At 46.1% G+C, this 121,896-nt stretch overlaps 1 protein-coding gene across 2 annotated transcripts; it reads left to right on the forward strand.

The window, feature by feature from the left end:
• Positions 1 to 43,527: 43,527 nt before the first annotated feature.
• LOC116989493 (repulsive guidance molecule A-like) lies at positions 43,528 to 119,578 on the forward strand. 2 transcript variants are annotated; one of them, XM_033046936.1, is made up of 5 exons: positions 43,528 to 43,617; positions 82,357 to 82,397; positions 99,355 to 99,503; positions 100,046 to 100,578; positions 118,693 to 119,577. In XM_033046936.1, exons 2-5 carry the CDS (start codon positions 82,360 to 82,362, stop codon positions 119,350 to 119,352), a joined length of 1,380 nt encoding a protein of 459 aa, XP_032902827.1. In that variant the 5' UTR covers positions 43,528 to 43,617; positions 82,357 to 82,359; the 3' UTR covers positions 119,353 to 119,577. The 2 variants fall into 2 exon arrangements, with proteins under 2 accessions (XP_032902827.1, XP_032902826.1); XM_033046935.1 differs by lacking the exons at positions 43,528 to 43,617; positions 82,357 to 82,397 and adding an exon at positions 84,370 to 84,581 and having other exon boundaries at positions 118,693 to 119,578.
• Positions 119,579 to 121,896: the final 2,318 nt, after the last annotated feature.

Raw genomic sequence — 121,896 nt, forward strand, 5'->3', positions numbered from 1 at the left:
GGAAGCAACTGGAGGTAGGAAAGACCTGAATAAATCAGGGCCACCACATATTTAGTGGCAGGTTAACTCATAGGTGGGACGATAGAGGTTCCATGGAGACACAAGGAACTGCTGATGCAGGGAATGTGCAGGTTAACCTATGATGAGCGTTTGCTGGCTCTGGGCCTGGACTCGCTGGAGTTTAGAAGAATGAGGGGGGACCTCATTGAAACATACAGAATAATGAAAGGCTTGGATAGAGTGGATGTGGAGAGGATGTTTCCACTAGTTGGAGAGTCTAGGACAAGAGGCCATAGCCTCAGAATTGAAGGAATTTTTTTTAACGAAGGAAATTAGGAGAAATTAATTTTGTCAGAGGGTGGTGAATCTGTGGAATTTTACTTCGGAGTCACGTGAGTGACTACGTGAAGAACCCCGCCAGGACGCATGCTTTCACGCTTGCGAAACGACAGGCGGGGTGGAGCGTTCCCCCGCAGCGGTAAGTTTGAAACCGCGACCTGCAGGTAAGTGATTTACTCTGCGGTAGTGTTTGTCCCCGCGCTGTTTTTACACAGGAGAGGGGAAGCTGGACAAAATAGTGTCCACAAGTGCTGCGAGTGAAGCTGGCTGGGGAGGACCGCGAAGTTGCGGGAGCCAGCAGCAGCTGAAGGCACAAGCCCCGTAAGTGGGATCAGCTGTGCCGACTTTTGGTCTCGCGCCGGCCAGAACACCACGGCCGGGCGGGAGACTATTCAGAATGGGGCCGTCGACTTTGACAAGTCGAAACGGCAGGAGGCGGGGTGGAACGACGTTCCCCCGTAGTGACAGTTTAAACCTGGACCTGCAGGTAAGTGAAACTGCGGTCTTTATTCTCCCTATACTGTTACACAGGTGGGGAAACATGGAGAGCTGTGCAAACAACGGCAAGTTTTAAGCCTGGACCTGCAGGTAAGTGATACTGCGGTCTTTATTGTTCCCATACTGTTTCTACAGGTGGGGGAAACATGCACAAGGCAAAGAAGTCGACCAGAGCTGCGTCAAAGCTGGCGGGGGAAGACCGCGGAGTTGCGGACGCCAGCAGCGGCCAGCGGCACAGGAATCACCCGTAAGGGAACAGCTGTGCCCGACTTCGCCCCCGCACCGGCCAGATTAAACACTGCGTCTGGGCGGGAAGGCAAGAAGAAAACCAAAAGAGTCGTTGACTGATGAGTCCGACTTTGAGCAGCAGCGAGCGGCCAGCGACCGTGAGCGCTGGAGCCGGTTGGAGCGGCTTATGGAGCCGAGCTCCAACATGACAGGCTCCGGGAGATGGAGTCTAGTCACTGTGGGCACTATGTAAAACCCACAGCAGCACCTCTTGTAGGGCTGAACAAGTGCATCTCCCTCGTCAGAGGGGAGTACTGGGGGGGGTCAATTCTGGGCTGACCCTGAAGAGGGGTTTTGACGAACAAAACTACAAGTGTGCAGGGGGTGCAGGAAGGCAAAATCTACTGGTCATGGTGTCCAAATACATACAGCCAGACCACGATGGACACCACTGCAAAAATATTTGGGACCAGGAAACTGCGCATCCCTGAATGTTCCAGTCGTGGAAATAGCATCTGGAAACATGTCGGAACAGGACTTAGGAAAGCCCTGGGGCTCATAAAGGCGACAACATTAAGGATCTCCTACAGCCAAAGACAGCACCCTTATGCACCCACCAGCAGAACAAGAGAAGCTGTTGAAAGCTCAAAGGCCGGGCATACAGGACAGCGGTCTTTTAGACCATAGCCCAGACCGGCCTTTCTGGAAGATGCACAAACCCCCAACCCAAAAACAAACCCAGACACCGGCGCCTCAACCTCCACGAAGACCACACAGAAGAAGCAAACTTCCACTGGTAACAATGGAGGTAGGTGGGTCTGGTCCCTTACAAATTATAGGAAGAGTGGATAATACACACATTGGTGGGAGATTACACTCTTTTGGATACATGGTGTATATTAACTACAGACACTTATATCCTAAGCAGTATCCAGGGATATACCATTGAATTGTGCAAAAGGGGTAATGGGTAAACCCAACACGATTGGCTGGAATTTGTGTCTTATATCTTACCAAAAACAAAATAGATGGTGACAGTCGCATCATCATCGAATTGACCAAATTGAATACATTGTACTATATATTCAGTACAAAATGGGAACTGGTAACTGCTAAAGGACTGATTTCCAAAGGCTACTCCATGGCTAGCATCGACCTAAAAGATGCTTACTATTCAGTGCCTACACGGACTGATCACAAACGTTATTTAAAAAATTCAACTGGATGGGGCAGCTCTGGCAGTATAGAGCTCTACCAAATACATAATCATATGATCATACTAATTGTGGGCATAACTTTGGAGTTGGCCTAACTAGCTGTAACAGCCACCATACAATTGGGTGAAAACTGGGGTTATCATCCATCCAGTTAAATCTAAACTAACGCCTACCAACATAATGGATTATTTGGGGTTCACTATTGACAGCTCACATATCGGTGACTTTACCAAAGGACAAGGCTACAGTCTTAACTGAGGCCTGCAACAACCCCACTGACATCAGTGAACCGTCTATCAGATTGGTAGCAAGTATAATTGGCATATAGTGTCTGCCTTTCCAGCCACACAATTTGGACCTTTGTATTACCAAAAATCTACAAAGGGCAAAAATACAAACACTCAAAGTTAATACTGGTCATTTCGACAGACCAATAAGCCACCAATCAAAGCTTATGGAAATAAAATGGTGGAGGGATAACATTCGGCATTGTTCCAACCCTATCGTTATCAGCAAACCCTTAGTGGTGCTACAAACTGATGCCAGTGCGCTTGGTTGGGGTACTACCAATTTCCATCTCCATCTGTGGAGGTAGATGAAAGGCACAGGAGGCATCATTATCACAGACACTGGGCATAAACTACCTGGAAATGTGGGGTGCGTTCTATGGCCTAAAGTCTAATACAATTTGGTAATGGTGTATCCAGAGAAATATTGGAATATCAGCTACTTACCTACCAGGTAACCCAAAATTCAGTGACAGACATCAGGTCATGCAAATTCAATAAAATAAGACTTAATCACCAGTTACCAAACTGTGTTTCTTGGGAACCAGACCCTGGGACAGCAGGGACAGATGCTTTTCACTGCATTAAGGGGGCAATTGTTTATCTATGCATTCTCTCCTTTTCTGCATCATCAGTCGGGTATTACGAAAAATACAACAAGACTCAGCGTCTGTTAATTGGTAGTGCCGATTGGCCTACTTAACCATGGTTCCCTGTGATACTCAACATGGGTTTTAACCATGCATCACCATCCTGAAACAACCAGATTATTGGTTCATCCCGTAACAGGGGAACCCATCCATGTCAAAAACAACAAACCTATCAATTTGTAGTCTAAAAGAAACCTCTACTGCAACTGGGACTGGCGGACCGAACATTGAACATTATCTCAGCGGGCCACAGACAGTCCACCAAAAACTATATCTGGTATACATCAGGAAATGGGAGATATATTGTCACAGAAACAACATCACCTACAGTTTGATGAACATAACATCTGTTCTCGAATTCCTGGCAGGCCTCCATTATGATGAGGGGCTCAGTTACAGTGCCATTAACTGCGCCAGAAGTGCCCTATCAACATATCTATGGCGAGGATCAGAGCGTCATTCTGTTGGGACTCACCCCTGGTAACCAAACATATGAGGGGAATTTTTAATATCAATCCCCCAAGAACCAGGTACTCTCTAAATGGGATATGAGTATTGCCCTAACGTTGCTAAGGAATTGGTCTCCAGCAACAGCTCTGTCCCTGCAAAGACTGACGCACAAAACAGTCATGCTGATGGCTTTGGTCACGGCACTATAAGGGTACAGTCGTACATAAGTTAAGGCTGGACTATATGACTTCTTCAACAGGAATATAACGTTTCATATTACGAATTAGTCAAACAGAACAGACCGGGATCATCAGGCCTCAAAATAGAATTTAGGGATCACCCTACAGATATCGTCTCTGTATAATAAGACAATTATTGTTCTATATGGAGAACACCAAAAACATCTGAGGCTATGAGATGGCACTACTAATCAGCCACAAACAAACCCACAAAAAAAAGTGTCGGTTCAAACTATTTCCAGATGGCTGAAACAGGGTTTAACAACAGCTGGGGTGGATACTAACATATTCAAATCTTATTCCACCAGGGCTACATCGGCAGCTATGGAGTTGGATGTACCAATGAACCAAATCCTCGAGACAGCAGGATGGATCAGGGGAAAATGTTCCAACTATTCTACCACAAACCAGTAGTTAAACTGGAACTTTGCAGAGCCAATTTTAAGTTCTGTAATATAATTTCACCCCATAAATAGGGGCTATAATTTGTTGTTAACAATTTATCATGGATTTCAATGTTGGATTCATGTCTAAACATGTTAACACAATTCCTCCCACAGTCAATTAAGGCAGATGTGATGCATGGACTCGTTTCCATGGCATGAAATCACAGAGCTTTGAAATCTTCACGTAGTCACTCACGTGACTCCGAAGTAAAATGGTAAGATTAAACGAGAACTTACCAGTTCGAAGTTTGATCGTTATTTTATGAGGAGTACGTTGAGGGAATACGTGCCCTCCGCTCCCACCCTTGATCATATACTTAACTGGTATTTTCTTCTCTAATCTTACTATGTTCAGTCATTACAGTAATCTGTGATTTCACACCGCTGCTTTGAAGAATGACACGCATGCGTCCTGGCGGGGTTCTTCACGTATTCCCTCAACGTACTCCTCGTAAAATAACGATCAAACTTCGAACTGGTAAGTTCTCGTTTAATCTTACTATTCTTTGCCACAGAAGGCTGTGGAGGCCAAGTCAGTGGATATTTTTTTAAGGCAGCGATAGATAGATTCTTGATTAGTACGGGTCTCAGAGGTTAAGGGGAGAAGGCAGGAGAATGGGGTCAGGAGGGAGAAATAGATCAGCCATGATTGAATGGTGGAGGAGACTTGATGGACCGAATGGCCTATTTCTACTATCACTTATGTCCTTATGACCTTATGCTGGAATCTTGTGTAAAATATAAAGTGCTGGGGGAATTTTAGCGGGTCAGGCAACACCTGGGGATGGAATGAACAAACAATGTTTCAGGTCAGGACCCTTCTTTAAGGATAAGGGGGAAATCTTTTAGGACCGAGATGAGAAAAACATTTTTCACTCAGAGAGTGGTGAATCTCTGGAATTCTCTGCCACAGAATGTAGTTGAGGCCAGTTCATTGGCTATATTTAAGAGGGAGTTAGATGTGGCCCTTGTGGCTAAAGGGATCAGGGGGTATGGAGAGAAGGCAGGTACAGGATACTGAGTTGGATGATCAGCCATGATCATATTGAATGGCGGTGCAGGCTCGAAGGGCCGAATAGATACACCTGCACCTATTTTCTATGTTTCTATGTTTCTTCAGTTAGATGTTCCACTTCAGAGAATTGTGCGCTAAAATCAAGGCAGACACCAATGGCATGCAGAGAGAATGCTGCATGGTTGAAGACTGTCTTCCTGATAGGGCATCAAAGTGATACCTGGAGACACAAAGAACTGCAGGTGCTGGTTTAGAAAAAAAAGACACAAACTGCTGTAGTAACTCAGTAGCTCAGGTAACGTCTCTGGAGAGCATTCTCCCAACTTTCTCCCTCGCACCCTTTCAACCCCTCACGCTATCAGTCTGAAGAAGTGTCCCAACCAAAATGTCACCTATCCATGTTCTCCAGAGATCTTTCTGACCCACCGATTTCTGAGCCGGTGATGGACTGGGCAGTGGTCACAACTTTCTGCAGTCTTTTCCGCTCCTGGATGTTCAAGTTGCCAAACCAGGCCACGATGCAGCCAATCAGACTGCTCTCTACTGCGCACCTGTAGAAGTTTTGGGAGAATCCTTCTGGACATATCGACTCTCCGTAGTCTTCTGAGGAAGTAGAGTCGCTGATGTGCCTTCTTTATAATTGCATCAGTGTGCTGGGACCAGGAAAGATCTTCGGAAATATGCGCGCCCAGGAATTTGAAGTTTTTGACCCGTTCCATGAAGCTTTGCTGGGCCTGGAGTCACATATAGATTAGACCGTTCTACCACATAGACTGCAGATTTCCTCCACTAGAAGTCTGGAGTGAACAAGGGGTGGGTTTTTACAACAGGTTTACAGCATGTACGTACCATTTATTTAAATTGATTTATTTAATTATTTGAGTTTAGGTTGCTCAGTGCCACGGTGTGATTTGAACTCGCGTCTAAGAATCAAGAGTTCAGGCCTCCAATTACTTTTCCGTAACGTGACCACGATGTTAACATACAAATGATGCATTGTGGCTATTACTGAGTGATTATTGGAGTCAGGAGCATGTTACATACTACACGGCAGTGTCTGATTTAACACGTCACACACCTCACTTCAGTTAACAGGAATTCAAACTTTTGCTCTGGTTTTAACTGGATAAGGATCTAGAGATATTTTTTTCTGTGGCAATATTTTTGTAGTTTAGCGATACAGCGCGGAAACAGGCCCTTCGGCCCACCGAGTCCATGCCGACCAGCGATCCCCACACACAAACACTATCCTACACACGCTAGGGACAATTTTACAATTTTACCAAAGCCAAATTAACCTACAAAACCTGTACGTCTTTGGAGTGTGGGAGGAATACACGTCTCAGGGAGAACGTACAGACTCCATACAGACAGCACCCGTAGTCAGGATCGAACCCGTCTCTCTGGCGCTGTAAGGCAGCAACTCAACTGCTGCGTCTCCATGCTGCTCCACGGTTAATTCTATGTTTCTATTCTAACCGTGAAAATAATTATTTTTTATCATGGAAATGGTGGATTTCTGGTGCGGACATCACAGTACTGTTCCATACTAATCACAGCACATCTACCTACAGTGCACTAATCTTACTATGGTTCAATAATAATTCTACCACATTACACAGATCTTATAGTTTTAATATTAATTACATCGCATCTATCTTCGTCTCAATTACATATCTTAATATGGCTCAGTATCAATCATAACACATCTGTATCACACTAGTCTTTAATGTGAAAAAACGAATCCACCTCACTGCAATTAACTAAGCCACATCCAGGTGGCACATTGGCGCAACTGGTAGAGCTGCTGCCTGAAAGTGCTAGAGACCAGGGTTCGATCCTGACCCCGGGTGCTGTGTGTGTATGTGTGTGTGTGTGTGTGTGTGTGTGTGTGTGTGTGTGTGTGTGTGTGTGTGTGTGTGTGTGTGTGTGTGTGTGTGTGTGTGTGTGTGTGTGTGTGTGTGTGGAGTTTGCACGTTGTGTGTGTGTGTGTGTGTGTGTGTGTGTGTGTGTGTGTGTGTGTGTGTGTGTGTGTGTGTGTGTGTGTGTGTGTGTGTGTGTGTGTGTGTGTGTGTGTGGAGTTTGCACGTCGTCCCTCTGACCACGTGGGTTTCCTCGGGGTTCACCGGTTTCTTCCCACATCCCAAGGACGTGGGGGGTTTTCGGTTAATTGGTCTCCGTGGGCTGCCCCTAGTGTGTGGAGGTAGTGTGTAGCGAAAGTGGGATCATGCAGAACTAGTGTGAACGGGCGATCGATGGTCGGCGTGGATTGGGTTAGCCGAAGGCCCCGTTTCTATGCTGCATCTCGAACATAAACTAAATTAAAACTAGAAAGACATCTGAAACAAATCTGAGCCCACATGCTGAAAGTGCTCCCACAGAACAATTCAAAGGGAAGTTTCACGATTCAAATAGGGATTATCCTAAACCTTTAACAATTTCATATAATCCAAGTCATTTGTATACAATAACTGCCTCTCTGGCCTCAACAAAGACTGTATAAAAACTTGCCCCCCACATCTATACACAGAGGGTGTGTGGAGGAAAGGAACTGCAGATGCTGGTTTAAACCAAAGGTGGACACAAAAAGCTGGAGCAACTCATCGGGACAGGCAGCATCTCTGGAGAGAAGGAATGGGTGAAGTTTCGGATCGAGACTCTCCTTCAGTCCAAAGAAGGGTGGCGACCCGAAACGTCACCCATTCCTTCTCTCCAGAGATGCTGCCTGTCCCGTTGAGTTACTCCAGCTTTTAGTATCTATACACAGAGTCAAGTCAAGTCACTTTTATTTCTATAGCACATTTAAAAAACAACTCTGGTTGACCAAAGTGCTTTACATTGGTGGAGGTACTAACGTTGTACAACATTATAGAGGGTGGTGGGTGCCTGGAACGTGCATTGGTGCTGGCGAGGCCATATGAGCTTTGATTCAGCCCGTGTTGAGATTCTGAAGGCTCTGCAGTGTAGCGCTAAAGATTCAGCCACAACTGCAACATACACCTCCCATTATTTCCAGCGAGTAGAATCCAAACACAGATGTCCCATACCAAACATGATTGTGGTCTGGCAACGCAGTGGCTTCTAATATCTCCCACGGGCCATCGTCTCCTTGGCTGCGAGGCTAAACCGAGGTCCGTGCCAGCTCTCCTCAAGTGAAGCACACTATTTTAGATATTTTTTTGGCACGCTCGCGGTGAGAGACAAGCTGTTGTTCGGTGACATTCATCTGCCAATCTGGCCGAGAACTAACTCTTACTAGCGAGGCTGGCAAGACCGAGACTTCTGTTAACAAGCATGACTGCAAATTCCTTTAATAGGAAGATTAGTGTTTTCAATGCATTCCTCAAACCTCAAGATATTCCAGAAGGGCTGAGGTCTTTCAATCACTTTACAGGCTGTACTTTGCAAAATAACTCCTACAGGCAATAATATTCCAGGGAGGGCTGCCATTGCTAAAGAAAGACGGAGACGTAAGGAAGTGTGTTTCGGGCGCACAGTGGCGTTGTGGTTGCTGCCGTGCAGCTCCAGAGATCCGGGTTCGATCCTGACTACGGGTGCTGTCTGTGCGGAGTTTGTACGTTGGGTTTTCTCTGGGTGCCTCGGTTCCCTCTCACACTCCAAAGACCTACCGGTTTGTAGGTTAATTAGCTTCGATATAATTGTAATTTGGCCCTAGTGTGTAGGATAGTGCTAGTGTACGGGGTGATCACTGGTCAGCGCGGACTCGGTGGGCCTTTGGGCCTGTTTCCGCACTGCATCTCTAAAGTCTAAAGTCTAACTTCGGATGTTAGAATCCTAAGCAAAACACAAAGTGCTGGAGGAACTCAGTGGGTCAGGCAGCATCTGTGGTGCGAATGGATAGGGATAGGCAATGTTTTGGGTCAGGACCCTTCTTCAGCTTGCCCATTCCTTCCGCAGATGCTGCCTAATGCACTGAGCTCCGCCAGCACTTTGTGTTTTCCCAAAAGGAAGACATATCTGGTGAAGACTAAAGTTTAGAACTCCTCTATCCTTCTGTAAAAATCATTGACTTTTCAAAACCTGACACTTTATTGGCTGGCTTCCGATAAAAAAACACACAAAACCTGCCTGCTTTCCATCAGTGTGGAGATAACAGACTAAAAGGATTAGTTTAGGGACACAGCATGGAAACAGTGTAGGAAGGAACTGCAGATGCTGGTTTATACTGAAGATAGACACAAAATGCAGCACCTCATATTTTGCTTGGGCAGCTTACATTGATTTCTCTTTCAAGTAACACTTGCATTCTTTCTCGTCCTACGAGTTCCACTGTTCGCATCCTTGTACCCGGGCCTTAGCACATCTTCCCTAGCCAACAATGGACCATTGTGGACTCCGCTCTTCCTGAGGTCATCTGTTGCCGGCCCAGTTTTGTTCTGGCCTTCTCCGTCTTTCAGTCTGAAGAAGGGTTCTGACCCGAATCGTCACCCATTCATTTTCTCCGGAGATGTTGCCTGACCCTCTGAGTTACTCCAGCTATTTGTGTCTATCTTCAACATGGAAGCAGGCTCTTCGGCCCACCGAGTCCACGCTGACCATCAATCACCGGTTCATACTACCCATCCCACTTTTACATCCACTGCCTACACACTAGGGTCAATTTACAGAGGCGAATTAGCCTACAATCCAGCACGTTTTTGATATGTGGGAGGAAACCAGAACACCAGGGGAGGCCCACATGATCACAGCGAGAACGTGCAAACTCCATACAGACAGCACCCAAGGTCAGGATCAAACCCGGGTCTCTGTTGCTGTCAGGCAGATGCTCTACCGGCTGCGCCATTGTGCCGCCCTGCCTTGGTGCCCTTCTCTGGCCTTGCGCAACCATTTGCCAATCAAACCCTATCACCCTCACCTGTATCCACCTATCACTTGCCAGATGTTGTCCCGCTCCCACCTCCCTTCCAGCTTTCCTTCCGCCAGCCACTACAATCAGTGTGATGAAGGGTCCCAACCCGAAACGTCACCTGCCCATGGTCTGCAGAGATGCTGCCTGACCCGTTGAGTCACTCCAGCACTTTGTGTCTTTTTATTTGTAAACCAGCATCTGCAGATCCTTGTGTCTACAATTGCACAAGTAGATGTACATTGTGCTGCAGCTGGTACCAAGGATGAATGCAGAGCAGGCAGAGTTAAATACCAAGATCATCCAGCTGGATGGGAATTAAAAACTTGTCAAAAAGCAAAATTAAATTCCTGCCAAGCAGATAGTCATAGAGTCTTAGCGAGGAAACAAGCCCTTTGGCCCAACTTGCCTACATGCCCCATCTACATGTCCCACCTGCCAGCATTTAGTCCTTGTACCTCAAAACCTATCCTATCCATGTACCCGTCCGAATGTTTTTTAAGTGTTATGGTTGTCTCTCCGTAGGTGCGAATGCTAGAACCTGTTTAGAAGTAGGGCAGCACAGTGACGCCGCTGATAGTGCTGCTATCTCACAGCACCAGAGACACGGGTTCAATCCTGACAACGGCTGCTAACTGTGTGGAGTTTGCATATTCTCTCAGTGATCTTGTGGGTTTCCTCCGGGTGCTCTGATTTCCTCCCACATCCCAAAGACCTGCGGGTCTGTAGGTGAATTAGCCTTCTGTAAACCGAAGTGGATGAGAAAGTGGGATAACATAGAACTAGTGTGAACGGGTGATCAATGGTCGCCGTGGATTCGGTGGGCTGAAGGGCCTGTTGTATCTCCAAAATCTAAATCCGTATCTCGAGTTAAAAAGCTCCAAAAGAGACAGGATCTATGGAAAAACAAATTCAGGAATTCATTCAGTCATTCTGAGGATTAATTAGCACGAAATGAGCTGGAACTTTAACATTCTGGAGCAAATAACGTCTTTGTTCAAGGCTGTGACCCAAGCTTCGGGGCAGGATGTAAGGAAGGTGAGGCCAAAGGTTAGCGCAGAGAAGAGAACCACTTGTAGGTTATTGTTTTTGCATCTGTAGCATCCCGCAGATGCCTGCCTCAAACGTGTGGATGTCTGAAGTCTCGCTTCCTGTTAGGTTTGCCTAATAATGGTCAATGCCATGTCTCCAGAACTGCTTTCCTTACGGCTTTTTAAAAAAAAAATGTCCACATGTGCTGCGAGACTCAAGTTGAGAAGCTTTTCCGTGGGAGAAAATGCAGACACATGAACTCCGAGGGCGTTCTGAGACGCAAGCAGCACTTTTTTGAAGTTTTGAATTATTGAACCTTAGGAATACCTGATGCAGTTTTGCATTGTTGGCAGACACACAGGACGGCACAGTGGCGTGGCTGGTAGAGTTCCTGCCTCTCAGCGCCAGAGACTCGGGTTCCATCCTGACCTTGGGTGTTGTCTGCGCGGAGTTTGTACGTCCTCCCCGTGACCGCGTGGGTTTTCTCCGGGTGCTCCGGTTTCCTCCCACATTCCAAAGACGTGCAGGTTTGTAGGTTACTTGGCTTGTGTAAATTTTCCCCAGCATGTCGGGAGGGGATGATTAAGGGCGATAACATAGTGAATGAGTGACCGATGGTCTGTGGGCTGGAGGGACCGTTCCCACGCTGCACCTCTAAAGCTATAACTATCAAGTTGTCCACGGTACACAGATAAAGGATAACGTTTTCTACATTTAGTACAAGATATAATATTGATAATGTATACAAAAACAGGGATGTAATGCTGAGGCTCTATAAGGCACTGGTCATTCCGCATTTGGATATTGTGAGCAATTTTGGGCACCATATCTGAGGAAGGATGTGCTGGCTCTGGAGAGTGTCCAGAGGAGATTTACAAGAATGATCCCAGGAATGAGTCGGTTAACATATGATGAGCGATTGATGGCACTGGGCCTGTATTCGCTGGAGTCTAGAAGAATAAGGTGGGGGGGACCTCATTAAAACATACAGAATAGTGAAAGGATTGGATAGAGTGGATGTGGAGAGGATGTTTCCACTAGTGGGAGAGTCTAGGACTAGAGGTCATAGCCTTAGAATTAAAGGATGTTCTTTTAGGAAAGAGATGAGGAGGAATTTCTTTAGTCAGAGGGAGGTGAATCTGTGGAATTCTTTGCCACAGAAGCCTGTGGAGGCAAAGTCAGTGAATATTTTTAAGGCACAGATATCTTCTTGATTAGTACAGGTGTCAGAGGTTATGGGGAGAAGGCAGGAGCATGGGGTTAGGATGGAGAGATAGATCAGCCATGATTGAATGGCAAAGTAGACTTGATGGGCCGAATGGCCTAATTCTACTCCTATTACTTCTGATCTTATGATGCAAAAGTGAGATAACATGGAACGAGTGTGTGGGTGATCGATGGTCAGTGTGGACTTGGTGAGCCGAAGAGCCTGTTTACATGCTGTAACACTAAACTAAACTAAAATAAACTAAACTAAACTAAACCAAACAAATGCAGCTAGCATATTAAGAAGTGACTATGCAGAAGATAGTGTGTTCCAATATTGGATTGGCTGTAAGTATGAGTTGCTCTGATATGAAAGACAGTCTCGGCTGTAGTTATTGAACCACATCAGTGCTGTCTCGCCCTACACTGAGTGGGATTGCTACTGCAAGGTGCATTGAATCCTCTCTCAGGATAGAGTTGGATTGGTCAGGGTTTGGATGTCAGTGACTTTCCCATTCATTGGAAGAAGAAAAATAAAGAGTTTAAGCTGCTCTGGTGCAATGTGAAGCATTGGGTGGGTTCTGACTGGAGCAAAATAACCATCAAAACAATTAGACAATAGACAATAGGTGCAGGAATAGGCCATTTGGCCCTTCGAGCCAGCACCGCCATTCAATGTGATAATGGCTGATCATCCACAATCAGTACCCCGTTCCTGCCTTAGAAACATGGAAACATAGAAAATAGGTGCAGGAGTAGGCCATTCGGCCCTTCGAGCCTGCACTGCCATTCAATATGATCATGGCTGATCATCCAAATCAATATCCCATACCTGCCTTCTCTCCATACCCCCTGATCCCTTTAGCCACAAGGACCACATCTAACTCCCTCTTAAATCTAGCCAATGAACTGGCCTCAACTACCTTCTGTGGCAGAGAATTCCACAGATTCACCACTCTCCCTATTCTCCCTACTTTCACCACCATGCCTTCTCCCCATATCCCCTGTCTCAGCTATTTTTAAGAGCCCGATCTAGCTCTCTCTTGAAAGCATCCAGAGAACCTGCCTCCACCGCCCTCTGAGGGAGAGAATTCCACAGACTCACCACTCTCTGTGAGAAAAAGTGTTTCCTCATCTCCGTTCTAAATGGCTTACTCCTTATTCTTAAACTGTGGCCCCTGGTTCCGGACTCCCCAAACATCGGGAACATTGGGAATGAGGCAGCATCTATGGAGTGAAGGAGGAGGCACTCTCACCACCCAACATCAGTCTGAAGAAGGGTCTCGACCCGAAACGTCACCTATTCCTTCGCTCCATCGATGCTGCCTCACCCGCTGAGTTTCTCAAGCATTTTTATCTACCTTTTTCCAGCATCTGCAGTTCCTTCTTAAACAATTAGAGAATGTCAGAGGTGTAAAACAGACTGGATAGTCCTTCCAAAGAGGCACTATGAGTTCAATATCCTTTTTGTTTTCTAAACTCATTCACTCATATTATAGAAATAGACGTACGGTTCAAGACGGGAAATGACGTGATCTTGCATCCGTAAGTTCAAAATGTCAATCAGTTGGAGGGACCACTTCACCAACGCCCTGCTCTATGGGGAGAATCCACCTCTGACTGAGAAGATCACGTCGATAAGGATGAGGCTCGCTGGTCACTGCCGCCGCCACCCAGAAATGCCCGCAAACAAGGTTGTGCTGTGGGAACCCACCCATGGAAGACGTGACCAGGGACGGCCGATCAAGACGATGCTGTAGACGTTGATGGAAGACGCATGTGTAGAGACAAAAGAGGAGCTTGCCAGCTGCATGGAGGACGGAGACGTGTGGTGCGTCCGTCACCGTGCCCGTCGGAAACCAGCGCCACTGCGTCGCTAATGTTTTCAACAATTTAATAATAATAATTAAAATAAATAATTGCACCTCTAAAGCTTATTTAATGTTGTTAGAAAGACCAGGAGGTTAATCAGACAACAATGATACACAACAAGAGCTGGGTCAAAGGGTTAGAAACAAGGACCTGCAGAAGCTGGTTATTACACAAAGGAACACAAAGTGCCGGAGTAATTCAACAGGCCAGGCAGCATCTCTGGAGAACCTAGACCAGGTCTTGACCCGAAACATCACTTATCCTCATCCTGATCTGAAACGTCACCTCTCCATGTTCTCCAGAGATGCTGCCTGATCTGCTGAGTTACTCCAGCACCTCATGGCCAGCTTGGTCAAAGGTCTAATGAGTGTTCTGAAGGAAGGGGAAGAGAGGTAGGGAGGTGTTGAGGTTTAGAGAGCAAACACCAACACTCAGCACCTCAAAAAATGTAAGTACTGTTGCCAATGGTGGGACTAAGAAATCTGGAATGAACAGGGGGCATAAAATGGAGGGAAAGTTTTGGAGGAACTCAGTGGGCCTGTACCATCTGGGGAGGAAATGGAGAGAGATAGTTTTTTCCTTTGAATCGGTCAGAAAAAGGGTCCCCACTCAAAATGTCACCCTGACCACATCCTCCCCGGATGCTGCCTGACTCTTAGTTCCTCCAGCACTTTGCGTTTCTCACCTGCAGATTCCAGCACCTGCAGTTCCTCGTGGCTCCTTAAAATGGGGGACCGTGCATTTCTACTTTGGTTGCTGAGCTGGTAGAGGCTATGATAATGGGGAGGGGCAAGGCCCCGTGTGGATCTCAACACAAGGAAGATAAATTTATTCTGGTGCTGTTGAAGGAGCGCACTGGCCAAGTCGAAGGGAAAAGCCTGTGGTCTGGAAATTTTTTACAGTGGATGTAGCCAGTTTATACAGCAGAGTATGTAAAATAATACTCCTCAATCATTAATTCAGGTTTTTAACATTCGCTCCTCAGTTGTGCAGCCGTTCCCTAAGTTTGCAGGGAGGACGTAATGGAATTGTCCCTCAGGCATGTGTACATCTGTCAAACCCAGTGGAAACATACATGCAGCAAACTTGAAGATGCTTATTTTGGTTATTTAAAAGATCGGATGGTATCGAAAGGATGAATATGGATTGTGTCATTCACTTCATGAACTCTTCTGTCCCCCCCCCCCAAGTGATGGTGCTGATCATACTGATAACAAGAGAAACTCCTTACACGTACCCTTTTGCAGAAAGCTGAAATTCTCTCGCCATCAGATTAGGTCGAGTCACTATGTGGCCCGAGGAAATGTTTCCACCTTGGTGACACGACCGTATATGATATAAAGTTTCAATACGAAAAGCTGTTATAAAGTTTTACAACCAGCAATTCACATAAGTATAGTTTAGTTTAGAGATACAGTGCAGAAACAGGCCCTTCGGCCCACCGAGTCTGCACCGACCAGCGATCCCCGCTCATTAACACCATCCTAAACCCACTAGGGGCAATTTACATTTATACCAACCCAATTAACCTACAAATCTGTCTTTGGAGTGTGGGAGGAAACCAAAGGTCTCGGAGAGAACCCACGTGGTCATGGAGAGAACGTACAGACGGCACTCGTTGTCAGGATCGAACCCGGGTCTCTGGTGCTATAAGCACCACAAGGCAGCAACTCTACCGCTGTGCCACTGTGCTGCCAGAGTTTCGCTAAGAGTTTAGCTCTGCATTGAGCCATACGCTAAGCTAAATCAGTTGAAGACACCAAGTGCTGGAGTAACTCAGCAGGTCAGGCAGCCCAGTCCAGTTTTGGTTCTCTGGAGAACATGGATAGGTGATGTTTTGGTTCGGACCCTTCTACAGTTTGATTGTAGTACAGAGGAATAAACAGGAAGAGAGGTGGGGTTGGAGAAAGCCTGACAAGTGATAGGTAGATACAGCTGAGGAGGGATTTTGATTAACAGATGGTTGTACAAAGGCCAGATCTGAAAGAAGGATCCTGACCAAAAGCATTGCCTATCCATGTTCTCCAAAGATGCTTTAAACTTTAGACCAGAGATACAGCGTGGAAACAGGCCCTTCGGCCCACTAAGTCCACGCCAGCCAGCGATGACCCAGCACACTAGCACTATCCTACACATTAGGGAAAATTTACAATTAACCTACCAACCTGTACATCGTTGGAGTGTGGGAGAATCAACAGTGTACAGTTCAGAGATACAGTGTGGAAACATGCTCCTCGGCCCACCAAGTTCACACCGACCAGCGATCACCTATACACTACTTTGATCCTACACACTAGGGACAATTTTTACATAAGCTAATTAACCTACAAACTTGCACGTCTTTGGAATGTGGCAGGAAACCGGAGCACCCAAAGAAACCCTACGCGGTCACAGGGAAAATGTATAGACACCACCCATAATCGGGATCAAACCCGGGTCTCTGGTGCTGTAAGACAGCAACTCCGCTAATGTGCCACCCATACCAGCAACTCTAATGAGTGCAAATGTAACTTTAAATACTGAGTGAAGCAAATGGTATGACCGTGAAAACATTGTTGTACCAGGCACCACTGTTTAACTTGAAATGGTTGTCTTCATTAAAGAATAAATTGTTGCGAGCCCCGTCTGGTCTAAACGATGATTCTTGCAGCGACATCAAAGCATCCCAGACATTCTGGACCAATACTAGGAGGACTGGTGATCCAGAGTCCAGTCCACACAATGGCACCTATGGCACTTAGCTTCAGTTAATTAAATAAAGCTGGTCTCAATAATGGTGACCATGATGCTCCAAGCCTGTTACCAAGGCTTGGAGCATCATGAAGAAGGGTTTCGACCCGAAACGTTGCCTATTTCCTTCGCTCCACAGATGCTGCCTCACCCGCTGAGTTTCTCCAGCATTTTTGTCTACCTTCGATTTTCCAGCATCTCCAGTTCCTTCTTAAACACCAAATCCCTGTCTCGTTTACTAATGAGCTGGTTTCAATGTAACTGCGGCCCCATAGCAGAAGCGTCCACGTCACGGGGCTGGAACCTGGATGTATCCTGAGCTAATTCTGCTACCACCATCATCAATTGCGACAAGTGATGGCTTCCACTGATTGTCGCTGGAAGCTTGCGTCCTTTTCAGGACGGACGCTGACAGCGAGGTCGACATTTGTAACAAGATGGACACGAAAAGAAGACGATGAATGTAATTGCAAAGTCTCATCCCATGGAAATGGCTTTGCAAAGTCACTCAGTTCAAAGGTATGAGAGGATAGACAATAAATGGTGGTCTCCAAATAAGATTGAAGAACATGAAATGCTGGCTAAACCCAGTGGGTCAGGCAACATCCCTGGAGAACATGGATAGGTGATGTTTTGGGTCGGGACTCATCTTCACCCATTTTCACCTTCTATCCTTTTGTGTAAACCAGCGTCTGCAAGTTTCTTGTTTCTACAAATAAGACTGGTTTGTCAGGATTTTGATTCAGGGAAACGTGATCTGAACAAGTCCTTTCCCACTTAACTATTTTTTCCCCTCCATTTTTTGTCAGTTCGGTGCTTTTTTTAAATCCCCCTTTGTTGTCTGTTGTCTTTGTAGGTATCCCCACACCCCTCCCCCTCTCCCTTTATACCCACCTCCTGACTGCCCTTCACTGCCTTGACACAATGGTAGAGTTGCTGCCTTATATCGCGTGAGACCCAGGTTCGATCCTGACTACGGGTGCTGTCTGTACGGAGTTTGTACGCTCTCCCCGTGACCGCGTGGGTTTTTCCCGGGTGCTCCGGCTTCCTCCCACACTCCAAAATCGTGCAGGTCTGTAGGTTAATTTGGCTGCGGTAACAATTGCAAATTGTCCCTAGTGTGCAGGATAGTGCTGGTGTACGGGTTGATTGCTGGTCGGCACGGACTCGGTGGGCCGAAGGACCTGTTTCTGTGCTGTGTCTCTAAACAAAACTACGCGTTTGCTGCTGGGTCCACTCCGGAGCTGAGATCTGAGGCCGTGTCGCCCCGTATCGGATGGAGCCTCCAACTGTGCGGGTCCAGCCGTTGTGAACATGGGGTGCAAGCTGTGCAAGAGTCCCAAGCACAGACCCTTGATTATGAAAACTAAACGAGCGAGCCATGTCAAGCAGCTGACACCAGCAGATGTGAGCCTTGTGCGGAGGAAGCCGAAAAGACCACACACAAACCCAGTCAAGAGTAAAGTCGGAGGATGGGGGAGGTGCTGCAGGAATGCACCAGGAGGGACCAGTTGGCTGGAGACCTCCACTAAAGAAGTGGCCTGCCTGTTCCCAGCTTTGGCCTGCATGCTCGCTGCCACCAACACGGTGTGCCAGCTTGGATTCTTCCAGTGTTTCTTTTCTTCAGCTCAGAAGCATTAGCCCACAACACACCGCTTGTAAATAAAGCGGAGAGGAAAGAGGTCCTTTTGTGGCGGACAAGCATACTTCTTCGCCTACACACCGTCTCAACGCTGGAGGCCCGGATAATGGCGTGGCTGTTCTGAATGATGATCCTCTCCCGTTACTAAAGGCCCCCATTGATGCAGGGTCACATTGCAGACACATTCACCGATATTTTGTCTCCAATAAAAGTGGGGTATTATGCAGAGAATTCCACCATTTCGTGAGCCATTGTCTCCAAATTCATCTGGTCTGTGTCTCGCATAGAAGCTAATTTCATTCGGTTTTGTTGAGTTAAGTTTTGGAACTGGAGTGCAAAGCGCAGCCATGAGAGGAACAAACAGGATTGGGTGCACGGGGTCTTTTACCCAGGTTAGGGTAATCAAGAACCAGAGGACATAGGTTTAAGGTGATGGGGGGGCAACATTTAACAGGAACCTGAGGGACAACCTTTCTACTCGGAGGTGGTGGGTATATGGAACCAGCCCCCAGAGGAGGTAGCTGGAGCAGGCACTAAAACAGCATTAACAGTAAAAGATACTTGGACAGGTCTTAGACTCACACCGTGTGGAAAAAGACCATTCGGCCCAACTTGCTCATGCCGACAAGATGCCCCACCTACACTCGTCCCAACTGCCCGCCTTTGGCCATTATTCTCTCTAAACCTTTCCTATCCACGTATCCGTCCAATTGTCTTTTAAATGTTGTTACAGTGCATCTGGAAACCTGTTCCAATTCCCCACCGCCCTCTGTGTGATAGGGGATCTTGGTTATCTGGATAAGTTGGGCCAAATGGCCTGGATCAGTGCTGCCTGACTCTATGTATCTATTATATTAAGCATTAACAACAAAAAATGCATATCCAATGTTAGTACTAGTGCAAAGTTCATAAGTTATAGGAGCAAAATAAGGCCATTCAGCCCATCAAGTCTACTCTGCCATTTGATCATGGCTGATCTATCTTTCCCTCTCAACCCCATTTCCTGCCTTCTTCCCATAACCTTTGACACCCTGATCAAGAACCTGTCACTCTCCGCTTTAAAAATGCCCCAGGACTTGGCCTCCACTGTCGTCTCTGGCAATGAATTCCACAGAATCACCACCTTCTGACTAAAGGTACGCCCTTTATTCTGAGGCTATGGCCTCTAGTCCTACTCTCCCACTAGTGGAAACATCCTCTCCACATCCATATTTGTAGAGAGGCAGGCCATCACTTGTACTGACATTTGGTCCGTCTGAGCCGCGGGGCTCTTGTCCTCGAGTTGGCTATTGTAAAGCTCACGCCAGCAGGCCAGCCTTGATCCTGGCCTAGCATGAGATCCTGACATGAGCCCGTGTGGTCAACCAGACGGCCGGACCACCATAATAACGCAGCCATGTGGCATATCGACCAGAGCCTGCCCTTGCCCCAAGCCACCGAAACCTTCACCTAAAAGGGCTACTTTCTTCCCGAAGAAAGACGGACATTTGCCTGAGCTGGTTGGATGGATCAGTGATTATGAGGCAGCTGTGCAAACAGGGGAGGGTGAAACAAGGAGGCACATTGACCATGGCAAGTTTCCAGACGTTATGAGCACCACTCCAGCGAGGATCGACTGTTTTCCGTCGTGCAATCTAAAGAAGATGTCCATGTGTGCCAGTCAAGGGCCATATACTGTCAACCTGAATGTTTCCAGATGAGCTAGTCGCACCTGACACACAGCAATCCCTTTGAATAAACAGGCCACAGAACGGCTTTTGTCCCAATGTACAAAGGTTTTTATATTCTGGTGGAAGGCACGATACTGAATGCCCCTTGGATCAGCCATGAAAACATACAGTGCTGGAGTGTTCCACTGGTGCCTTTCATTGGCTGTAACTCGTTTTCACCAAGCCCACAGCTGACATTAGCCCCTTTCCTTTAGCATGGTTGCTTTTTTGCATTTCTTTCATTCATTTGTTCTATATCTCTCTACATCTCCAAGACAGACACACATGAAGCTCACCGTTTGACCTGTTTTTACAAAATGTTAAATGGTCAGCTCGACATAGATTACAAGACCCACACCAAACCCAAACCAATTAGGAGCAGACGAGAGCATTCGATCCAATTTGTGATCCCAGCTACCAAGTCAGATGTGTACAGCAATTCGTTCTTCCCCCGCATATTGAAAGCATGGAATAATCTCCACCCTACTATAGTTACCCAACCAGATGCAACTAAATTCTAAAGTAGCTCTTTCTTCCCAATAACCCTTTCTGGCTTAAGTCCTCCCTCCACCACCTCCAGTTTAAATACCATTTGGGAATATTTTGGAGGACCAAGAAACCAAGAACCAAGAACCAAGGGTCAAGGAAAGAGCGTTCACGTTGTGGCCCTGGTTTCACCAATCTTTCCATCACCACGCACAAGCAGCGCAAGACAGACACCATTGTTCAGCTCTGGCTAATCTTGTGTGTGGAGTCGATAAGAAGAAGAAACCATCTATATCTCCCCTTTCCCTTTCCCCTGACTCTCAATCCGAACAAGGGTCTCGACCCGAAACGTCACCTATTCCTTTTCTCCAGAGATGCAGTCTGACCCGCTTAGCTACTCCAGCTTTTTGTGTCGATCTTCGGTTTAAACTGGCGTCTGCAGTTCCTTCCTGCACAAAACATATGGTACAGCCGGTTCATCAGAGCATGATGCAACAGTATTTTGAAACAGAGAGTCCTCTTATTGTTGGAGCATCTTTACTTACGACCTGACACCTTTTGGATCATACATCTCACACGCTTCCTAGAGAATAGATTGAAGATGATGGGGGGACAAGATTTAACAGGAAGCTGAGAGACAATTCTCTCACAAGGGGAAACATCCTATCCACATCCACTCTATCCAGGCCTTTCATCATTCAGTAAGTTTCTATGAGGTCCTCCCTCATCCTTTTAAACTCCAGCAAGTACAGGGCCGGAGTCATTGAACGCTCATCATACATTATATCAATCATCTCCGGGATCATTCTCTTAAACCTCCTCTGGACCCTCTCCAACTCCAGCACATCCTTCCTCAGATATGGGACCGAAGACTGCTCACAATACTCCAAGTGCGGTCTGGCCATTGCCTTATGAAGCCTCTGCATTACATGCCTTCGTTTTATATGCTATTGCCACTGCATTTTGTGCTCAACTTCCAAAAACTGGTTCTGTTCAAGTCTTTCAGGCATGAAACTGGAGTGAATGCCAAAGGTCATGTCATACACTTGTGAAGAATAGGGAGTGGAGCTTGAGGAGTTTATTGTCACATGTACCGAGGTACATTAAAACACTTTTGTTGCATGCTGACCAGTCAGCGGAAAGGCAATACATGATTACAATCGAGCCGTCCACAGTGTACAGATTCATGATAAAAGGAATAAGGTGAATAATGTTTCATACAAGATAAAGTCTAGTAAAGCCCGATCAAACACAGTCCGAGGGTCTCCAATGAGGTACAGTGGATAGTAGTTCAGCATATGAAGGAACTGCAGATGCTGGTTTAAACCAAAGATAGGCACAAAAAGTTGGAGTAACTCAGCGGGACAGGCAGCATCTCTGGAGGGGAGGAATGGGTGACATTTTGGGTCAAGACCTTTCTTCAGGACTGCTTTCTAGTTGTTCGTAGGATGGTTCATTTGCCTGAACACAGCTGGGAAGAAACTGTCCCTGAATCTAGAAGTGTGCGTTTTCACATTTCTATATCTTTTGCCCGATGGGAGAGGGGAGAAGAGGGAGTGGCTCGGATGAGACTTCTCCTTGATTATGCTGCTGGCCTTGCTGAGGCAGCGTGAGGTGTTTAATGGAGTCAGTGGAAGGGAGGTTGGTTTGCGTGATGGTCTGGGCTGCGTCCACAATCCTCTGCAATTCCTTGTGGCCTTGGGTGGAGGTGTTCCCAAACCATGCTGTGATGCATCCCGATACAACGCTTTCTACGGCGCATCTGTTGAAGTTGGTGACAGTTGTTGGGAACATGTCGAACTTCCGAAGCCCGCTAGATTTGCTGTACAATGCTAATCTTGTGTTTGTGGATACCATCTTGTGTTTGTGAGCTGGGAGAAACTTCCTACCCATTAGCTAATGAGTTGCCCTGTTGCTATCTGTGAGAATTTACTGAGTGCAAGTTGACTGCATGTTTCCCACAGCAGATACTGAATCCACACTTTCACCGGGCATAAGTGAGGCTGGCTACACGGTGTAAATGCCAGTGTACGTTTCAGAGCAAAATCCACATTGTGTAATGCCACAAGGTCTCGAGTGATGTTTGTCAGTGGAATTGAATAGAGATTCCCTTTAGATTCTATTGAAATAAAATTCAATTACTGAGTCACTTCAAAGGTCCTCTGGGCCATTGGCTGCAATGTGTGTGAATAACAGATTGTGCTGCTTCGGTAATAGTCATGTCTGTAATCGAATGTCAAGGGGAAAAATTGTTTCGTTAGGTGGGAAAAAACCGAAAAGCTATTTTGTACCCACGCATTGCCACAACCATTTGTTGTGTGGTAGAAAATATAGACAACAGATGTAGGAGTTGCTCTCCCCCATTCAATATGATCGTGGCCAATTGTCCAACTTCCTTTCTCATCCTCGTACAGCAGGGAAACGGGCCCTTCGTCCCAACTTGCCCATGGCAACCAAGATGCCCCATCTACATTGGTCCCCCTTGCCCATGGCAACCAAGATGCCCCATCTACACTGCTCCCCCTTGCCCATGGCAACCAAGATGCCCCATCTACACTGGTCCCCCTTGCCCATGGCAACCAAGATGCCCCATCTACATTGGTCCCACATGCCCATGGCAACCAAGATGCCCCATCTACACTGGTCCCCCTTGCCCATGGCAACCAAGATGCCCCATCTACACTGGTCCCCCTTGCCCATGGCAACCAAGATGCCCCATCTACACTGGTCCCACATGCCCATGGCAACCAAGATGCCCCATCTACACTGGTCCCCCTTGCCCATGGCAACCAAGATGCCCCATCTACATTGGTCCCACATGCCCATGGCAACCAAGATGCCCCATCTACACTGGTCCCCCTTGCCCATGGCAACCAAGATGCCCCATCTACACTGGTCCCCCTTGCCCATGGCAACCAAGATGCCCCATCTACACTGGTCCCCCTTGCCCATGGCAACCAAGATGCCCCATCTACACTGTTCCCACATGCCCATGTCCCTGTAAACCTTTCCTATCCATGTACCTGCCCTAATGCATTTTTAGTGAATTCTGGAATAATTTCCCTTCCATAAATCCATTCTGACTTTGATCAATCCTTTTCCAAAGACATTGCCACCGTTTTCCAAATTCATTGTTATGACATCTTTAATAATGCGCTGAATAAAACCCTGACATACAGGGCTCAGATTTTTTCTGCATATTTTCCATACCTTTTGATTTCTTCCTTTTCTTTGTCCCAAGATTCCAACAAAGAGGGTGCAATTGAATATTGCAGAAATAGCAATTCTCGCACCAAATTGGAAATGGGATTTGCTGAATTGTGTAGCCACATGGAGGGGGAAAGGTGGTTGGTTGCAGAGGGGAGGGTCGCTGATTGCCAGCCACAACTCATTTCAGAGGTTCTTTACCCCCCCCTCCAGGGTCATAAGGTCGTAAGTAATAGGAGTAGGATTAGACCATTAGGCCCATCAAGTCTACTCCACCATTCACTCACACCATTCATCTCCCCATCCTAACCGCATTCTCCTGCCTTTTCCCCATAACCTCCGACACCTGTACTAATCAAGAATCTATCAATCTCTGCCTTAAAAATATCAACTGGCTTGGCCTCCACAGCCTTCTGCGGCAAATAACTCCACAGGTCCTGGTTGACACTTCAATGTAGGATTAACAAAGTGCCACATAGCCAGAGGTGCCGACTTGCAGGGAAGATGAGTTCTGCTTTATCAGGTAGTTGAGATAGACTCTACAATGCTATTTAGTTTTAGCTTTAGAGATTCGGCGTACCAACCGAGTCCACACCGACCAGCGATCATCCCATATGCTAGCAGTATCCTACATGCCCGGGACAATTTTTACAATTACCATATTACTGAAACCAATTAACCTACAAACCTGTACATATTTAGAGTGTGAGAGGAAACCAGAGCACCCGGAGAAAACCTATATAGTCACAGGGAGAACGTACAAAACCTATGCGGCCAGCACCTGTAGTCAGGATCGAACCCGGGTCTCTGCGGCTGTAAGGCAGCAACTCTACCGCTGCGCCACTGTGCCGCACTTCATTTGAAGTGATGAACTATCCTTGGTGATAATGTCTAGCCAATAGTTTTGAATATTCCCTGGTTTTGAATATTACCTGGTGAATATTGCGTGACTATTTCTGGAACATTCTGTGTGCAAATTGTTCTCTGATGGTGTGCCCCACACCATCACGGTGACTAATCTTCAATCCATTGGGGACCTACGAGGTTTCGGTATCTAAATTCTTGCTCACTAAATCGGCATGACTATCTTCCCCTGCCGACACTTTGAGCCATTTGCTCAGTTTCTCCCCGCCCTTCCGCCGTCCACGGTCCGCGCGGGCCCAGCAGCCTTGCAGAAGGTAAAGAACGGGATACCCCGGAGGTGAGCCTTGTTCGGGAGGGGGGTTATGAAAGGACCAAGCAGAGGAAGGGAGTGCACAGGAGACCCAGTAATGGGCAGCACAAGGCACACGAGACATATTGCTTTAGTGAAGCCAAGGATTCCTGACCCCACAAACCCCACCTTTGAAAAAGAAGGATCTCTAATTTGGAACATGCAGAGTTTGGGAGGCACTCAACGTGATATGAATCATCGTTTCCAGATTTCTGACATTTGTCATTGATGTCAATTTGCAAGGTCAATGAGATCATTCGAATCTCATCCTGCCCACTCCCCCCCCCCTCTCTTCTCCTCCTCCATCCAGGCCCTACTATTCTTTTCTATAATAAGCCAAAGAGAGAAATGCTGACAATTCCTGCAGGGAGGAGGTTTTCAAAGCGGCCCCGTGACTGGAGGCAGCGCAATGAATGTTCCCACGAAGAATAAATCTCGGCAAGCCCCAGCAGCGCGCTATCTGTCTGCCTGTTAAAGTAAAGACAGGTGGAGATGATTCCTCTGAGCTGAGCAAAGACAACAGCTGAAAAAGCAAACCTTCCCTGCCCTCTCTCTTCGGGCTATTTGTAGAATCCTCGCTTCCCCCAGCAGTGGAGAGGGCCCCCATTGTGAGATGGTGGGGGGGGGGGGGCAGGAACAGGAGGGGCTGCAGCAGCTAACTGAAGCAGGAGCGAGAGCAAAGAGAGGGGACCACCAAAAATGATTAAAGTGGCAGTCACCCTAACTCTGTAAGAACTCGTAACTGCTGTATCACTGCCTGAGAGATTTGACTGAGACAAATTTCAAAGCATACCCCCGCTCACAACCTCATCCACCCCGACGTCTCAGGGTTTAGAGTGTACAGTGCTTGTTCAGTCCTGATGCATGATCTCAATCTGAAACATCAACAATTCCTTTCCCCCCCCTCCTTGACCTCCTAATTTCCTCCAGCAGTTTGCCATTTGCTCCAGATTCCAGCATCTGCAGCCTATTGTTTCTTGGGGCGTAGAGTCATAGAGTTACGTGGCGTGTAAACAGGCCCTTTGGCCCAACCTGTCCATGCTGCCCATCTAGGCTAGTCCCATTTGCCTGTGTTTGACCCACATCCCTTTAAACCTTTCCACTCCATGTACTGGTCCTAGTGTCCTTTAAATATAGTTCCTGCCTCAAAACCTCCCCTGGCAACTAGTTCCATCTACTCACCACCCGCTGAGTGAAAATGTTGCCCCTCGGGTTGCTGTTAATTTTTTTCCTGCTCACCTTTAAACCCATGTGGTTTGGTTTAGTTTAGTTAGTTTAGAGATACAGTGCGGAAACAGGCCCTTCGCCCCACCGCGCCGACTAGCCATCCCCGCACATTAACACTATCCTACACCCACTAGGGACAATTTTTACATTTACCAAGCCAATTAATCTACAAACCCGTACGTCTTTGGAGTGTGGGAGGAAACCAAAGATCTCGGAGTAAACCCCTCTTGATTCCCCTATTCCGGATAAAAAACTTTATGCATTCGCCCTTTCTATTCCTCCCATTCACCTCCATATTACCCCCATTTACATCTATATGATCACCCTCAGCGCTCCAAGCAGTTTGTTGATTTGGGAAAGATTTAGAGGGATATGGACCAAACGCAGGCAATGTCGAGAAATTTTGTCATTGTACCTTCCTGGTTCAATATACATACCCTCCACTGTGTGGACAATGTTGCCCCTCAGCTTCCTACCACATCTGCCCCCTCTCACCTTAAACCTATGTCCTCTAGTTCTTGGTTCTGGGGAAAAAAGACTTGTGTGCATTCATGTTATGTGTGCCAGTCATTATGTTATACACCTCTATCAGATCACCTGTCAGTCTCCAATACTCCAAGGAATTATTTCCAAGCCTTGTTTTGGGTTCTCATTGTTAGCGATGCCAACTTCCAAATAAGACATTAAACCAAGTCTTCATCTGTTCTCTCAGGAGGCCGTGAACGATCCCTTCACCATGTTAGAGCAGAGAGCAGGAAGTGTCTCAGGTACTGATATCTATCTCCAGTCACCATCAGGAGGCGTCACAGATAGACACAAAAAGCTGGAGTAACTCAGCGGGACAGACAGTATCTCTGGAGAGAAGGAATGGGTGACGTTTCGGGTCAAGACCTTCTTCAGACTCCTGATTCTTCAGGAGATGTCAGCCGTGATCACATTGTTTGTGGGAACTTACTGTCAACCTATTGTGTTCAAATCGGCTCATAACTGCAACAGTGACCATGCATTTAACAGACATTTGAACGGGTACTTGGATAGGAAAGATTTAGAAGGATATGGATCAAAGGCGGGCAGATGGGACCAGCTTAGATGGGGCATCCTGGTTAGCATGGACTAATTGGGCCGAAAGGCTTATATCTACCCTGTCTATCCCCTCCATAATTGGTGTCGGGGGAGAGATCAGGCAAAAACTCACTTTACTATAACATTTTAAAAATCAGCAGGACATCCCCACAGCACTGAAAAGGAGTGTTAATCTGAGCTCCTAGTCTCCATGGTGGGAGTTTAATCCGTTACTATCACTGCACCACAGTTGACATGAAAATCATCTACCCTGCATTATTTCATACACCATCTTTTTTTGTGTGCTGCAAAATGGCAAAAAGCATTTCACTTCATTACACCTCGGTGTATGTGAATGTGACTAATAAAATACCTTTGATACTTTGATACTTTGATCTACAGAGCAACCCGGCATTCTTACCCCTTCCATAACTAACCTCAGCCATTGCAGGCAGTCAGGTCTATATGTGGAGTCCCATGGACTTCCTCCCCTTCCCTTCCGCAAGCTTCACCAAACATCTCACACCCGGGGACATGCAGAAGATTCTCACAGCCACCCTAAACATACCGTTCAGCTGCTCTTAATACGGACATCCTTTGCAGCTTTCTAAACAAAGACCTTTCTGACACACAACGGCAGTGAGTTGACCGTGTCCTGTTGAACAAATGATGGAAAGTTGAATTCCTCACCCCTCTGCAGAAAGTGACCAGGATTTGTTAAGTTCAGCTACCCTGCCAACACGTTTTGCCTCTATGAACTTGCATGTGATTTTTATCAGCAAACTATAGTAGAAATTAAACTTGGAAACACATGGAAAACCAATTAGTATATAAAATTAGGACGGACGTAGACAGTCAGATCCTAATTCCCAAAATGGGAATGTCCAATTCTGGAGGGCATAGCAATAAGGTGAGAGGGGGAAAGTTTAATAACGCTGTGCTGGGCAATTTTTTTTTAAACACAGACAACAATGAGGACCTGGAAAGCATTGCCAGGGGTGGTGGTGAAAGCAGACACGATAGTGACGTTGAAGAGGTTTTTAGATAGGCACATGGAAATGCAGGGATATGGATCAAGTACAGGTAGATGAGATCAGGTTAATCTAGCATCATAAATTAAGCAAAATGCTGGAGTAACTCGGCAGGTCAGGCAGCACCTCTGGAGAACACGGAAAGGTGATGTTTCAGGTCGGGACCCTTTTTCAGAGCCCAGGTTGTGTCTTGGCATCAAGTTTGGCACAAATATTATTGTGCTGTCCTGTTCTACATTCTACGAGCTAAATCTGTGAACACGTGTGTAGTACATACAGTTCATGGCTTGGAGGCCCGATCGAAGGAATTATTTGCCTGGAATACTATAGAACCTGGCAGCACGGTGGCGCAGCGGTAGAGTTGCTGTCTTACAGCGCTTGCAGCGCCGGAGACCCGGGTTCAATCCTGACTATGGGTGCTGTCTGTACGGAGTTTATACGTTCTCCCTGTGGCCAGCATGGGTTTTCTCCGAGGTCTTCGGTTTCATACCACACTCCAGAGGTGCACAAGTATGTAGGTAAATTGGCTTGGTAAATGTAAAAATTGTCCCTGGTGTGTATAGGATGGTGTTACTATGCGGGGATTGCTGGTCGGTGTAGACTCGGTGGGCCAAAGGGCCTGTTTCCGCGCCGTATCTTTAAACTAAACTAAACTAAACTGCTGGAGTAACTCAGCGGCTCAGGCAGCATCTCTGAAGGTCACGGAGAGATGACATTGTGGATCAGGTCCTCTCTACAGACTTTAGGCTTTTACCTTGGGCTGACAACAATGCCAGTGACTGTAGCCATTCCCAACTCAAAGGGCAAAACACAAAGTGCTGGAGGAACCCAGTGGCTCAGGCAGCAACTGTGGAGGACATGGATGGGCGACGTTTTGGGTCGGAATCCTTCCTCTGCCTGTCCGTTAGATTTGTCTGTTCCTTTTGATGGCTCCATCTTTAGGGATGTGTCTGGTATGACATCTCACAATACTTTAAACAGTAATACATTTTACAAACCGCTAAATAGCATCACTTTTTTGGGACACATCACCATTTTTCTTAGGATAAACCCTCCTTTCTTAAAAAAATATGTTTGTATTTTAATTTAAATAACACTTCTTAGGATGAACGAATTGGTCGCCGAGGTTAATGTTATAACTTTGTTAGCAAACAAAGCTTTTCACTGTACCTCGGTACACGTGACAATAAGATAAACTCAACTCAACTCAAATGGATAATATTGTCTGTAGAGAGGACCTGATATTGATGTCGACAACAAATTGAGTTCAAACTTAATCAGATTTGTTGGTGTCGGGAGAAATGGCAACCAATTCATCTTTGGTTGAGTAAAAACTTTGCATTTGCATATGAACTGTCACGTCCTCGAGGCACCCCAGAGTGTGATACACCCTAAACAATTTGTTTCAGACGTGTAGCACTGCTGTTTTATAAGCAATGCTAGAAACCGATTTTATAGACCAGATTAATAACACATGTGAAGATAGAAAAAAATGACTTTCTATACTGTATCGCACTCTCTTACAGGGATGGAATCCTTTTGAAGTATAATCACTTTTGCATTGCAGGAAAAGCGGCGGACAATTTGCGGACAATAAGATTCCCAAAGAATATCAGTGCAATAATGATTAGATCGACGATTGGTTAAAGGATATGCAACGGCTCCAAGATACTGGGATGAACACTGAGCTGTTCGTGGACAGATTGTGATTATACGCCCAGTTGCACCACAGCCAATGCAAGAGTTTATTGAAGTTCAGTGGCGCGGAGATCGCAACAAACAGGCGTGTGGGCGGCACGGCGTCCGCAGCTGATAGAGCTGCTGCCTCGCAGCGCCAGGGACCCGGGTTCAATCCTGACCTTGGGAGCTCTCTGTGCGGAGTTTGCACGTTCTCCCTGTGACCGCGTGGGTTTCCTCCGGTTTTCTCTCATGTCCCGAAGACGTACGGGTTTGCAGGTTGATTGGCCTCTGTAATTTGCCCCGAGTATGTAGGGAGTGGATGAGAAAGTGGGATAACATTAACCTAGTGTAAATGGTGTTCGATGGTCAGCGTGGACTCTGTGGGCAAAGGTCCTGTATCCATTCTGAACCTCTAAAATAAAGTGTCACACATGATGATCTGAAGGTAATGGGAATATGTTGCCTGCTTTCACTTGAAACAGTGCCATTGGATCTGTTTTATCCACCGTCCTCTCAATAGAAGGGATCTATAGGAAGCACTGCCTCAAAAAAACAACCACCATCACCAAGGACCCAAACCACTCTGGTCATGCTCTCATTTCACTCCAACCATTGTGAGGAAGGTTCAAGAGGCTAAGAACCATAACTACCAGGTTCAAGAATATCCTCTTTCCAACAACCATCAGGCTCTTGAACACTGCACACCACTAACCTCAGTCACTATTAGCCTATATGGACTGTCCTTGGTTGCACTAAGGACTTGGGATTTTTCTTTGCACTAATATTATAGTTATTAATTTATTGAATTGCTGTCACTGACAGGAGCATCTTGCATTGCCAAACAGAGCACAGTTAGTTATGAACCACAAAACACTGGAAAAAACAACATTTGGGTTTAGGATTGGGTTAGGTTTCGGACCAAAGGGGAAGATACAGAGTGCAGAATAAAGTCCTCAACATTTTAGCACATCTGTTACTTGGACAAAGTCTAATTTAGTTTAGTTTATTATTGTCACAAAGTACAGTGAAAAACATTTTGTTGTGTGCTATTCTGTCAGCGAAAAGTCTATACATGATCACAGTCGAGCCATCCACAGTGTACAGATACAGTATAGAGGCTGTATCAATTAGTGCAAGTTTAAGTCTGATTAAAGATAGATCAAAGGTCTCTAATGAGGGAGATGGGAGGTCAGGACTGCACCCTAGCTGGTGAGAGGATGGATCAGTTGCCTGATGGCAGCTGGGATGAAACTGCCCCTGAATCTGGAGGTATGCATTTTCAAACTGGTACACAGTCATGATCCCAATAACATTATGTTAAGCGAGGAGGCACTTAATTCTCTTTGGGTCTTTGCCGATCTTTCAAAAAAGGCTCAGCTCGAAAACTACTGACGGCTCAGCAAATGAAGCATTTTTCATGTTGGCGGAGTGTGTTAAATGAATTCAGATGTGCTAAATTAATTCTTCACACCTGTCTTCCAGTGAAGACTACAGACAGGTTCCAACGCCTGTTAAACTAGCCGAGGAATCTGAAACAAATGTTGGGGTCATTGCGGCCTGTGCTGTGAAGTACCTCAAAGAGCCCAGCCGAGAGTTAGGCCGTGGAGTTTTCTTTTGTAGAATTTGCACCTGTACATCACATTCTGTTTCATTTCCTCCGGTATTGGCACCCACGTCTTCAGCTGCCTGGGACCTACAGCTCAGGAAATCCATTCCAAAAGCCAGTCGATTTTCCAGCATCTGCAGTTCTTTCTTAAACACCAGTCACTGCATCTCTTTTCCTGTGAGCTCAGGTGCTGGGTGCTTTCTGTGTGGAGTTTGCACCTTCTCCTCTTCTGTGACCGCGTGGGTTTCCTCCGGGTGCCCCGGTTTCCTCCCACATCCCAAAGACGTGCGGGCTCGTGGGTTAATTCGCCTCTGTAACATGCCCCTCCAGTTTTGGGAGTAGATGCAAAAGTGGGATAACATGGAACTAGTGTGAACGGGTGATCGATTGGTGGTCGGCATGGACTCGGTGGGCCGAAGGGCCTGTTTCTATACTGTGTCTCTAAACTAAACTAAACCAAACAAAACTTTTGTGGCCGGCCCTGATTAGTCCTGGTCTTTTATTGCCTCCAGCTCTTCAACCCCCCCACCCCTTCTACTTTCAGCCTGAAGAAGGGTCCCAAACCAAAACGTCACCCATCCTTTTTCTGCAGAGATGCTGCCTGACCCACTGAGTTACTTCAGCACTTTGTGTCTATCTTTGGTAAAAGCCAACGTCTGCAGTTCATTGTAACTAAACGAAACTAAACAAAACTAAACAAAACTAAACTGTGTTTAAAACCTTACTCTTTCACTAAGCATCAAGTCTCCCATTCCAGAGTCTCCTTCATTAGCTTGGTGTCAGTAGGCGGTAGATTGAACTCCTGTCAACTGCCTTTGGAATGTTTCCCAGACCCAAGGTGTATAAATCTAAGATGCTATTTGTGCAAGCATCGACTTGTATTTGTGCAGTCACAAAGAATCCCACGGCAATAGCAGATTGCAAGTGAAAGCCTGGTTGAATCAATGTTTCTTGGAGTAGAGAGATGGATATTTATGGGGGGGGAAAAATTACGCAAAGTGCTGGGGAAATTCAGCGGGTCGGGCAGCATTTCTAGAGAACATGGATAGGTGACGATGGGTCTGAAAAAATGTCTCGGCCCCGAAACGTCACCTATTCCTTTTCTCCAGAGATGCTGTCTGACCTGCTGAGTTACTCCAGCTTTTTGTGTCTATCTTGGATAGGTGATGGTGTGGTTAGGACCCTTCTTCAGACTGGTTCAGTGGTTCAATGGTACTTTATGGTCACATGTACCTAGGTATAGTGAAATTTATTTTTTGAATACAGTAAAAATCCAACTGTACATAGGCGCCATTATACAAGTGCGTAAGAATAGATTCTTCTGACAAGAAAGGTCTCGATCAGAAATGTCACCCATTCAGTTCAGTTTAGTTTATTGTCACGAGTACCGAGGTACAGTGAAAGGCTTTTTGTTGCGTGCTAACCAGTCAGCAGAAAGACAAGACCTGATTACAAACCGTATATTTACAGTGTATAGATACATGATAAGGGATTACCGGTTTAGTGCAAGGTAAAGCCAGTAAAGTCTGGTCAAGGATAGTCCGAGGGACATCCGAGGAAGATAGTAGCTCAGCACTGCTCTCTGGTTGTGGTAGGATGATTCAGTTGCCTTCTCTCCAGAGATGCTGCTTGTCCCGCTGAGTTACTCCAGCACTTTGTGTCTATCCAAGAGTTAAATCTGGATGAAGAGTAACGCCATGAACTAATTTATCGCCTGAAGTTCTGTCCCGTCGCCAAGAAAATAATTTATTGCGTCTGCAATTGCCGTGCTTAATTATGGAGTGAAGTTCAAATCAACATATGACATGTCTGCCAGCATGATTATGTTGCTGTCAGTTGACAGGTAGCATGGATAATTTTCAAACCGTTTTCGCAACAAGCTAATCATTTGCAAAAAACTAATCAAAGTACCAGAGTAACTTGGTTCAGTTTAGTTTATTGCCACGTGTGCTGAGGTACAGTGAAAAGCTTTTGTTGTGTTCTTGCCAGTCAGCAGAAAGACAATACATGATTCCAAATGGAGCCATTTACAGTGTATAACTCAGCAGGTCAGGCAGCATCGCTGGAGAACATGGACGGTTGAAGTTTCAGGTCGAGGGTCTTCTTCAATCTGAAGAAGGGACTTGAACCGAAACGTCAGTCTGAAGATGGGTCACAACCAGAGACATAACCTATCCACGTTCTCCAGAGATGCTGCCGAACCTGCTGAGTTACTCCAGCACTTTGTGTGTTAACCAGCATCTGCAGTTCCTGGTGTTTACAGGCTAATCACTCTTCACCCCTCCCCACCCCCCCTCCTCCTTCATTCCTATCTCTGGCTTCACAATTTGCAACTTCAATTAGTCTGTCTCACACCTTCTGCTTTTATTTCTGGCCTTTCAAAATGATCCAACTATCAAAAACATCCCTCTCCTGTGTCCAGCTATTACCTGCTACTTTGTCCTCCCCCCCCCCCACCCTCCCACAGTCACTCTAAAGTAGGGTCCCAACCTGAAACGTCACATATCCATGTTCTCCGGAGATGCTTTCTGACCTGCTAAGGTACTCCAGCAATTTGTGTCCTTTTATTCACTGTGCAACTTGCCCTCAACAAATCACATTGAAATGACTGGAAAAAATAACAATAGATTTACCCTTTTTTCTCTGTTTTATTTTGATGTGAAGTGATGCTAAATGGTGTTTTGTGATTAGAAATCAGAGATCAGGGAGTGGTTGAATGGGGCCCAGGCATCTCTAAAAACTAAAAAAGGTGACCATTGTCAATGGAACTGCTGGGAGGCTGACAGTGTGTGGCAGCCCAATAAAACCAGTGCCCAGGTATATATATTTTTAACGTGCCTCCATGTATAACTTAATAAGGTACTCCCTATGACTGAGGATTTGTTACCTCTTTAGGAAGGAATCTGCATTGGTGAAATGTTTTTCACATTCTCAGGCTTCACCACTGAAAATGTACATTTGAACAGTGGCCACTGCTGGGTTGTAGGCAAATGTTCCAGTCAATCTCCCACACCGAGACACTACAAACAGTAGTGGGGTAATTGTTTATGTTGGTGGTGTCGACTGAGGGAGCAGCGGAGTTGACCAGAATTCCCAGTGGAACAGTCGGCTCTTCTTTAAGTACCTTTTAACGAGCAGAGGAGGAACCCGTGTTCGATCCTGACCTCGTGTGTTGCCTGTGGGGATTCTGCACGTTCTCCCTGTGACCACGTGGGTTTCCTCCGGGTGCTACGCTTTCCTCCCACATCCCACAGACGTGCGGAATTGAAGGTCAATTGGCCACTGTAAATTGCCCGTAACCTGTGGGGAATGGATGAGAAAGTGGGAATAAATGGAACTAGTGTGAATGGGTGAGTCAAAGGACCTGTTTTCATGCTGTATCTCTAAACTAGACTAAGAAGGTGTTTCATCTCATCTTAAGAGGCTCCAAAGGTCTATCCCAGTACTGCCCTTGTTTCTTGCTCTAGTCTTGCACATGCATAGTTTTTTTTTCATGCCTTCAGATACCCAGGTTATATACTCTGCTTCTCTCTCTAAACCTCATCATTCCTCACTGACTTTATCAAGCATGTGATACGGGACAAGAGACAGTAGGGGAGACAGAATCATCAGTGCACTCAAAATGGAACTGCGTAGGTAGCTGCAAATAAAGAATTGGCAGGGATCTGGGACCAGGGCATGTGAGTGGAACAAACTGGAATGCTTTTGCTTCGAGCTAATACAGGCACAATGGGCCGAGTGGCCTTTTCCTGCGCTGTAAAAATTGTATGATTCCATGATGCCTCCTTTGAGACACTCCTTAAAACATTCCTGTGACCAAACATAAAACATCCTAAGAAGCTGAAGAAGGTTCCCGAACCAAAACATCACCCATCCTTTTTCTCCAGATATTTTTTCCATTTTTCTCCTGACCCGCTGAGTGACTCAGGCACTTTGTGTCCATCTTGTTGGTATAAACCAGCAACTGCAGTTCTTTATTCCTGCATTCCATCCTAAGTTAAAGCTCTCTGATATAGATTCTGTGAAGCACTTTAAGGCTTTGATTGTACTAGAAATACTTTTAAAATTCAAGTTATTGATTGTTGTGAAATTTCAGCTGGATTATAAACTGGAGTCCCGATGCAGAGTTTGTTAACCCATAGGCTCCTGAATAGTGTCATTAGTATCCTAAAGTCATAAGGTCATAAGATCATAAGGAATTAGGTCATTTGGCCCATCAAGTCTGCTCCGCCATTCAATCGTGGCTGATCTATCTCTCCCTCCTAACCCCATTCTCCTGCCTTCTCCCCATGGCATTAAGTCGTCAGTGTTTGGGAGATGGGGTTGGAGGTTTACTGAATTACTCCATCAGTCAGATGTATTGAAACTGTTTTTAAATGTTGCAGGAAAGGCACTGAACCACCTGAAAGAATCAGTTAGGTCACCAAGATCTTTCCCTTTAAAAGAGACTTTAAATAAACGTTTACAGGCTGCCGTTGCACTCCCATTGTTTCCATGGGAACCAGTCCCTGGATGCATCACGTAACAAGACAGATTGTCCCTTTGAGAGTGCGAGACCTCTTGCCTCTGGTCGTTGTTTTTGCTTCATGGAGACGGGAGAGAAAGGTTCTTGTCCGAGAAAAGACACAAAGTGCTGGAGTAACTCAGCGGGTCAGGCAGGAGCATCTCTGGGGAACGTGGATAGGTGACATTTTGGATCTGGACACTTCTTCACACTGGTAGTGGTGTGCTGGGTGGGGGGGAAGATAGTGGGAGGAGAAGAGGAGCAGGACAAAGCCCGGAGAGTAATAGGTGATCACAGTGAGGGGTGATTTGATAGGCAGAAGGTTAGACAGAGGCCAGAGATGAAAAAAAAGGTGTAAGATGAGTTGTGAATTGTGAAGCCAGAGGAAGGAATGAAGGGGGAGGGGAGAGATAAGTGGGAGTTCAGATGGGGGACAGGATGGGGGGGGGGGGGGGAAGAAAGGGGGCTGTGGGAATGAAAGGGGAGGGGTTGTTCGAGGTTACCTAAAATTGGAGAATTTGGTGTCCATCTCATTGGGTTGTAACAGAATATGTTGCCTGTCCATTGCATCTATAGATGCTGCCTCGACCTGTTGACTTACTTTGTGTTTTGATCAGGATTCCAGCATCTGCAGCTTTAATGTGAGGGGGGGAAGAAATTTAATGGGAACCTGAGGGGTAACTTTTTTACACAAAGGGCGATGAGTGCATGGATTGAGCTGCTGGAAGAGGTAGTTGAGGCGGGTACTATCGCAATGTTTAAGAAACATTTTAGTCCGTTACATGGATAGAACAGGTTTAGAGGGATATGGGCCAAACGCAGGCGGGTGGGACTGGTGTAGATGAGGCATGTTGGTCAGCGCGGGCAAGTTGGGCCGAAGGGCCTGTTTCCACGCTGCGCGGCTCTGACTCTATTCTTGTGCCTCTGAGCCACTAATGAAATGTAAATGTTGTTTTACTCTGCCACTGGGTTCACCAAACCCCACACCGCATCATGACCCCACCTGCACAGTCGTCCCCCACCCCGCCCCTCCCATTCCGTTATCCCGAATCTCCTAAATCTGCTGCTTCTTGCTGTTTGCTTACCTCCAGCTCTCTCGCATTCATTGTTCAGGTGCGAGCCGGCTCGGTGAGTGGTGACAAGCTATGGCACCACGGGGATGGTTGCACCTGCATCTCAATCCCTGGGAAACCTTCCACTTTGACAAAGCCCGCGCTCGCACTCAGACTCACGGCGTCTTGGAGCAGGTGCCTGAAGCCAAGAACTTGTCAAAACTGGATAGCGAATGAATTCATCAATAAGACTTGAACTTTGGGAAATTTTACCACTCGTACCAAAACAAGGACGTCCTAGTTAATAATGAAGACGGACACAAAATGCTGAGCCACTCAACTCAGCGGGGCCAGGCAGCATCCCTGGAGAGAAGGAACGGGCGGCGTTTCAATCTGAGGAAGGGTCTCGACCTGTAATGTCACCTGTTCCCTCCAGAGATGCTGCCCGACCCGCTGAGTGACTCCAGCACTCTGTGTCTATTGTATCTTCCGGTGTAAACCTGCACCTGCAGTTCCTTCCTACACACCTGGTTAATGATTCAGCTTTTTACTTGATTTACATCAGTAATAAAGTGCCGGTGATATATATTTTTTCCACGGTCAGCCCGTATGTGGTACTCTGAGAAAGTGACTTTGAAAATGGCCGCAATTGCTCGGGGACCGATCACATTTGTTAGTGGGCATGTAATGGAGTGCACTGGTTAGTGACGCACATGGGTCACTTCAGGGAGATAAAGACGGATTAATGAAATCACGGAAGGCCCCTGCTGTGTGACTTTGAAGGGACAGGTGTCATTTATTGTCAAGGCCAATTAAGTTGCGATGATAGAAAGCCAGGGTTGATGTAATCGCCTGACATTTTCCCTTGATGGCTGGAGATACTCTATTTTTGGCAAACGATTTTTTTAAAAACGGACCCTACCTGGAGTAGCCACAAAGGAGAAGATTAGAATTTGTACATCTATATAAATCTGTACATTCCTTGCCAGCTTCTGACTCCCCAAACTTATTCCAACATTCATTATGAGGGAAGCACAAAGTGCTGGAGGAGGACAGCGGGTCAGGCAGCATCTGTGCAGGGAATGGAAATGAACAGGCGCCATTTTGGATTGAGGCCCTTCTTTAGAAGGTGGGGTGGGCAGGGGTACAGATGGGAAAGATCCAGGGGCAGGGGGCAGGACAAAGCCTGGCAAGTGACAGGTGGAGGAAGGAACTGCAGATGTTGGTTTACACCGAAGATACGTACAAAATGCTGGAGTAACTCAACGGGATAGGCTGCATCTCTGGAGAGAAGGAATGGAGAAGGAATGAAGCATCTCTGGAGACTGGATAGACTCGGCTTGTACTCGCTAGAATTTAGAAGATTGAGGGAGGATCTTATAGAAACTTACGAAATTCTTAAGGGGTTGGACAGGCTAGATGCAGGAAGATTGTTCCCGATGTTGGGGAAGTCCAGAACAAGGGGTCACAGTTTAAGGATAAGGGGGAAATCTTTTAATCTTTTAGAGAGTGGTGAATCTGTGGAATTCTCTGCCACAAAAGGTAGTTGAGGCCAGTTCATTGGCTATATTTAAGAGGGAATTAGATGTGGCCCTTGTGGCTAAAGGTATCAGGGGGTATGGAGAGAAGGCAGGTGCAGGATACTGAGTTGGATGATCAGTCATGATCATATTGAATGGCGGTGCAGGCTCGAAGGGCCGAATGGCCTACTCCTGCACCTATTTTCTATGTTTCTATGGTTCTATGAATGGGTGATGTTTCAGATTGAGACCTTGAGTCTGAAAAAGGGTGTCGACCCGAACCGTCACCCATTCCTTCTCTCCAGAGATGCTGCCCGTCCCGCTGAGTTACTCCAGCATTTTGTGTCTTTCTTCAGGTAAGTCTTTGGGGTCCTTTTTTTGTTGGTGTAAGTGATAACATTTCACAAAGTTCAAGTCTTATCGATGAATTCATTCGTTATAATAATCAGCCACAATCTGAACCAGAAGTACCAGAAAAAAAGAAATTCGTACCTTATTTATTATCAGCCAACTTACATGTAGTTGAACAGAAATGAAATGTTACACTAACCTGTCCTGTACTTCATTTGTGATTGTTGAGACTGTAAAGTCAAGTCAGACCAGTCTGACAATTTGGAGTCAGTTCCCATCATGTTATATGTTAGAATTGAAGGCAGGCAGGCAGACAAGAGCAGTCGTTCCATCCTCCACATAATGCAATAAATCAACTTCGCTGACAGTTCACTCCCAGTTTAGAAGACCAAGTACCTAAGTGTCAAACTGAAGAGAGTAAAGAAAAAATTCCCTAGTGGCTGCCTTCACAGGCTTATCCTTCATGTTTAGCCAGAAAACAGGCTGCAAGTGGAAAGGCTGCAGGGAGGTTGTTAGTGTTGGGGTTTTTTTTTGTTTTAATGCTCGCACTAAAATCGGGGGTGGAAATAAAGCTTTATCGGAACGGATTTTTCAGATCAAATAAAATGGCGGGTTGTGAGGATACATGCTCTGGTCCTGTGTCCCAGGATGACATGTAGCATTAGCAACGTGGTCAAAACACAAGAGAGCTCAGAGGCCTGCCGAAAGACTGGCTGTTACTAACAATGCCTTTCATGAGCTTGGCGCAGCTGACAGGGGAATTACTGGGAAAAGAACAACTGGATTCTTGCTGCTCTTTGATCTTTTGACTTCTCCCAAGGCCTCCGTTCCTTCTGCTAATTAAAGGAAAAAACGAGGGATACCTTTTTTAGTCATCGGCCTGATTTAGACCAAGAACGGACTCGTTGAGTTTCGAGATGCGGCGTGGAAACAGGCCCTTCGGCCCACCGAGTCCGTGCCGCCCATCGATCGCCCATACACCAGTTCCACACTGCACACGAGGGCAAATTTACGGAAGCCAATTGACGTACAACCCTGCGTGTTTTGGAGTGTGCGAGGAAACCGGAGCACCCGGAGAAAACCCACGCGGTCACAGGGGGAACGAGCAAACTCTGCACAGACAGCATCCATAATCTGGGTCGAACTCGGGTCTCTAGCGCTGTAAGACAGCAACTCTACCACTGTGCCACCGGGCTAAACTTGAAAGCGAATTTTATCCTAATTTCCTTTCTCAATGAACATTAATGGAATAGATGAAATTTACAATCGTCAGGTGGTTACGCTTCAACCCGACACAGCCTTAGCCCCCAGCAACTACATTGTTCTATGGACTGTCTTTGCCTGCACTTTGGACTGATTTTTTTTGCACTATTATAGTGACCTATTACAATTATTTATTACATTTTTGATTTTTATATATTATTTGCACATTATTTTATTTACGGGCCTGTAAAGCTGCAGCAAGTACGAATTATAGAGTCCCTCTTTCCCTCTTTCCCTCTCTCCCTCTCTCCCCTATCTCCCCTCTCTCCGAATACCCCTATCTCCCTATCTCCCTCTCTCTTCTAGGGCAGCACAGTGGTGAGAGCAGCTCATAGTGCTGCTGCCTCACAGCGCCAGAGACCTGGTTTCGATCCTGACCTTGGGACTTTGTATGTTGTTCTCCCTCTGACCGCGACACGGGTTTCCTCCGGGTGCTCCAGTCTCCTCCCACATCCCAAAGACGTGCGGGTTTGTAGATGAATTGGCCTCTGTAAATTGCCCCGAGTGTGAAGGGAGTAGATGTGAAAATGGGATAAGATTGAACGCGCGTGAAAGGATGAACAATGGTTGGAGAGGACTCTGTGGACCGTAGGGCCTGTTTCCATGCTGTATCTTTCAATTAATTTCAATCTCTAATAAACCCCAGGGTCACCTCCTCTCTTCTCACAGTGCCTTCCCCTGGTATCCTCCCCCCTCCTGTAATCTCCAGTCACCCAACACCCTATGGATCATCTCTCGCTGCAGTACCTGTCTGCCACCAAAGACCCTAATCCTCTCCTCGACAACCCCAATTGGTTCCACGTGGCTCTCAGGATATTTTCTCTCCGGAATTATTGTGGGAAAAGGCCGGGGGCTGCAGTTTCCCACATAAAGGCGACCACCTGTATTATCTTGTGTCTTAAATGCAGTAAAATATTGTCACCTGGAGTAAAGCATAAATCATTCGTCACACTGTCTATGAGGCACCACCTTAATATATGTCTTAAAGCACATTACAAGTTTGAGGCTGGATCTCTGTAGGCGATTCAGAGATTCAGAGTAGGAAATGAACGTACGGAGAAGGACTTCATCGTAGGGTTTGAATTTGAGTTCCCGGCCCTGTGAGCCAGGATATCGAGACCCAAAACTGATTTCACAGAAAGCGACGAAACAACATGATGCAAGCAAGCCTGGAGTGGTGTCACAGTTTTCACTTCCTCAGGAAGTCCAGGAAAGTACTTTGGATGTGGGAACAAGGAACTGCAGATGTCAGTTGACAAATAAAAGACACAAAGTGCTGGAGTAACTCAGCGGGTCAGGCAGCATCTCTGGAGAACATCGATAGGTTACGTTTCGGGTTGGGAACCTTCTTCAGATTTTGGTTGTTAGGTTTAGTTTGCAGACAGTGATGATGGTTGTGAAGGATTGCAGCAGGATCTTGATCAATTGGCCAGCTGGGCTGGGGAATGGTTGATGGGTGGTGGATATATGGAACAAGCTGCCAGGGGAGGTGGTTGAGGCAGGGACTATCCCAACATTTAAGAACCAGTTAGAGAGGTACATGGATAGGACAAATTTGGAGGGATCTGGACCAAATGCTGGCAGGTGGGACTAGAGTAGCTGGGACATGTTGGCCGGTGTTGGCAATAGACAATAGGTGCAGGAGTAGGCCATTCGACCCTTCGAGCCAGCACCGCCATTCAATGTGATCATGGCTGATCATCCTCAATCAGTACCCCGTTCCAGCCTTCTCCCCATATCCGCTATTTTTATTAGCCCTATCTAGCTCTCTCTTAAAAGCATCCAGAGAACCTGCCTCCACCGCCCTCTGAGGCAGAGAATTCCACAAGTTGGGCTGAAGGGTCTGTTTCTCACTCTGACTCTATACAGCATGCAAACTGGCCATTCGGCCCACCGAGACCATGCCGACCATCGATCACCCATTCACAGTACATCTATGTTATTGCACTTTCTCATCCACGTCTGATAGATGAGGGGCAATTACCTACAAACCCTACACATTGGGGGCAATTTACAGAGGCCAATTAACCGACTAACCTGCATGTCTTTGGGGATGTGGGAGGAAACCGGTGCACCTGGAAGAAACCCACGTGGTCACAGCGAGAATGTGCAAACTCCAGACAGGCCGCACACAAGTTCAGGACCAAACCCCAGGTCTCCGGTGGTGTGAGGCAGCATCTCTACCAGCGGTGCCACTTTACCACCCCAAAGATCTTGTGTGTGTGAATGGTGCAAAAAACCTCAACGGGGCAAAAATCTGCACTGACAAACTAGTCGAGAGTCAAGAGTGCTTTATTGTCATATGTCCCGGATAGTACAATGACATTCGTACTTGCAGTTTACAGCTGTAACTGTAATTAAAGCTTCCAACGAGTATGAAGATGGAGGATTGATCGAGGGGCTGTGACAATGCCCAGGGTTTCGACACTCCATCTCATGCCTGTGATTTTCTTTTTCCTGTTGAACAGTGCAAATGGCAGGATGGCAGCAGGGGAGGATTCCACCAAAGCTGATTCAAAGATGACCTTGGGGAATGTCCTCTCCAGTTGTCCTTGCACCATCGGTCTGTTGGCAGGTGCGGGCTCCACTGAATAAATCCAGTCAGCAGTGGCTCTGAGCAGTCCTTGTTCCCCCCCCCCCCCCTCAGTGTGTCCTGCCTGCTAAAGCCTTAGTATGACAGGGTAACTCCCAAAGTGACACATGTTCCGTTCAAATCACTGTCCCTCTCGCCCAGGGCTTCAGCGACTGCTGCAAGCTCTCCGCAAGCCCCACCTTCCCCGGTTCCCATTGCACGACCCCCCCCCCCCCTCCTCCCACCCCCGACTCCCCCCCGTTAGTCGACCCTTGCGTCTTCGACAGGCAACTGTTGTCATTTGCTCGCTTTGAAATCTATCGTCTTCGTTGGATTTACGGATAGCGCCTGCTCACACCAGCCCCAGTCGGGGAGAGGGTTGCTGCTCCGGGAACAACTCGAGATTCCGGTTCAAGGTAAGGCTGCGATTCCCTGTCTCTCTTTAGCGTCTGCAATCCCGTGACCCAAGCCACACTCCAAATCCTTCTCATCCCCATTGGAAACAAGGGGATCTCCTGCTCTGTAAAAGACATGAAGTTTTAGTTTTAGCCTTTAAGAAATCTGAGGCAGATCTAATTGCCACATCCTGGTTTCAATTGATTGATTGAAAGACACGGTGTGGAAACAAGGCCTTCATTTCACCGAGCCAGCGCCGACCATCAGTCGCCCATTCACACTAGCTCGATGTTATCCCAATTTCTCATCCACTCCCAATGCACAAGGAGCTACAATCCTGCACGTCTTTGGGATTTGGGAGGAAACCAAAGCATCCAAAGGAAACCCACGCTGTCACAGGGGGATTGTGCTAACTCCACGCAGATAGTACCAGAGGTCAGGATCGAACCTGGGTCTCTGACATTGAGAAGCAGCAGCTCGACCAGCTGCATCACTACACCACAGCTAGTTAGTTGTACCCCTTCCATTTTCTATTCGGAATTTAGAAGTCCCATTTAGTTCCTATGCAATGACTTGAGGCAAACACCGGATCAAAATGTAAAATACTCAGAACAAGTGTCTTTCAGAAAAGATGGTCAGATAAGGCCACCTTTTGGGGTATTGAAAGCAGCCAAGGACTCTTATCAAAACTCTCAAAGGCTCTGGCCAAATTCTCAATGATTCAAACCCAAAGATCCCAAAGACGAGTGACAAAAGAGCAAGATGTTCAGGCAGAGCTAAAATGGAGTCATCTCTACTTGTAGAACTTTCCCACTCCGGTTTCCCACATCCTATGTCTTCTTCTTCCCATTCCTGTCGGGCAGAAGATACAGAAGCTTGAAAGCTGCACCACCACACACAGGGACAGCTTCCTCCATTCTGCTATCAGGCATCTGAACAGACTTTCCCTAAGCTAGGGTAATGTCCAAATCATCTCTAACCCCATTATGGACATTGGCCTTTGTCTCTGGAATTGTTGAGCTACAATGCTGAGAACTACATTCTGCACTTTGCTCTTCCTATTTTTCTCTGAGATCTTCGGTTTCATCCCACACTCCAAAGATGTACAGGTTTGTAAGTTAATTGGCTTGGTGTAGGCGTAAATTGTCCCTGGTGCGTGTAGGATAGTGTTAATGTGCGGGGTGATCGCTGGTCGGCACGGGCTCGGTGGGCCGAAGGGCCTGTTGCTGCGCTGTATCTCTAAACTAAAGCAAACTAAACAAAACTAAACTTGAGTTTGTATTGAATGTATTTATGTACAGCATGATCCGATTTAATTGTTGTGCTTGCTATCTTGGTACATGTGACAATAATACACCTAAACCTGAACCTAAACCTAAACTAAACCTAAATCTAAACCTCTTGGTGTAAGGTAAGAAGTTATTGTATTTCACAAAGTAACTCACAGGGTCCACAGCACTTTGAAGTTCCAGAAAATGGGATCACGAGCAAAAATGAATGGAAGATCAATGCCATTGTTATTTATAATTTTGAAATAAAGAAACGGATAGAAGCATGCAATCCAAAAGAGTTTACTTGAGTTGAGTTTATTGTCACGTGTACCGAGGTACAGTGAAAAGCTTGTGTTTCATGCTAACCAGTCAGCAGAAAGACAATGTGTAGAAAGGAACTGCAGATGCTGGTTTACACCGACGATAGACACAAAATGCTGGAGTAACTCAGCGGGACGGGAAGCATCTCTGGAGGGAATGAATGGGTGATGTTTCTGGAAAGACAATACATGATTACTATGTACAGTGTACAAATAGAGATTTAAGAGCGGAGCAATTGTACTGCATGTTTGCGGATCCACCTCTGACTAGCGCACAAAGAGTCGCCTGGCTTGGGTGCCATTTTGGATCTCCAAATTGGCCAACATCCATGTTATAGGCAGGACACTGGGTGATACCTAATGGCTAAAACTCCGGTGACGATCGCTTCTTAAGAAAGATTTGTGCTTAATCTTCTGCAATCATCCGAAGGCACAGGTTAAAAAAATAAAGCTGTGGAAACTATAAAGGCATGTAGGTGCCTAAATGGCGAGGAAAGTGCGGTTTAACTGCAGTGCCGCAATGGACTTTAACATGTTTGCTCTGCTCCTCTCCTCTGCCGCTCTGGTTACTGGAGGCCACCTTTATTTATATATATTTAAATATAACTTTGCTCATTCCTTACGTGATGCGATGAGCTAAAAACGCTTGGCAAAGAAACTAAGAATGTTTATTTGAGTTGAGGTCAGGTAATCACTGGCTGCTTGTTGAATGGAAGTGTTGCCCGAAAACCCAGTAAATCACAGCTATTACTAAGTGTGTCTGAGGCCAGCTCTGGACCCGGAATGGTTTATTTCTCCACTTGAATTAATCATCTGCGGGACTGCCAGAGATATGACAGCCTCGGCCTTCCACTCAAGCCCAAAAATATTGCAGAGGACAGGTGTTGCATATGCAATGGGGGTGGCAAGTTGCCCCTGCCACTCCATCCAGCAATAGACTCCAATCCACTGGTCAACTCTGAGCCCTGCTTCGATCAATGGGTGAAATATCAGGTTGAAGCATTCATCTCCTATTCCATTTAATCACAAGAAAATAAGAAGGGCCTCACAGTGGCGCAGCGGTAGAATTGCTACCTTACAGCGCCAGAGACTCAGGTTCATTCCTGACTACAGGTGCTTGTCTGTACGGAGTTTGCACGTTCTCCCCGTGACCCTCATGGGATTTCTCGGAGATCTACGGTTTCCTCCCGCACTCCAAAGATGTGTAGGTTAATCGGCTTGGCGTAAATGTAAAATTGTCCCTAATGTGTATAGGACAGTGTTAATGTGCGGGGATCGCTGGTCGGTGTGGCGCGGATCCGGTGGGCCGCAGGTCTTGTTCCTGCGCTATATCTCTAAACTAAACTAAATTGAAATAGGAGTAGCTCCTGATCTGCCCCTTTCGTTTGGAATCTGCTCGTCACGCCTGCTCTTTTATTCAATAGCATCATGACTGAACCTTTATTTCACCACCACAAACTCTTGCACTCACTCCATATTTCTTGTAGGCACAAGGAACTGCAAATGCTGGTTCACAAAAAAAAACACACCCAAGGTGATGGAGTAACTCTGCAGGCAAGGGCGGAAAACCCGGGGGGGGGGCCAGAGGGGACACGTCCCTCGCCATGTCTTGAGAGGTGGGGGACATCCCCCCCCAAGTTTTTGTGATCCCGATTTTAAAATCTCTGCTTTTAGCGCTGGATTGAGCCTCCGAAGCCTCGCGTGTGTGTGTGAGTATGCGCAGGCGCGCGTGGCCGCCAAAAAATTGTGTCCCCCGTCCCCTCCATGTTTTGATAGCGAGTTCCGCTCTTGTCTGCAGGTCAAGCAGCATCTCCTGAGACTGATTGTGATGGGGGGAGAGAAAGCTGGAAGAGAGGTGGGTGGTAGACGAAGCCTGGTATGTGATAGGTGACGGGGGTTTGATGTGCAGATGAATGGGCAAAGATGAGAAGAGACTAAAGATTGTGAGATTAGGAGAAAGTTACCCAACCAACAACAATTCTTCTCCTTCCCCCGTACCTTTCCACCTATATCCTTTCCTCTGGCTTCATATTTCGTGCCTTATCTCTTTGGCTCATAGCTCTATGTCATCTTCCCATCACTGACCTTTGTCCACCACTCTGCCAATCGAACCCCCACCACCTTTCACTTTGTGTCTTTTTTCTCCACATTTCTTGATTCCCTTGATATTCAAAAATGTATCAATGACCATGTTGAGTCCACTGAGCCTCCTCAGCCCTCTCGGGTAAAGAATTCCAAAGAAGCACTCTTTTCTGGGTGAAGACATTTCTTCTCGTCTTTGCCCTGAAGGGTTGGTGGGATCTTGAGCCAAACACAAAGTGCAGGAGAAACTCGGTGGGTCAGGCACCATCTGTGGAGGGAGAGGGCAGATGCCTTTCACGTCGAGACTAGTTCGGACTTCTTCCTTCTGGTTCTCTATTCCACATGAGGCTAAATTGTGCTCACGCAATCTACCCACTCCAGCCCTCTTATGTTCCAATGACATTAACTCTCATTCTTCTAAACACCAATGAGTATTGGCCCAGTCAAGTTTTCCCTCATACGTCAATCCCTTCACCTTAGGAACCAACCAAGTAGACCTTGGCTGAGTTGCGTCCAAGGTAAGTATATTTCTTCTTCCATTTGGTGGGAAGCAACACAGTCTGCTTTGCTCCAGGTACGAACGAGTCTCTGTTGATGTTGGTGTGAAGCAGCAAACAGCTCAGACTCTGTCTTTCCCGACTAGAAACATGCAAGAAACTGATCGGCTGACAGCACATAACAGTTTTCCTCTGTGTGTGAATTCTTAATCAGTGACTAACACTTTGTTCCACTTTCGTTACTCACTCGTTTGGAATTTACTGGGATATTGGGTGGTGCAGAAAACCCCACCTTTCACCTCTCGGAGCTGGGCTATTTTTTTAACAAGACTCGGCTCACAGTTTCTCTCATTCCTTTCCACACTACCACCCACAACCCCCCCTCCCTTATTCTACACTTAAGCACTGCATGAAATTTTGGTCACTATATTATAAAAAATAATTTTGAGACGTTGGAGATAGGGTGATACAGTGTGGAAACAGGCCCTTTGGCCCAACTTGCTCACACCGGCCAACATGTCTCAGCAACAAGGTACACAAAAATGCTGGAGAAACTCAGCGGGTGCAACAGCATCTATGGAGCGAAGGAAATAGGCGACGTTTCGGGCCGAAACCCTTCTTCAGACCAATTCAGACCTCCATTATGTCTCAGCTACACTAGTCCCACCTGCCTGTGTTTGGCCCATATCCCTCCAAACCTGTCCTATCCATGTATCTGTCTAACTGTTTCTTAAAAGTTGGGATAGTCCCTGCCTCAACTACCTCCTCTGGCAGCTCGTTCCATATACCCACCACCCATTGTGTGGAAAAGGTTACCCCTCAGACTTCTATTGAATCTTTTCCCCTTCTTGGTTCTTGGTTTCTTGGTCCTCCAAAATATTCCAAATGGAATTTAAACTGGTGAAGGGAGGGCTTAAGCCAGAAAGGGTTATTGGGAAGAAAGAGCTACTTTAAATTTAGTTGCATCTGGTTGGGTAACTATAGTAGGGTGGAGATTATTCCATGCTTTAATTGTGCGGGGGAAGAACGAATTGCTGTATACATCTGTCTTAGTAGCTGGGATCACGAATTGGATCGAATGCCCTCGTCTGCTCCTAATTGGTTTGGGTTTGGTGTAGGTCTTGTAGTCTATGTCGAGCTGACCATTTAACATTTTGTAAAAACAGGTCAAACGGTGAGCTTCACGTCTGTCTTGGAGAGGGTTCCACCCCAGAGAATTCAGAAGTTTGGTGACATCGCTTCTCTCTCATAGGTGTTAGTAACAAATTGAGCTGCCTGTCTTTGGACACGTTCGATGGAAGAAATGTTTTTATTTGTGTATGGGTCCCATGCTGCAACTGCGTAGTCCAAATGAGGTCTAACGAGGGTGAAGTATAGCTTCTCCTTGACAGAAGTTGAACAATGATGAAAGTTGCGCCTCAGAAAGTTTAGGACACCTGTTGCTTTCACCTATTGATGAGTCTGACCATTCCACCTTCACCTTAATCCTATGTCCTATGTCCTCTGGTCCTCCATTCACGTACTCTGGGCAAGAGACTCTGTGCATCTACCCGATCTATTCCTCTCATGATTTTATACATGAGAAAGATGTGTCAAAAAGACACCGGTGACTTGATTTCTTAGTCCAAAGACTGGTCGGGTTTTTCTGTTGAGTACTGAGGAAAAATGCAAATAGGATTTGAATGAAACCCCATCTGCCCTCTGAGGCAGCTGTCAAATTATACGTTGATACTATTCTGAGGAAGAGCCCACAGTTTTTCCTGGCATCTTGAATGGTATTTATCCCATAACCAACATCAATAAAACTAACACACACAATCATTATCACATTCGGCTTCTAGAATCGTGCTACATGCTTTTCCATCATCATGATAGTGTCTAAAAAGGACTTCAACTGCCGTCCTGAGATGGTACAAGCTATTTATGTATCTGCTATGCCAATTTTTGCCAACCTTCCCAATAGTTAACAGTTCAATAGTTACTTTATCACATGTACCTAGATACAGTGAGATGCTGTGCTTTGCATGCAATCTAGTAAAATCATATCCGACGTAAGCACAATCGTACATGACTGAGAGAATGCAATGACTGTTGTGTAAACAAAAGTAAATTTCTTCTTAACCTGCACACAAAGCGTCAAAGGTTCAAAGATGCTTTTACTGTCACGTGTGCAAATGCACAGTTAAATGATTTTTCTTACTTACAGTCCAGTCCAGTATTCCCATACCCAAGCACATCCTCGATTACCAAGTGTACAGAAATAGTCTTCTCGTATAGGAAGGAACTGCAGAAGCTGGTTTGAACTGAAGACAGATACAAAATGCTGGAGTAACTCAGCGGGTTAGACTGAGGGAGTCGCTATTGAGGGTGTGCAGCGTAGGTTTACAAGGTTAATTCCCGGGATGGCGGGACTGTCGTATGCTGAGGGGAATGGAGCGGCTGGGCTTGTATACTCTGGAGTTTAGAAGGATGAGAGGGTATCTTATTGAAACATATAAGATTGTTAAGGGTTTGGACACACTAGAGGCAGGAAACGTGTTCCCGATGTTGGGGGAGTCCAGAACCAGGGGCCACAGTTTAAGAATAAGGGGTAAGCCATTTAGAACGGAGACGAGGAAACACTTTTTCTCACAGAGAGTTGTGAGTCCGTGGAAGTCTCTGCCTCAGAGGGCGGTGGAGGCAGGTTCTTTGGATACTTTCGAGAGAGAGCTAGATAGGGCTCTTAAAGATAGCGGAGTCAGGGGATATGGGGAGAAGGCAGGAACGTGGTACTGATTGGGGATGATCAGCATGGTCACATTGACTGGCGGTGCTGGCTCGAAGGGTCGAATGGCCTACTCCTGCACCTATTGTCTATTGCATCTATGGAGAAAAGGAATAGGTGACGTTTCGGGTGGAGACCCTTCTTCAGACTGAGAGTCAGGGGAAAGGGAAACGAAAGATATCGACAGTGATGTCGAGAGAGTCTACTCGCCAGGTTTCCGATGGCATCTTGTAGCTTTCAAGGATCAAGTTCTTAAAAATATCAACTTATCTTGGCTTTAAAGACCCATTGTCCTGGCAGTGGCGCTGGATCAGTGATAGGTATCTTGTCTTGAACCACCTTAAAACGGTTTCACTATTATGCCAGGCATAGGTGACATTTGGGCTCAGTGAGATATATAAAGCTTTTGTGTTTACCCTAAGGATAAACCTAACTACAGAGCACAGGCCAGCATTCAACACATGGGTGATTACATAGCAGGATTAGCGCAGTTGCTCCCTCAAGCTACGAAGATATTGAACTCAAGCTCAGAGAGAGCAATTAGATAATAGAACTAAATGTAAAATCGTCAGTTATTGCAGAGAGGTTTTATTGACACAACTTTTTTTTATTTATTTGCCTTTTGATGCATTTGATTGATCAATTGATTGGTTGATCGATCAATTGATTGATTGATTGATTGATTGATTGGTTGATTGGTTAATTGAAAGATACGGCATGGAAACAGGCCGTTTGGCCCATCGAGTCCATGCCCTTTTCCTATTTCCAGTTCCCCTACCCCCTCTCTAGTTTCAGTCTGAAGAAGGGTTAAGACCCGAAATGTCACCTATTCCTCTTCTCCAGAGATCCAGCACTTTGTGTCTATTCCCAGCCATTGATTATCCATTCACACTAGTTTGGTGTTATCCCACTTTCCCATCCACTCCCCACGCACTAGGGGCAAGCTTCAATTGACCAACAAACCCAAATGTCTTTGGGATGTGGGAGGAAACCGGAGCTCCTGGAGGAAACCCATGCGGTCACAGGGAAAACGTGCACTGGTTGAAAAACACATGAAATTTTAATGAGAATTTGCCTGATTCCGGAACAGTTATTGGTTCTGAGCTGAGCTAACAATGTACATTTGGTGATTTTTTTGTAAACATTTTTCTGTTGAAGATCAAACTGGAGGACTAGTGGAGACAAAGGCTATGCAGGACATGGTTATTAATGAATCATAAAAGTTTGTGTTTTCAAAGCCCTGAAGAAATCCAGTGGAATTTGGCAAAGAACTAGCTCAAGGGCAGTAAAGAGCAGAATGTTTTTTTGGCTTTTTTACAAAGTTTTTTGCATGCCTTGAACCCCAGACTTGAATGCAATGTTTGAAACTTAGAGGTACAGCGAATAGTTGATATAGTAAAACATCCCCAAAGAGAAGAGTCATCAGAATACAGCCTGGCTTAGAGTTGCATTGGGAAATGCCATCAACAGCTGACCAAACACTTGGCCAAGAAGACATGTATTGAGGAGCAGCTGAAAAGAAGAAGAGAGAACTATAGTGGCAGAGATAGTTTAGTTTAATTTAGAGATACAGAGAGGAAACAGGCCCTTCGGCTCACTGAGCCGGTGCTGACCAGCGATCCCTGCAACATAGCACTATCCAACACACGCTGGGGACAATTTACATATACACCAAGCCAATTAACCTACATACATGTACGTCTTTGGAGTGTGGGAGGAAACCGAAGATCTCAGAGCCAACCCACGCAGGTCACGGGGAGAAGGTACAAACTCCGTACAGACAGCACCCATAGTCAGGATCGAATCTTGGTCTCTGCCGTTGTAAGGCTGTAGCTCTAACGCTGCGCCACCGTGTCGCTCTGCGCTGTATGTGACTGTCACAATTGACATTGATAAAGGCTGGCACACCAATCAGTTCAAGAACATGGAGGGATGAGCCATGTACTGATCCACATTCTGAACATTTTTTGTTCTTGATGTAAAAATTAGTTTTTTTAATTTATTGCATTTTTTTTTTGGTTTATTATCTATTGAGAAGTATGTTTACAGACTTATTATGCTGGTGCAAGTAAGAATGGCATTGCTCTGTTGTCGGTACATATGACAATTAAACACTCTTGACTTCTTCTTCTTCATGCGTAGGGCGTGCACAGCCTAAAGTTGTAGGACAACTTGGTCTATTTGTTCTTATTTGATTGTGCACGCCGAGTTGATTGCATTCGTCGAAACAGGGTGGACCACATGAAGGTCGCAATCTCCCACCCCAACAATCTTGACTCTGGAAACATAAGCATGAAATCAGGATGAGAATTTTAAAAGTAAAGGAATTGATGAATTGAGAGTTGGTGAATGGTTAGCAAGTACACTGTTACTTCCAGATGGACATTAATGATTCCTATCTAGAAGAAGAGCAGGGAAGTTATCTGTGATGTTCTGGTCGAAATTTATCCCTCAAATAATACCAAGAATTAGTAGGAAGGACCTGCAGAGGCTGGTTTACACCGAAGATAGACGCAAATTGCTGGAGTAACTCAGAGGGACAGGCAGCATCTCTGGGTAGAAGGAATGGGTGGCGTTTCGGTCAAAACCATTCTACATTTCCGTGATTATCGTCCCCTTTGATCTGTGTTTTCACACCTTACCCATCCATATCTCTATGCCTCCCTCTCTCCTGACTCTGAAGAAGAGTCTCGACCCGTAACGTCATCCATTCCTTCTCTCCAGAGATGCTGCCTGTTCCGCCAAGTTGCCCCAGCATTTTGTGTCTATCTTCTGAGAATTGTGTTATTGTTTGTGCTGTGTCCAAATTAACCGCAGTGTTTCTTGCCATAACAATGTCTGTATCTCTGGGGACTCGACAACAGTCAGTTACAAAGTGAGACACAAGGAACTGCAGATGCTAGGATCTTGAGCAAAATCTCCTGCGGGAGGAACTCAGCGGGTCAGGCAGCATCTATGGAGGGAACGGACAGACGACTGAAGGGCCCCCAACACTAAACATCACCTGTCCATTCTCTCCACAGACGCTGCCTGACCCACTGAGTTAGGCAGTACTTTGTGTTTTTCTCGTCAAATGTCTTACAAAGATGATTTTCTCCTGCAGTTAATCCTAGCAATAACTATGTGAGGATTTCAAAAGGTTCTACACAGTCTATTTGCAGACAAAGCAATCATAGCCCAGCCCTTATAAGAGATCAAGAGATGCATGGAGAGGAAATGTTTAACGAGATATGGCTCAAATTCAGGAAAATTAGACTTTGGTTGGCATAGATGAGTTGGGCCAAAGGGCCTGCTTCCGTGCTGGATATGGCTTTATATGAGTGATTGTGAGCCTAATGTAAGGGGTAAGATAGTCTGCATCTGAATAAACTATAAGATGCTTGAAAAGCAATACCATGGATAGGCTGGCAGAATTACGTAGAAACAAGGAATTGCAGATGCTGGTTTACGGGGGAAAAGTGCAAAGTGCTGGCGTAACTCAGCGGGGTCAGGCGGCATCTCTGGAGAACATGGATAGGTGACGTTTCAGGCTGGGATCCTTCTTCAGACTCGGGCAGAATTATGGCTGCTCAGTGTAGAGCAAATATCCGAGAAAGATCAGGCTGTTTTAGTGCAGTCTGCCATCCCTATAATTATGCTTTATTGTCTAATAAAGACTTTTAAGATGCACAGTCAGATTTGGCAGCTGAGTTGAGCAATAACTCAGTGATCATTACAGAACAATTTGTTTGCTGTCTGTTGTTTCCTACTTGCCTTTAGGCTGCTGCTCTTGCCAACAGGCCGGGCCTGTCATGGGATCATCCCCTGACAAACGAGACCATAATTGCAGCTTCTGAAGGTCTTGAAAGACAGACGATAGCAGCAATCAGGGCCTCACCGTGAGCCTCTGAACTAGGCCTGGTTCTTTCCATCCTTTCCCAGGCCGTGCGTCTGTGAGAGATAGAGGAAGAAAGGTTTTAGAGATACAGCGTGGAAATAGGACCTCCGAGTCTGCGCTGACCAGCGATCCCTGCATACTAACACTATCCTACACACACGCACACGGGACAATTTACATTTATATCAAAGCCAATCAGCCTGTAGGTCTTTGGAGTGATGGAGGAAACCGGAGCACACGGAGAAAACCCATGCAGGTCACGGATAGAACGTACCAACTCCGTACGGAGGACACCCGTAGTCAGGATTGAACCTGGTTCTCTGGCGCTCTAAGGCAGGAATGCCCCTGTCCCATTTAGGAAACCTGAACGGAAAACTCTGGAGACTTTGCGCCCCACCCAAGGTTTCCGTGCGGTTCCTGGAGGTTGCAGGTGGTTGCGGAGGTTGCAGGTAGTGGAAGCAGGTAGGGAGACTGACAAAAACCTCCTGGAACCTCCGGGAACTGCACGTTAACTGTTAATAAAGGAAACAGGCTATTGTTAGCTGTTCACCCAACAAACAGTTAACAATGGGTACACAAAAATGCTGGAGAAACTCAGCGGGTGCAGCAGCATCTATGGAGCGAAGGAAATAGGTAACGTTTCGGGCCGAAACGTTACCTATTTCCTTCGCTCCATAGATGCTGCTGCACCCGCTGAGTTTCTCCAGCATTTTTGTGTACCTTCGATTTTCCAGCATCTGCAGTTCCTTCTTGAACAAACAGTTAACAATGGCATGTTTCCTTTATCGCCGTTACTTTTTTGCATATCGTTCGTTGTTCCTTATCTCTCTACATCATCGTCTATATCTCTCGTTTCCCTTATCCCTAACCAGTCTGAAGAAGGGTCTCGACCCGAAACGTCACCCATTCATTTTCCTTCTCTCCAGAGATGCTGCCTGTCCCGTTGAGTCACTCCAGCCTTTTGTATGTATAGATACTGTATGTGATGCCGCTACAGGCTGAATAGCCCAGCAGCATTCACAGCTTCAGTTTTTTCCACTAGGATGAAGCACCTATGCCTAAGCCCTGCTAATTCCTACAGAAGGGGCTGATGAGGTGAGGAAATTGCCCCCACCCCATGCCAATCCCCCCCCCCCTCGTGTTAAATAACTCTTAGTGTGCAGTTTCATAAAGTGAGAGAGAAGTTTTCAAAAGCCTTACTGTGGTTCTTTGCAAGCACCCGGGCGTTTAAGTTGCAAATGTTTTTTTGCACAGAGGGCCCTTACACGGAGATGTTCCGATGATGGATGGCCATCGCTGCAGAGCCGGCCGGGCAATAATGTATCTATTGAAAGCCGGCAGCAGAATGAAGCCATTCATGGCAGCCAAGGGGGGAGGAGACCCAGTGAAATATTTCCCATAAACCAGTCTCAGTGGGCAAGTTAAAATGAGGCCCTTTAACAGGTGGTAATCAGCTCAGCTCAGGCCTGGGGTAGACACGCGTGGTGTGACTGTGTGCCTGTGTGAGCCTGCAATTGTGTCTCCGCTGTGAGTGTGTATGTTTGTGCATGTGTGTGTCTGTGGAGCCTGCAATGGCTGTGGGTGTGAGTGTGTATGTTTGTGCCTGTGCACGTGTGTGCATGCACGTGTGTGAATGTGCATGCATGTGTGTGTGTATGTGTGCTTGTCTGTAATGGCTGTGTGTGTATGTTTCTGCGCATGTACGCATGTGTGTGCACGCATGTATGAGTGACTGTGTGTGTGTGCATGTCTGTGTGTGTACATATGTATTTGTGTGTGAGTCTAATGGCTGTGGGTGTGAGTGTGTATGTTCATGCGAACGTGTATGTGTGCGTAATGTGTATCTCTGCGTGTGACTGTGTGTGCTTGTGTGTGAGTCTGTAATGGTTGTGTGTGAGTGTGTGTATGTTCATGCGTGTGTATGTCCGTGTGTGCACATGTGTGTGTATGTCCGTGTATGTCTGTGTGCACATTTGCATTTGTGTGAATGTACATGAGGGAATGAGAGAAGGTTTGTGTTTAAATCTCTGTATCTAAATTAAGTCTGAACGAGCATTTCTAAGTGCATCCGTGTGTACGATGTGGGTGTTAGCATATAAGAGTGCGTGAGTATTTATTAATGTGTTGGAGTGCTCGAGTGTGTGTGAGTGGATGTGTGAACCTTTCTGATTGAGAGTGTGTACATGTGCAACGGTAAGTGTGAGCATGAGTTCATGGATGTGAATGTACAAAATAGCACAAAGCGGGACAAAGCTTGAGCTGTAAGGGAACTATCCAGCTCATATCAGCACCCTGTAACAGGGGGTGAAGTTGGAGAGAAAAGAGATCAGGAAATCAGCAAAATACATGGCTTAGTATTGCTTTGTGCAGAGAATGGCACTGGAATTGTAGCTCCAACAGTCGTTTAATGAGATGCACTAAAAGCTGCTGATTTGCACCTCGCTGTCTGTTCCCCCCGAGTTGCCCAGTGGAAGTCAGTAAATAAAACACACGGCCATTTTCATTTTCCACTGTAACAACCATAATTAGCACAAACGCAACCCTGGAAAGCCCAGCTGTTCCAGCCTTGGGTTATAAAAGCCAGGCGTCAAATGGGAATTTCTAAAATTACCAATAGGAAAATTCTATATGGAGTGTGATAGATTCGACACTTAACTGAGGTTTCTGTGCCACAATCCAGAGACCTCGCTGGCTTGTTAAATCCTCATAGGGTTTTGAGACTGGAAGGCTCAAAACCTATTAAAGGGACCCATTACTGAGGTGCAATTTAACAAGAGGTCCAGGTCTGCGCCACCCCCACCCCACCAACTACCATTAGTTATTTATAGTATCTGCAAGCTCTGTGTTATGATTAACCTATTTTTGGCTTTCTTTATTTCATAATGTAATTTTAACTTTTTAAGAGTGGGTGACTCATGCCCTTATTCTACTTAATTTCCTTATTCTTGCTCCAGCTGTAGTGTTGCTTTTGGGAGAAAGGAATGCTTGTAACTCCGAGAGTAGGTTTGACTGTAGAAAGGGGTCCACATGGTAAAACAAAACCTCTTTTAAGTGACCGTGCATTTTCCTGCAAGTTTTCCCCCTCTCTGGCTCCTAGATAATAGCTATAAGGAGACTTTAGTTTAGTTTAGTTTAGAGATACAGCGCGGAAACAGGCCCTTCGGCCCACCGAGTCCGTGCCGACCAGCAATCCCCACACACGAGCTCTATCCAACACACTAGGGACAATTTACAAATTTACCAAACCAATGAACCTACAAACCTCTACGTCATTGGAGTGTGGAAGGAAACCGGAGCACCCAGGGAAAATTCATGCAGGTCAGAAGGAGATTGTACAAACTCCGTACAGACAGCACCCATAGCCAGGATCGAACCCGGGTCTCTGGCGCTGCAAGGCAGCAACTAGCACTGTGCCACCGTGCCGACCCAAATTATATATTTATTATGATCTACATTATCATATATTATCTGTGTGTATTGCAATTTCAGATCCGTTATACTGTTACAAGTAAGAATTTCATTGTTCCGTTATCAATAGGATAATGAAACAATCCCGACTCTTGATTTGACTTGACGATAATATGAGCAGAACATCGACGGTGAAAATCTATCTGCTTAATCGATGCCCTTCAGAGGAGGAAACCTTACCCAATGTGTATCAGTTGTCGTTTCATATCCACAAATGTAGTTGATTCTTAAGTGCCCACTGTAAACATGATATCAGGCTATTACTGTAACACATCGAGCGAGTCATTCAAAAAATTCAGCCCATCAAGAAAGCTGCCCACGTTTCCAAACTTAATCGGCAATGATTATGCATCGCTAGGGGTGGCCGTATCTACCGTATGAAGAAAATAAATTTCTGTCTCACAGGAGAGAACTTGCAACTCTATAATCGCTCTGAGGACACCCCAGAGTTGCTCTATATCCAATGCGAGCGCTGTCGTTATTTTGATGTATAAGCCTCGTAACCAATTTACGCGTTTACGCAGAAGATAGAGACAAAATGCTGGAGTAACTCAGCGGGGCAGGCAGCATCTCTGGAGAGAAGGAGAGACCCTTGGTCTCGCCCCGAAACGTCACCCATTCCTTCCTCCAGAGATGCTGCCTGTCCCTCTGAGTGACCCCAACATTTTGCGTGTATCTTGTTTGTACTCCATTGTCAGTAGCCGGATATAACCCCACAAACGTGTGACTCAGAGTGTGAGAGAGGCACCCTAACCAACCAGGTCATGGTCGACTTGGTTTCCCTCGGTTATATCTCTGGGATATTAAACCAAGCTGTGCATCCGGAGCGGGGCGGGAATCAAAAATCCGGAGACAGGCCTAACTCGGATCCACCTGGGAAGTGAGACGTAACAAATGAGCCATTGGGGAAGAATTTTGATACGATGCAGATGTCCGGAACCCTTCAAATCCAAACCTCCTGGTTAGGAAAATCCCAATCTTAGCCCGCCCAGATTCCAATTGTCTGATTTCATTTGTCATCAACAAATCCAGAAGGATGTAGATAAATCCAAAAAGGGCTGAGTTTTAGGATGGAAATACTTTTTAATTCCACGTATGTTGAACAGGACATCTACATTCAAGACGAAGCCTTCCCACTGGTATTTCTAAGTCACTGGTGACCATACTACAACTCGCGTACACCACCAAATGGGAGTTCCAGCTGTGGCCAACTCGAAACATATGTCAGCCTCTGCAGAACAAGTTCAGATTAATCCCGATCACGCTGACAGGGAAAGCTCCGTTGTGGTTCTTCCATCAGAGTGCGGATTTGAACAACGGGATGAAGACCCGCTGGGCCCATTAAATCCTACCTCATCCCCACACCCACCAAAATACAAGTGCCGTCATGGGCAGCCCGGTGACGCAGCGGTAGAGTTGCTGCCTTGCTAGCGCTTACAGCGCCGGAGACCCCGGTTCGAACCCAACCACGGGTGCTGTCTGTTCTCGTTTTTCACTTTCTCCCCGTGACCTGCGTGGGTTTTCTCCGAGATCTTCGGTTTCCTCCTGCAGTCCAAAGACGCACAGGTTTGAAGGCTAATTGGTTTGATATAGATGTAAATTGTCCCTAGTGTGTATAGGATAGTGTTAGTGTGTAGGGGTTTGCTGGTCGGCGCGGACACGGTGGGCCGAAGGACGTGTCTCCGTGCTGTACTTCTAAAACTAAAATTAGTCCTCCTGCCCTCTTCAAACAAACAACCTACAAGATATCTTTACACTTTAATTCTGGCCTCAGGTATAAATCTTTGCCAGGGGCTGGCGTAAGGACAGCTGGCAAGGCAGAAGCTTTGGAATTCCGTCCCTTGAGATCTGCAAATGTCTTCCCTCATTTACGACACCCCTTCAAGCCTGCCAAGGTTTCGGTCATCCATTGGAATATCTCCTTACGTGAATTGTTTGCTGATGCACTTGCGTCTCAGATTATGATTCTTTGTTTAAAGTTGTTTTTGCCCCATTCCAAAAGTCAGGGCCTCCAACATTACGGCACCCTAGCAGTCCAGTACGGCACTTTAAGTGACAGCTTTCATGAGCAATGAGGTCTCTCTGCAAGGAAATCTGAACACACAAGCATCGAACCAGGAACTGGGCACAATATCCACCGACCCAGAGCTGAATCAAGGGGTTCTAATGCCCCTGTCCCTCTTAGGAAACCTCTGGAGACTTTGAGCCCCACCCAAGGTTTCCGGAGGTTGCAGGTGGTTGCCGGAGGTTGCAGGTAGTGGAAGCAGGTAGGGAGTCTGACAAAAATCTCCGGGAACCTCCGGGAACCGCACGGAAACCTTGGGTGGGGCGCAACGTCTCCAGAGGTTTCCGTTCAGGTTTCCTAAGTGGGACAGGGGCATTAGGAAGTCATGGTAAATGTCGGACAAGGTTTAAAGAGGATGGGGCGGCACAGTCAGGCGCATCTGGTAGACCTGCTGACTCACGGCGCCAGAGACCCGGGTTCGATCCTGACTCCAGGTACTCTCTGGATGGACTTTGCGCGTTCTCCCCGTAAACGCACGGGTTTCCTCCGGGTGCTCCGCTTTCCTCCCACGGTCCTCCCGGAGACGAGCGGGTTTGTATGTCCATTGGCCTCTGTAGATTGCCCCAGGTGTTCAGGGAGTGGATGCGGAAGTGAGATAGCACAGAACCAGCGTGAACTGGCGATCAATGGTCGGCATGGATTCGATGGACTGAAGGGCCTTTTTCCATGATGTAATTTTCTATCAAGATGTGCAGGGCAAAAATGTTACGCAGAGGGTGGTGGGTGCTTGGAACGTGCTGCCAGGAGTGGTTCATAAATGAATGTTTATAAGTCATAGGAGCAGAATTAGGCCATTCGGCCCATCGAGTAATCTACGCCATTCAATCATGGCTGATGTATCTTTCTCTCTCCACCCCATTCTCCTACCTTCTCCATATAACCTTTGACACACTTACTAATCAAGAACCTGTCGATCTCCACCTTAAAAATACCCAATGACGTGGCCTCCACAGCGGTCTGTGGCGATGAATTCCACAGATTCACCACCTTCTGACTAAAAAAAATTATCCTCATCTCCTTTCGAATGGTACGTCCTTTTATTTTGAGTGGTGGTTGAGGCAGACACGTTGCTGGCATTTAAGAGGCGTTTAGATAGGCACATGGATATGTAGGGATTGGACAGATATGGATCATGTGCAGCCAGATGAGATTAGTCTACCTTGGCATCATGTTCGGCACAGACACTGTGGGCCGAATGGCCTGTTGCTGGACTTCTATGTGGGGATAGTGATGGTTGTGAAGGCTTGGCACAACAGAACAGATCACCCTTTCAACAAAGGACGGTCGATGTGTTACACTAACTCAGGGGGTGCCAACTCAATGAATCATTCAGAGTTCGAGTTGGAATCTCTTTGGTGGACAAATATGTTGGATATGGAGCCAAGGCAGATGGATAGAGTTAGTATCTGGAACCACCTTGAACTCATTGAATGGTAGGACAGAATCAGGGGCAGATTGGCCCCTTCCTGTTCTATCATCTCTGTGCCGAAGATTGCAATATATGTTAGGAGAACACATATTTTATTTCCATTGCTCCTCAATAAAATTCCTAGTTACATCCTGATCCCCAAATGTTTTAATTAGTTTAGGAGTAGCACTGTAGCTCTGCGGCAGAGTTGCTGCCCTACAGTGCCAGAGACCCGGGTTGGAGTTTGTGCGTTCTCCCTGAGACCGCGTGGGTTTTCTCCAGGCGCTGTGGTTTCCGCCCACACTCCAAAGACGTGCAAGTTTGTAGGTCAATTGGCTTCGGCAAAGGTTGTAAATTGTCCCGAGTGTGTAGGATAGTGCAAGCGTACAAGGATCGCTGGTCGGCGCAGACACGGTGGGCCGTAGGGCCTGTTTCTGCGCTGCATCTCTAAGCTGACTAAACCAACTTTGAAGAGAGGATAGGGAAGTAAGGTTTGAAAGCCAGGATTAAGGAAGACCTCTTTGTGGAAGGGAGATTGAACTCTGACCCAGTTGTCATTTTTACACTGTGTGTAAACGAATCCTTATCTTATCTTTTCAAGCTCACCGATAGCCACAAGAAAACTATGTACGTACCTGTACTCAGGTGCTGGTCACTGAAGTTGGCCTTCTCAAACTTTGTAACGATGCAGCGAGAGGCTTTATTTTGGCTTTGTTGAGCATGTCAGCGTTTGAGGCTTCAGTTACATCTGGAGAGCAAATGTAAAGACTGTTTGTTATGCTTTGAAAATCGAAGACTTTCTGCTGTGGCAAAAACTGCTGACTGACACTTTGACAACAATCTGAACATTTTAACTGACTCTGGGAGAGAGAGAGAAAAAAAAACTTGAAAATTAAGCCAAAAAGAAAATGTTTTTCGGAATTCAACTCAAAGAAAGTCTAAGTTTCCGGATGCCGAAATCTTTGTTGAACAATACCTTTGGTCTAAAAATTACAGACACATGCCAAAGGAATCTAATTGCCAACACCAAGCCTGTGAGAGTTACAGTCTGACAGATTGCAAACTCATTCAAAGTGAAGACTGTTACTGGGGCTTGCTTTACACAGAGAGGCCGACTGCAGACACATCAGAATGTTGTGATCATTTTTTTTCCTCTTAATTTGGAGCAAGAAAGGAATAGTTTCTCTGCGAAATGAGCGTGGTGCTCTCTAAAATCCATTCCAACATGTGCAAAACAATCTGTGTGTTCGTGTTGCCAGACTGTGCGAGAATTCTTGGCTCCACGCACGTTCCAGAGAAATCTGGCTCAGCCGACCCCGGGGAGGGGTGGAAACGGTCCATTTTATTGATGGTTTGTCAAGTTCCACGTTCCCAGTGGCCACTTCACTTGTCGGTCAGTCGCACAGGTGCTGTGGCCAAGCGTAAATTGGAGGTCAGAGTTTAGTTTAGTTTAGAGATACAGCTGGCAAACAGGTCCTTCGGCCCACCGAGTCCGCGCAGAACCAGCGATCCCCACTCATCGACGCTACCACGCACGCATTAGGGATGATTTTTTGTTTAACATTTAACAGTCCAAGCCTATTAGCCGGCAAACCTGTACGCCTTTGGAGTGTGGGTGGAGACCGAAGATCTCGGAGAAAAGCCACGCAGGTCACGGGTGGGACGTACAAATGAGCGCCCGTGGTCAGGATCGAACCTGGGTCTCTGGCGCTGTAAGGCAGCAGCTCCACTGCTGTGCCACCGTGTCGCACTGGGTCCAGAGAACGCAGCTGAGGCCAACCCGGTGACTTTCGGATAACTTGGTAATGGTGGCCATTTGTCAAGGGGAGGCCAGGGATGGAAGTACATGTTGTGTTGATATCTCTGAAGATCTGGCCTGGACCCAGCACGTTGATGCAATCATAAAGAAAGCTCATCAACACCACTACTTGAAGACCCAGGAATGAAGAGGATTGTAAAAACTGGTGAACACTACCCAGCCCATCACAGGTACTGACCTCCGCACCATTGAAGGGATCCACAAAGGTCGCTGCCTCAAAAAGGAAGCCAGCATCATCAGAGGCCCACACCACCCGAGCCACACTCTCATTTCACTCCTGCCATTGGGAAGAAGGTATGGGAGCTTGAAAACTGTAACGTCTGGGTTCAGGAGCAGCTTCTTCCCACCAACCATCAGGCCATTAAACACTACAACCTCCAACTAAGTCATATAAATGATAAAGAGCTGGAGTAACTCAGCAGGCTAGGCAGCATCTCTGGAGGACATGGACAGGTGATGTTTTGGGTCGGGACCCTTGACAGACTCAGCCAGCCAGTGAGGATAGAAGCGGTGAAGTAGTTCAACAAACAGATTCGCATCCAGAGGTCTGATCCATTGATCCAGTGACATAGTTTTGACTCCCAACAGTGAAGCGGAGAACTTGCATTCAAGTAATGAAATAAATCTGGAATAAAAGTATACCAGCAATACTGAGCACAAAACAAAAATCGATCCACTTTCCTTGGCATCTATGGAAATCTTTGCCACAGAAGGCTCTAGAGGCCAAGTCAGTGGATACTTTAAGGCAGAGATAGATAGATTTTTTTATTAGTACAGGTGTCAGATGTTATGGGGGGAAGGCAGGAGAATGGGGTTAGGTGGGAGAGATAGATCAGCCATGATTGAATGGTGGAGTAGACTTGATGGGCCGAATGGCCTAATTCTACTCCTATCATTTATGACCTTATGATCTAGAAGGATAGAGATTGTGATTTGATTGAGGTTATTAGCACCCATTGACTGAAACGTTCCTACCGGAGGAAGCTACAGACGATAAGGCATCAAGTGAACATCAGGGACCAAGTTATTCAGGAAACACTTCCACACTCAATTGACGGAAAAAATGTGAAACTCTCTCCCACACAAAGCAGTAGATGCTAACTCAATTAATCATTTTAAATCTGAGACTCATGGAATTTTGCTGGCCCGGGGAATTAGAGGGATGTGAAGCCAAAGCAGGTGGATGGAATTAGGATACAAATCAGCCATGATCTCATTAAATGCAGAACAGACTCAAGAGTTAATAGGGAGGGGGTGGCAGTGGATGCAACGTAAGCCCCATGGACAGGTGGGCTATGTGTGTGAGAGGATAAGGATTTTTAAATTCCCAAACCTAACTCAACTTTTCCCACTTCCAGAGGTGGGCGTGCCATTGTTAGGATGTGGGTAATACCAACCAATCACTCTGAGGATAGGCACAAAATGCTGGGGTAACTCATCGGGACAGGCAGTATCTCTTGAGAGAAGGAATGGGTGATGTTTCGGGCCGAGACCCTTTAGTTTTAGTTTTAGAGATACAGCGTGGAAACAGGCCCTTCAGCCCACGCCGACCAGCACATTAACACTATCATTAGCGCATTAAACCCACGCAGATCACGGGGAGAATGTGCAAACTCCGTACAGACAGCACCCGTAGTCTGGGTCGAACCCGGGTCTCTGGCGTTGCATTCGCTGTAAGGCAGCAACTCGACCCCTGCGCCACTGTGACCGACCCTTTTTCAGACTGAAGAGAGCAGTGGCTCTTATGTGCTCACTCTGTCCGGCCCACTATCTTATTCTGTTATATTTAGTTTGATGGTGGCTATTGTATACTAGGATTGTCGCTGAACTGTACGGAAAAAACGAATTTCACTGTGCTAAGGTACACGTGGCAATAAAGTACCAGTAAACCAACAGTCCCAGAAGGCAGACACAAAAAGCTGGAGTAATGCCCCTGTCCCACTTAGGAAACCTGAACGGAAACCTCTGGAGACTTTGCGCCCCACCCAAGGTTTCCGTGCGGTTCCCGGAGGTTTTTGTCAGTCTCCCTACCTGCTTCCACTACCTGCAACCTCCGGCAACCACCTGCAACCTCCGGGAACCGCACGGAAACCTTGGGTGGGGCGCAAAGTCTCCAGAGGTTTCCGTTCAGGTTTCCTAAGTGGGACAGGAGCATTACTCAGCGGGACAGGCAGCATCTCTGGAGAGAAGGAATGAGTGACGTTTTGGGACGAGACCCTTCTTCAGACTGGTTAGGGATAAGGGAAACGAGAGATAAGTTCCAGAAGGCAGATAGACACAAAATACTGGAGTAACTCACCGGGACAGGCAGCATCTCTGGATGGCCTCAACCCATTCCTTCTCTCCAGAGATGCTGCCTGTCCCGCTGAGTTACTCCAGCATTTTGTGTCTACCTTCGGCAAAAACCAGTTTCTTCCTGTACATTGTCTTTCTACTGACTGGTTAGCATGAAACAAAAGCTTTTCATTGTACCTCGGTACACGTGACAATAAACTCAACTCAAGTAAACTCATTTTGATTGCCTGCTTCCACCTGTTTCTTCTCTCCAAAATTAAAAATAACACTTCCTGCGCAGGTCCCTCCACCTTCTCAAACGTATTGAAGAATGGGCAACAAACAGACAATAGGCGCAGGAGTGGGCCATTCGGCCCTTCGAATGTTGGCATTACCAGCAAATCACTGTTCCATTAAGGCGTGTAATATAAACGCTGAGGCGGGAAAGGGAGTGAGAAAAGGAGGAAAAGTCAAAATAGTCAGCCGACAGGAGCAAGGGTTATGGTGCAAGGTAAACGAAGGCTAGATTATTGTGCCATTATCCTCATTTATTACGTGTGTTTGCACCATTTTGCGTTTCTATCCTTGAGAACTCCTGTAGAAAAGCTGAAGTCACACAGAGTTATCGTGCACTGATATAATCCTCCACTGAACCTGTGTTTTGGCAGATGACTAAAAGTAAACAGTTAATAAAAAGTCAATGTTATCTTGCTCCAAACGTTCCCTCTCTCCTATTTCACTGGTGGCATTTTTCACTCCTCTGGAGAGTTATCCGTGAGTGAGATCTGCTTTATTGCACGCCAGCATGAACTTCAAGCAAAACAGCCCTGTTTATCTCCGCCATATAGATAAGCAGATATACTGTACCTGAGATAAGACCATGCAATGAAATGTCTTACCTATTAAGGTGACAATACAATTATTGTTGTCTTAGTGATTGTGAAACTCTGTCTGAATTTGCTGGGTACAATACACTGTTTAACCAAACTTTAATCCTGACTGATCCCACGTTTACATAGTATCTAACCCTTTGTGACATGGTAGAAAGAGCGTGGTCTGAAGTCTCTTTTTAACCTCTTAGACTCTACTGGCCTTCAGCTGGGAGCTGTTCGATTATTGGGAGACTTTCCATTTTGAATCCCCTTCCATTAAAGGAAAGTTTTTTTCCAGCTGTTATCAGGCAATTGAACCATCCTAGAACCAACTAAATAGCGGTCCTGACCTACCATCTACCTCATTGATGACCCTCGGGCTATCTTCAATTGGACCTCACTAGACTTTATCTTGCACTAAACGTTATTCTCCTTATTCTGTATCTGTACACTGTGGACGGCTCAATTGTAACCACGTATTTCCGCTGTCTGGATATCATGTAACTGGCATGAAAAGCTTTTCACTGTACATCTGTGGAATTCATTGCCACAGACAGCGGTGGAGGCCAGGTCATTGGGTATTTTTAAAGTGGAGATTGACAAGTTCTTGATTAGTAATGCCCCTGTCCCATTTAGGAAACCTGAACGTAAACCTCTGGAGACTTTGCGCCCCACCCAAGGTTTCCGTGCAGTTCCCGGAGGTTGCAGGTGGTTGACGGAGGTTGCAGGTAGGGAGACTGACAAAAAACCCTAGGACCCTCCGGGAACTGCACGGAAACCTTGGGTGGGGCGCAAAGTCTCCAGAGGTTTCCGTTCAGGTTTCCTAAGTGGGACAGGGGCATAAGGGTGTCAAAGGTTATGGGGCGAAGGCAGGAGAATTGAGTTGAGAGGCAAAGATAGATCAGCCATGAGAGTAGACTTGATGGACCGAATGGCCTAATTCTACTCCTATGACATGAATTTATCAATGTACTAAGGATCTTTATTTAGCAGAAACTGGCCTGGACTAGACATATTGGAGAAGATTAGAACCTGCATATTCCATGCCTGCTTCTGACTCCCCAAACTAATTCTAACATCCATTATGAACGAAACACAAGTACTAGAAGAACAAAGAGGGTCATGCAGCATCTGTGGAAGGAATGGAAATGGACAGGTGATGAGTCTGAAGTAGGGTCTCGACCCAAAACGCCATTCCTTCTCTCCAGAGATGCTGCCTGTCCCGCTGAGTTACTCCAGCGTTTTGTGTCTATCTTAAGTGACGTGTGTCTTGATTAACAGATGGGTGGACAAAGATACAAAGGCTGGAGATTTGGATAGGGAAGTGGAAAGGAAAGCTTTAGAGGCATATTGGCAAAACACAGGCTGGTGCCACTAGTGTAGATGGAGCATCTTGGTCAGCATGGGCAAGTTGGGCCGAAGGGCCTGTTTCCACGCTGTATGTGTTGGAAGGAACTGCAGATGCTGGTAACACTTTAAATCCCCCTCCCATTTCCACACTGTCCTTTCTGTCCTGGGCCTCCTCCATTGTCAGAGTGAGGTCCAGCACCTCATATTTCACTTGGGCAGCTTACACCCCAGCGGTATGAATATTGACTTCTCTGACTTCAAGTAACCGTTGCTTTCTCTCTCTCTCTCTCTCTCTCCATCCCTCCCCCTTCCCAGTTTTCCAACCAGTCTGACTGCCCCTGGTTACATTTTATCTCTGTTTGCTTTGTTGTCAACTTCTCCCGGCTAACAATGATCTATTCTACATTTTCCTTGATCTCCATCCCATTTGATGTCTCGTTCTCACACCTGACACTTCCTTATCTCTGTATCTCCCCCTCCCCTGTCTCTCAGTCTGAAGAAGGGCCTCAACCCGAAACGTCACCCATTCCTTCTCTCCAGAGTTGCTGCCTGACCCGCTGAGTTACTCCAGAATGTTGTGTCTATCTCTGTGCTGCTTGACTCTATGAAAGGCTTCAGACTGAAGACTGAAGAGGGGTCCTGACCAGAAACGTCGCCTGTCCATTCCCACCACAGATGCTGTCTGACCCGCTGAGTTCCCCCGGCACCTTTACGTTTTGCTCAAGATCTCAGTATCTACAGTTGCTCGTATCTCCATCATGATGGGAACATTCTCCACTTGTCTGAATGAATGCGGCTCCAAGAAGAACCTTCTCAATACCAAAGAGGGGAAAGCAGCACAGTGGATCAGCATCCGAAACCATTCATGCTATCCACCACTGGCACGCTGATGCTCCAGTGTACAACATGTACCAAATGTGCTGCAGTTAATCTCCACTGTGATGCCATGTCCTAATCGCAACTTCTTCTGCCAAGAGGCATGAGGGCAAGTGACAGCTGGGAATACCACCCCCTTCCGTTTCCTATCCAATTTACACAACTTCCTGATTCAAAAACACATTTGCATTCTTTCATCATTGACTGCTATCATTCCTGTCCGATATCGCTGGGACAGCGTCAGAAGTGCAGCAGTTCAAGAAAGGGCTTCAATGGCTTTGTCTCAAAGTCAATTAGGAATGGGCAGTAAATATTGACCTGGACACTGACTCACCACGATCCTACACAAGGTCACGTTACAGGAGTAGAATTAGGCCATTCAGCCCATCGAGTCTACTCCGCCATTCAATCACGGCTGGTCTCCTAATCCCATTTTTCTGCCTTCTCCCCATAACCCTTGACACCCGTCCTAATCAAGAATTTGTCTGACCTGCCAGCTACCTCACCGGACACCCTTGGACTATCTTTAATCGGACTTCACTAGACTTTCTCTTGCAGTAAATGTGACGGCTTGATTGTAATCTGTACAATACGGAGAAATGTGTTCTGCACCCTGCCTCTCTCCGCTCACTGGATAGCACGCAACAAAAAAGTTTTTGACTGTACCTCGGTACACGTGACAATAATCTAAACTTAGCTAACAATACACAATAGGTGCAGGAGTAGGCCATTTGGCTGATCATCCCCAATCAGTACCCCGTTCCTGCCATCTCCCCATATCCCCTGACTCCGCTATTTTTAAGAGCCCTATCTAGTTCTCTCTTGAAAGCATCCAAAGAACCCGCCGGAACCTAACGTGCTGGAAGGAACTGCAGTTGCTCGTTTACACGGAAGAGAGACACAAAGTGCTGGAGTAACTCAGCGAGTCAGGCAGCATCTCTGGAGAAAAGGAATAGGTGAGGTTTCGGGTCGAGACCCTTCTTCAGACTGGAAACTAATGTACGCATACTTAAACACATACACACGCATGCACACACATGCACATACACACACACATACACACACACACACACACACACACACACACACACACACACACACACACACACGCATGCACACACATGCATGCAGACACACACATGCACACACACAACTTGGTAATATTAAAATTGTTCTTTATTTCCACAAGGTGTTGACAATTCATGGAAATTATATCGATGGGCTCAGTGTTTGTGTGTGGAGCAGTCATTAGTCTTGAGGCTCTCTGGCTTCAAGAGGTTCAGCAGATGTTGCCAATTCCCAGAGTGAGTCATCTGTCTGAGAATTGTTGAGCAGCTGAATGCTGCACAACATTCTTCAGAAATTATCTAGAATTTTACAAACCAGCGGGGAAACCGATTTAACCGAGGCTTTGGAAACGGGCCAACCACATTTGTGACACATTGTATTTTCACTCCTCACTGCTGATCCAAGCAAAAAAGGAAGCACTTCAAATTTCATTGAGCGTCTTCTACAGGCATGGGACGTCCCGAGTGGATTGTGGCCCTGCTGTAACGTCAGGAGGTGCTGCAATATAGATGTTGCCTCAGAATTAAAGGACCTTCCTTTAGGAAGGAGATGAGGAGGAATTTATTTCGTCAGAGGGTGGCGAATCTGTGGAATTCATTGCCACAGAAGGCTGTGGAGGTCAAGTCAATGGATATTTTAAAGCAGAGATAAATAGATCCTTGATTAGTACGGGTGTCGGGGCTCTGGGTAGAAGGCAGGAGAATGGGGTTAGGAGGGAGAGATAGATCATCCATGATTGAATGGCGGAGTAGACTTGATGGGCCGAGTGGCCTAATTCTACTCTGATCATGAGCTTATGGAGATATGGATGGTAGTTGTATGTCATCACTCAATGGCTGTTATCCAATTATCAATGAGGTAGGAAGAAGTGGAGAGGGCAGATTTACCAGAGATTAGAATCAAAGTAATAAAGAATTGGGTTGGGAAGGTTTATTATTATTACGCTTATGTACCGAAGTACAGTGAAACGCTTTGTTTTGTACGCTATCCGAACAAATCAGATAATACTACAGAGAAAAGCAATCAAGCCAAACTCACGTGCAATGGGTAGAACAAAGAGAAAGATACATTTCTAGCACGCCAGTTCCAGAGACAAAGTCCAATGTCCGCAGTGAGGTGGAGATGAATCAGACTGTCCCCTTAGCTTATGGAAGGACCGTTCAGAAGCCTGATTACAGCGGGCTAGTAGATGTTCCTGAGTCTGGTGGTGCCCGCTTTCAAACTTCTGCATCTTCTGCCCGACAGGAGCAGAGAGAAGACTGACTGACCGCCGGGGCGGGAAAGGTCTTTGATTTTATTGGCAGCTTTCCCAAAGCAACTTGAAGTGTAGATGGAGTCAATGGTGAGAAGTCTGGGTTGTGTGATAGACTGGGCTACATCCACAACTCTCTGCAATGTTTTGTGGTTTCGGGCAGAGGTGTTTCCAAATCAAGCTGTGAGGTCCCAACAGTATGATTGTTATGGTGTGAGGTATGAGTGGGTGAGGAGAGCAGCATGCACTGCCTCGATGATTTAAAATGCTGGATGGCTCTTAACTTCCTCCAACTTAATGAGTGCAAGTCTGAGATCATCCTACCCGGTCCCTCCGACCCCATCAAAACGATAACAGGCAGCCTTGGAATCTGAACCTCCTTAGTCAAACCGCACGGCAAAAACCTTGGTGTGATATTTAACTCCGCATTAAAGTTTGACAAGCAAGTCAACTCTGTGGTAAAAGCTGGTTTCTTCCAGTTTCGTACAATAGCTAAAATCATTCCTCAAATTCGACCACCGTGAAAAAATCATCCACGCGTTCATCTTTTCCCGCCTTGACTATTGCGACTCCCGATACACTGGCATCAGCCAATCACCCCTGTCCTGTCTGTACTTGGTCCAAAACGCCGCAGCAAGACTTCTGACGGGTACCCGTAAAAGGGACCACATCACCCTGATCCTGGCCTCTCTCCACTGGCTTCCGGTACGGTACAGAATCAACTTCAAGCTCCTCTTATACGTTTACAAAGTCCTTAACGGGCTTGCCCCCCCCCCCCCTTATAATCAAAAGTCTTCCAACCAACCATTCTACCTCAGGTCGGCCGACTTGGGGCTACTGACTATCCCGCGGTCTAGGTTTAAGCTCAGGGGCGACCGCGCTTTTGCGGTTGCAGCACCTCGACTGTGGAACAGCATCCCGCTCCTCATCAGAACTGCCCCCACCATCGACTCCTTTAAGTCACGACTCAAAACCTATTTCTACACCCAAGTGTTTTTGAGCCCCTCTGAGGGGGCGCTGTAAACAGTTTATGTATGTGTTGTTAGGTCTGTCTACCGTTGTATGTATCAAATTGGTACCTGCACTGATGTGAAGCATATTGGCCAACGTGAGTTGGTTTTAAATGTGTTGTACAAATAAATGTATTATTATTATTATGATTATTATTATTTGTAGTGCTGGAGAAGATTAGATGTCAAAGAGGGAAGGAGGGGGTTGGTGAGGCTGCAGAGGGATTCAATATTAATTGATATACTTTACTCCTATTCACAAATAGTTTTCCGGTAAGCACTTTTCTGAGTAGCATACATGTCAACGATACGATACGATAGAACTTTATTTATCCCGGGAGGGAAATTGATCTGCCAACAGTCTCAGTCTACCCCATGACAGAAGGGGGAGGAGTTGGACAGTTCGATAGCCACAGGGAAGAAGGATGCATGTTCTCCCTGTGACCGCATGAGTTTCCTCCGGGTGCTCCAGTTTCTCCCACACTGCAAAGACGTGCAGATTTGTAGGTTAATTGACCACCAGGGGCGCCGTGGTGATGGCCACCCTGCCGGCAGTCTGTTCGTTATACCATTCATTTAGTTGTTTTTTAGTGTGTTAAAAGTTTGTTTGAATGTTCTTTGGTTTGTTTTATGTGGGGGGAGGGGGGTGGGGATCGGGGGAAACTTTTTTTTCAAGTTCCTACCTTGCCGGAGATGTGATTATTTTTCGGATCACATTCTCCGACGCACTCTGCGGCCTTCCATCGTTGGAGCTGGAGGCCTCCTCGGACTGTCGGGAGCCCCGCCGGGGGGCGCGGACTTAACGTCGGAGCTGATCCCTTGCCTGGGATCGCTCCCGCCGCGACCATCGCGGACTTTAACATCAAGAGCTCGCCGCCTTCGGGAGAGGCTAGTCGGGAGCTCCAACGTCGCAGAAGGTTCGACCAGCCCCGACGCGAGGTTCGATCGTCCAGCGCGGGGGAGCTGACATCCCCCCGATGTGGGAGCGGATCGCCTCGACGTGGAGGGACTGAAATACCGCCGGCTACAGGAGTCAAGATCGTCCTGTCAACGGGGGCTCGAGGCCCACACGACCAAGGAAGAACTAAGGGAAGGACTTGAACTTTATTTCGCCTTCCATCATAGTGAAGAATGTGTAGGAGTCACTGTGGTGGATGTTCATGTTAAAATGTGTTTTTGAGTGATCTGTTGCTTTTAATTGTATGACTGACCTGGCCAATGAAATTCCTCATATGTTGCAAAACATATGTGGCGAATAAAGTGTGATTCTGATTCTGATTCTGATTTATAAATTGCCCCTGGTGTGTAGGATGCAAAAGTGGGATAACACAGAGTTAGTGCACGAGTGATCAATGGGCGACGTGGATTCTGTGAATCGGAGGACCTGTTTCAACGCTGTATCTCTAAACTACAGATTAACTTCTTTGGTGGCACTAAAGACTTTGGGCATTTTTGCACTATTATTGGGGTAATTAATTTATCAAATCTTTTGGTTTGTTATATGTTGTCTATGAGTACGGTGTTTATAGGCAAGTTAAGCTGCTGCAAGTAAGAATTTCATTGTTCCATTGGCTTCTGCAAATTGTCCCTGGTGTGTAGGATGGAACCAGTGTCGGGGTGATCGTGGTTGGTGTGGACTCGGTGGGCTCGTTTCCACGCTGCATCTCTCTGAGTCCTCATTTTTATTTATTTTTTCAAAATAGACTTTATTCAAGTAATAAATATATACAATACAGGACCCTGCAAAAAATTCATCCGCCATTTTCGGAGGCTATACAACATTCAATACTGTTCACACAAATTATACAAATTTTTCCCCCCACCCTTGCCAGTCATGTGGCCCACTGGCGTGGAATCCCTTCCCTTATTTTGAGGGGTGTCTCCACCACACCCTGCCTCCCATGTCCAGCAGCGGAAGGACCTTAGACTGTGGTCCTCCCCCACCGAGCCTTGGTGGCATTGAGATCCAGCACCCCTTGTTCTCAGTCAGAGTGCAGCAGTTTTTTTCCTACACTGTCAGCCAACAACTTAAACGTATATACATAGTCCTGACATCATGAGATCAAAGTGCAAACATAATACTCATGTACAAACAAAGTGATTTCATCTCCATGTAATCGGGACAAGCTATGGAGAGTTATCCAGTGAATGGAACAGCTTCAGGTCAGATTAATCCATGCGGACTAACAGCCCTGAATTTGAGCAGTACTGGTGTAGTTGATGGTGAGATATGGATCAGGTGCAGGCAGAGGAGGTCAGTTTAACTTGGCATCATGTTCGGCATGGACATTGTGGGCTGAAGGGCCTGTTCCTGTGCTGTACTGTTCTATGTTCTTCATTCATTGCATTCCTCCAGTTTGGGCTCTTTGTTCATCTCTGGGCACAATGGCTCCAGCAGTGGCAGATATGCTTCACCTGTCAAACTGAATTTCCCTCCCTAAACCTCTTTACCTCAAGACAGGTCTTTCATGGAATGATAAAATCTAGTTTAGTGTATGTGTAGGAAGGAACTGCAGAGGATGGATTAAACCGAAGATGGACACAAAATGCTGGAGTAACTCAGCGGGTCAGACAGCACCTCTGAAGAAAAGGAATAGGTAACATTTCGGGTTGTGACCCTCCTTCACCTGAAACGTCACCTATTCTAGCTTTTTGTGTCTATCTTTGGTTTAGTTTACTTTAATTTAGTTTAGAGATACAGCGCAGAAACAAGCCCTTCAGCCCACCGAGTCTGCACCGACCAGCGATCCCCAAATACTAACACTCACACACACTAAGGACAGAGAGGAGTGCTCCGATCGCTGGCCTGGTGACTTTGGCATCATGGGGCCATGGTCTGCGGAGCTTCTAGCCGCGGGCGTGGCGTGGACTTACCATCCAAAGTCTGGGATCCCTTGCCGGGGATCGCCGGAGAAGAGCTACAACCGCCGACCTGCGGCCTATAACATCCTGAAGCCGCGGTCTCCGGTAGGAAAGTGCCGATTCGGGTGCTCCAAGCTTGGTGTTAGCTTTGTGTTCGACCGTCCCGACGTCAGAGTTTCGATCATCCCAACGAGAGGGCCTGTACATCCGGCCGTCCGTAGCGGCGACAACGGAGGGTTCATGGCTCCGACCACGGATGAACAAAGGAGGAGGACTGACTGAACTTTGTTGCCTTCCGCCACAGTGAAGAATGCTGTGGTGGATGTTTGTGTTAAATTCTATTGTGTATTGTGTGTTATATTTTTAAGTGTGTCACCGCTGGCAAATTCATTTCACTGCACCTTCGTTGGTGCATGTGACGAATAAATTTGACTTTGACTTTGATCCCGATTACGAGTGCTGTCTGTACGGAGTATGTACGTTCTCCCTGTGTCCGTGTGGGTTTTCTCCGAGATCTTCGGTTTCCTCCCACACTCCAAAGACGTACTGGTATGTAGGTTCATTGGCTTGGTGTATGTGTAAATTGTCCCTAATGTTAATGCGCAGGGATCGCTGGTCGGTGCGGACTCGGTGGGCCAAAGGGTCTGTTTCCATGCTGTATCTCTAAAAAAAACCCATGCAGTTCACTGGGAGAATGCACAAACTGGGTACAGATAGCACCTGTAGTCAGGATTGAACCTTGGTCTCTGGCGTTGTAAGGCAGCAACACTACCGCTACTCCACTGTGCCGCACAATTGTTAAATTGTTAAATTTGCCCAACACTAGATGACCTTTCAGCCCCTTGGCTCTCTGTAGAATAATCCAATCGGTCCCATTCTCCCTTCCATCCCCATAGCCCTGCGACGTTTTGCTTTCAAATATTTATCCATCCCGTTTTGAAAGAGACCCTTGAATCTGCATCTAGCACTCTTATAGAATAGAATAGAATAGAATAGAATATGTTTATTGTCATTGCACAAAACTGAGCAACGAAATTCCATTTGCTTCTCCTCCGTTAAAAGAAATACAACACAACAACCAATACACATATGTACAGTTAATAGTAAAATAATAGATACATTTTTTTTAAAGTTTAAAAGAATTTAGCGGTATTCCTCGAAGTTACTTCTTGCTTCCCAGTGTTCACTATTGGAGTTAAGCTCTTTTACCGCACATGGGTAGAAACTATTCTTCTAGGCATTGTAATCAAATCAAAACAGTGTTAAAAAGATTTTGTTCATGTTATCACCAGATACGTTGCCAATTACTATAAATACTATAAATGGTATGAATATTGATTTCTCTAACTTCAAGTAACCCTTGCTTTCCCACTCTCTCCGGCCCTCCCCCATCCTAGTTCTCCGACCAGTTTCACTGTCCTCCTGATTACATTTTACTGATTGTCACCTTCCCCTCAGCTAACAATGAACCATTCTACATTTTCCTTGGTCATCGTCCCCTTTGATCTGTGTCTTCACATCTTACCCTTCCATATCTCTATGTCCCCCTCTCCCCTGACTCTCAGTCTGAAGAAGGGTCTCGACCTGAAACATCTCCCATTCCTTCTCTCCAGAGATGCTGCCTGTCCTGCTGAGCTACTCCAATTTGTGTCTCTCTTTGGTGTAAACCAGCATCTGCAGTTCCTTCCTACACTATTAATCTGTGTCCTCTGCTCTTTGATTCTCTACCAATTGGAATTGTGTGTGTGCTATTGAAATCCATAATTATTTTGTATAGCTCATTCAAATCTCCCACTCAATCATCTTTACTCCTTTAGAAAATGCTTAAAGCCTTGACAAAGCTTCTCCTCATTTTCCTAATATGTGGCTTGGTATTAGCTTTTGTTTGGTAACACGACTGTGAAGCATCTTTGAAATCTTTGTCACAGTGTGAGGGCACTTTGTAGATGCAAGATGCTATCAGAAAGTACTTAATTGTCTGTAAGGTACTTTGGGATGTTCATGAATAAAGAAAACTTCGCTGCATGACTTTGTTCCTTCATGAGCTGTAGTGATTATTCACTTTCTTTAGTGCCTTCACCAAAGCAACTATTGTCTCCAGGATTTCAATTGTCTTTATCTATCTTCACAGCATCCCCACAGTTCTTCCCAAAGATCATATAGCGGAGCAAGATAGACCACTCCTGCTAATTGCAATGGGCTGACGTGTAGTACGCTACAGAACGGAACGTGGGCCTTTTTTTCATCCATTTACGTAACCGGACCCGACCCGACCCGGCTGGCAGTGTAATCAACGTTGCGGGGGAACAGTTTGTGTTAATGAATTAAAATTCTGAAAATGAGGAGAAGATTTTTACCAAATAACTTTTATTTTTACGAGGATGTTTCCGTTACCAGCTTCCGTCTCCACACTATTATCCAATGGGATCTTTGGTGTGGAGACGGAAGCCGGTTACAGAAATGGGGCCTTAAATTACCCATGAATCTGCCCATGACCGTATTATGTCTTTTTCGTCGAGTGGACCATCTTGCTCGCTATAGGATCTCTGGCTCTGCCTGCTAAAGGGCCTGTCCCACCTTCACGAGGTAATTCACGAATTCTCCCGAGTTTTTCCCTGATTCAAACTCGCAGAATGTTCGTGGGAGTTCGTAGATATATCGTAGCGGCTCGCTATGCTAGCCGTAGGTACTCGTGGCATCAGGTAGGTTGGGACGATTTTTCCAGCCCGATAAAAAATGTCCACGAGTAATAAAATGGCTGGGTTGAAGGAAATAAGTCGTGAAAGTGGGACAGGCCCCTTCAGTCTCTGCTGCTTCTATGAATGAGTTCTCCAATTAGTCTTCCCAGTTCAGCTCTTTCCCAGAAGCAGACCGATATTTCTAGTGCAATCACTTGGACAATCGCTAATGAATCTATATTTTAGGTAGAATGTGAAAGTATTGGAGAAGGTGCAAAGATAAGCGATTTTAGATTCACGGTGGTGCAGCGGTAGAGTTGCTGCCTTACAGCACCAGAGACCCAGCTTCAAACCTGACTACGGGTACTGTGCGTATGGAGTTTGTACGTTCTCTCTGTGACCACGTGGGTTTTCTCCAGGTGCTCTGGTTTCCTCCCACGCCCCAAAGACATACAGGTTAGTAGGCTAATTGGCTTCGGTATGTTGTAAAATTGTCCGAAGAAGGACATAAAAAGCTGGAGTAACTCAGCGGGACAGGCAGCATCTCTGGAGAGACGGAATGGGTGACGTTTCGGGTCGAGACCCTTCTTCAGACTAATCGTCCCGAGTGTGTGTAGCTTAGTGTAAAGGCTGGTCGGCGCGGACTCGGTTGGCCGGAAGGGCCAGTTCCCGCACTGTATCTCTAAGTCTGGCCCACACTGTCACAACTTGCTGCAAAAAACACGAGTTCCCCTTGACTCCACACCGCCCGCCCCCAGTACAATCTGCTCAATCTCAGTCAGAAAATCGTGAGGATAAATGTTCAAACTCAGTGACCACACACAGGACCTCACGAGGGGGGCTTCAACTTGAATGAAAGCCACAGTCAGAAATGAGGCGGCCAAGGACAGAGCCCAGTGTGTGGCTCAAGGGGAAGTCTTTCTGCCCCAGTCCCCACCCACCACCACCCCCCAGCTCCCCCGTCTCCCCCACCCACTTTCCTTTTAGGAGAAACCTTCACTTGTTGATAATGTAAACTTGGGCTGCCACCGGTTTCTTCTGCAATACACAGCAAAGTGTTTGTTAAATAAAGTATCGGGTTGCACAATGAGTTAGTATAGCAGTGCGCTCCGTCAGTATGCCAAAGATGTGTGGAATGTTTTAGTGTCTGACACACACCTGCAGGAACTGTGTGGCCCGGAATGAGGTGAGAAGACTAAATAGACTGGGAGCAGGGAAAATATTAGTCATCTGTCTTTAGCAGCACTGATGGTGGTGGTCGTCAAGGGCTCGTGTTCCCGTCTCCCAAGGACATTGCCTGCCTCCTCCTTAACATAAGATAGACACAAAATGCTGGAGTAACTCAGAGGGACAGGCGGCATCTCTGGAGAGGAGGAATGGGTTGACGTTTCAGGTCGAGACCCTTCTTCAGACCGACCAAAATGTCACCCATTACTTCTCTTCAGAGATGCTGCCCGTCCCGCTGAGTTACTCCAGCATTTTGTGTCTATCTTCGGTGAGGACCAGCATCTGCAGTTCCTTCCTACAGCACGGAAACAGGCCCTTCGGCCCACCGAGTCCGCGCCGACCAGCGATCCTCGCACACTAACGCTATCCTACACACACACTAGGGACAATTTACAATTAAACCAAGCCAATTAACCTACAAAGCTGTCGGTCTTTGGAGAGTGGGAGGAAACCGGAGCACCCAGCTCCAGCTTAAATTTAACTCGATGAACAAGCCTCGATGTTATGTCATAGTTGTACAAGACGTTGGTGAGGCTGCACATGGAATAGTGTTTGCAGTATTGGTCACACTGCTATAGAAAATCTGCCATTAAATCGGAACAAGTGTTGAGAAGATTTATAAGGATGGTGCCAAGACTCAAGGGCCCAAGTTACAAGAAGCGGTTGGGCAGGCTCGGACTGTGTTTCTTGAAGTGCAGGAGGTGATCTTATAGTGTATAATAGAAACTTTTATACACTTTTATAAGATCACTGAGAGGTATGAGTGTACATTATTATGAAGAGCATAGATAGGGTGAATCCACAGAGTCTTTTTCCCAGGTTAGTGGAGTCAAACACCAGGTTTAAGGTGAGAGGGGAAAGATTTAATAGGAACCTGAGGGGTGACCTTTTCATGCAGAGGGTGGTGGGTAGATGGAACAAACTCCCAGAGGACCTTGTATGTATCGTTAGCTTTTAGAAATGTTTGAATGGTGCACTGACTGGATGACATTTTACAATTTCGTTGTACATGGTTCATGTTACAATGACAATAAAAAAACTATTCTATATTCTATTCTTAAGGCAGGAACAATAACAACATTTAAAAGACATTTGGACAGGTTCATGGATAGGAAAGGGTTTAGAGATATATGGGTCAAATATGGGAATAGTTTAGATTGGTCATCTTGGCCAGAGTGACAAATTGACCCAAGGGCTTGATTCTACGCTGTTCAACTCTATCACTTATATCCCAACTTGCACTGATGTATTCTGAAGAAGGTTTCCCAACCTAAAACATTGCCTGAACATTCCCTCCATAGATGATGCCTGACCCACCGAGGCGATACAGGTCTCTGACGGCTCGCACCGGTAGACTCAAATATAGTTTCTACCCATGTGCGATAAAAGAACTTAACTCTAACAGAGAACACTGGGGGAAGCACAATATAATTCGGGGTGCAAGATAATGCGCAATATTCTTTTTAAATGGTTTTAATACCTATTTATTATTTTCTTTACTGATCTTGTGTATATGTGAGTCAATGGCTGTTGTGTTTTGTTCTTTTTAAATCTTTTATCCTGTGTCTTCTATGTACACACCGAAGGAGATGCAATGGAATTTCGTTGTACAGTTGTTGTGCAATGACAACAAACGTGTTTGATTTGATTTTGATTTTACTCCAGCACTTTGTTTATTGCGCAAGATTCCAGCATCTGCTGTTCCTTGTGTCTCCGCTGTTGCTCGTTAACACGACATGCTGCCACGCAGGTTGGCAGCAGTGCCACTTAGAGCTGGCAGCCCTAGAACAGCAAGACTCTGGGGCTGGTACTCACTGCCAAGTGTGGTGGTTGAGGCAGACATGGTCGTGGCATTTAAAATACCTTTGGATAGGCATTTAGGAGAGATATGAATTAAGGGCAGGCAGATAAGAGTCGGTCTTGGCACCATGTTCGGCACAGACATAGTGGGCCGAAGGGCCTCTTCCTGTGCTGTACTGTTCAATGTTCTATATTTCACAAGCGGGAAACCTTAGACCCTGTAATCTCATCTGCCTTTGATGACTTCGTTTGAGGGAAGGACACTTATCTGCACACCTGGAGAACTCGATGAATCTTGCCATAGGCTCTCGAATGTGTATGTGTATTCCATGTGTGTGGGTAGCTTGGGTGTTGAGATTATATGTCATCAAAGGAACACCAGTTCTGGGATGTGTATCTCTTCCTCGACACGGCATGGGAGCATCACCAGACACACTCATAAACACACACACACACACACACACATGTCCACACATACTCTCTTCACACAAAACAGTAAGCCTGTTATGTCCTTCTGATTTCCTGGACTTGTTAAAGATGGCCTTGCCCTCCACGGCAGCATTTATGAGCAGCTGTTATTGGGATTTAACTTTTTTAAGGTTTCTTTTACAAAGATGATACCAAACGAAGCCAGCAAAAATGTCTGGGAAGGAAATGCAGTTGCTGGTTTGAACCGAAGATAGACACAAAATGCTGGAGGAACTCAGCGGGACAGGCAGCATCTCTGGAGAAAAGGAATAGGTGACATTTCGGATCAAGACCTTTCTTCATCTGGCGTCACCTATTCCTTTTCTCTAGAGATGCTGTCTGACCCGCTGAGTTTCTCCAGCTTTTTGTATCTATCTTCGACATCAAATGAACCCAGAAAAAATCCAATTAAACCATTTCCAACAAATGTCGTAAATCCATTCCTGATTCAGAAATGGATGAAAAGAAAACAGCGAAGAAAATCCATGGTATCATCTCTCTGTGTTTGAGAATGCCCCTTACAATTTTCTGCTCTGTCAAGGTAGTTTATGAATGAGGGTGCAGGAAGGAACTGCAGGTGCTGGTTTACCCCAGAGATACACACAAAACGCTGGAGAAACTCAGCAGGGCAGGCAGCATCTCCAGAGAGAAGAAATGGGCAACGTTTCTGGTCGAGACCCTTCTTCAGACTGAAGTGTTATGAATGAGTGTTATAACAAGATAAATGCCTCATAAACCTCTTCGAGAAGTTTGATCAAGGGACAAATTCCAGCCGGGGTGCTGTAGAGAACACACTGAATTCTTCATACATGCTATGGGATTTTTATTTCACAAGTTCACAGGTTATAGGAGTAGAAATAATCCATTCGGCCCACCGTGTCTACCCCACCATTCAATCATGGCTGATCTCTGCCTCCTAATCCAATTTTCCTGCCTTCTCCCCATAACCCCTGACACCCGTACTAATCAAGAATCTATCGATCTCTGCCTTAAAAATATACACTGACTTGGCCTCCACAGCCTTCTGTGGCGATGAGTTCCACACATTAACTACACTCTGACTAAAGAAGTTCCTCCTCACCTCCTTTCTAAAAGAGCACCCTTTAATTCTGAGGCTATGACCTCTAGTCCTAGACTCTCCCACCAGTGGAAACATCCTCTCCATATTAACTCTACCTTTGCTAGTCACAATTTGGCGACACAGTGACCAGTGGGCCGAAGGGCCTGTTTCCCTGCTGTATCTCTGGAGTAAATTTCACGGAAATTAAATAGGACACCACCATGTATGCAAAATGGAACGAGAGGCGAAAGATAAGTCCCATCCACGAACAAAAACATAGGCTGCAACGGTGGGAGCAGAAATAGTATTTTGACAAACTCATTGTGATGCTGGGCTAAAATATGAGGAAGTGACATTTTCACTGAAGCTTCTTATTTTTTTCCCCATTCAGGCAATGTGGAGCCTCGCAAGACCCCAGTGCAGCTCAGTGGTGTAAGTACCTTTGTCTCCTTGGAGTTCTGCTTTATTCCTGGAGTCTAGGAAAGATCTTCAAAGTTGGGTTTGTGAGGTGGGGGGTGGGAGGGTTGTCGGTCGTTTGATTTATTCAGTCACAAGGTGTAAGAGGCATTAATTGCCCTTGAATTCAGTGCCTCTGTGGGCTATTTCGGAGTACACTTACGAATCAGCTATACTGCCATTGGATAAAAAGTGCTGGAGCAACTCAGCCGGGTCAGGCAGCTTCACTGGATCCTTTGTCTCGAGAGATGCTGCCTGACTCGCTGAGTAACTCCATCGCTTTGTGGTGAATCTGTGGAATTCTTTGCCGGGCGGCACGGTGGTGCAGCGGTAGAGTTGCTGCCTTACAGCGCTTGCAGCGCCGGAGACCCGGGTTCGATCCCAACTACGGGTGCTGTCTGTGCGGAGTTTATACGTTCTCCTCATGACATGAGTGGGTTTTCTTCGAGATCTGCGGTCCCCTTCCCACACTCCAGAGACGTACAGGTTTGTAGGTTAATTGGCTTGGTAAATGTAAAAATTGTCCCTAGTGTGTGTAGGATAGTGTTAATATGCGCGGATCGCTGGTCGGCATGGACCCAGTGGGCTGAAGGGCCTGTTTCCGCGCTGTATCTCTAAACTAAAAGGCGGTGGAAGCCAAGTTAGTGGATATTTTTAAAGCAGAGATAGATAGATTCTTGATTAGCATGGCTGTCAGAGGTTATGGGGAGAAGGCAGGAGAATGGGGTTAGGAGAGAGAGGTAGATCAGCCATGGCGGAGCAGACTCGATGGGCAGAATGGCCTAATTCAGCTCCTTTCACTTAAGATCTTATGAACTTATGATAATATAATCACTGTGTTTCTGCAACAGTGAAATAAGGCATAAAGTCATGCAGGGCTTAGTCACAATCACAAGCACCCTCCCTCCATTCACATGCACCTAATATTCATTAACTCACACTTCCTCAGAGGTTACATTACACCCACACACACAAAACAACTGTACATGTATTTCATCACTCATGTTCCATTGATGTGCACACTCTCTCCACACATATACAAAACAGTAAGCCTGTTATTTCCTTCTGGTTTCCTGGTCTCGGTTACATGGTCCTGTCCCCAAAGGGTGAGTTTACAACAGCTGTCAATTACCAAGACTTCCCTCAGCAATAATTGATCTCAGGATGTGACAAAGAGATGTGGCAGAGGTTGCCAAACATTTTCTTTTGCTGCAAACTTCTCCAGGGAGATTGCGTTTGCTGTTCCACAAACCAAATGAGTCTAGGTTTAGTTTAGTTCAGTTCAGTTGAGTTTAGTTTAGAGATACAGCGTGGAAACAGGCCCTTCAGCCCACTGGGACCGCACCAACTAGCGATCCTCGTACACAAGCACTATCTATCCTACACACTAGGGACAACTTACAATCTTTATCAAAGTCAATTAACCTGTGTGTCTTTGGTTCTCTGAGTAACTATTTTGTTTTTTTAGTTTTGGAGATACAGTGCGGATACAAGCCCTTCGGTCCACCAAGACCATGCAGACTAGCAATCCCCCATTACACTAGCATGCACTGCACACTAGGGACAATTTACAAGTTTTACTGAAGCCAATTAACCTACAAACATGTACGTCTTTGGAGTGCGGGAGGAAACCAGAGCTCCCGGAGAAAACCCACGCAGGTCACGGGGAGAACGTACAAACTCCGCACAGACTGCACCCGTACACGTACAACCCATTCATACCGCTGGGCTGTAAGCCGCCAGAGTGAAAAGCGTCGGGGGACAGACTCCTCTGTGACTCCCCCGACAAACAAGTGCCACAAACTGAGATGCAGCTGATGAGGCGAACACAGGCACAAGAACAAACAGCAAATGTGTGGGCTTCTTCAGCAAGGAAAAGCAGCCTAGAATACAGATGACAAAAGAAGCTGTGAATGAACCAAATGTCCCACGCACATGGAAGAGGAGATGGTGGATAAAAGGGATGGCGATAATAGGCGGAGAGATAATGGAGGTCGCACTGCGATTAAAGAAACTATGCGCAATCTTCTCTGCACCTGTTTTTTTCTTAACAATCACTTCCTTATTAAGTTTCAAAAAAAGTCCAACTTCCTGTGAAGTGTTTCCATATGGCAATATCCCGAGATCTTTGTGTGCAGCAGGGAGAAAGCAGCATTATCTGTAAGTGGACTTTTACATTCTTTCGTTTGAGGAAATGGCTGTTTAAAAGGGCCTCTCCTTCCCTTCTAGAGAGAGGTGGTCCATGTCTTTGTTGTGCTCGTTATGCTGAGGAGACTCACCATGCCACCAGCTTGCTCAGTTCAAGCACGTTTATCTGGTGCTTTTGTCTTCATTTTGCTGAAAGAACCACTTCATCCGGATTTTTTGGTGATTTCCAATATCTTCATGTAGGGTACAAAGTGCTGGGTACAACTCAGCGGGTCTGGCTTTCTTAGCCCTGCCTGGACTGATGGGTTATTCCAGTGTCTTCATCTTCAAGTGCAGTTAAGGCAATGATTAATCAAGACAAATTAGAACGGGTGTCAAGGGTTGTATAGAGAAAGCAGGACAATGGGATGAGGAGGCAGACATCAGCCATGGTTAAATGGCGGAGTGGACTCGATGGGCCGAATGGCCTAATTCTACTCCTACAACTTGTGACCTTGTAATCCCCATCAGTTGTAGAAACTAGTAACTGCGGATGCTGATTTGCACAAAAGGAAACAAACTGCTGGACAGCTCTCTATGACTCTTAAAGCCCCAATCTATTCAGCTTTTCCCATTAAATGTGTAGGAAGGAACTGCAGATGTGTCCGAAGAAGGGTTCTGACTCAAAACGTCACCTATCCATGTTCTCCAGAGATGCTGCCTGACCCGCTGAGTTACTCCAGTGTTTTGTGTCTATCTTGGGTATAAGCCACCATCTGCAGTTCCTTCCTACACACAGTTTTCACTGAGATATGGTTGATCAGGCCTTGGCCTCAGCTCCTTTCTGTTGCCAATTCTCCGGTATCGTTGATTCTCCTGTAGACTAAATACTGTCGTTCGCTGGCCTGAACACTTTCAGTGATTCATCTTCCACAGTTTTCTGGGGTTGAGAAATCCAAAGCTTGTTCTCTTCCCTGAGAAAATTAATTCCTCCATATTCGTGTCTTCAATGCAAGAGTCCATATCCTGAAGTCGTGCCTCCTAGTGCATCTATGGAGCGAAGGAATAGGCGACGTTTCGGGTCGAGACCCTTCTTCTGACTGAAGAAGGGTCTCAACCTGAAACTTCACCTATTCTTTTTTCCATGTGTCTATCCTCGTCCTCAATTTGTCCACAAGAGAAAATGTCCTCTCGGTACTTATTCCGTCAAACTCCTGCCGAATCCTGAGCAAAACATAATGTGCTGGAGTAACTCAGAGGGCTTTGTGTTTTTCCAGACAGATTCCAGACATTCCTTGTATCTCCCATGGAACCTTCAAGCTTCAATAGGATCAACTCATATTCAACGCAAAGACTATTCAATCCATAGTTAGGGGTCTACTTTAGGTTTGCCCCAACGGTTCAGATTCACACACACCACCGTCACAACTTGCTTTCCCTCCTATGTCCAGCTGGCAAGTTTGGTTACAGTACATTTATGTTCCTTCACCCAAGTCATTAATATAGATTGTAAATAGTTGAGGCTCATCGCACTGATCCTTGTGCCACCAGATTAGCTGCAGCTTGCCAATTTGAAAATAACCAATTTATTAAGAAGAAGGGTGTCGACCCGAAACTGTGACCACTAGTCCCGATGTTGGGGAAGTCCAGGCCAAGGGGTCACAGTTTAAGGATAATGGGGAAATCCTTTAGGACCAAGATGAGAAAAACATTTTTCACACAGAGAGTGGTAAATCTCTGGAACTCTCTGCCACAGAAGGTAGATGAGGCCAGTTCATTGGCTATATTTAAGAGGGAGTTAGATGTGGCCCTTGTGGCTAAAGGGATCAGGAGGTATGGAGAGAAGGCAGGTACAGGATACTGAGTTGGATGATCAGCCATGATCATATTGAATGGCGGTGCAGGCTCGTAGGGCCGAATGGCCTACTCCTGCACCTATTTTCTATGTTTCTGTCACCTTCTCTCCAGAGATGCTGCCTGTCCCCATGAGTTACTCTGGCATTTTGTGTCTATCTTCCGTTTATTAATTCCTCTGTTGTTAGTCTATCCTCTGCCCATGCTAATATATTACCCACCCAGTAAAGTTTGCAACTAACAAAGTCCTTTTGAATTACAGTCCCTGTTACACACAGCAAGTATGGAAAATTATTTTAATTTAGTTGAGAGATACAGCCTGGAAACAGGCCCTTCGGCCCACTGAGTCCATGCCGACCTGTTCACACTGGTTCTATGTCATCCTGCTTTATCGTCCACTCCCTACACACTGGGGGCAATTAACCCACAAACCCGCATTTCTTTGGGACGTGGGCGAGGAGAGAGAAACCCACTCCGTCTCTAAACTGAGAAACCGAAGAAATACTTTATTGTCCTGCTTTGGGGCTTTTTAGAAGTCACTACATTGCTACAAGCTTTTATTTTCTGACTTTTAGAAACTAATTGACTGCAAACAATCCCATGGTAAATTTCCTGGCGTGATGATAGGGTGGGACAGTGGCGCCGTGGTAGTTGCCGCCTCACAGTGCCAGCGACACGGGATCGATCCTGACCTCGGCTGCTGTCTGTGTGGAGTTTGCACATTCTCTCAACGACCACGTGAGTTCTCTCGTGATGCTCCGGTTTCTTCCCACATCGCAGAGATGTGCAGATTTGTAGGTTAATTGACATCGGGTAAATTGGCCTCTGTAAATTGGCCATAGTGTGTAGGTAAGGCATGATAAAATGGAATAACATAGAACTAGTGTGAAAGGGTGATCTATGGTCGTCGTGGACTCGGTGGGCCGAAGGCCCTGGTTCCCCGCTGTGTCATAGAATGGAAACAGGCCATTCGGCCCAACTTGCCCACACCGTCTACACCAGTCCCACTTGCCTGCATTTGGCCGATATCCCTCAAAACCTGTTCTATCCATATTCCTGTCTAAATGTTTCCGCAACTTTGCGATACCTCATACTATCTTCTCTGGCTGCTTGTTCCATACACCCACTACCCTTTGTATGAAAAGGTTGCCCCTCAGGTTCCTATTAAATATATCCCTTCTCACCATAAACCTATGTTCTCTGGTCCTCAATTCCCCCTCTGTGGGCATGTGTATGCGTCTACCCAAACTATTCCTCTCTTGATTTGTGTACCTCATTAAGATCACCCCTCATCCTTCTGCGCTCCAAGGAATAGTCCTTGCCTGCACAGAGTCCCTACATACAGCTCAGGCCCTTGAGTCCTGGTAACATCCTCATAAATCTTCTCTGCACCCCATGTCTCTAAATTGAAATTAAAAATTAAATAAAGCCAATGAATCTGCCGTTTCTAACTACCTTTCATTTGCGGTTCCTCCGTTGCCAGATCAGAGGAAGAGGGGTTAATACCATTCAGCCTGCCATTAGCGATTAGCTTAGGGTTCTTAACGCAGAGTCTAAGGTTTCCTTTCCTAAAGCAGCAATGCATTCCTGGAGAAACAGCTGGGACTGAGGGCTGTGAAAGCTGCATCCGTTCCACTTGAGTTTCCTTCATTCCCTGCGACCGTGTTTCTTTGGTTACAATCCAGATGCGAGCGCAACTCCTGCCTTCACTAGAATCAATTAATTGTGTTACCATCTTCTGCTGCTCCGTATAGCAGTGCGCCATGACATATTCTTCGGAGAGCACAGTGAAGGGATTGTACAGGTTTTATTATTAAGAAAGGTCAGAGTGAGTTCAAGGCGGGCTGGGGGAATAAAGGCATAAAAAAGGTGCGGGCTGGGAGACGAAATAAATATCTGTGGCGGGGGCAAGACTTTAGAGACAGCGTGGAAACAGGCCCTTTGACCCACCGGGTCCGCGCCGACCAGCGATCACCCCATACATTAGCACTATCCTTCGAGGGGTGCTGGCTCGAAGGGCCGAATGGCCTACTATTGCACCTATTGACTAGTGTCTATCCTAAACACTAGGGACAATTAAAAATTTTACATAAGCCAATTAACCTAAAAACCTGTACACTTTGAAATGTTGTAGGAAACCAGAGCACCCAGAGAAAACCCACGCCTTACTGCGCCAGAGACCCAGGTTCGATCCTGACTACGGAAGCTGTCTGTACGGAGTTTGTACGTTTTCCCTGTGACCACGCATGTTTTCCCCGAGTGCTCTGGTTTCCTCCCACACTCCAAAGACGTACAGGTTTGTAGGTTTATTGGCTTCAGTAAAAATGTGTAAATTGTCCCTGGTGCGTAGTGCATGCCAGTGTAATGGGGATTGCTGGTCGGCGCAGACTCGGTGGACTGAAGGGCTCGTTTCCGTACAGTATCTCTAAAACTAAAAAAAACGAAATAGTTACTCGGAGAATCTGGGACTGTTCCGCCTTGAGGAAAGAATATTGAATGCAGATTTCATAAAGATTTGTACAACCATGTTCGGCTTAGAAGGGATGAATAGAGGGAAGCTGATCCCAGTAGCAGTGGTTTAAAGACTCTTTTTTTTCCCAGGGTGGAAATGCCAAAGACTGGGAGGCAATAGCTTGAAGATGAGAGAGGCAAAGTTTAAAACAGATGCAGAGGGGAAGTTTTAGAGACAGAGAGAGTGCTGGATGCCTGGTACCCTGCTGCGAGGGGTGCTGGAGGTCACAGATATGATAGTGGTGTTTAAGAGGCTTTTAGATAGATGCACGGATATGTAAGGAATAGAGAGATATCGATCACCTGCAGGTAGATGTGATTGGTTTCGCTTGGTTAGACACAAAATGCTGGAGTAGCTCAGTGGGTCAGGCAGCATGTCTGGAGAAAAGGAACAGGTGATGTTTCGAGTCGAAACTCTTCTTCAGACTCAGTTTCAACCCGAAATGTCAGCTATTCCTTATCTCCAGAGATGCTGCCTGACCCGCTGAGTTCAGCATCTACCTTTATGTCTATCTTTGCTGTAAAGTGGCATCTGGAGTTCCTTCCTGCCCTAGTTTATCTTGGCATTGTGTCTGACACAAACATTGTGGGCCGAAGGGCCTGTACCTGTGCTGCACTGTTCGATGTAGGAAGGGAACTGCTGATGCAAGTTTAAACTGAAGATAGACACAAAAAGCTGGAGTAACTCAGCGGGTCCGACTGTATCCCTGGAGAAAAGGAATAAGTGACATTTCAGGAAGAACGGTCTCGACCCGAAAAGTCACCTATTCATTTTCTCCAGAGATGTGGTCCTAACTCGCTGAGTTACTCCAGCTTGTCATGTCTATCAGCACTGTTCTATGTTCTATGACTAGGGATAGAGATTTAAATTTCGTCAAATAGGAGGATGTGATTTTTTTGTTGTTAATGCCGGTTATAGTTATTCTCGACAGCGTCTGTGGAAAAAGAAGCAAAGTTAATATGTTAGGACGAAGACCCTTCAAGCGGAGTCAGGGGATATGTGGGGAAGGCAGGAACGGGGTACTGATTGGGGATGATCAGCCATGATCACAATGAATAGCGGTGCTGGCTTGAAGGGCCGAATGGCCTACTCCTGCACCTACTGACTATTGTCAATTAGACACTTTGACCAAAGACATTAACTCTGTTTCTCTTTCCACAGTTGTGATCTGACATTCACTGTGTGAAGTAGTGGGGGAAACAAACTCAATCAGTGCCTTCAAAGGGAAATTGGATAAGTACTTCAGTGGAAATAATATGCAGGGCTAAGGGGAAAGCAACTGGCTGGATTATTCTGCCAAAAGGTGGCACAGATTGACTGGAAGGCCTCTTCCCATGCTGTAATAATTCCATGATACTCTCGATTCATTCATGGTATTGGATTGTCTTGTGTACAAATATACAACAAAAAACTTTGTTTTGAGTGCAGTACAGGAAAGTCATACCACACATGATGACTACAATCATGTTATATGCTAATGCAACAGGTAGTGGCCAAAAGAGAATACAGAATGCAGAATATACTGTTACAGCTACAGAAAAAGTGCAGATAAAAAAGGGCAAAAGCCAAAATGAGGTAGATTGGAAGATAGGGAATACAGCCTTTGCCTTTCCCTATCAAGGAAGAAGCAGATCTTGAATCTGGTGGTACATGCTTTCAAACTTTTGTATTCCTCCTCATCTCCTTCCTAAAAGAACGTAATTTAATTCTGAGGCTCTGACCTCTAGTCCTAGACTCTCCCACTGGTGGAAACATCCTCTCCACATCCACTCTATCCATGCCTTTCATTATTCTGTACATTTCAATGTCCCCGCTCATTCTTCTAAACTACAGCGAGTACAGGCCCAGTGCCGTCAAATGCTCATCATATGTCATTCCTGGGTTCAGACTTGTAAACCTCCTCTAGACCCTCTCCAGAGCCAGCACACCCTTCCCCCATTCTGGAGCGTACCAAGATCAGGGAAATTCACAACATCCAAAACATCTCAGGCAGAAGGCAACTGCTTTCTCTGACACCCGATAACAAACCATCACACCTCCAGGGAAGAAAGCAAACGGGGAGATGGAGCGAGTTAAGGGAGTTGAGCAAAAGCACATTCAAGAAAGTGGAGGTGTTGATGTGCTTTCTTAACCATAGTGTCAATGTGGACTAGGTTAAATTGCATGTGGTATTCAAACCTCGGACCTTGAAGCCCAATGCAAATTAAAGAAACAGCACCTTGTATTTCACATGGGCAGCTTACAACTTCTCTAACTTCAAGTAAGCCTTGCTTTCTCTCTCACTCCATCCCTCCCCCACCCTCGTTCTCCGACTAGTTTCACTGTCCTTCCAATTAATTTTACAGATTGCATGCCTGCTTGTCGCCTTCCCCTCAGCCAACCACAAACCATTCTACATCTCCTTGATCATCCTCTGCTTTGATCTGCCTCTTTCACACCTGGCCCTTCCATATCTTGAGACTCCCTCTCCCCTGGCTCAGTCCGACCACAGCCCTAAGAAGGGTCTCGAACTGAAACATCACAATCTCTCCGGAGGTGCTGCCCATCCGGCTGAGTAACACCAGCATTAATGTCGAGGAAGGAACTGCAGATGCTGGTTTAAATCGAAGATAGACGCAGAATGCTGGAGTAACAACACCAGCATTATGCATCTACCCTCGACATCCCTCAAGGAGTCTGGCAAAGAGAGGGAGGGCTCACAGAGGGCAGGCAAAGGGTTAAAGAGGTGAAACTGACCACTTTTCAAAGGCCAATGACTTTTCTGTAGTATTCGAACATCTGTGCTTTATAGCCTTTAGCAGATGGTCATCGAGAGGTTTAAAGAGACAGTATTGCTTTTGTTTTGCCTACAGTGGCTGTTTGTTCCTATCTCATTAAAAAAAAATCCATGGCAGTCCCTCCCTTTAGCATAATCATCCTCTCTATTTTTTTTTAAGGGAAATTAATTGAATATTGAAAACTTCCGCTTAATTTTAAAAACTGAATTGCATTAGAAGCAATGCATTAAAACCATTTTATTTGCAAGGCCCCCCATCTCTCCACAGCAGTTAACATTATTGTGGGAAAAGTAAGATGAGAGTCATCAGAAAAATGCTGGGGATGCTGTGTCTTTAATTGTGTAGGGAGGAACTGCAGACGCTGGTTTAAACCGAAGATAGACACAGAATGCTGGAGTAACTCAGCGGAACAGACAGCATCTCTGGATAGAGGGAATGGGTGATGTTTTGGGTCGAGACCCTTCTTTAGACTGTCCGTCTGACCTGAAACATCACCCAATCCTTCTATCCAGAGATGCTGCCTGTCCCGCCGAGTTACTCCAGCATTTTTCTGTCTGTGCCTTTATTTAGCGGTTTTACCCTGAAGGCCAGTTTCACCACAGTCACTGATTACAATGAACTAAGGGGAGAGTGGGGTGGGGGGGGGGGGTATATTTTTTCATACAAAAGCTGTTACGGAATACGCGGAATATGTTAGTTACCACAAAGGCAATTGAAGCGGAGTCAGTCTTGATGTTTAAAGGACAATTGACCTGGATTTATACCGGCCAGCTGGGCCAAATGGTATCCTTCTGTGGTGTATTATGGCGTGAAGTCCCTGGGGAACTGATCAGCATGCCGGACCTCCACTGCATATCTACAGATCCAGCCACAGTCGGTTCCCAAAGCCATCGGCATGTGTGAGTCTTTCTTTGAGGGCCCACATTCCCACTGTCGTCACTGAATATTGGAGCCAATATGTGGCTGTGAATAATTCACAAGAGATGGTCGCCCAGGGTTTAGCTGGATACGTTTATCAGGCCCGAGTGGTGAGGGCAATCACACCGCCCACAACTAACCTGACCCCCGGTGCATTGCCTCCAACTGTACAAGATCGGTGTGTTTAACCCGACCGACCAACAAAATCATCACGGCCTCTTCACTGAGAGAAATAAAACACAAACTGATGTCTGCCATTCCTCCTTTGGAGCACATGGGTTTCCTCCGGGTGCTCCAGTTTCCTCCCACATCCCAAAAGCTTTAGTTTAGCTTAGAGATACAATGCGGAAACATTAACACTACCGTACAATTTGCACTTATACCAAGCCAAGTAACCAACCTACAAACCTTTGGAGTGTGGGAAGAAACTGAAGGTCTCAAAGAAAACGTACTAAACTCCGTACAGACAGCAACCGTAGTCGGGATCGAACCTGGGTCTCTGGCGCTGCAAGCGCTGTAAGACAGCAATTCTACCGCTGCGCCACCGTGCCGACCAAGGCGTGTGAGTTTGTCGGTTAACTAGCCCTCGTGTGCAGGGAGAGGATGCGAAGGCGGGATAACTATGCACCAATTATTTAGTTTGAGTACTGAATCTTGTCCAGCACTCTAGAAAGAATTGGTGCCTAAGGATGATTGAATCAGAGTCAAAGATGACTTGTCATCATCTGATGGGGCAAATTATGTGCTTCTCCTGGAGACACATGGAACTGCAGATGTTTGGAATCTTGAGCAAAGCACTGGAGGAAGTGCTGGAGGAACTCGGCAGATTGGGCAGCATCTGTGGAGGGAAGTTTGGGTTGGGACCCTTCTTCAGACACAGGAATTTGCTGTGCACAAATTGTCTATATTACAACAAGGACAATGCATCTAAAATGATTCATGACAGAGAATTTGGATATCCATAGATTGTTTCTTAGTTATCTGTAGAAGCATGGTGAGTTCAGCTTTGCTGATACAAACAATATTTTAGCCGCAGTGCTGTCTTTGGTAGAAACATTTCTTCATGTGAGATTAATGCTTCATTTTTTACATGTTGGGGAAGACATTTTGGACTAATATATGGGTGGTAATGTGTTTGGGAGGATAGCTAATTCTGGACCAACACCCTTCTGTGGGGTTTAGCTTGCTTCACATCTAGACCGTTACAGGCTAAGTTACAGGCATGACCGCCAACATTTTCGTATAATGCAAATTCAAGGTTGGCTGACAGTACAATGGACAACCCTTGGTCTGAAGAAGGGTCTCGACCCGAAACGTCACCCATTCCTTCTCTCCATAGATGCTGCCTGTCCCGCTGAGTTACTCCACCATTTTATGTCAATCCTTGGTACTTCATTTAGCGATTATTCTGGAGGAATCTTCTGTATTTCATATCATCGCCATATATAATTGTTCATCTTCACTGTGTGAATATTTGAGTAGGCTCCTGCAAATTCCTACACCCTCTATTAGTAAGATGTCCAAATTATTTCTGGACACAGTTAAGTATAAGGTCTTAAAGTCATAATTAGGCCATACGGCCGATTGAGTCTACTCCGCCATTCAATCATGGCTGATCTATCTCTCTCTCTCTCTAATCCTATTCTTCTGCCTTCTCCCCATAACCCCTGACACCCGTATCCAACCACAGTATCCAAGGAGAGGAATAATGGGTGAGGTTATTAACATCGGCAACCCCAATAGTAGGGCATCCTCAGCGGCAGCACGGTCCCGCAGCGGTAGTGTTGCTGCCTTACAGCGCCAGAGACCCGGGTTCAATCCTGACTACGGGTTCTGTCTGTACTGAGTTTGTACCTTCTCCCCGTGACCGCGTGGGTTTCCCCCAGGTGCTCCGGTTTCCTCCCACACGCCAAGGACGTTCAGCTTTGTAGGTTAATTGGCTTTGTTTCCATGCTGTATCCCTAAACTAAACTAAACTAAAAATAGCAGCTTTGAGGCAGTAAAAGCTTTCAAGATGCTTCGTCACGTGTCAATCAAACAAAACAATTGATGCCAAACCGGACAGGGAAATATCAGGGTAGTGTCATAGAGTCACACAGAGTGGAAACAGGCCCATCCGGCCCAACTTGCCCAGACCGACAAGATGTCCCACCTGCACTAGTCCCACCTGCCCGCATTTGGCCCACTTCCATCTAAACTTCCATAAGCAGTTAATCAATAGTTTGGTTGAAGATGTAGGACTTCAGGAGGAAAATTAGATGGAGAGGCAAAGAGATATAAAGAGGAAATTATAGAACTTAGGGCCTTGGCAGCTGGTCAGCTATTAAATCCAGGGATAGCATTGTTATAGCATTGTCTATTTTACCATGTTGGCGCCTGTGGACAACTTGGGTATGGTTTAATACATCCTAGGCAGTTCACTTTAGTATCGTTTAGTGTAGCTTAGAGATACAGCGCGGAAACAGGCCTTTTGGCCCACTGAGTCCGCACCGACCAGCAATCCCCGCACACTAACACTATCCTGCAAACACTAGGGACAATTTTACATTCATAACAAACCAATGAATCTGCAAACCTGTACATCTTTGGAGTGTGGGAGGAAACCGAAGATTTTGGAGAAAACCCACGCAGGTCACAGGGAGAACGTACAAACTCTGTTCCGACAAGCACACATAGTCAGGATCGAACGCAGGTCCTTGCCACCATGCCACCCCTATAAAATAAGAATTTACAGAGGGCTAATTAACCCACAAACCCACACATCTTTCGGACGTGGGAGGAAACTGGAGCAACCGGGGAAAACTCACACAGTCACAGGGAGAGCATGCAAACTCCACATAGACTGCACCTGAGGTCACAGTAAAACTCAGTTCTCTGGCTCTGTGAGGCAGCAGCTCTGCCTGCTGTGCCACTGTGATGCCCTTTGATGTCCAGCGTGGGGTTGGGGAACTGGAAAGTTGGAGGCTGTGGAAGGAAGATCGTCAGGGGTGATGAGATCGGTCACGGTCTGAGAGATGGACGTAGTAACAGCGGAACAACTGAAGGTTCAGCGAGTTAGCACAAGCCAAAGATTGCAGATGCTGAGAATCTAAAATAATTCCCGCAAGGCTTAAACTACTCAGTATATCCAACCTCCCTTCCATTGACACCCCCATGCTGCCTCGGCAAGGCCAGCAGCATAATCGAGGACGAGTCGCACCCTGGCCACTGTAGAAGTGTGAAAACGCACACCTCCAGATTCAGGGACAGTTTCTTCCCAGCTGATATCAGGCAAATTAACCATCCTGCCAACAACTAGAAGAATAGCATCTCACTGTGTTAACAACTATCCTATGTGACAATAAAAAGCATTGTTGACTATGAAGGCAGTCCTGAACTATCTATATCTACCTAATCTGAGACCCTTGGACTATCTTTGACTGGAGTATATATTGCACTAAACGTTATTCACATTATTCCCTTTTACCATGTATCTGTACACTGTGGACGGCTCGATTGTAATCATGTATTGGCTTTCGGCTGACTGGTTAGCATGCAACAAAAGCTTTTCACTGTACCCCGGTGCACGTGACAATAAACTAAGCTCAACATCCGTGGAGAGACACATCTCCTGTCCATGGCTCTTCATCAGACTTCTACATCAACTATGGTGGAGCAGAATGTTTACTCTTCATCTCTCGTCACAGCAGCACTCGAACATGTTGCGAATTCCTAGTATTTCCTGTTTTTATTTTGGAAGGTAACCAAACTTGCTGGTGATTTTTTCGCCTGCATGTGTGCGTGAATCTAAAAGCAGGCATGAGTTATGGAGCAAATAAACAGAAGAGGCAATATCCAGCCGCGAGGGATTGCCACAATGTCACGTGTCGAGAAATCACACCTTTGGCGAACGGCGAGGGAAAATAGAGGGGGGGGGTCTTCAAACTCGCTGCTTGAAATAGTTTTTAATTGTAAGGGCGGCACAGTGGTGCAGCGGTAGAGCTGCTGCCTTACAGCACCAGAGACCCGGGTTCGATCATGACCACGGGTGCTTGTCTGTACGGAGTTTGTACGTTCTCCCCGTGACCGTACGGGTTTTCTCCGGGTGCCCCGGTTCCCTCCTGCACTCCAGACGTACGGGGTTGGAGTTTTGTATAGAAAGGAACTGCAGTTGCTGGTTTAAACCAAAGATAGGCATAAAACGCTGGAGTAACTCACCGGGGTTAGGCAGCATCTGTGGAGAAAAGGAATAGGTGATGTTTCAGGGAGAGACCCTTTTCCCGAAACGTCACCTACCCGCTGAGTTACTCCAGCTTTTTGTGTCTATCTCAGATCTGTAGGTTAATAGTTTTATATATTGTCTCTGGCATGTAGGATAGTGCTAGTGTAGAGGGAGGTCGCTGGTCGGCATGGACTCTAAGGGCTGAAAGGCCTGTTTCTACACTATATCTCTATAGTCCAGTCTAAATTGCATGATAAAAAATATTTAGAAAGAAGTTAGATATTTTAATTAATTTACATTTACAAAAACCCTGGTTTAAAATGAGCATGTGGGAAGTCTGCATTGAGGTCTGCCTCCTTAAAAGACTAAGAAACCATGATTTAATCGCCAGGCAAACTTTACACCTCAGAGGCCACCGATGTCTTTGAAGACAAAATTGCCCTGATGATCGCCTCTAACTAACAACCTTCCTTCACTGATCTCAACCGTGATAAAGGGGTTGCAGATTATGCGTTTGTAAATACTCCTCAGTAGTGTTGGCTGCACTTATTATAGGCTGCTGAGCACCAATGGGACTGATTGCAAGGCGGAGACTAGACCAGGCAATAAAAAAAAAACCACCATTAGCTTTCCAGACCTTGCAAACTCAGACTAACGTGTTGCATCTACCATACCCCCCCCGCCGCCCATTTCACACGGATAGGACCATGCAGCCACTTAAAGAGGAGGTGGGGGGGAAAGTTGGCAAAAGTTTATTTACTGGGAATATTTCCACAGCAACTTTCGTGTCTCATTCTGTGAGGATAACGTGCTTTTCTGGGCTTTTGGGGCACGAGATTTCACACAAACACCCAACACGATCGCCGCAAACAATGCAAATGACCAGAGGCGTGATTTTGAAAAAATTGCCTTCGCCATTAAAACTGATGTGGAGGACTCTGAAAGAGCGTCACTGAGATGTCTGAGATGGCAACATTAAAATAAATGCTGGACTTGTGACAAAGCAAAGTCTGAAGAAGGGTCTCGACCCGAAACAACACCTTTTCCCCAGAGATGCTGCCTGACCCGCTGAGTTACGCCAGCATTTTGTGTCTATCCATGGTGTAAACCAGCATCTGCAATTCCTTCCCACATAATCCTTGTAATCCCCTAGTAAGGCAGCCATGGTATATTTCCTACCGACTGCCCACAATACGTAACACACACACACTGAATTACAACATTACTACTTGATTCATTAAAAATCATAATGTATACTCCACTTATTGTCCCATAACCTTAGATAAGTATGGCACTGAGACCTATTGTGACTGAGCAATAGGTCTCAGCAATTGATGCTAATCCAGCTACTAGACCTGCAGCCGCACTGCGCCAGAGAACCAGGTTCGATCCTGACCTCGGGTGCTGTCTGTGTGGAGTTTTGCACGTTCTCCCTGTGATCGTGTGGCTTTCCACGCAAACTCCACTCCATGCAGCCGAGGTCAGGGTCGAACCCGGGTCTCCAGCGCTGGTAAGCAGCTCTACCGCTATCCTGCCCGAGGCTTCTCATAATTTAATTCACCTCAATTAATATTTCTGTGAGCCTTTTTTCTTCCAAAGAAAACAGAATAACCCCAGACAATAATCCCACTTTGCCAGAAGGGTTAACAACTATCATTATAATTTATGAGCAATTGATGTGTTACTCTTGTTTAAGAAGGAACTGCAGATGCTGGAAAATCGAAGGAACACAAAAATGCTGGAGAAACTCAGCGGGTGCAGCAGCATCTATGGAGCGAAGGAAATAGGCAACGTTTCGGGCCGAAACCATTCTTCAGACTCTTGTTCTCCCCAGTTTGAACGGATAGCACTCAACATAGGGCATGGGGGAAATTCAGTGGATTTCCCAAAGTTTTTTGTATGCCTGGACTTAGTACAGCTACTATTACAGTGCATAACAGATACTGCAGTAAATTGTGATTTTAAAGAATGTTCATAAATTCTAGGGGCAGAATAAGGCCATTCGGCCCATCAAATCTATTCCGCCATTCATTCATGGCTGAACCACCTTTCCCCCTCAACCCCATTCTTCTGCCTTTGCCCCATAACCCCTGACGCATTTACTAATCACAAATCTGTGTATCTCCACCTTAAACATATCCATTGACTTGGCCTCCATAGCCATCTGTGGCAATGAATGCCACAGATTCACCACCCTCTGAATAAAGAATTTCCTCCTCATCCCCTTTCTGAGGCTGTGGCCTCTGGTCCTAGCCTCCCCCCACCGGTGGAAACATCCTCTCCACATTCACTCTGTCCAGGCCTTTCACGTGTGGAATGTGTGGCGATCTGGTAAAGCAATTAATCGCTACTAAAACAACACGAGCTTTATTTTTCCCGCTTTAAAAAAAAACCTACCGACTTTCCCCTTTAATTGTTGAGCGACTGGCTGCTGGTGATTCGCCAACGCGGCTGTCTATCGTGGAGCCGCCCTGCAGGCTGGGTTGTCCGGGGCGCTTTGAGCGACAAGCCTAGGCTGAAATGCTTGAGTTTTTCTTCCCACAGAAAGAGGGTCGTTCACTTCGCCGAACAGTCGACAGACTCAAGCCGCGCTGGATGGATTGGCATGGGGAAAGGAAGACGTTACCCTTTGGCTAAAAAGCTTTGCTCATCAGTTTTTGCCATGCTCATTTTCTCGATGTGTCTGAATTCAGGTAAAGAAAACACAAAAACAGTACATCGCGTATTCTTAAAACGAATATTTAGCTTATTTTAACGAGGACAAACTCATTTCAAGGTATCCCGGAATCTGGATACGTTTGCATGCCTTTTTAAAAAAACGTATCTTGAAGACTACGGAAGTTTTTTTTGTTGAAAAGTGGCTAGGAGTTTGCAAAAGTTTTAAAAAGTCGTTTAAGGACTTAAAACAAACTTTGCAAAACCCTTTAGGAGTTTACAAACGTTTTTAAAAAAAAAGAAAAGTCGTTTGGGGTTTGCAAAACTTTTAAAAAGTAGTGAAGGAGGTTGGAGAAAGTTAAAGTAAGCGAGGGAGTTGAAAATGTTTATGAAAGTGATTTAGGAGTTTGGGGAAAGTTTATTAATGTGGTTTGAAAAAGTTTATTAAAGTTGGGTGTGTAGAAAAACGTTTATATAGTAGTCTGCAGAAGTTTTTCAGAAGTAGTTCAGTAGTTGGGGAAAGTTTGTTTTTTTTAAGTTGTAGAACTGTTTTGCTAACTTATTTTTTTGGTGCTGGCAGTGCGTTGCCAGCAGTGCAGGATTCAGCGATGTAATGCCGAGTTCGTGGCTGCTACTTCTCCGGGGATTGGATTGCAAGAGGAGTCGGAGGGGGGAGGCGGTGGAAACGGCGGCGACTTTTGCATCGCGCTGCGGGCTTACTCGCAATGCACCAAGAAGACGGCCAAGTACTGCCGGGGGGACCTGGTCTATCACTCGGCCGTGCTGGGCATCAACGACCTCATGGCACAGCACAACTGTTCCAAAACGGGACCCACGGCCCCGGTGAAGCCGTCGGGCACGGAGCGGAGCCGCCTGCCCGAGTTGTGCAGCTACCAGGGCAGGGTCAACTCGCTGAGCGACGGCGGGCAACAGCAGCCCCCCAAGTTTGCACACTGCGGCTTGTTCGGCGACCCGCACCTCAGGACGTTCCGGGACGAGTTCCAAACGTGCAAAGTGGAAGGTGCTTGGCCCCTGATCGACAGTGACTACTTGTCTGTGCAGGTCACCAATGTCCCCGTGGTCCGGGACTCTAGTGCCACGGCCACCAGCAAGGTAAATGAAATAGTCCTTCTTCCACACACTGCGCTTTCCCCACACAAAATCCCCCCTTTCCCTTCCCTCAGCTTTTGTTTCCCAAGGAACTGAATTGCGAGTGGGTGCCCTCTGCCGACTTAGTTTGGAATTTAGGAGACTTTTTAAAAGCAACACTGACACTTTTTTTTATTTAATTTTTTTTTTTGAAAAACAAAAAACTTAATTGCTGAAATATCCTGAGGGGAAAAATACGAGAGGTTTTCCCAAATATGGGGAGTTCAGTTTCGTGTATTCATAAGTTCTAGGTTCAGAATTGGGCCATTCGGCCCATCAAGTCTACTCTGCCATTCAATCATGGATGATCTATCTTTCCCTTTCAACCCCATTTTCCTGCCTCCCCCCCCCCACCTGACACTCTTACTAATCAATGTAACAAATTTTAATCAAATATAGGGATTTCAGGAAAGAAAAGACACAAAGTGCTGGAGGAACTCAGCAGGTCAGGCAGCATCCTTGGAGAACAAGGATTGGTGATGTTTCGGGTCGAGACCCATCTTCAGATTTGGATCGTGGTTTCAAACGTTGGGATATCAGTCTGAAGAAGGGTCCCGACTGGGGAAGTCGCCTATCCATGTTCTCCAGAGATGCTGCCTGCCTGACATGCTGAGTTACTCCCAGCGCTTTGTGTCTTTTTATTTTGTAAACCAGCACCTTCAGTTCCGAAGGGTTTGTAATGCAGGAATGAACTGCACTGCAAGCCGTCTATAACGACTTCCAAAAAGAGATTTATGGTTGAAAAGGAGAGGAAAGACTTTGGGACCGATCGGGGCAAGTGGAATTAATTGGGAAACTCTTTCAAAAGCGCTGTTGTAAAGAGAAAAAGGTGTGAATGGCTGCCTCCTGCGCTTAGCGTTGGGATTTTTTTTAGTCAATGTAAGCAGCTGGAATGTATTGTCAAGAAAACCTAGTTAGCGGAAGGTGGAAGAGTTTTTTGTTTAAAACCATTGTTTACCCCTGCCTGGGACCCGATTAATCACTAACCTCTAATTACTTTTTTAGTCGAGCTACCTCGTACTCACCCCCACCCCCCAAAAAAAATCCCTCTTAGCTACAGTTGGAGTTTGTCTAAAATACTGCTTTTGCACAGTGGCTGATTGTGTTTTTTTTATATATAAAGTTTGAATACGAGACAGATTTAACCCAGATCAGTTACAGCTGTACTTTAATGAATAAAGTAGTGTTTGGCTTATTTGAGATGCTCAGCGCTTTCAGCGCTTCATCCAGACTTTAAAAAAAAACAATCATCTATTGACAAGCATTTCATAAAAAGATTTAAGGTGAAGCCACATATAATGTAGAAACAAAGAACTGCAGGCGCTGGTTAATACATAAAAGTGCTGGAGTAACTTAGTGGGTCAGGCAGCATCTCTGGAGAATGGGGATGGGTGACGTTTTGGGTTGAGACACTTCTGGGTCTTTATTATTCCTGTTTTGTTAATTATCTAAATTATTAATTATTCCAGAACATGATGTGTGAAGGTTTTCACTGTACCTCGGTATACGTGACTAAACTAAACTGAAATGACTGTGCATTTCAACAATTAATTGCTTTATAATTTTTTTGTTGTTCTTGTGAGCAGGCTAAATTTGTTGCTAGTTGTGTTCTTTATTCCTATTGCTCTCCGTAAGCTTAGAGATGGTAGCCAAACAGCAAGCAAAGTGTAACCTCGTGTTAACTCCCTGGCCTTGCCTGATGGGGAAAGGTCAGTTGCACCCCAGCCACTCCCTCTTCTCCCCTCTCTAATAGGGCAAATGGCACAGAAGTGTGACAACGCACACCTCCAGATTCGGGGGCAGTTTCTTCCCAGCTGTTATCAGGCAACTGAACCATCCTACCACAACTAGAGAGCAGTCATGAGCTACCATCTACCCCTTTGGAGACCCTCGGGACTATCTTTGATCTGACTTTATCTTGCACTAAGCGTTATTCTAGTTACTCCCTTTACCATGTATGCGGTACAATGCGAATGGCTGGAGTGTGATCGCATACCGCCTTTCCGCTGACTGGTTAGCGCACAGCAAAAGCTTTCTGCTGGTACCTCGTGACAATAAGCTAAGCTCCTGTAAAAGAGGATCTGCAAAGTGTTTTATAAAGAACACAGCATCCTTGTGCTAAACTGTAGTTGCTTTGCTGGTGAATGGGCAGCACAGGCACACTTTGTTCTGCACGCTTTGTGACTTTTAAATGACATCGGGGTGGCTTGTATCCTACAATGCTCGGTAGCCATGGCAACCGGGCATGGAAAATACAACTGCTACTTATACTCGCACAAGTGTATGGGAGCGCTGAGAATTCAATTAATTAGATTTTCTTTTGAGGTTCGAAAAGCTTGAATTTTATTTGCCTCCTCCTCCCTGCCCACCCTTCGATGTATTAAAAAAAACTTCACATTGAACAGCATCAATGTAAATCAGTAGAAACGAGGAACTGCAGATGCTGGTTTGCACAAAATGGTAACATATAAATGTAAATCGTGTCTGGGTAGGAATAATGCATCTGCCATAAATGTTTCAAAGATAATATGAGGATTTTAATTTCTGATTTAATATGCCAAGTGTATCTTACACTATATACATAAATACATAGAAAATAGGTGCAGGAGTAGGCCATTCGGCCCTTCAAGCCTGCACCGCATATAGGATGCACCCTTGTACAAAAAAAAACCCTACGCACCCAAGATGGACACAAAGTGCTGGAGTAAATCAGTGGGTCATCAGCATCTCTGGAACACATGGGTTGGTGATGTTTCGGGTCAGGATTCAACTTCCCCATCCTTATTTTTTTTAATATAGTTCTTTTAAATATGGTGACTAGAGATTTCCCTTGTACATTCAACATCTTTGTGCTTGGAGGATTGAGTTGTGCAGTTTTCATTATGTTAGTAATATCCAGTTCCCTTTCCATCTAGCACAAAGTTTTGAGAGGACACCAAGTGCTGGAGTAACTCAGCGGGTCAGGCAACATCTCTGGAGAACGTGGATAGGCGATGTTTTGGGTTGAGACCCTTCTTCAGTCCCTCTTTGTTTGAGAGGTCTTTGTTTGCTTTTAGCTCCCCTGCAGATGTCGAGGATGTGGTGAGATTCGAGTGTCGTTTATTGTCATGTGTACCGAGGCACAGTGAAAACCTTTTGTATCTGATATCCTTTCTCCCCCATCATGGAGGTTCAGTTGAACATGGAGGCATTTCTTCAACACCCTCTCCTGTTCACACAGTGGGGGCAGCCCCTTTTGGGCATCTTTTGGTTGTGGAAGAATTTTGGGATTGGGATGACTAGGGTATCTCTCTTCATCATGCATATAATCATCCACTCAGTATCGATGAAGGGAGTGCACTGGAATAAACCTCTATCATAATCCCTTCTCCAATATTTTATGGCCACCATGTGTTCTGGGAGGTGCTGAGATATAGTTATTTTAGGATATTATTTGCTTTGGGCTTTATCATGTGGGGCAGGGAAAGAACTATGATTTTTTTTTTAAATTACTTCAGTACAAATGTAACTATTCATAAACGTTTTAACAGCAGTTCCATTACTTAATATAACATTAACACTCGGGTAAAATATTTGGTTATATAAAGGCTTTTGTTTGTTTACAGAGGAGTTAAAAAAAAAAAAAAAACCTTGTATAAAGAAGTAACAATTCACTTTAAAAGTAACCCTACATAGGAAGTGTTCCTCTGGTCAGATTGTTGAACTTTAGACAGGGATTCATAATTTTAATGGTGGCTGTGGTTCGTGTTGTGCTTTCACTCTTTTGCTCATAAAACAGCAACAGTCATAACTGATTGGAATAGTGGAGTCTTGCATTGTAATCCGATCTGACCGGCTCTACCTGGAAAGCCTTAAAGCACTTTTCACACCAATTCTTCCGGCTGTCTGAGTGTTCAGTTAGCACAGTGCTATTAACCCTTTAGTGCTGAAAGTATTTTTGTTCACCTGAAGCTTCAATGAGCGCTCCCTTGTATCTTGTGAATGGCATTCAAAAAAAATCGTCAAACTTTCAATGTCTGCTTTCACGTTAATTTATTGCCTTTATCCCTTTTGCCTTTTTTTTGACATCCCAAACCGTTTTTAGTGCAGTTGTGTCGAGAGTGTTTTAATTGTCGAAAGGACACGAAAGTGGTGGATGGAGTAACTCAGCAGGTCGGGCAGCATTTCCAGAGAACATGGATAGGTGTCGTTTTGGGTTGTGATCATTCTTTAGACTCGTGTATAATAGTCGTATGCATTGGGACTGGAACAATGAAATTCTTGCTTCCTGCAGCTTTTACAGGCACATTAATGCAGCAGCACAACAAATCATTTATGGTGCCATTGTTTAGATCATATTTATTGGTTACACTAGGGTAACCACACCGTAATAGTGGAAGCTGAAGTATGTAGTGGAACAAAGTTCAATAGGGTTGTGGTTAGTGAAAGTTTTTGAGTTGATGGGAAGAAGCTCCAGAGTGTTTTATTGTCATATGTCCCAGATAGAACAATGACATTCTTACTGTGTAGGAAGGAACTGCAGATGCTGCTTTAAACTGAAGATAGAAGCAAAAAGCTGGAGTAACTCAGCAGGACAGGCAGCATCTCTGGAGAGAAGGAATGGGTGACTTTTCAGGTTGAGGCCCTTCTTCAGACTGATGATTCTTACTTGCAGCAGCACGACAGAATATGTAAACATAGTACACATTGAACATTATTAAATCATAATGAAATACCACAGGGTTAAAAATTAATTGCAAAATTAATGTAATCTTTCTGATATAAATTAGCCTAAGGATTTGATGAAATCCTGCTTGAAAAATGTCACAAAAAAAAGGCAAGAAAACACAGGGACATTTCTGATAGTTTTCTTTGTAAAATCAGATTTATTTATTTTTGCTTCATCTCATTATTTTGGCTATACACCATGATCTATACTACTTAAAATACAGGATATGAAACAATGGGAATAGTCCATAAAACAACAGGTAAATAACCTTTGGAGACCTTCAGTTTCACTACTGAATGCTGTATTTATGGAAACACCCATATACATATATCACTTTTAAGAACATCCAAGTAATGCCTTTAAAACTATATACCAGTCCATTTTTTTTGTCTGCCGTTGGAAAAATACGCAGGAAATTGACTTATTCACCAGTTTTAACTGTTTTCCTTGGGCATTTCAAGAGTCAAATGTGTTTTATTGTCATATGTCCCAGATAGAACAATGAAATTCTTACTTGCTGAAATTCTTACTTGCTGCAGCACAACAGAATATCTAAACATAGTACACTGTAAACAATATGATATACGAGAGAAAAAACAAAGTTCAGTGTGTATATATACAAATGGGTTTTTAACAAACAGGCCATTTCGGGAGTGTTTTCACTATTTTTTGGGCAAATGAAGTACTCGTACACAGCAAAGTCCCACAATCGGCAATTGGGTGCAAAACTAGTTAAATAGGTCTAGGTGGTAGTTCAAGGAGGATTTGGCTGGGATAGTGGGACATTCTCTTCATTATACCTAATGTTCTTATCTGGTCTGGCCAATGTCTTACTCCATATTAGCCAAAATACCAGGTTCTGGAGTAACTCGGCAAATAGGGCCGCATCTGTGGAGGGAATGGGTGGACGCCGTTTCGTGTCAGGACCCTGAACTTAGCACGTCAGGCACCATCTATGGAGGGAATGGATCAGCTGCATTTTGCATTGGGATGCTCCTTCGGACTGAAGGGTCCAGTTCTGAAATGGCGACTTTCCATTCCCTCCACCGATGCTGCCTGACCCGCTGAGTTCCTCCAGCGCTTTGTTTTGCTCAAGATTCCAGCGTCTGCATTTCCTTGTACTCTGTATTAAGAATAAGGGGTAGGTCATTTAGGACTTAAGAATAAGGGGTGGGCCCTTTAGAGTTGTGAATCTGTGGTATTCTCTGCAACAGAAGGTAGTGGAGGCCTATTCACTGGATGTTTTCAAGAGAGTTAGATATCGCTTGGGGTTAATGGAATCAAGGGATATGGTGATAAAGCAGGAATGGGGTACTGATTTTGGATGATCAGCCATGATCATATTGAATGGCGGTGCTGGCTCGAAGGACCGAATGGCCTACTCCTGCTCCTATTTTCAATTTTGGTATCATCTACAAATTTACAATATCAACAACATTGTCATCCAGATCATTATTATAGTTAACAAACAACTGAGCCCAGCACCAACCCCTGTGACACTCTACTGGTCACAGGCCTCTGATTGGAAAAACAACCCTTGATGACAACCCTTTGATTCCTTCTTTCCTTCTTTCAAGCCATTTTTGAATCCAGTAGCAAATATTTCCACAGATTCACCACCCTCTGATTAAAGAAATTCCTCCTCGTCTTCTTCCTAAAAGAACGTCCTTTAATTCTGAGGTTATGATCCCGCTGGTCCCAGAGTCTCCCACTAGTGGAAACATCCTCTCCACATCTAATCTATCCAGGCCATTCACTATTCGGTAAGTTTCAGTGAGGTCCTCCCCCTCATCCTTCTAAACTCCAGCGAGTGCAGGCCCAGTGCTATCAAATGCTCATCATAGGTTAACTTATGCATTCCTGGGATCATTCTTTAAACCTCCTCTGGACCCTCTCCAGATCTGGCGCATCATTCCTCAGATATGAGTGGGTGACGGACGCATTACTGAATCGGGCTGGATTTCACCACAGGCAGTGATGGTGATGGTGGTGTGATCTCCATCTGCCTGTGTGGTCAGCTATATATGTGTGTGTGTGTGTGTGTGGGATCTGGAAGGTCAGCCAAATAAGCTCTCACTTCAAGCTCTTCAACTCTTCAGCACCGAGGTATCTGAGCACTAAATCAGTTTAAATTCTTATCCCTACTTGCTGAGCTGCAGAAGGGGCAGACATGGTTTGGGGAGTCTCTAAAAGCTCAAAGGGTGCAGTGCAGAGGGAGTGTGGCTCTGTCTGAAATGCATCTTTCAGAAGAAGTAATGAACCAAGGCCACCTAGTCTCGATCGGATGGATGTAGCAGGCATCACTTTGGATCAGAGCAGTGTAATTATCCTTGATTAAAGTGCTGGAGTAACTCAGCGGGTCAGGCAGCACCTGTGGCGGACTGTGTTCCCTTTAAACCTGGCAATATAGACAGCACAGTGGCGCAGCAGTAGAGTTGCTGCCTTGCAGCGCCAGAGACCCAGGTTCGATCCTGACTACGGTTGCTGTCTGTACGGAGTTTGTATGTTCTCCCTGTGTTTTCGCTGGTTTCCTCCCACACTCCAAAGACATATAGGTTTGTAGGTTAATTGGCTTTGGTAATTTGTAAACTGTCCCTTGTGTGTAGGATCGTGTTAGTGTACAGAGTAGGCGTGGACTCGGTGGGCACTGTATCTAAGGTCTAATCTATTATTTTTATGGATAAGGAAAACTACACAATATTCCACGTGCAGGCTTACCAAGGGCCTGTACAATATAAGTGAGACATTTTTATTCTTTTACTCAATCTTCTTGTGCTAACGGTCAACGTACCATATTCCCTCTGAATTGCCTGTTTTCACCCACTTATCGGATTTGAGTGACCTGTGTACGAACACCTTGTAGAAACCAGGAAGTGCAGAAGCTAGTTTACAAAAAACGACACAGCGTGGGATGGAGTGACTCAGCGGGACAGGCAGCATCTCTGGAGAACATGGATAGGTGACGTCTCCGGTGGGGACCCTTCCTCAGACTGGAGAAGGGACTCGAAGCGTCACCTATCCATGTTCTCCAGCGATGTTGCCTGAGGTACTCCAGCACTTTGTGTCTTTCTTTGTCAACCAGCGTCTGCAGTTCCCTGTCGCCAAGGAATTGTCATTCATTGATGGTTTTCTCCCTCCTTCAATACCTCAGCACCACAGGCTTGAGTCTCCACAGTGGTTTGTGGCCGGAATCACTTCCCTATGTTCCATGTGGTGTTCCAGGGTTCGGGTAGGAAAAAGATTTGGGGATGGGTGGGGATATGGTGAACAAGTATTTTCAATTGCAGGAAAGTGACCAGACACTGGATTTTCCAACTCACGCGGATATTGCCCCTACTGATGCTGCTCGACCCACCGAGTTCCACCAGCGTTTTATTTTGGTCAGTGGATTGGCTGTCACGGTGGGGACAGCTGCCCTGCTCTTTGAGATTGTGCCGTGGTATCTCTAACCTGAGGAAGCCGATGAATTCACAATTCAATAGCTCCTCCAAGAACCTCTACTTCCAGGAACAGAGCACAAGTCCACCACCGATTCTCTGGTAACGCCTCTAATCCAGACAAAATTATGAGAGATTACTTGAAATCTCCCCCTGGATGCCCCCTCCCAGAAATATGGTGCCTAGGCCGGGTGAGGCAGTAGATCTCAACCTTGTCTGGACTCTCTCTCCGAACGGCTGGTGGCTGGGGCTCTGGAACTCCGACCCGGACAGATCCGTTCCCATAGCCAACTAACTCAGCCGATTGGCGGGTCGACTTTGCCTGCTGTGGCCCGGGCTCCGTAGCCATCTCCGACAGATCCGTACCCATAGCCGACATCCGAGGCCGGTATCTCAACCTCCGCAAGGCCGCAACGTCCGGTCCAGCAACACGGATAATAAAACAAAACAAAAAAACGACGGAGGAACTCGGTGAGCCGAGCAGCATCAGTGGAAGCAAGGCCTTTGGAACTGAGGATTCCTGGAAAATCGGTGGTGCACCCTATCAAGATTGGAGTGCTCAACTAGATTTTGTGTGCAAAATCAAGTCTCCAGGAGTGGGAGTAAATCCACAATTGATTCCAAGGAGGATAGCTGGGCCAGCTGACTCCTTTTTAGAATGAACTGTTGGTGGCACTCGCTCAGTGTAAAGTAATAGGCGGCTAGGCGATCAGTTTGGTACATTTGAGTTGGCCCCTTTAAGAGGCCCATCAGGAGCAAACCTAAACAATGGAGGCCGGATTCTGACTGGAGGCCAATATCCTGTGGGATTTCTTTTGCAGAGATCGGCCTCCCAGTGTAAGGGATGTGGCCTCATGAGTGCAGGTATTTTTTATTAAGAGAATCTTAACTCTGACCTAAAGCCATACACTCAAAGTTGCTATAATAAAATTCTTAACTTTTTTTTGCCTTGTAAGGACTGTTCACTTTATTACCATCACTTTTTTTGCATATCTTCCACTCATTTGTTCTATATCTCTCTCTATATCACCATCTATATCTCTCGTTCCCTTTCCCCTGACTCTCAGTCTGAAGAAGGGTCCCAAAATGTCACCCATTCCTTCTCTCCAGAGATGCTGTCTGACCTGCTGAGTTACTCCAGCTTTTTTGTGTTTATCTTCCTTTAAAATCATCGTTTTGTTGTCTTAATAACATTGAACGAGGGGTCTCTATTCTATGTATCTTTTCACCGAGTCGTTCAGTCTGAGAATGCTGTTGATTTAAATCAAAGCATCAATTTGGTTGTGAAGTGAAGTGCGAAAAAAAAAAAAAAAAATTTGAGACGGTCAAATAATCAGGTCAGTCATTTCTATCATATCCGAGCGAGAATTGGAAAATTCAAGCAAACAGTTGCTGCAGCATTGAAAAGGGAAGTCGACTAAAGTTGGAGACACTTGGACGGCAGCTGAAAGCGCTGTAAATTTAGTTAATTGATTAAAAGTTCATGAAGATTGGAGTAATAAGTAAAGCTTGAAAATAGTGTGGAGTAAGACCGAGTCATTAAGGAAAATCCCTCATCTGTGTGTATTCAATCCCCAGGGTAAGGGAACAGGAGAGGAGTGTGGTTTCTTCGGTGTATTTTAAACCACTCTCTATTTGCACAAACCGAAGGAGTTTTTTTAATCGCCCTGTCCAGCCAGAAGTTGGAGATTTGACAGTTTTTCTTTTTACCTCTGTCCTTTCTTTCTTTCTTGCCACTGGGACGGGCGGGGAGGGGGGGGGGGGCCTCTCTGCAGAATTAAATTGGTAACGCAAACAGACTTCCAATTAGTGGTGAATAAGCAGTGTTGTGCTCTGGGTTCTGATCCTCTGGGAATTGGACCTGCACTCTTTCCACCAAGAGTCCTCCTGTTTCAACACCCTCAATCCAGGCCGTGCTCATCATGTAAGCAAGACTCGGCAATAAAACGGCAGTGCGTTTAAACTGGGGAGTGCTTCCAAGTACACAGATGTTCCTGGTCCTTAATAGATCTTTTATTTTAAGGTTGTTATTATTGGTGGGGTGGGGGGGGGGGGGAAGAAAAATCTGTTGCTTTGTGTCTTATTCCTTTGCAATCAGAAGTCAGACACTTTTTAAAGGGGTGAAGTTGTTGGTCTTTGTCAGTGGGCAGGTCAGTCTAACAGTGATCGGGTCCCATTGATTGAATTAAACATGTGCAAGATGGAACTGCAGATGCTGATTTACTCCGAACATAGACACAAAATGCTGGGGTGACTCAGCGGGTCAGGCAGTATCTCTGGGGAGAAGGAATAGGTGACATGTTGGTCTGATGAAGGGTCTCGACCCGAAACGTCACCTGTTCCTTTTCTCAAGCGATGCTGCCTGACCCGCCGAGTCACTCCAGCATTTTGTGTATCTGATTGAATTTCAAACAGCTGTAATTCCACTGCAAATTGGAATTAGTCCTGGAAAAAAATAATGTTTGAATGAAGAGGAGTAAACAAGATTTTGGCTGCCTTAATAATAACATTGGTGTTTGAATCCATAAAATGGAAGACTTGAAGTTCTCTAGTATAGTTGATATCTTTTTTTCAGATATGCCAAAAAGTCATTTGCAGTTGGATAAATATTTTTGAAGTGTGGCCACTGTCGTAATATTCTACTTTTAAACGCATCGGGATGCGGCAAACAATAATGTGATAACAACCAACGCAATAATCCCTTACCTGAGGCTGCTGTGCCACATGGAGGGACAACTGTACCTTCAAAGATGCTATTTTGTTTTAGTTTTCGCGATAGGCAGCAGGGAAACAAGCCCTTCGGCCCATCAAATCCACACTGACCACACTAGTTCTATGCCATCCAACTTCCTCATCCACTCCCTACATACTAGGGTCAATTTACAGAGGCCAATTAACCTACACACCAAAGATAGACACAAAGTGCTTGATTAACTCGGCGTTTAAGAAAGAACTGCAGATGCTGGGAAAAATCGACGGTAGACAAAAATGCTGGAGAAACTCAGCGGGCGAGGCAGCATCTGGAGTGAAGGAATAGGTGGCGTTTCTGGTTGAGACCTGAAAAGTCGCCTATTCCTTCGCTCCATAGATGCTTTTCTCTCCAGCGGATCAGGCAGCATCCCTGGAGAGAAAAGATAGGTGACGTTTTGGGTTGGAACCTTTCAACAGACTATATGTGGGGGGGAGAGGAGAGAACTGGAAGCGAGGAAAGCCTCCGGTTTTACAACCCCACTTGATTTTGGGATGAATGTGGGAGGAAACCAGATCACCCGGAGGAAATCCATGTTGTCACGGGGAGAACGTGCAAACTCCTCACGGACAGCACTCGAGGTCAGGATCGAACCCGGGGTCTCTATCACCCTATCACCTTCCATCACGTCTCATCTCAACTTCTAACGTTCCAGAGGAAACATTCCGAGTGTGTCCAAGCTTTCCTTAGTGCTCATACCCTCCAATCCAGGCATCGTTCTGGTAAACCTCTTCTGCACCCTCTCCAAAGCCACCGCATTCATCTTGTGATGGGGTGACTAGAACTGTACGCAATTTGGGTATTGGGAACCGAGCTCTCACCAGCACCCCAAGCCTAGTTAAGACCAATGATAGACTGGCGATTCTGTTCTGCATTGACCGAGTCTTGCTTCAGATTGCACCAGGATTCTATATTTGGACCAGCCGTGGTTCAGTAACGTTGAATTCAAGTGAAAGACTTTCTTCATCTCTCCGCCCCTCTCAGAAACCCGTTGTTTATTTTTCTCCTCTCGGAGATTTGTGAAGCGATGGATTTCTCTCCCATTTCCAGCTTTGTCCAGATACTTTCAGCATGTTTCTGGCCTGGTCTGCGGCAGCAGCGGCAAGTGTGAGCTGGGCACGGTGCCCGGGAGTGGTTGCACTGAGGCCTGTGAACAGACCATGCTTTTTGTAAAGCTGTGGAAAAATGTGCACGTCTGTGAAGACCGTTACTGTTCCCAGCTAACCGCGCGTACAGAAGGTAGACACAAAGCTGAAGTAACACGGTGGGGTGGCATGGTGGTGCAGCGGTAGAGTTGCTGCCTTGCATGCTTACAGTGCCAGAGACCCGGGTTCGATCCCATCTACGGGTGCTGCCTGAACGGGGTTTGTACGCGGGCACCGTGAGCACGTGGGGTTTCTCCGAGATCTTCGGTTTCTTTCAATATTCTAAAGACGTACGGATTTGTAGGTTAATTTATAGGCTTCTATATAAATTTTCCCTAGTGTGTAGTGGGGAACTAGAGTACGGGGATCGCTGGTTAGTGTGGACCCGGTGGGCTGAAGGGCCTGATTTCCACACTGCCACTAAACTAAACTAAACTCTGTCCGGTTTAACTAAACTAAGTCCAGTTGTAGGTTGAGTTGTAATGCAACAAGTGCATGGTTCTTGTTGAGCCTTGACTGATAACATGTAAAGTAAAAGTATTCGAGAATGTGTTGTGAAGAATGAAGGGCTTGCAGCATATTATGTACACTGCCATGTAGTGGAGTCCAGTACAGTAGCCACATTGATACGTCTGCCAAGTGGGCACACCAACGCCTCTACTTCCCTGGGAGACGGGAGAAATTGACTTCAGATCCACCATAGAAAGCACACTGTCTGGTTCCCTCGCAGCTTGGTTTGGGACCAGCTCTGCCAAAGACTACAAGAGGTTGCATGGAGTTGTGGATGTAGTCCAGTCCGCCACACGGACCAGGCTCCCCACCATTGACTCCATTTACACTTCACCCTGCCTCAGGGAAGCAGCCATCATGAGCAAAGACTTGTCCCTCCCCCGGTCATTCCTCCTCCTCCTCCCCCCCCCCCCACCTCCGCACCCATCAGTTTCATTCAGTTTCCTTTCTTGCCACTTGTGCCGAGGTACAGTGAAAGGCGTCTGTTGCATGCTAACCAGTCAGCAGACCAGCCAGTCATCAGGCAAAGGTATAGGAGCTTGAAAGCTCCCAGAGCTTGCCACCTGACTCGGGAACTGCTTCGTCCCTTCTGTTATCAGGCTTCTGAACAGTCCTTACGCAAGATAAGATACTGTTGGATTCACCTCTACTCCATTGCAGACATTGAGCTTTGTTTAAAGAAATGGTGCTCTACTGCGCTGAGAAGCCTATTCTGCACAATTCTGTGCAATATTCCTGCACTTTTGCTCTGCCTATTGTACATGCATTTGGCTTGATTTGTATTTATCTACAGTAGTATCTGGTCTGGTTGGATAGCATTGCAATATAAAGCTCTTCACTGCACCTCGATAAACCTAAATCTGAAGAATCCCTCGATCTTTTCTCAACCTGCCAGTGCAAATCATTTCTTAAAGTCTTAACCCAGACTTCAGCAATCCCAGTCACAACAAAAGGAACGAACACAGTTCTGAACCAACATTGGTCTCAACTAACTCTGGAAGAGGTTAACCTCACAACTGCTTCTCGCATGTTTGGAACAAGAGCCTTTATTGAATTGTTTTTAGATATTTACAGCAGTGGGTGCGTGCAATCATACTCGTTGCTCGTTGTAACTTTGGTTACAAAAAGGTACAGTGAAATAAATTTTTATGAATTGGTGTTCCCAAGACTGAGATTGGCTTGACCCATGAGCCTGATCTGTAGCCCAGTGGGTGAACAGCTAAGACTCAGCCATGAGAATAGTTCATGGATTGCTGGAGTGTCCTCCAGGATTGCTCTATCATTGCCACAGAAGGCTGTGGAGGTCAAGTCAACGGATATTTTTAAGGCCTAGATAGATAGATTAGATAGATAGATAGATTAGATAGATAGATAGATAGATAGATAGATAGATAGATAGATAGATAGATAGATAGATAGATAGATAGATAGATAGATAGATAGATAGATAGATAGATAGATAGATAGATAGATAGATAGATAGATAGATAGATAGATAGATAGATAGATAGATAGATAGATAGATAGATAGATAGATAGATAGATAGATAGATAGATAGATAGATAGATAGATAGATAGATAGATAGATAGATAGATAGATAGATAGATAGATAGATAGATAGATAGATAGATAGATAGATAGATAGATAGATAGATAGATGCTTGATTAATGCATGTGCCAGGGGTTCTGAGGAAAAGGCAGGAGAATGGGGTTGGGAGGGAGAGATAGATCAGCCATGATTGAATGGCGGAGCAGTCTTGATGGGCCGAATGGCCTAATTCTGCTCCTATCCCTTATGACCTGTTGTCCTTATGATCAGTGTTCCAATCTATGAATGTGTTCCTTAACAGAGCCCCTTGCTTTTGCAAAACCCATTTGGAAAAGTGTTGAGGAATTCTCTTTGAGGAGCTAGCAGATATTTAACCTTCAACCAACCTTTCCAAAACAGGTTATCATGTCATTATCACGTTCTATTTTAGAGCCTGTTGGGTGTGCTATTTCCCTGCATCAAAGCAAAGCCACATTCTAGAAATACTTGGCCGGGTGTCGGGAACTTTGACACTTCTGCATTGTTTGAACAGGCACTTGATCAGTGTTGTGGGCCAGAAAGGCCAAAGGGCGATGTGTGATCTTTGGGATTGGTGATGCCAGCTAGCACTAGAATTACACTGTGGCATTCACAATGTACCGGTCAGGGACTGCAAATGTTATTGAAATAGTTGACCTGGTATCTAAAAATTCCCTTGACATTTAGCGGGTTACTAGTTCTCACCAGCCTTGACTATGCACCTGCCCCTGGGCAAGATGCCAGTGATGACATTGTCCAAATGGAGGTAACCTATTGAAATTCAAGAGCCAAAAGGGTTTTATTGTCATATGTCCCAAAACAGAACAATGAAATATCTACTATAGAAATATTTCTCTTGTAGTGAAAGGCCTTGTCAGAGTGGATGTGGAGAGGATATTTCTACTAATGGGAGAGTCTAGGACCAGAGTTCATGGCCTCAGAATAAAAGGACGTACCTTTAGTAAGGAGATGAGGAGGAATTTCTTTAGTCAGAGGGTGGTGGATCTGTGGAATTCATTGCCACAGACGGCGGTGGTGGCCAAGTCGATGGATATTTTTAAGGTGGAGATTGAAAGATTCTTGATTAGTACGGGTGTCAGGGGTTATGGGGAGAAGGCAAGGGAATTGGGTTGCGAGGGGAAGATAGATCAGCCATGATTGAATGGCGACGTAGACTTGATGGGCCGAATGGCCTAATTCTGTTCCTGTTACTTATGAATTGATGAACCTGCAACAGCAAAGCAGATACATAAATATAGTACTGAGTTGATACAATAATGAACAACACAAAGTTTTTAAAAATCTTTAAATCTGGAGGTTTGGAAGAACATGGAACAGTACAGTACAGAAACAGGCCTTTTGGTCTACAATGTCTGTACCAAATATATCTGCTACTAATATGTAGGGAGTGGATCTGAATGTGGGATAACAGAACTTGTGTGATCAAAGGTACACAAAAATGCTGGAGAAACTCAGCGGGTGCAGCAGCATCTATGGAGCGAAGGAGATAGGCAACGTTGCCTATCTCCTTCGCTCCATAGATGCTGCTGCACCCGCTGAGTTTCTCCAGCATTTTTGTGTACCTTCGATTTTCCAGCATCTGCAGTTCCTTCTTAAACACTTGTGCGATCGATGGTCGGCATGGACTCGGTGGACGGAAGGGCCTGTTTCCATGCTGTATTTCTAAACCAAACTAGACTAATCCTTTCCTTTCCCTCCATCGTCTCGCCCCACACAACCTGACGCATCAGAAGAACGCATTAATCCAGGCACCATGAAGCTGTCATTTGATGGTGTGGCAGAGAATGGCGGCGGTACATTGACTCCTATGGGCAGTGGCGGACTGGCCAGGGTGTCGGCTTGCCCGATGGCAAGTGGGCCCCTGATGAAGTAGGCCCCCTTTGTCTCCTGGCAACCAATATTTTTAGACCCAGTCTGCCACTGCCTATGGGATGAAGTTTAGGCCCGCTTGAACCAGACGCGCATACGCACACTCTTGTTCCTGCCACACAAGCGCGTGGGCGCACACACACATTCTCAGCGGTATTTGTGCTGGGAAAATAAGGTTGTTTTATCTTGCAATAAATCGAAGCTGGGGGCTGCCAATCACTGCTGGCGCTGGTGAACGTGCGTTGGTTTGAAATAGATGAAAGAATGGGAGTCATTGTTGAGTCAACACTGCTGCTACTGCTGATAGAGTGGGGTTTAAAAAAAACCCAACAGGTTTGGTCACTTCACTCCTATTCTAACCTTGAAGAGAGACACAGTGACGCAGCTGGAAGTGCTGCTACCTCATAGTGCCAGAGTCCCAGGTTCAATCCTGACCTCTGGTGCTGTCTGTGTGGAGTTTACCCATTCTCCCTGTGACTGCGTGGAGTAGGGGATGTAACCTTGCTTGTGGGTGGGCGGCATAGTAACGCATCAGGTGGAACTGCTGCCTCGCAGACACCAAACACCCGGGTTTGGTCCTGATCTCGGGTGCTGTCTGTGTGGAGGTTGCACGCTCTCCCCGTGATCGTGTGGGTTTCCACTGGGTGCTCTGGTTTTCTCCCAAAGACGTGCGGGTTTGTAGTTGAATTGGCCCGTGTAAAACAAAAATGAATGCCCCCTGGTGGGTAGGGAGTAGATGTGAAAGCGGGGTAACACAGCCAGTGTGAACGAGCCATTGATGGTCAGTGTGGGCTCAGTCGGCCGACGGTGTCCGTGCCTCTGCTGTGTCTCTAGACTAGACTCTACATTTAGTAACATGAAAGAAGGCTGGAGGCTCGAGGAATCGCAGGTGCTGGTTTACGGGGGGGAAATGACAAAGTGCTGGAGTAACTCGGGAGGTCAGGCAGCATCTCTGGAGAACATTCTCAGAGGTACTTGTGCTAAAATAATACGGTCGTTTTATCTTGCAATAAATAGACGTTGGGAACTGCTAATCACTGGAGAAAAGTTGGTTAGAAATTAATGAATTGGAGTCATTGTTGAATTAACACATGGGCTGCTTAAAGAGTAGGCAAAATGTGTAGGAAGGAACTGCAGATGCTGGCTTACACCGAAGATAGACACAAAATGCTGGAGTAACACAGCAGGACAGGCAGCATCTCTAGATGAAAGGAGTGGGTGATGTTTCGGGTCTGAAGAAGGGCCTCAACCCAAAGCATAACCCATTCCTTCAGTGTTGGGTGGGTGTATGGGACAAGCTTCCAGAGGAGGTAGTTGAGGCAGGGACTATCCCAACATTTAAGAAACAGTTAGAGAGGCACATGGATAGGGCAGGTTTGGAGGGATATGGACCAAATGCTGGCAGGTGGGACCAGTGTCGCTGGGACATGTTGGCCGGTGTGGACAAGTTTCAACGCCGTGTCATTCTATGACTATTCAGAGGTGCTGCCTGTCCCGCTGAGTTGCTCCAGCATTTTGTGTCTATCTAAAGAGAGTAGGTGTTTTTTAAAAAAAAGTTGGGCCCAGTCTTTCCTGAAAATTTGAGACTGAAGAAGGGTCCTGACTTGAAATGTTGCCTGTCCATGCGAGCAAGCTATTTGGTTCACTGTGATGGTCAAATGGAGTAATCTATTTCATCACATTTCCGTAACATGGAAGCATTGTGTGAATGGTTTCATCGGCACGGTGGCGCAGCGGTGGAGTTGCGGCCTAGCAGCGCCAGAGACCCGGGTTCAATCCTAGCTACGGCTGCTTCTCTGTACGGATTTTTCTCTCTGGGTTTTCTTCGAGAACTTCGGATTCCTCCCACACTCCAAAGATGTCGGTGGTTTGTAGGTTAATTGGCTTGGTATAAGTGTAAATTGTCCCTGGCGTGTGTAGGATGATGTTAATGTGCGGGGATCACTGGTCGGCGCGGACTCGGTGGGCCGAGGGGCCTGTTTCTTTTCCGCGCTGTATTTCTGAACTAAACCGACTGGGCGAGTTGGCATTGGGAATCGCTAACCGAGCTTGCCTTGTGCTCTCCCGCAGATCACCATCATATTCAAGAGCTTCCACGGCTGCACGGAGCAGAAGGTGTACCAGGCCACCACGGAGGGCCTGCCGTCGGCCTTTGTGGACGGCACCAGGAGCGGCAGTGAGCGCGAGGGCGGGGGCAGCCTGCGCATCCTGGAGAGGGTGGGCAGCGGGCAGGTGGAGATCCAGGCGCGCTACATCGCCACCACCATCATCGTCCGTCAGGTGGGCAAGTACCTGACCTTCGCCATCAGGGTGCCCGAGGAGACGCTGAACTACGGCGACGAGAGCGTGTGCCTGCAGCTCTGCCTCCACGGCTGCCCCAGGAGCGAGCTGATCAAGGAGCACACCCTCTCTCGCCGGCTGGGCGACACCCGGCTGCCGGGACCGCGGCAGGTCTACACGGTGGAGAGCGCCACTTCCAAGTGCCGGCAGATCCTGCAGGTGGAGGACGTCTACTTCCAGTCCTGCGTCTTCGACCTCCTGACCACGGGAGACCCGGCGTTCTCCATGGCCGCCCACGGGGCCCTGGAGGACCTGAAGGCCCTCCACGTCAACGTCCTCAAGCAACACACGTCCCCCAGGACAGCAGCGGGCAGAAACGGCACGCCGGCCTGTCACCCACCTCACCTCATCTACCTGGCATCTCTCCTCCTGATCACAACCTTCATGTAGTCAATGTCTATACACTCAGATTGCAAATTGTCTATATAATAATATATTGAGCAGTGTACATATGTGAAAATGCAAGTGTAAAGTGCCTGTATATATAGTTGTATTGTATGTCGAGAGGCTTCCCCTTAGATTTCTTTTGTGTATTCTTTTGTGTTTTTAAGAATTATTTTGGTCTGGTCCCAAGGGGCGTCTAAACTCTGCCTATTAAACATCTCCAGCTACAGACCTGAAGGACTGACGGGTGTTTCATTTCTATGACAAAGCAAGGAACTGCAGGTGCTGGTTTACAATAAAAAGGGCGCCGTGCTGGTCGGTGGGTCGGGCAGCATTTCTAGAGAACATGGATGGGTGTTGTTTCAGATCGGGTCCCTTCTTCCAACACGATTGGTGACATTTTGGGTAACGTTGAAGAAGGTCCCCACCTGGAAAAATACCTATCCATGTTCTCCAGGGATTCTGCCTGCCCTGCTGAGCTACGCCAGCACTTTGTGTCCTTTAATCATTTACTAGACCAAGTGGGACCCGTTGGGTCCCGTTCCCCTCAACGTGCGGTTGCGGGACGGGTGCGGGTGAGGGGGGATCTTCCAGAGACACAAGAAGTTTTGGTTCATTATTGATGCGTGTCCTAAGGTTCAATGAAAATTGTTAATTTGCGGGCTATCGAATGAAATCGGGTAATACTCTACAGAAATACAGTCAGTCTAAACTCAAATACAATAGGTAGCGCAAATGGGAAGGTGCCGAATATAGTTTCAGCACTGTAGCATATCAGTTTCAGAGACTTGTTAGTCCAATGTTTTCAGGGAGGTAGAGGAGAATCGAACAATAGCCAAGCTGGATAGAGTGGATGTGGAGAGGATGTTTCCACATGTGGGAGAGTCTAGGATTAGAAGTCATAGTCTCAGAATTAAAGGACGTTCCTTTAGGAAGAGGATGGGGAGGATTTTCTTTAGTCAGAGGACGGTGAATCTGTGGAATTCTTTGCCACCGAAGGCTGTGGAGGCCAAGTCAGTGGATATTTTTATGGCAGAGATAGATAGATTCTTGCTTAGTACGGGTGTCGGGTTATGAGGGAGAGGGATATCAGCTGTGGTTGAATGGTAGAGTAGACCTGATGGACTGAACGGCCAAATTCTGCTCCTGATCCTACAGAAGGACTGTTCAGAAGCCTGATAACAAGGGGGAGGAAGCTGTTCCTGAGTCTTGCAGTGTGTGCTTCCAATAATCTGTATCTCCTGTCTGATGGGAGCAGGGTGGAAAAGGAATGGCCAGGGTGGGAAAGGTCTTTGATTATGTTGGCTGCTTTTCCGAGTCGGCTTGAAGTGTGGATGGAGTCAATAAAAGCAGATGCGGGAAATGTGAGATTAAAACACTCAGCAGGGAAGGCAGTATCTGGGAAGAGAAAAAGAGGGTTAATGTTTATCAAACAAAACACAAAAGTGCTGGAGGAACTCAGCAGGCCAGGCAGCATCTGGGGAGGGAATTGGACAGGCAATCTTTTGGGTCGCGACGGTCCCCTCAGACATGGTATTTGATCCATGTGCCTATCTAAAAGCCTCCCAAACGCCACTATCATATCTGCTTCCACCACCACCCTGGCATCGTGACCCAGTCACTCATCACTCCCGGTGTAAGGAAAACTTATCCCTCTCACCTTCAAGCTGTGCCATCTAGTCTTTGACATTTCCATCCTGGGAATAGGGTTCTAACTTCTTCTTTAGTGTCCATCTTCCATGTTACAAATGTTGACATCGCTGTCATCGTCTGAGCTTCCGGCAACAATCAGTAGGAGCCATCACTTGTTGCAATAGATAGATGATGGTGGTAGCAGAATTAGCTCAGGATGCCTCCAGTTTCCCAGCCTCACGACGTGGACACTCCTGCTATGGGGCCGGGTTCTAACTGTCTAACCTATCTATGCCACTCATAATTTTGTATACTTCCATCAGGGCCCTCCCCTCGGCCTCTGAGGATCCAGAGAAAACAATACAAGTTTGTCCAACCTTTTATAGCTAATATTCCAACAAACTACTTCTCAGTCTCCCGTTCTCAAGGAAAATAGCTTCATGGGGCTTTGGTTTGGCTGTATTTAGAGTGTTGCATGCAGTTCTGGTCGACTCATTACAGGAAGGATGTGGAGAGGGTGTGGAGGAGGTTTACCAGAATGCCGCCTGGATTAAAGGATATTAGCTACAGACTTGAAAATACATCGCAGTTCATTCATGGATGTTGCTTCCCCAGAAGCAGGAGGACTTCCACATACGACAGCAGATTAACAATTTAAGTTGCACTTTTTGGGGCACAGTGGCACAGCTAGTAGAGCTTTAGACTTAAAAGAGTTATGGGCGCAGAAAGAGGCTCTTCAGCCCACCGGGTCTGTGCCGACCAGCGATCACCCCTTGCACTAGCACTATCCTGCACACTGGTGACAATTTATGATTTTACCGAAGCCAATTAATCTACAAAACCGTACGTCTTCGGAGTATGGAAGAAAACCGGAGAAAGCCCACGGAGAGAACGCACAAACTCCATACAGACAGCACC

The sequence above is a fragment of the Amblyraja radiata genome, chromosome 29 (genome assembly GCF_010909765.2).
Source record: "Amblyraja radiata isolate CabotCenter1 chromosome 29, sAmbRad1.1.pri, whole genome shotgun sequence".
Taxonomy (NCBI): Eukaryota; Metazoa; Chordata; class Chondrichthyes; order Rajiformes; family Rajidae; genus Amblyraja; species Amblyraja radiata.

Coding starts and splice junctions, on each gene's coding strand:
- LOC116989493 (XM_033046935.1), top strand. CDS start 84,385: ATGGCGATAATAGGCGGAGAGATAATGGAGGTCGCACTGCGATTAAAG. Junction 84,582..99,354: donor GGGAGAAAGCAGCATTATCT/GTAAGTGGACTT, acceptor TTCTTCCCACAG/AAAGAGGGTCGTTCACTTCG. Junction 100,579..118,692: donor GTGCCACGGCCACCAGCAAG/GTAAATGAAATA, acceptor GCTCTCCCGCAG/ATCACCATCATATTCAAGAG.